Source organism: Poecile atricapillus, chromosome 16 (assembly GCF_030490865.1).
Source record: "Poecile atricapillus isolate bPoeAtr1 chromosome 16, bPoeAtr1.hap1, whole genome shotgun sequence".
Taxonomy (NCBI): Eukaryota; Metazoa; Chordata; class Aves; order Passeriformes; family Paridae; genus Poecile; species Poecile atricapillus.
In genome coordinates, this window is record NC_081264.1 from 114,080 (window position 1) to 235,000 (window position 120,921).

Consider the following 120,921-nt stretch of genomic DNA (forward strand, 5'->3'; position numbering starts at 1 on the left):
CGGAGGAGGCGGAGGAGGAAGGGATGCTAATGAGGGAGGCGGTGTCAGGGCTCCGCCGACGTCGGGGGGCTCGCAAGCGCGGTCTGCTCGCGGCGCAGCGCCGGTGGCAATCCCGGCCCGCTCCCCCTGCGCCGCGCGGGCAGGAGCGGGTTCAGTCCCCTCGCGTTTTGGTATCTGGCTGAAATCCCTCAGGGTTCCGACACGGCTTTTTTTTCTAAACATCAACATTTCTGTAAGTTTAATCATCTCCGAGTTTTTAAGGGGCTATGGAAAAGACCGCGTGGTTGTGGCATCCCCGACTGACATCCCGTCTCATCGAGACAAATGTCTGTCTTGTCCCCATAAACAGCATAATGGTATCCTATGGCCTCTACAGCGTGTCCTCCCTCGAGAGCTGTGAATCTGCCACAGGCTCCAACAGGCCAGATGGCAGGGGACACCCTGACAGCTCTGGCTCCTGCTAGTTCAGGATGAACATGTACTTCCTACTCAGCATCTGCCTTCCCCAGTTCCTAGTGGCATGTTAATACACTCAACAGCTTTGCAAATTATTTTTAAATTTGAGGTTTGTACAAATAAAATTGGAGTTTCTGTTTTAAGATAAATAATAAGTGGAGATAACGAAGAATGGACAGAGATGAAAAATTGCTTCTAGGTGCTGCTTTTTCCGAAAGAAACTGGTTGAAGAGAATCGGCAGGGAAACCTTGCTTCCTGTGGGTGAGCTGGACTGAAGTTACTGCTCCAGCACCAGAGAAATCAAAGGGGTGGGAAAACAACTGAATTACAGGATTCAGATCCTCACCAACAGCTGCCTGCTGCAGCTCAAGAGCTGTTAATCTCGAGAGCTTTGCCCCATACTAAAACAAAGTTCAGCTCCTTAAACAGACCAGCAAAGCCCACCTCTGGTTCCACATGCACAGAGAGATTTCCAAACGCCAGGGCTGACAGCTCCCACTCACCATGTCACCAAAACTGCGGGGAAATCAAAAACTCTCCAACAACATTTTGATGTTAGAGAATTAAGACATTACTTTAGTCTGGCTAGGATGTGCAACAGAAATAATTTCATCCATACATTGCCCATGTTGTGAAGAGAAAATCATTCCATCACACATGACCTTTACTAGATTTTTCACATATATAGTCAAAACCCAGAGAAATGAATTTGTTCAATGTTCATTGGTCCCAGCTTACACAGTTCTTAGTATTTTGTTTCCTACTGGTTATTGATCCCTTTGCCTTCGATGGTAATTAGGTTCTCCTTCTTAGTTCTCTTAACTCTCTTTTCCCGGAGCAGATGTCTCCGACCGTGCCAGGGGTGGTGTTTGGAGTTATTGCTCATTAATGGTCGTTATCTTTTGTGCATCTTCTGTGCTATTCCCAGTCCTGTTGAGATGTTAAGGTCATCAGGCCTCAGCAGTGAAACCGTCCTTTGAAAAGAAACTTCAATTCCTTTCCCCCAGGCAAAGGCAAACAAAACCCGGCTAAAGCTATATAAAAAAATTATAAACTTGTTATCATTTCCAACAACTATTTAAATTCACCGTGGAAGGATATTCGTGGCCACTTTGCCACAAAGCCCTGTCTCTAGGGAGTGGTTCTCCGTCTCTCTACACCCCCCTCCAGTCTGCAGGACTCGCTCCACCCTGTGCATCACCTGCTGCCTCCTCCGCTCCATCCCGCAGCTGCTGCTGCTCTCGAGGGAGAGCTCTTTCTCACTTCCAATAGCCGTCACACTAGCCTCGACAGGACGAGGACCTTTATTTGCCCTATTCCCGACTCCTCTGCTCTGAGCAGACAGCAGCAGCCACCGACCACCCCTCAACTTTTCCGGGGTTTTCCAACAGAGAAGCGTTTTTCCAGGCAGTCAAGCCAGTCTGAGATTGCTTAGCAACATCACACGTAGTAATTTCCTGCTAAGCAGCTCTGGAATCTCTTCTTATTAGGAATCATTTCTTTCGACAGTTGACAGGACTGTGGGCAGACCAGAGCCATCCTCGGGAGGAAGGCAGAGGGAGCATAGCTGGGCAGGGCTGGGAGGAGTGCACAGTATCAGTGTCAGAATCCCCGAGTTTCAGGCAAACCTGCAGCCCTCACCTCGGGATGAGCAGCTTCTGTGCTGGCAGTCTTGACAAGGTGCAAACTGACAGCACAAGTTCACTGACATGTCATGGGCTTGAGGTTATCACTGACAAAGGCTTCAGCAGCGCCTTAAAATGCTTTCCAGGGATTTTGGGTGCTCTGAGAGCTGCTCAGTACAAACTCAGCATGCTCTTCCCCTCTTCAGGACACAGTTTGTCTGGCAGACAGGCCCCTGTGCTGGGGCAGCCTGGAGCTCCAGGGCTTGTCTCTATCCCACATCCACAGTGCCCCCTCTCACATCAGGCTGTAGCAGCAAGGTTACCTCAGGTTACCCTTGTAGTTCTGAAAGATGCTGCACGATCCACACTGACCTTTTGTCCCATTTGTCAAAAGTGGGCAATGAAGAATAAGCATTCATCATAGGGAGCTGATGGACCAAAGATAAAGACTTGAGCCCACTTCAGCTGGAAGAGTTTTGCTCTTAACTTCAAGAGGTCAAGATTTTAGGGCACATGCTACCATTTTATATTCCCCTCTTAGGTCATACTCTCCCAGCAGCACATCAGGGACAAAAATTTTCACTGTTTCTATCAGAACAGGTGTTTTAAGTGGATTGACAGGAGGCCAAATAGAAGATGCTGGTTCATGTCAAATGTGCTTTAATCCTTTTAGATGATTTCTTCTTTATTTCTTCTTTTATTCTTTAGATTCATCTTTCTTTAATCTTCTTAGATTATTTCCTGTGGCATTAAATGCAAGAGCATACCCATTTTCACCAAACGTAGAATGTGCTAAACTTGCATATTGCAAGAGAATATTATTTCCACAGTTGTTTCTCACCTCACAAAAGCCTCAGAGTTTATAGGGGGCCATATATCACTGAATTTCCCAACCTCTAACCCCTGCAGATCTCAATGCCCCGTTTCCCTATCTGCTCAGGTGTTTGTTATTAGCACCTGTGCAGTGTCAGCACCTCAATCTGTCTTGCACCACGAGAACCTGCAATGTGAATGATTACTTACACTGGATGAGTAGCTGCTTTGTCCATACTCTGTTGAAAGTAATTCCCAACATATTTATAAACATTTGTAGCAAGCACTTACAAGAGACAAGATGGCAGAGTTCTGCCATCAATTACAAAACCAAAAGAGTCCACAGCCATGCCAGGTGCAAAGAGCTGGGAGAGAATCTTTAATAGTTGAATTTTATTGCATGAGTCCTCTCCTTTAATAAAATACTTGACCATCAAGGTCCAAAGAAATATCAGAGAGGCTCTAAACCCTGTATTTGAATATATATAGTATGTATACTCAAGAATATGGGTAATGACACTAACTTCACTTTACCATAATGAATGTAATAGAAGCTCTTCCTGGGAAAGTGGAAGCTGTGCCCAAAATAGTGAGGCAGATTGTGTGGATGCCATCAGCTCCTTAGAGCTACAGAGAGCAGAGCTGGGCAATAAAAAGGACGTGGTTATAACAAACTGAACTGTCAATATTTTTTCTGTCTTTCCTTTTCAGTAAACAAAAAAACCCCACTTCAATGGCACAGGTTTAACTTGTGTCATAAGAACTGTATGACAGTAGATGGAGTTTTCATGCCATTTATTACCCGGGTGAGTTGCTGAATAGAATTTATTTAAGGAAGGAACACCATGATGATTTTAATTCTGTTAAGCATAGTTTCCAAAATGCATTCTTTATACTTCATTTATTGCAAATAAATGATTCAGTTAAAACACTATTTCAACATGTCTTAGCCAAAATATTTAAATATTTGCTTCACATAACAACAACATAGAGAAAACTGCAAGCAGCTGTAAGTAAGAGTGTTGGATCTTTGTTTTATCAATAATGGGATGGGGCTGCAGTTAGGCACTCCTTGAGCTTTTTATTCAGCATCAGCCTCATCAGTACAAGGTAAGACACAGAAGATGCTGAAAGCTCGTGCCATTACATCAGCAGTCAAACTTTCTTGGTTACAATGTCTTTTTAAAAACTTTCTAGACAACAGCATAATGTTAAAAGCTTACAAGTGTTTGCTTAAGCCAATTATTAAAATTACATGTACATTTTGCCTCTAACAACGCCTGCTTGTCATAGCTTAACCACAATGGATAAAGCTTTATTATTAAACTTACATTTTTCTATTATCTTGCTTACCATATTTTCTAAGGCCTATCTCTACACAGCTCAAAAACACATTTAGCACCAAGAAATCAGCTCCTTTGTCCACCTGGCAATGAAATCCACCTCTTCCTTCCTTTGCTCAAACACCCATGCTCACATTCTTCCATGCTGCCTCTTCTGCATGGGAACGTTTCCTTCTAAGCAAGCCCGAGGCAGCCATGCTGCCCTCCCTTTGCCTCTTATAAAAACACTGTAACACCAGGACACCACCACCCAATCCCAGTACATTTTTTTTCCAGTACAAGCGTATTCCCAGAATTTAAACTATATTTTTCTGCATTTTCCTCTATCTCCCTTGCTTCAGACATGTCTCATTTTCCATCTTCTTCTCTTTATTCCAGGTTTGTGATGCACCCAATGTGAAGTCACCTCTGTCTGCTGCTGGAATCCCTTGGCACTACAGGAGCATCGGTGCCAACCCAACAGCACCTACAGACTCAAGGCCATGTTGCTACAGAGCAGGCATCAGCACAGACCATCTGGAACAACACTGCCCACTTCTGCCTCCCTGCTTGTATCATGTGCTTCTCACAGAACAGTGTTTTAGGCATTAACACCCATGAATTATAAAACTATACAGAAGAAGCTCATGTTCTGCAGGCTTAGCTTTGCTGCAGTGTACCCAGTACAGAAAAGCCTCCATCAAGATATTGTAATAATGATCCAGGCAGAAGGATGGGTCAGAACTGCCATGTTAATGCAAACCAAAGTGTAATTTTCTTTTCACTAGCAGCATGCCTATCTTTGTTCCCATTGCTTTTCAATAACAGTCCATGAAAGGATGTTGATGTCTTGTTTAAGCAATGATGAGAAGTTCAAAGGTTAATTAATGAGAAGTAGAACACAGTCACTTTACTGAGAAAAAGTCCAAGAAAAAAAACAAACAAAAATTTTTAAAGCTATAAGGTGTCATTAGATTGCCTTTTGCAGTGGAAAATAGTACTAATTTTAACACTACTTAGACACTACAGACTGTCCTTTGGCCAGGGAGAGCCAAAAGTCCTCTGACCTGTTTTTTACAGTGCTTTAATACGTTTGTGCTTTCTGTCAGTCAGGAAGACAGCAAATTATGTGGCCAGCAATCTGTTATATGCACACATACTCTGTACCCTACAGAGGCAAATACCCACGTCAGCAATGTCAGAACGGCTCATCAATTAAATCTGGCCATATATCTTCTTTTGGCTTGTGACATGTTGATTGACAACCTCTCTGGAGGCCTGGCTCAGACAGCTGGGGGATTTTGCTAGCAAGGTCACGAAAGCTTCTCCTGCAATGCAATTTGCACCATGGAGCCCTGGGGGACACGTGAATGAACCTCACCTGCATGCTGTGCTGTGGGACCCTCTGCAAACAGCACACCCCCAGCCTTGGCTCCTTGCTCTGCTGTTCCTGCTTTACCTCCAAAATCTTCCCCTGCCCAGCCCTTCTTATATATAAGAAGGGTTTATATGCCAGTTCTGTGAAGTCCCTCTTAAATGGTTTCTGACCATATCCTGCTTCCCACTGAGTTCAGTTTTTTTGGAGGGCAACAACACTTTAGGGTGCTGAGAGCCCCGGGTTTGAACTCTGGAGAAATTCTGGTGTCCTTCCCCTTCCAGTTCTTTGAATCTCTCTGAGGCAAGGATTACTTGATGTTAACAGAGAGCAACAAAAAGCATTCAGACATTTTATAGGAGAGAACTTCAAAATGACCATACCCAGCTTTCTTAGGGAAAACGTTACCAGAAAAGGGGCAGAAATCATTCTTGAAGATGGGATGCAGAAAGGAAATTAAAACAGAAGTTGTGAGATAAATGTCACAGAAAGATGTAAAAATAGTAAAGTATTTAACCAAATTGCCTGGAAGAGCTGTGGGATCCCCACCACCAGACCAAGAGTCTCTCAGGACCAGCTCAGGCAAATCTGGTGCAGGAGGATGGGGAACAGTCTCCTGATGGCCTTCCTAATCTTGTTTTACATTTAATTTCTTCTGTTCCTCATCTGACCTGAATCTTCTTGACTTTAAGATCTTCATGAAGAAGTTCAAAAGGTGAGGAAAATCAGCCATTAGCCTAAAGCCATTGCTGCACTCATACAGACACAGTTGAAGCTGCTTCCCCCATATAATGGGATTTTGGAGCCTGAGTTTACAAATTCAACTTTTTCTTCAGTAAGCACACAACCTCTAAGATATGTTTGAGTCACAGGTCTGGATTCAGAGCTAGATGCTTACCAAATATCATGTCCAAGTGTTTTTCCCAGACCAGATTCTTACAAAGCCCAGTTGGCAACCATGGAACCTATATTGAAATATCAGCAAAACCCAGAGATATTTTGAAGTCGTAGTGTTGCAAATTCAGAGCTTTTTCTTACTGTAAACAATTCATGTATTGGAAATACAGTGCCCACAAAGTTAATGTGGCCCTTAGCAGAGCTAAGCACAGCCTAAGGACAGCTGTCAGTGCTGCTCAGCTTCCCTGCTAATGCTCTAATAGGAAAACTCTGCATTTCTCAAGCAAAGATATTTCAATGCATCAAATCCAGACAAATCATTACCTGCAACGCTTCTTGCTCCACAACTTTTTCTAGAACTTCTTAGCAAAGCTACAATCAAAGGAAAGTTTCACACCCTGCTTGAAGCCTGAAGGAAGAACATCAGTTAAATAAGACAAATCCTTACTGTGATAACTGTTCTTGGTGGCAAAACTCATTTTTCCTTTGCAGCTGTTCTCACCCATGATAGTTTCCACTGAGCTTGAAAGTTAAGTGGATTCTCTTGGAAGAGGAAGGAATCACTACTGGAAATTTGAGACCAAGTTCCGGGAGGAACATTCTCTTACTTTGCTCTCCCCTGGACTAATGAATGTGAGGAATGAAAGCTCCATTTGGACTGGAAGGATTATGCTTCTGTAAGTCAAAGTCATGTGAAATAAACAGCATAATTTGTGGAGCAACCATGGGAACTTAATTATTTCTCAGGATACAACTTTAATGACTCCTTTCTACTCCATGGATCTTAAGCAGCTACTAGTATCATATTGCGTTAGAAGCTGAAGCTGCAGCAGGCAGAATGGCAGCAGGACAAAAGAAAAAAAATAAACCTCGGAATGGTTTTCCAAAGAGCAAACATGCAGTAGCACAGTCCTTTGGAAGTAAATTCCTCATGAACCTTCTGGCTTGAAGCTACCAGTAAATATCCCTGTTTGCAATGATGGCCAGTTATATACAGCACAAAATCTCACTGCTCTATTAAAGGTCTTATGAAAACTTTCCCTGTTTTACAGAAAAGCTCGTATTTTCCCCTTGTGACCTAAGAATAACATATTACCACAAGATCCTGTCACTCACAGCACAGCTCAGCTCTGTGTCTACACCACAGACTAAAGTGAATCATATACATTAAAAGCTGTTACATAAACCGAACTTTTATTATGGTGGTGGACACGACATGTCCAAAGGGATGGTTTATATACCGCCTCTCTCTTAATCAAAGCACAGTCAAATGCCTTTTCTAAAATTAAAGCTTCACCAGAGAAATGTTTTATTATTTTTAAGTAATCCAGTACTTTACCACTAATTCCCTGTGTTATTAAAGCTTGAACAAGGAGACTAGAGCCTAGCTCCTGAAAATCCTCAGTCAACTGAGTTTGGGGTTTCTAAAGCCTCAGTGCTGAGTGATCCAGACCTGAACTCATCACACCTGAACATCCAGAAGAGAGCTGCCAGTGGGCAGGAGGCTCCAAACTGCTCTGCTCATTACTGTCCCTATTTTGTCCTGGCAATGGGCAGCTACATGGTGTGGGAGCAGGGTGGAGAAGGTGGCTGAGCAGGTGGCACTTTGGCTCAGAGATGTCATGTGAGAGTGGGCACAACCAGCAGTGCCCAGTCACCTGAGTCTGACGGCAGCATCGTGTCTCCAAGTGGCTCCCTGAGGAAGATACAGGACAGAGCTCGAGATGTTTGGTTAACGTGGTCTATAGGGAGGAAGAAGGCTGCTACAGCAAAGGTCTGAGGGTCCCAGATCCACTGGCTTTCAGGAAACACCCTGGAACTCAACACCCCAGTGGATGATCGTGCTCTGCTCAGCTGGCCTGGGTGTGAGAGAAGCCAGAGTGTGCATGGACAGGGGTGTGGGGGCTCGGTGAGGGGTGTGCTGCTTCCCAGCACCTCAACACACACCTTCTGCCCCACAGCATGCACATTGTCCCCAATACCAACCCCTGCCATAGCCATCCCTCAGGGGCTCTCGGTGAACACAAGTCCTCACCCGGGGGACAGGAGCAACTTTCCCTGCCCAGGACAAGCGGAGTGTTTCCTGATAGTGAACCATACTATGCTGTCTGGTACAATTCGGCTTATTCTTATTTGTAATGCAATTTATGTGGGAATGCTGGCTCAGCACGGGAATTCACCTGCATTTGCGGCTCCTTCCACAAGTGGCACTTTGTGGTCACTCAGACAGTGGCAGTGACACGGCTCTGTCTCATCCCTCCTGGAACAATGCTCCAAGGGCACAAGGAACCGGGACATGCCCAGCCCTGCCCTGGTGGGGATCTGCTCACGGTATTTGGGCAAGGCAGGACATTTGGGATAAGCCAGCTCTGCTATGGCCCTGCATGGTGTCAGAGGTCACAACTAGGAGCCCTCTGGTTGCTCTTGCACCAAGGGCAGAGGTAAGGGCCAGGTAGAGATGGATTGCAAGACAGACTGGAGAAAAATCAAAGGAATTAAAAAAAAAAGCAGAACAGGAAAAGCTGCCAAAAGAAGTTTGACACGGACAACACCTGTGGCACCCAGCCCAGGGGCCCCTTCCTAGGAGGTTTGCTGGCCCATAAGACTCAGGTGAGTCTTTGTATGTCTTGTAGGATCAAGAACATCTTAGGTACCAGTTCTTGACTAAATAAGATCTCTTGACATCTATCTTTCACATCCTTTGCTCTGCACACAGATACTATTATATCCCTATCACAAGCTTTTTGTATGGAAAAAAAAATTACAGTACTTCCTTAGGCTTCCAAAAAATCCACCCCCAAACTATTCACAAAGTAGGAGACTTGTGGAGGGGTGATTTGCAATTCAACACACCTTGAAATTCATCACACCTCCTGATTCAGAGACATCCTTAAAGACAGCTACTATATAATATAAATACATATAATATTTATTATATATAATAAAAATATATAATATAAAAATATTCTCAAACTTAGTCATGTCCTGCCTGTTTTACTCTGATATTTTCTTCAAGAACCAAGGATCACAGGGGAATCTGCAGGAACTTTAGACGTAAAAAAGACCCCTTTGGTGCCTAGATGCAAGTGGTCCCCTGAAGGGAGAAAGGAACAGCATCTACAGAGAATACCAGTGTTTTATTTGTAGAAACTAACAAAAAATAACTCCAGACAACCCACCATCCACAATAATTAGAGAAATTAAAATAATAAATTATATTTCCCCTTCATTTAAATTATCTTACAAAACAAAACACTTTTCTTTCATTCTGATTCTTAAAGGACAGCCATGAAGATTTAACAGTTACAGTAGCTCCATTTATTTCAAAAGGTTGTAGTAACAACTTATATTGTTGTTATATTGTTATATCTGTAATTTCATCAGTAATTGCCAGTGGGCAGTAGGAAGGGCTGCTGAATGTGCCATCAGCTGAGACTGAGGAGAGGTTAAAGGGGAGAGCTAGAAGAAGGCATTTACCTTCCCAAATGGGCCATAAACTGAAGTGACTGACTGCAGCCAATCAAAAAGCAAGAATATTTCCCTTGTGCAGCAAAATAAGAAGCAGGAGATTCACTGGAGCCCTAAGATGCTTCAGAGGAGCAGGTAACTTGAAGTGCTGTTTCATAGAGAAGCAGCACAGTAACCACACACCACAGTCACACTGATTAGCCCCACACTGGAAACTGACACCAGCACAAGCTTTGGCCTCTTTAGGCAGTGCTGGGTGGGGAAGTTTAGATCTCCAGCACCAAAACCCACACAGTTTTCCAAATATTAGCCTTTGATGGTAATTTTCCCCTTATCCATCTTAAATCAAGCTCAAAGTGCCTGGCTGAAACAGCTGCTGGAGAAGCAGGAGGAGCAGCAGAGAGGTTGAGCACACAAAGGCTTTGGCTTCTGGCTGTGGCCATGCCAAAGGTGGGGGCTGTACTTGGTGGGGAGATGGAAGCAAAGGAAAACCAGAGCCTTTCCCCAGGCAGTGACCAGATGGGGAGGGAAATGCAGCTCCAACATTTGTGGAAGCCATAAAGAGGAGCGACTCTCTGAACTACCTCCTCACAGCACCTGTTGTGAACCTAGCTGTGATTAAACTGTACAAGTGGGGCCCCAAGGCAGCTGTGTCCAATTTATGAGGGTCAGGAGCCAAACAGCAGCTCCTTGCTTGCAGATTAACAACACCACAGATTTACAGCACCTTCCACGACTCACCCAGAAAGTCACTTCAGGATGTGTCAGGCCACCGTACGCCCCCAGCCGCCCCATCTCCATGGCCAGAGCCACCCAGCCAGGGGCACAGGAACATCTTTCATCCTAGGGCAGCTTGGCCCTGCCGAGATCCTGCTCTGCACCCATAACTGCAGTGCTGTTTCACTGCTGCTCCTGTTGGGTGTTTATCTTTTTTCTCTCCATCCCACCATAAGATTTTTCCTCACAACCTTCAAGACCTTTACAGTCACAATCAAGGGGACTGAAAAATTTTGTCATTGTACCATTCTTTCAATGGTAGCAGAGAGAACTCTCATTTTATTGGCACCAGTAACCAAAGGGAGGGAAACAGTCTCACTGCTTTATAGAACATTTGTGTATATAAATTGCACAGAAACACAGCAGAAGCCTCATTCAGTCCTTGTTCAGCTCCGCACAGGGAATAGCCTGGAGAGGCTTCCTGCTGCTCTGTAGCTCCTAGCAGGATTCTCCTGGAGCCCTCACCATGCAGCCAGCACCAGGCATTCCCTCTCAGCACCTCCCAGCTGCCTGCAAGGGATCTGACATCCTAAGGAAGCCAAAGAAATGGCAATTACCCAGACTGGTAATGGGACACAGCACTGGCTGCTCCAGAGTGGTGTCAGGGAGGCAGCATGTTACACACTCAGGGACACCCTGTGTCACATACCTAGGAACACCCCAGACCACCTGATGGCATGAAAAAAGCTGCCCTTGTAGGATTTTTCTAGCTTACCAGAACTGAATGAGGAGGTGGTGGTGAAATAATGAGGTTCCTGCAACTTCTCAGCACCCAGGTGTCCTTTTGCTTGGGCAGAGCTGTGGCCCTGTCACTCCAGTCCAGGCACAGTTCTGCCTGGTTCCCAAACAAGATACATCTTGCTTCAAGCACCACAAATCCCCGGAGAGGGAAGAGGCTCCACTGTTCTGGAGTGCTCCAGGAAAGGAGCTGTCAGGTGTGTCACCACTGTAACAGCCAGTGACCAGCCCCAGAAAGAACCAAATGACAAAACAACAGGAAACACAACAGTGAAACCATGTCCAGAGTTTACAGAAAAAAAGTACCTGACATGCTAAGAACCTAGTTTAAAGTTTTGGGTTTTTTTATCTGAGAGCGTTAGATGCTTGAGAAAAACCCCCTTTGGGAGAAAACAAACAAACAAACAAACAAAAAGCTTTTTAAAGCTTTAGTAATTTTCTTAAAAGTTTTCTTTAAAGGACAACCCCATACATCTAGAAAAAAAATAGTCCATCCTAAAAAACAGAGTTACTTAGAGCTCCTTCATTTTCTGGTCCCTTAATAACTGCACTTCCAGATCACTTTTCCCCTTTCCCATCTTGCTTTCACACTGACCCTCACACTTCACACACCTGTAAAAATTACACAACACACATATTCAGTTTTACCTCTACCATTTCCCTGAGACAAGTTCTCCCACATTTCCACACCTGCTTCATGCCTCTCCTCTCCTGGGTCTAACCAGTCAAGGTAGAGAATGAAGAGAGCACCAGGCACATAATGTGCTCTCAGCAGTTTACTGGGAATTCTCAGGGTGTTTTCCCTCTGCCCCAGAACAGCTGGGCTCCATCATGATCTCTCAACTTCCAGCTCTAGCTGTACAGGTAGGGCAAGAGCGTGCAAACTTTGAGATGCTGAGCACATTTATACTTCAATTATTTTTTTTTTTGCCCCAAAAGAAATGAACGAGTTGAATCAAGCTTTATCACTTTCTTTTTTAAGTTTGGCTTTCTAAATGATTTCATCTGGGAGAGGAAAGAAGTGCCTCCCAAGCAGGGGAATGCTGAAGAGGTCAGCATCTGGGGCATCAGCTGTGATGGGATCCCATCCATCAGGTGCAGAGCAGCCAGTGGCAGAGGCGACTGGGAAGAAAGTTGAATATCTCAAATGCCAAGACCAAGTCAAGAACCACATTGTGCCCAGCACTGCTGAAAGATAGGAAATGCCTCCAAGGACATCTCAGCCCTGGTGTTCCAGTTGGTGCGGAGCTGTGCCAGCTCTTTCCTGGGATAATGGCTCCCAGAGAGAGTCCCAAGCTGGGGTGAACCTGCTGGGTCTGATCCTGACACTGACAGGTTGAATTAAATCTTGTGTTTTGAGCTGTAATGCATAAAAGGAGCTGAAGAAATGGGAGTAAGTGATAAGGTGAGAAATCTGCTCAGCAAAACCAACTGCCTCAGGGCCTCCTGTACATGAAAGGATTTGAGATGGTGCCATAGAGATGGAGAAATTGTGGAGTTCCAGGAGAAATCCCAGAGAAACCTTGTTTAAACTTGGACCACTTAAAAAAGCAATAGGAATAGAGGTACAGAGAGCTTTGTGCCCTGGGCCTGCTGGCATTCTTGTATGTCCCTGTCCCCTCCCATAGTCCCACTGCTCCCGTGCAGGTTGTGTGTAAACATGTTCACAGCCTGGGCTGGGACTGGGCTGCTGTGATCTCTGAAAAAGCTCAGGAACTGCTTGAAAGCTCCTGGAAAACTCCTGCCTCTATTCTGACTGCAGGTGTGTGGTGGATGCCAGTCACTGCTGTGTTACAAAGGTTAAATGCAGCTGTGGAAACCCATGCTGGCTGTGTGCCAGTTTTGGTGCAGTTCTGTTAGAGGACACATCTATAGGCCTTTTCTTCCCACTGCTGTCTGCAGTATGCCCAGGCTGGTGGCAAGGCTGGGACCTGGGCTGTGTCTGGTGATTCTGGGAAGGGGCCACCCTGGCTAAGCTGTCCCAGTTCTCCTGCCTGCTGAGCGTGGGCTGTGCGTGTATTTCCCATGTGTGTAGTCAGTGATGCTAATGAATCCAGCTGCTCTTTGGGTTTCCCACAGGATGCACGCTGAGTGTGTGGCACGGTGTTCACAGCCAGGGATAACACAATAATCTGAGCAAGAGGTGTTCAGGGCTTTTGGAAATGTCAGCCTTGTACAGCTCAGGTATGCTGGGGCTACATTTTCCTGTCTAGAGAGCAGGCAGGGAGTTAAATGTCAGTGCTTGTAAGTCTCCCTTGGCAAGCTTCCAGACCTTTCAGTGCATGGATACTACCTGTTCAACCCCAAAGCTGGGCACTGCAGTCCCCAAGCTTAGGAAGAAGGAGGCAACCTGAAGGTTTCCAGGATGCTGGAGGTACCTGGACAGTCACTCTAGGCTTCTTGACTCTGTAAGCAGCTCAAACCTAGCTGGATGTGCCTGAGTGTTTACTAAAGCTTTATTAAATCCCTTGTCCTGCAAGGGATGTACCTTGGGCTTTGAGGAGCAAACCTCTGCTATGGGACAGGCAGTTCCAAGGAAGTGAGGGATGGCAGGCACATCATGCTGGTACTTGGCTCCTCACCTCCCACACAGCATCCCACTATGTCCCACTGAAACCAGTCCCCAGCTGCCCTGACCATTACTGTAAGTCTGGCCTCGCTGCCAGTTCATGAGGATGGGAACAACCCCTCATGGAGCATGGGATGCTAGCACAGCAAATGTCCCAACCCCCAGTTGGCAGCAGGACTGCCTCCCCAGGCAGGGGCTGTGCAGAGCTCAGCATGTTCTGAGAAGCCTCAAGTTTGTGTCAAATACAGGGCTAGAGGTCTGAGGATCACAACAGCTCGTCCTCCTGCAGGCTGGAGATCGGTGTGAACACAAGGAACAGCGCCTGATCCCCATTATAATGCTAATCTCCTCCAAGTCCCAGTAGGAGCTGAGTAGCATCCTGTTAATGAAATTATAACCATGGCTCACATGGTGCATTTCTGCTGAACACATCTGAAATCTCTTTCCCTCAGAGGCTACATAACCAATGCTTGGGAGTTATCTTGCTGCTGTTATAGAAGCAACATGATTATAGTGCTGAAGCTAATTTAAATCCTGTTGAATCCTATTGTAATGCAGTATGTGACATGTGGTTGAGATACCCTTAGAGGGAACATCAGGCTGATCCCCAAAAGTTTAAGGGCTACATTCAGAGACTTCAACATAAATTGCAAATCCTTCGTGAGCAGGTTCTGTTTGATGCGACTTTCAGGTGCTTAAGGTACAAGTCTCATTTAATTGTCTGATGACCCCCAGGACTCTTAGCTGGCCTTATACTGAAGTACCTTCTTCTATCTCGTTATCCTGGGCATCTTCCAGGTCCTGCAACATCTCTGCTCCCAATGTGAACGAGTGTGGAGCTGTAGGAAATGACTGTGCTGAACTTGAACACTGGCAGTGAGGCAGAAATGAAGCTTAACTGTATAGGTCAGTTGTGTTGGGGGTTCTTCTAGTCTTGCTTTATGGTCTTAGTAGGGATTTGGCATGACTGTGTGGGCTTTTAAGAACTGGGTTTTGTACCTCTGAAGAAAGGGTCTCAGCCTCTGCCCTGTCAAACAGCAGTGCAGCTCCCACGCACAGCCAGGACACCACCCTGGGAGTTACAGAGAGGCCCCCATGTTGCAGGGCAGCCCTGGCAGCCCAGGCAGTGATGAGCAAATGAAACGCAGGGCTGAGAGATTTCATCTTGACCTTTACAAGCCGCTGCAACATTGCAGAGCTCCGGCAATCGCCACCTTGCAGAGCCTGAGCAAACTACTCTCCAGTGCAACAGGGAGTGGAATCGGTCCCTATCCCAGCTTGACAGCAGAGTGCAGCATCCAGCAGCTCTCTTGCACCCGACACTGTTAAAGAAGTGTTCCTGACAGGCGTTTTATCATTGTTCCAGCTGTTTCCACAGTGTTCCAGTGATATGGAGCAGGGTTGAATTGTGCCTTTTCTCCTGTCTTCTCCAGTACACCTGAAGGCAGATCACAGTGGAGCAGAGGACTCCTGATTCTACTGCCCCCCAGGGTCACAGAGCATTTTGTCCCAGTTCAAGTCAGCCCCATATCTGGCTCTTGGCCATGCCTGACATGATTCACGCCTCGATTCTCTCCCCTCACCTGATGATGTCAGGATGTTCTCATAAGGCCAGCAAGGCAGAATTTCACTGGTTTCAGTCCTTTGTGTGAGATTTGTCCTGATGTTGCTGCCTCTGGTCCGGCCATGTCATGATTTTCTTTTCCATTAACATCCTACCCCACAAAAATGTAAGTGTTGGGAGGGGAAGAGAAAAGAAAAATGTCTGCAAGGAGCAGCAAGGAAGTGATCTCAAACTCTGTGAGGAGATCATCTGTCACCTGTCTTTATGGCAGTAGAAGAACAAGCTACATCTTTACCAGGGTAAAGCAGCTCAACTCTTTGCCCCACCACAGGTATCCAGTAGCCTTTGCAGCCCCAGTCTTGTCTTGGCTGCCCACACATCAGGGTCAGCTCTGGGAGTCTCTGTTCCCCAGAGCCAGATGTTCCCTGCCTGGGGCCATTGCCTGCAGAACACAAGACTCCTCCAAACTGAGGTATCAACACAGGGTTTTGTGGCAGAGCTGGAAAATGAGTTCTCCTGATCTTTAGAGACTCTCCATTGCTTTGTCTTGGGCATCAACATCACCCAGCTCTCTGAGGCTTGCTGGGGCCAAATGTACCTGCTGTGACTAGAAGCAGGTAGTGAAGTATTTTAGGAGGGAAGGTAACATTCCCAAAATGAACTCATCCTTTCAGTTCATGTGCTAGCAGCACTGGCTGTCACAGCTTTATTTTTAAACGGCCTTTCCCTTTGTCACCAGAAAAATTTCTTCCTATTGACCTGAACAGTACTAGCAAAGTCAAGTGGAATAGATGGGTTCTTTCCTACCCACTGAACATGGTCATTGTTAATCTGAGCATGTTAAAACCAAAAGGGACAAGACGTGGAAGGTGTTTAACACTAACTTGATGGGAGAAAAGGGGAAAGGGTGAAGACCAACCTTGCTGAAGGTAGAATTAGATGTTTAAAATGGAAGTGAAGTGAGTACCTGTTTTAGACATGTGGGCGTGGACGTCTTAGACATGTGCCTCCATCTCCCAGAACACAACTGCGGCACGAAGACTTGGCTGAGAACACACGGACAGCCACTGGTCTGGTGGAGTTAACAGCAGCATGAGAAACACACCAATATGTTCATGGGAGATTCAGAGTAAAAAACAGCAAAAGCAACTTGCACAGTATGGTCAGGTCACTGGGAAAACTCTCTGTAGCCACTTTGAAAACTATGAGCCAAGACAACAGTCACTCAGGGACTCTTACTATCTTTTTAAATTAGAAGTCAAGGATAAATTCAAGACCAGGGGAAGGCAATGCAGTTTTAATAAGCAATGACTTATTTTGGTCAGTTTAGCATCAATAAGCAGCCATTAGCTATGCAAAGGAGGATTTGCATAAGTAGCATTTGATGGTCAGATTATGGCAGGACTGTCTCAAGTGAAGATGAAGGGAGGACCAGCCCAGCACGCACAAGTTCTCAGCTTGGTGCTGATACCAAGGTGCTTGAGACAAAAAAATTCACCTGAAGCCCCTGTTCTGAAGTGTTCTGGAAATGATCCTACAATCTCCTACATCCTGGAAACCATTCTATAAATTTTAGTAGCTCTCCGTTTCCAAAGAGAGGGGGAAGAAAAGCCCAGAGGAAGAGTTGGAACATGCCACAAACAGAGGCAATAGTGTTTGAGTAGCTGGGAGAGGACAAGCACACTGTTCTTTCCATCCTGAGCATTTTATAGAGGTGAAATGTACAGCACTTACATCATTCTGTAGTAACTACTAGACACTTGAGATGAGCCTGCTTGCTAAGCCTGAGGAGGTGGGAAAGCAAAGAATAAAAATATCCATATGCTTCAGTTTGATTCCAATTTAGCCAAAGACCCAGCAAACACAGTTGCCTATTAGAGATAAGTCTTCATTTAAAAGTTAATTATAACACTACTGAAAAAAAGTAGGGGCTGAAGATGGTAAAGGTGAACTTCCATGAAGATTTAATCACTAGAATGACGGTGAAGTTCTTTGTCTGCATGGCCCCTGTGGCAGCAGGGACATCTCTGCATCTCTGGGTACCACAGCCAAGACATTGGGAAGAGAGTTAAACATGACAAGGAACATCCAAGTTTGGAAGTCCCCAGCAGACAGGTCTTTGTACAAAACCACCCACAATGCAGAATGGAACCAGCTGTGTTTCACACATGGGATGATCGTTGCTCTGTGTGTTTTTTTAACACAGAAAGCCAAAGCATCCCCATTTCTGACAGCCATGAGCCAACGTCCATTTGGCCTGTACTGGAAGTTGGGTGCATCAGTGCCTGCACCTCGTCTTTAAAAATGTAGGCCAATGCTATTGGTCTACAACAAATTTCCATAAAGGAAAAAAAAAAAAAGAAAATAAACATTCTAATGAAAATATTCTGTATTTCATTAGCAAGAAAAAAAGTTTTATCTTTCCTAGGCCCATCACTGGAGCAGTGGCTTTGTGATTCCTGCCCCATCAGCTCTGTTTTGCTAACAAGTCTCTCTGTCCCCAGTTCAGCTGGCTCAGCCTTATCCCCTGCCCATGAGCAGACATACTCAGGTCTGTGCAGAGCATGGGGGTCCTTATGGGATGAGCACAGAATGCCACAGGACTGCTGCCACTTCCCAGGCCCACAGCCAACTCCCTGTCTGACAGTAAATCTGACCCTGATACTGCCTTCTGCTCCCAGAATGGGTTCCTTTCCCTTTGGGCATAACTATTCCAAATGGAGACTGGGGGGTGTTTAGTGTTTTAGTGCATTTTCTATCTGCCACCCACAAACAGAGCACACTCGTGTTTCTTTCAGAGTCCATTTCTTCAATGATTTTAGCTTATCCATCACAGATTATGCAGAGAGCAGCAGCCAGCTGGGCCTCTGTGCCTCCAGTCCTCCACCTGTGGATGCTGCCCAGCCCCAGAGCTCCAGCCACCTCTCAGACACAGCTCCAGCACACAGCTAAGTCTGGAAGACACCTACTTACCTGCTCTGCCAGCTGAGCTGCCTTTGACAGTCACTACCCCTGATCAGGTATCCCTAATGATTTTAATAACATGATTATATGATGGCAAGAAAAATCAATAACCCAAACCCTGATGTAAGCTGTTTTTGTCACAATCTTGAGACTCCTGCTTGGAGCAGATGCCTTATTAGCCATTTAATTTTCAGCTTCATGGCAAGGCACTGAAATGAGAGGAAATACAAAATCAACAAGGCATCTGCAAACTAGCTTCATGTTCTCTCTCAAATTTAATAGACATTCATGAGGCTTTACACTAATGTGCTGAGAGAAAAGGATTACAGGCTTCTTGCAACTCGCTTGGGCCTAAGGAAGGTGAATATCGGCAATCAGCACACAGATGATAAATGTGTGGCAGAAGTTATTCCAAGACCAACTATGTTAATATCAAACAAGGCACTTCAGCTCATCTGGTGTGTCCAGTCCAGGCCAAGCTGTCTCAAAACCACGAGCCCAGAGGTAAAGGAGCAGATCCATAACAGAGGACAGTGGTATCTGCAGAATCCAGGTTGGATATTGTTCCACCATGAGGCTTTTAGTCCTTGGGCACTGGTGCCCCTCTGTTCTGAAGCCACTGTGCTGGCAGGCTGTGCCCGTCCGACTGCCTCCTGCACATCACAGCCTGTGCACATCAGCACAGAGCTCAGGGCAGTGGCCCCAGGGGAATGATCAGACCCATGTTTCTTCCCCTTCCCTTTCCCCAGCACCCAGCTGATGGCTCCAATCGTGCCCAAAAACCACTGACACAACTGATTTCACCGTGTCAGTACCACTCACTCACAGTCACCACTCGGTTCCCTTAAGTCCCCATCTGTTGGGTATTTCATGCAAGACAAAAAACAACTGAGCATTAATCCTGTGGCTACTGGACTGTGATTCTGAGTCCTCCACCTTTCATGTGTCCTCCTCTTTTTCTCCCCCTCCCTCCAAATGTGTTCTCCCATGGGGGTCCCAGGCTTCCATCCAGGCCCTGCCAGCAGCCTTGCTGCCTGGGGGAGCAGGAGCAGCTCGGGGTGTGCTGGGCACATTAACAGGGTCTGGCTGCTGAACTGCAGGTCTGAGTCAGTGAGCTGCTAGCCCTGGCAGTAACACTCACAGCAGCAGATGAGAGTCGCCTCACACTTCAAAATACACCCCTTTCTGGGAGGTGAAGCCTCTGGAACAGGGTCCCCATGTAAGTGGTCAGAGCAGGAGGCCTGAGTTCAAGAAGCATTTGGACAATACTCTCAGGCACATGGTGGTATTTTTGGGGTGTCCTGTGTAAGCCCAGGAGGAGGACTCAATGATTCTGATGGGTCCTTTCCAACTCAGATATTCTCTCATTCTCTGTGCTTTCCAGCACAGAAGGAAATTTGATGATCTTTTTACTTTAAAATGCAGTGCACCCTTATGAAAAACTTGCCACCTTGCATTCTATCTGTAGCCTCAGTACGTTATAAAACTTACTGCTATATATTTTCTTTACCAGGCAGGGAACCTCGTCTGCCATTCAGGAATGTGACTGGGATATAACAGTAACATCCAGTCCCAAACCAACCTGGATTGTACTCACTGGTACAGGAACAGCCTTGAAAGGGCTTAAGACCAGACTGTACTGTAGCAATTACAGGACAGCTACTAAGAGAGAATCCTGACCCTAAAAACGTTAATCAGGCAGCAGGAGACAGGAGCTATTTTTGCTGGTTTATTGGTGTGGAAGCTGTTTGACAAAGGATGACATCAATTGCACAGACCTTGGGATGAACCAAGAGAGGAGCCTGAGGAACGATGCTGATTTACTGCTGTACCTGTGATTCTCCAGCCACAGTGTGAGCAGCTCAGGGCCACTGGCCACACTGCAGGTGGGGACACTTGTTAAACGTGGGGACATCTGTAACATGAGCACACATCCAGAGCCGCTGTCAATAAAGCACGGCATTACACAGGAGTTAATCCAGCACTGTTTTGCTGATCATGTCAAAGATACTGACCTGTTTATGCTCTGCACATCTCTTATTGAAAATAATGGAGCAGATTTCGCCTCAGCGGTGTCCCTCCATGGAGCCAGCCTCTGAGCCCTCAGTGAATGATAATAGCTGCCGTGCCATTGACATTCTCATGCAGTAAAGCACATTGGAAGCTGTTCCCTCCTGTTTGTTCTCCACACGGATCACTGTTCCTTCCAGCACTGTGAGAGCCAGACCAAAAGAAAGGCCAGTGGTTTCCCAGCAGAGGTGCTCTATAAATTTGCCACTCTGCTGTGAGTAGATGCAGGCACAAACTGGCATGGAAGGTTCTCAAAGGCTCCAGGACTTCCTGCTGCTGGTGCGGAACAGATCCCCAGCGGGAAGAGGCCACCCCAATTAGCAATAGAGAAGCACAGAACATGGGCATCTTCAGTGCCAGCCAGGGCCAAAGGCATAACAAAAGCTTCTCTTCACTTACTTCTCCAATTTATCAGAGAAAGAAGGGCTGCATTGTTGGTTTTGCTCATCTGAGGTACTGTCAGCCTTAAGCCAACAAGATATAATGCAAAAATTATTTTGAGCAATTCAAGGTTACTTTTTGTTGCTTTTTTCTTTAACTTTTCAACAGCAATCCATTTTCATTTTGCACACGGACACATTCAATAGCGCAGGCACTGAGTGCTCTTAGGCAAAGCACAGGCAAGAATTCAGATTAAAAAAAAAAAATTAAAAAAAAATCTCGGTTTTTGTCTGGTCTTTCAATTAACTATGTTGGCAATCTGTAAAGAAGAATTTGTAAAAACCTTGAGGCACTTTTTACAAGCAGGATGGAAACTGGGTTTTTTTCCATCTTGCAGGAAATTTCGTTTTCTTTCTCTGAATCAAAAGAAAACACATCAATAAAGAATGAATTTCCAAAAACTTTCTTTGACTCACAGGCAACCTGAAATTATACAGCCTAATTCACTTGAAGTACTCCTGGCTCAGCCGTGCAATTGTCATTCCCAGAGGCAAATGCTGCATTTCTGAAGGACAATCCATTAGGCACCACCACAGTTCCCCTCCCTGCCTTCACACGCTGGGCTAGACTGCACATCCACTCAGTGTCCTTGTCCCCTCGGCACGCCAAGCCCCTTAGCTCAGTTCTGACCGCTGGCATGAGCAGCAGAGTCGCCCATGAGCATCACCATGCCTTGATGTCTCTCCTACACACCCAAAATCTCATCATACAAAAAGAAACCCAACTGTTGCTGCTGCAAAATACATGCAGAAAAAGATCTGGGAACTTTGCTCCCTCCCAGCCCTCCGTCAGTGGCTCACTCTGGGTCTCAATACAAATGTGATGGATGTTACTGGGGAGCCCAGCAAGGACTGCAGCCATACCACCACCAGCTTCCACTCCCCAAGAATTTCAGCCACATGAAAACCTGCCAGCAATTGCAGTGAATCCCTGGAGTTCTGGAGGGGATTTTGTTACTGAGAAAGAGTCAGATATCATCTATTTTACAAGAAAAGGAAGTGTCATAAAAAGGCACTTGAAACTGCTCAGGCTGCCTCCAGCGGCCAGGAATGTGCTAGGTGTTCCAGGTCTTGTCTTTGGCTTTGCTCAGACAGAAGCATTTGGAGAATGCTTAAACCACTGAATCAGGCTCCAGTCCTGGCACACTGCTCTCAGTTCATCAGCCTGTGTAAATTTACCAGCAGCTACAGAAGTATTTGTACAGAGGAGTGGGTGGACTTTTCCACTGAGTCGCTCATCTGTTATCTCTCCTGGAAAAATTGTGTATATTGCTTCAATTCTAGAGAGACACATTGAAAGAAGATGTGAGGGCCACCAGATCTGCTGTTAATATCACACACATGCGAAGATGAAGGTGGCAGCTGTTTGTCACTCACTGAAAGCTGTCAGGAATGTGACAGAACAACAGGGTCCTGAGAACATCAGATTCTGAACACTGGCACCTACTCATGGCTTTTAGTCAGGGAGGAGAGGAAAAAACAAAGCTTTCCTTTGGACCTGATAAATGGATGTCCCTGGAGTGTTCCAGTAAGATCTGCAAGAATAAAATAAGCACAGATTGCTGGACTTACATGAATGATGCATATAAAGAGCTTTGTCAGAAAACAATTAACTTTCAGAAGAGTAAGAACAAGCAAGCAGTAAGTTTTTGAAGGTTGTAACAATGGTATAAAGTGTTATGGGGATAGTCATAACTGCCTTTATTTTTCTGTTCTTACATAAGGAATCCACACTCTTGCATCCTCAATATCTGCTTCTATTTCTGTCTCTCTGTGAGATGTCACCACTTACCCATATCAAGACTAAACTGCTTCTTGCTTCAAACAGAGACACAGACAATTAAACCAACCCCCTGCCTACTAAATGGCATCCAAATTATTTGCCCTTGCCAAAAAAGAACCTACCTAACTCAGATGTTACAGAAAGCATATTCCTAGCTTTCCTAAATCAGAACCTCCGCCTTAGGCTGGAAGCATTGCTAGAAAGAAAAGTGCAATGATTCTGAATGCCAGTAGTTCCATCATTTCTGCAAAGAAAGTCTGATTGCATGTTATCCACAGCTCCACGTAAAGTAGTCATTATCCTGGGAAGAAAACACAGAATTGCTTCTGCCTCTGAAGATATAAGACTTCATTTGTTGGCAAAGTTGCACTGGCCTTAAAATCCAGTAAATTTTCACTGTCACAGTATGAGAACAACAGCTTTTCAGCACCCCTTATTGTGCCCAAGCTCAAAAAACTATCACAATGTCATCAAAACCATTTGGTTGTCAGACTTGAGTGAATGACTTTTTACCAGTGAAGAAACACTGGACAACCTCCATCAGATTTGCCAGCATAGTTCACTCATTTTTACTGAATTCTTGTAAGTTCAACACATAATATCACTCTTTGTCCACTCTGTCTCCTTATCTACACTGCCTTAAAACAGAAATAGCTTTAGGAAAGGATGAAAGATGTGTTTAATTTTTGCCAACTGTGATACCATTAAAGTCACTAGCCAGTATTGGTTCCAACAGGAGATTATGAACAGTGGGAATTTAACGTGCTCCTTCTGCAGAATTAAGAGATACACGTCTCAGTGTTTTTGTGTGCAGTGACAGCTTGAGGCTGTCAATTTATACCATTTCCTGATTAAAAAATGTCAGGCAAGCTTACACCAATTTCAGAAGTACAAATAGAAGATGCAACTGAAGACAAATTGTTATGTGATGTACAAAGGTTTAAAGCATAAGAAATTTTTGGCAATGGGATGTGTGGATTCAGGGGGTGTTTTAATTGGATCACAAAGCTGCCAGTGTTCAGCTAAGAGATTTCCCAGATTACACTGGATATTATTTCTAAATATAACTTTTATGAAGGGGAATGAGTTCAATAAAAGCTACATAAGTTTACTGGTTTTGTCTAGACAATTTCTATTGCCTGTTGTAGTAAGATACAGGGCATTCAGCTTGGGACTTAACATATCCCTGCTAAGCTTGTCCAAAGACAAGGTGACAGCTTCATTGAGGATATGCAAATGGGAGCAAAGAGACCCTCTGTGGACAATGACAGCAGCCAGTGAATTAGACTCGAGCAACAAGGGTCACAGAGCATGAGGTCCCTGGAGGAGGGAGCTGGGAGCTCAGCACAGCAATGCAGGTGGCAAGGCAGAGACCTCTCCAGCCTGAGCACAGCCCTGTGAACCCAGGAAGGGCACCTGGGATCAGTGGGGAAAGGTCTCACAGAGTCTGGTCAGGACTATTAAGGTCTATTCCCGCATCCAGAGCCCTGAGAGGGAACACAGATGAGCTGGAAATATCTCCCCACTGATAAACAGCAGCACAACTCTCAGAGCCAGTGTGAATCCAAACGAAGAAGGAAGCCACACAAGATCATCTATTGCTTGCAATGACAATTCCAAGAAAACTATTAACTTACAAATTCACAGGCTTTCACAACTCATGATTAAAATGAGTAAACTGCTGGCTTCTTATTATGCAAATACATTAAGTGTTTTGTTCTGGGAATATAAAACAATACACTGGGGCACCTAAAGAACCTTCATTCCTCTTTCTGTCATTATTACACCATTACACTTAATTCCCACACATTTTACCGTAAGAATCCAAGGGAGTAAGAGGTTTGCAGCTAGGACTGTATCTCTGGAGTAGATGTCTTTTCACTCTGTGTTGAGTATCCACTGGGAGAAGGTTTTCAGCTGAGGTTAAGGTAAAAAAGCTCTCTAATTTCTCTTGAAGCACAGATATCTTACCAAAAAAGAACTGCAATGATAACATTATAATGCAGGCTTCACCCAGCCCACCATTTTTTTAAAGCAACACCTTATGATTCTGAAAAACTTTTAATCGCTGCACTTGGTGGTGTGTAATCTTCACTGTGCATAAGCTAAAAAACTCAAAGACCTGCAGACAGTGTACTTTTGAGTGCCTCAACAGCTTAAGGCTGAAATATCACCTCTCACTTATTTGGCTAAAGGTAGAAAAATGCTCATCTTTTCATCAGTCCTTACAATATGAAGTTCGACTTTTCATTTTATCTTAGAAAATGAATTCGTTTCAGAAAGGAGGAGCTAAAGTTACAGATTTTGCTCCCTTTCTTGTTATAGCAAACCCTCTATTTCTTGATCAGTTATGGGTAGGTTTTTTTCAAGCTTTAGCCTTTTTGGAGGAGTAAAGCTGTTATAACAAGCCAAAGCAGTAATTTAACTTAGAGTGTCACAATCACCCCAGTTGACATACCCTAATAAATGATGTTGCAGATACACATCTTTGGATTGCATTTTAAAGAGAAACCCCAAATCGTCGTACGTTTTAATAGAGGAAATATAAGCATATATGGAACTTCTCCCTGGAAAAATACATCCTTAGAATTTATTTTACAGGAAACAGGAAAAGAAAAATCTTGAGATTCCCAGATAACAGCAGTGAGGCATCATATCTACCACTCTGTGCTGTCTGGGAAGATCAGCACTTGCCCTCCTCCAGCCTTGCATACCAGGATTGCTTCTACCCAAGCAGGCAGCTGTATCTGTAACACTGTCAAGTATCAGCAAGAACTCATCTTACTTCCTATGCAGAGATCATCAGTTTAACACTCGGCGTAAAGAGAAAAATGAGTTTGTCAGCAGGCAACCATTGCATGCAGAGCCATTTTGTCCTTATCAGAGAAAAGTCCTAGCAAGTCTCCCAAGGAAAGCGTGGCAGCGAGCCAGAGACAGCAGATTATCACCATCACTTTTAAAATGGTCTGGCAGAGCTTTTAATGTTTGTCATGCTGCATGTTCATCTTAATTGCTGCCAAGAGATTATAATCTTCATCCAAATTAAAGATATTAAATTACTACCAGGGAAGTTTCAAGTACCCTGAAAGGTAAAAGGGTGATTTGTTATAAATGCTCACAACTTGCTTTAAGATTTCACAAAATGAAGTAGGGTGAATATACCTCCTGTGTAATCCAAAGCAGGGAAAATTAAGGCAAAAAGCAAATACATGCTTTGCATCACGATTTATCAGGAATCCTCCAATGGTTCTAATAGAGTAAGAACAGCAGTAACACTCCAGCTGCTACCAGAAAGACCAAAGCTCATCTGTGCAGTCAGATTTTAGTTTTCAATAAAGCCTTTCCTTTTACATGTAATACTTCACTGAACTACACTTCCGTGCTGAAAGGATCTGTCTAAAAGCAAAACAAGATATTCAGAATATATTTGTATTTAAATCACAAATGGAAAAATAAAGAAATGCTGAACTTTTAAGATCTGCATTTATCAGAATTTCAAACAAATTTTCATGTTATAGCCAAGTTATTTTCATCTTGTAAATTAACAATATTAAATTAGTGCAACACTGTATTTCATACTTTTAGATCGTCATGGCAAAAGGAAAATGAGCAAAGAAAATGCCTTAGCAGTTTACCTCAATCCACAGGTCTTTTATTTCTTTGCTTAATATAATTAGTTGCTGGCTAGGGGTGGGAGAAGAAAAATAGATAATAAATGCAATTTAATTGAGTAGAAATTTAATTAAACAGGATTTCCTAATAAAATGTCTTCACAAAAGATAATAGTCATTGCCTTAAATCCAAGAAAACATTAATTCTAAATGTCATCAATTGTTGCCCCACTGAAAAAAGAATATAATTTTGATGTTGCTAATGCATGAAGTTTACAAGTGAGAATGTGTATGTTCCAAAATAATTGGTGTCAAACAAAATGATGTGATACAAAGAATGAAAAGTGAAATAGATATGAAATCATGAATAATACCAAGAGACCATAGATACATCTCAATGGCTGTCAGCTGCTTGACAGAGCCAAACTACTGAAAGCCAAACCCTTAACAAGTAGAAGCCAGGTCTCCTCACCTATGGAAAAACAAAAAGTATATCCTGAGATGGCCAAATGATGTTAACTCTTTTACTACTAACAGGTTACCCACCAGACTGCAGAGCCAGGTAGGAGGCTGTTGAACACATCTGATTAATTCAAATCAGAGCAACTTTAATAAAAATCCTTCTGAATTCAGCTCTTGAGTTATCAAGATTGGACCAGGGTGGGCAGATTAAGCAAAGCTGTGGAAGTGGACGCCTGTACTGAGAAATCTGTTCTGTAGGAAACTGGTAACAGGGGTTGGTGGACAGATGCACACAAGCACCTAACCCTCACCTATTTCACTGCCATTTTACAAAGAAAGGTGAAGAACCTAAGGCAACGCACAACTTTTGCTGCAGCAAAGCCTTTGTACCATTAGCTTTGCGACATAAAGCTTTAATCCATCCCTGAGAATCTGTCTGTAACATCTACAAATACATCTGCAAATAACTTCAGTGATTCAAATAAATTTCAAGTACTTTTTGATATCTTAGTTGAATGTGAATCTCAGGAGAAAAAAACCCTGATATCTCTTGGGCAGCTCCTACTGTCTGTCAGTGCCATTTCTTTGTTTTAAGAGGCTACTCTGCATCAATACAGAGAATAAAGCTCTGTTACATAACCTGACAATTTTTATTTCTTTTTAATTTTTTTTTAATCTTCAAAACTAAGATCTTTCTAAGAGAAAGAGAAAAGACAGGTTAGCACATTACAGTCATAAAAGCCCTTCCAAAGTTCTTTGGAAATCCAGTATTAACATCCCAAGTCCTAGTTTGTTACACTCATGCAGAGGAAATAACTCAAAGTACCTACAGCTCAAAAGTTGTCTCAATTACTGTATTTCACTCAATTTAAAGCAAAGCAATCTCACAATAAGTCATTTTCACACAACTGAAAAATTTGGAAAATCAAAACTAAATGCTGACAGCTCAAGAGCTGCCACAGTGCTTTCCTCATGGCTACTCAGAGCCTGCTTTCCTTTAAGCAAAGTGCTCCTGATTTTTTAACTCTCAGTTTCAGCAATCATGTGTATTTCTCACCAGAAAAAAGATTCTGGCCATACAGACAGGTGATTTTTAGGCCCATTGGTGCATGGAAACATGGCAAGCAATTGAGTACATACGTTTTTGTGGATGGGAGGTGGGCTGTGAGGTGTCATCTGATCCAGAACCAAACCCATGGCCCCAGATGCTCAGGGATTGTGCTGCAAATTCATACCTGGAAAACAGATATATGGAATTTTCCCCATTAGAAGTTTTTAAGACACTTTCCTGATACCGGTTACACCTTCTCCTGATACACCTGACACCTGAAATTGCCTTGACTGTATCACAAGCTCTGTGCTGTATTTACAAGTAGTTACAACACTGCCAGTGCCTGGGAAGAGACCAAAAAAAGAAGCATTGATTTCCAAATGTGAAATTATTCTGGTAAAGCAGTTCAAGCCCTTTTAATATGCAAAAATGCCCATTCCGGCTGAAAAGAGGGAAAAAAACCAGAATGAAAATACTACAACTTTTTAGAGACTACAACTCCCAATGAGAGAGTGCCAAATGCAAACAAACCTTCATAAAAAATAAAGACTGTATAAAAATGCAGTTTAATCTAAATTTTTCTGGAGCTAAAAACTTCATCTCCCTACATATCACAAAAGGGAGTAAGGAAAAGAAAAAAGAGAAGACTGCAAGACTTGCTCATAGGAAGAGAAAATATTTTAAGTCATTAAACAACAACCTTCCCAAAGAAAATAAATCTGCAAAGCACCAAACAAGCTGCCCAGTCTACTTTATCAGAGCTGGGTTTTTTTCCTATTACTTGACAAACAACTGGCATCCAAGCTGCCAATTATTTAACCATGGTGGGACTTTTAACTCCATTTAGGGAGAAAAATCTAGCTGCTGTAAATTCTGACGCTGCACAACAATCTACAACAGCTGTTTTGAAATCTATTTTATGTGCTTTTTTATCTGTCTCTACTAGTACTATTTCACCAGCTGGTGCAGGGGAAATGGTGCCTCTCTGGTTGAAAGTATTTTTGTCCTAGTCAAAACACTGTAAATAACTTTCAAAGTGGCGGTGGATAACATCATTCTACATGACCATTTAGATGGTTCTGTTTCACCACAGGTTATGTGCATAATGCAATTTCTTCTCATCAGACCCAGCATTTTATACCATTTGTATGAATGTTAATTCTCCTAATTATTAACCAAAAATTGAAAAGAAATCTGATCAATTACCATTTCCAATGGCTTAAATATCGTGTTTGCATTCCAAGGGAGCAAGTAGCATGACACGGACCATTTCGACCATCACGTTACTTAAAGTTTAAATTGTATCAATACTGTTTCTCCTCCCCTTACTTTGAACAAGAAGATCAGGACCCTGAGTCACTAAACCCACAACCTCAGACTTTTTCAGGGATCAGTAAAGGCCACGATCCCATTTTTTATGGAATCAGATGACTGCCAATAGGAGCACTTTTGAATATAACCAACCATTACAAAATGCTCTTATTGTTAAAGCAGGCTTTGGTAAAAATCCACACATTTTTTGTACTAATTTTGAAAGCATTTAAATTAAAACATTACAATAGTCTCAAAGAGACTACTTTGAGTTTGTGGAACAAAGAATGCATAACAAACAAATGTGCAGTATTACTGAGGCCACAAACTTTCTGGAAAAAAGTCAATAGGACTATGTCAGTAAAATACAAGTTTGCAAAGACTTTTTTCAACTGTGTGAAAGATGTTAAATCAGAAAAAGGCTGGATTTCTATACAGGATGCCTGAAAAAAAGTCCAAAAATATCCTCTTTTCTGTACCTAAGCTGAGAGAACAAGGTACAGTAAGACAGTAAGGCTACTGACCATTAGTTATTGACTTCAAAGGGTCAACTCCTCACATGGAGGCTCCGGGATCTTTCTAACTCATGGAGAGAAAATCACATCCCTTGATCAAAAACCATCTACTACTGACATTTAAGTAAACAAGCATTCTCCTGAGATCATCCTGTGCATGAAGGAAGATAAACAGAATTCCTCAGCCTAAGGTGGTCAGCAGGCAAGACAGCTGTCAAACTAAAAAGCAGAAAATAATAAACTAAAAAAATATTAATTTGTAACAAAACCCAGCTGCAAACAATTAAAGACTCCACAAAAACTCTAGCTAATGAAAGATGTTTCCTTCTTTATTATTGTGTAATACTTTTCACAGAAACATAATATTTACAAATATACACATATAGACTGCTGATCATAAAATGTTATTGAAGAATTAGTCAAAAAATCAATTTACAAAACTCAAAAACTTTTCAAAGATATTCTGGCTGAAAAAATTTAATGAAATATCAAGGAGATGCTTCTGTACAGAAAGATAGGTTTTAGCTTCTTGAGTTCTGGTAAATTAGGCGAGTTGTGAGCCAGGCTCAGCTGTACATTTGAGATGAGGCAGTTCTTTTCCAATTGTTCTTTTCACACAATTTCTTAATGGTCAGTTCCAACAGGTCTCAGGAGGCACTGGTTTGGATGTTTTTGGAAGCTGCAAGCATTGCTCTCACTTTGGCCATAAGATCCTGTAGAAAATAAAAGGAAAATGATCAGACATGTCTGAGCTTTGAATAGAACTAAAACACGTGACTGAAAAAACCCACATGAAAGGATTTGTGTATACGCCAGTCACATGGGATACTTGCAGTCACCACCATCAAATGTTTAGTTCTTAGGCTAAATGAATCAAATCATTTGGAGAAAGTTCCAATGACAGCAACTGAAAGCTGGTTTTACCAAAATGCAACAAAGTACTCTGCATAAATATTTCAAGCAGTTTCTATACAACAAAGCACAGAAATCACACCAATTGAAATGGAAAAACTATGACCATATCTTCAAAGAAACCATGTAATGAACATGCAATTACTAACCACTAGAGGTTCAAAATAGGAAAGAGAGAAAAAGAGAAAAAGAGAAAAAGAGAAAAAGAGAAAAAGAGAAAAAGAGAAAAAGAGAAAAAGAGAAAAAGAGAAAAAGAGAAAAAGAGAAAAAGAGAAAAAGAGAAAAAGAGAAAAAGAGAAAAAGAGAAAAAGAGAAAAAGAGAAAAAGAGAAAAAGAGAAAAAGAGAAAAAGAGAAAAAGAGAAAAAGAGAAAAAGAGAAAAAGAGAAAAAAGAGAAAAAAGAGAAAAAAGAGAAAAAAGAGAAAAAAGAGAAAAAAGAGAAAAAAGAAAAACAAAGAAAAACAGAGAAGATGGTGAGAATGTAACAATTACTCTAAAACACAAAGGTAATGTTTTGTAAATCTGAACCAAAAATTTATACAGCAGAAGCGTTTTCTCATATGACAGTGACACCAAACAGACTCTCAGTCTTGTCCGAGCAGCCAGTTGGAAGAGCATTACAAAAAGAAATGAAATTTCATGTAAACAGCATTGATTAACTGGGTTGCAAAGAATGATGACAAAATAAAAAGTGTGTTATCTATAATGAATCAGAGTTGATTAAACATTTGTTCACAAATGCAATAAAAATAAATTCCTTAGTGCTTTTAAAGCATTTTGCATCTGAAGTTCTCAAACCACCCCAGAGGGGAATATGGCATCATTATTTCCTTCTGCTTTAGAGATGGAAGGATCTGAATGAGAAAAAATGCTGACTTGGTTAGGGTCAGCCAGCACAATGGCAACACAACAATCTAATAATGAGTTGAATTCCATTTTTTGGGGGCCCTTAATGATAAGATAATGTAATTCCATTTTTTGGGAGCTCTTAATGATAAGAGATGTTACACTCATCTGTGTTGGGAAATATCTTGCAGATTCACTTAAGTTTCATTCCTGTTTTCCACTTTTTGCAAATAGCAACCAAGAACTGTATTTTGATACAGTAATCATTCCTTCTCTTACAGCTGCACTTCAAACAAGCAGTCTACTATTAAACTAGGAAATGCTATGCCATTAGCAACATTTAACTCAAAAATGCATAAACCTTTGAAGGGTATGTGTGTTTAAAGGGTGGGATGTTTACTCTCCTTTGAAGACCATGCTGCAGTTTGTATCTCATTTCTCATACCAGGAATTCCCACATGTTTGTTTGTCAGTGTAAGAAGTGCTGTGACATTAACACTCCTTTTTCTTTCTATTCTGTCCATACATGCTATTTTTCCTGAATAATGTTTTTTAGGGTTTCTCATAAGAAACGGATCAAATTTTGTATGTAAGGTACTAGACCACTAGTATGAATTCCCAACTACCACTATTTCCATAGCAGAACTACATTGTTTAACAATATTTATTTCTTGAAAGAATATCTTATCCACTGAAAAACATCAGAATATAAAAAGCAGCTCTGATTTTCTACTGTAAATTTTTCAAAGCATAATTAAGACAATTTTTCCTTTAAAGTTGGCATATCCAATTGAAAAAAGTTAAATATTTCTTTCTTCCACAAAACTTGTTAAGAGCTCTGCATGGTAAGATGGGCTGTTGATAAAGGGAGTATTGCAGCATAATGCAGACTTCAACATCTTTACAGTGGATACAACTGCAGCCTAATGAATTTAGCTTGGTCTTTAGAGGCTTGATTAAAATTGGAAGGACAGCACCTAGAGAAGCAACAAAACTGTTGTTCATCAGCAAACAGATTAAGAAAGTCAGTAAACGTGTCTCTACATCATATGCGAAGTTCAAAATTGCTCAAGGTGGTAAGAGAAGAAAACAGTATGCTGGACATAACTTAATTAGGCAACATACTCTGAATTTGCCTATTTGTACCTGAGTGATTTTGCTTTGCACTGACGACACAATTGCTGAAGAGATTTGGCCATCTTTTTCCTGAGAAACTCCCCTGAAAAATAAAATTAGAAATTTATAGTAAAAGTTTTGAAATGCATTTCACTCACCATCTTGGTTTGGGTTTCATTGTACATGTCTCTCACATGTTAGTCAACAGTTCTCTCAATCAACTAGAGGATGTAAGTCAGGGTCAGAAAAATCACCTATACAACTGCTCAGACAAATCTGAACAGCAGCTTGAAAATTTTTAACAGGACTGTTCTATATTATAGAAATAATTTAATCATGAATCTTGACACACGTCACAATTCAAACCACTCTATTAAAATTCTGCCTCAAAGAGTTATCCCATTTCATGAAAGCTTCCAATTTCCAACTTAGAAACAGGTTGCAGAATTTTCTGCACGAGTTTTCCTGTAAGAGTAGGTCGAGATGTTTACTCCAGAAGGCAACAGAGATCCAACACCTTCATCAGACTGATGCAGATAGTGCTGTGCACCCAGTGACTTTTACTTTTGATAAGCACTCACTGTGCACACACAGAGCTCCTCACCCCAAGACTCTGGTCACAGACACCCTGACAGTCAAGAGACAGCAGCACTGCAGTATGACAGTAACAGAGCACAGTACCTGGAGCGTTCCTGGCTGGATTCCCTGCTCTCCACAGGAGAGACACTAGTTGAATGTACAGAATTTTTGTGTGTGGATGGTTTGCCTGGTGACATGGATGGTGAGGGAGACCTAGCTCTGGATTTAGTACGTGATCTAGACCGTCTCTTCTTCTTCTTTTCATGGGGACTTCTGTGAGAAGAAAATATCTTATTGAAGAATATTTAAAGCAATATTACACTAGCTAACCTGAAGCTACTTTTTACACTTCTGAAAGTTTATGTACCCTCTCCCATAGGATGTTCCTCTTGCATTCAGCAAGCATTAGTCTTACCCAATACAGGACGCTCATGGTTGTACAAAATATTTTCTCAGAAGTTCTTTTTAATATAGTGCATTAGGTAACTACTGGCTCCTGAGGTTCTCACTTGCAATGCTGCTTCATGCATGCACAGCAATTACTGGCCACTGTTTGACTGTTTGCAGGACAACAACAAAAAGCCTTTCATTGGAGATTTGCAGAATAACTTTGCTAGAGGGAAGTTCCTTCCCAAACAACATCAGACGCTTAGAATGCAATACGAAATGTAAGACTGTATATCCCTTACAATTTTCCCAGCTCATAAAATATACGAAACATGGAATTGTGGTATGTAAAGTATCTACAAGGCAAATCCGCAGTTTGTTTCATTTTTAAAAGACAAAACCCCTTTCCTTGTGATCCAGCCTGCAGTGCAACAAACCACAGGATGAAAATTTTAAATGAGCTGTTGTATTTCACTCATACTAATCTGGATGTAGCAGTGTGCCTAAGTGCAAACTGTTTGCGACCTGGAAATTAGATCCACAAATGTTTGTCGGTATGAAAGCTGAAACAAAGGACCTATGGGTACCTGATGTGCTCATTACTGACAGAAGGGAACAGAGATGGTCACTTCTTAGGCAATATTAAGCTCAAAGAGAATTCAATTAGTAATATATTAAAGATGAAACTATCAAATTTTTTTACCCGGTTATAAATTTATGTCTGCATGATTTACATACTAGTATTGATTTTACTATAATTAGAATAACTAGAGTGATGCCTTAATTAGAGGTAGGCAATACCTCACTGTAGGCATCTCTCTCTAGTATGCACTCCTAGACATCTCTTCAGAAAATTGTTGTTGATGCATCTAAAACTTTTAGCCACCTTTTAAATATCATATTATTCATTCCTTTACTTCGATTTTTTGGTGGGAATTTTCTACTTTAAAAGGTGCTATGCTGTAGCACATTGAATTTCCATATAAACAGAGTACAACTCTGATGCTTAGAATTTACCCCACATTTTTTATATAGAATATAACATTCAAGACTTAAAACTGCAAAACCTCCTTACACTTTTCTTGTATAAATGATGATTAAGTGGCAGACAAAAAACGCCACAGCCTCTAACATTTTCATGACTTCATGAAACCATCAGCTCCAAAGTCAGTCATTCCTTGACTAGCTATGTAATTTAATTGCTTAGTTTCTTAGAACGTCATCATGTAACCAAGCTGTGAACAGATTTCATATTTAAATCTTGAAAATCTTGGCAAAAGTTTGTCATGCAAGTGAAGTATTTTACTGTAAGCTTTTTCAGCGCTTTTCATCTCACATTATGATGAACAAACAAAACAGCTGAATGAGGCAGAAACTGTTCCATAACTGAACATGGAAACTTGTCCATCACATTTTTACTTGAAAATTTAACATGTCAGGGCTGAAACAGTTTTTGATTTAATTTCTGCAATCAGAGCTGCAAAATATCCTTATCTATGTTTAACTACGATACTCCTTCAGTCTACATCTTCTGTGCTCACTGCTATATTTTATTGTACCACTTTCTGGTTTCCTGTTTAAGGCCTACCAGAAGTTTAAAATTTTGACCTATATAAGCAATATTATTCACAGAGGATTGTAGTTTTTTTCACAATTGCCACTATAATTTACAACTGTGTGTGGTACAATTCTAAAAGTACTTTAAAATGCTGAATGGTCTAGCAGCAGACACATCAGCACAGCATTAGAAACAGCACAGGCATGCGAAAAACTATTCTTTTGTGCGTTTATAGGAAAACAAACACACTAAGCCTCCATATCTTTTCTGCTTAACCAAATTTGCAAGAATTCCACAGGAATCTCTATTACCTTTATCTGATGAATGTTCAAAACTGAATCAGTTGAAGTATACTGAAGAAGTTCTCAGTTACATCTACCACATATCTATTAATTACAGGTTATCAAGAGAAGTTGTCATAAGAAACAATAGATTTTTTTAATGAGGCTGAAAGTGATCTCTTTCTTTCTTATTCTACAAGACATACAGAGAAAAGTTGAAGACTAAATGCCGTTTTGATTCTAATAGTTTATGAGAGACTATATGCAGGGTGCTCTCAAAATGACACCTTGATTCATACCAGTCTGCCAGTAAAATAACTGCAAAATAACTGCTCGCTAAATCAGAGTTGCCCTTATTTATGCAGCTATGATGTGATGCCAAGAAAGTTGACATCGTAGCTGTGCTATGACCGGTGCAGAGCTCATACAGATCGCACAAGCACAGCATGAGAAAATGACCCAACAAGAGGGAAATATGAAACTCCCAGTGAAATCTGAACTCTCATGGCCAGCAGACAGCAGTGCATTAACATCCACCAATTTGACTGAATTGCTGTTCAAACTTACGGAAGACCAGGGAAGAACAACAGGTGTGTCCGTTACTATTTTTTTTTCTCCGAAAAAGTATTTTTCTATCAAAATAAATCTCCAGAACATACAAAAGTTAAGTAGTTCTAGCTAAGGATCCTACATCAGGCATTAAGCCTGCTAGGATGCCAGGGCCCCGTTGTCCAGGACCAGGAGCCCTTACTTGGAGTGAGGCCGTTTTCTGCTGTTCCCAGGACTATTGCTGATGCGATACGCTGTGGGAACGCTTCTCTCCTCTCTCCGCCGTTCTGGTGTGTGAGCCCTTCTCCGGGGCGACCTTGATCGTGACCTGAGCACAGAAAAAACATTCAAGTTTGCTTCGTGTTACTTACTTCAAAACTTCTACTTCAGTGAAACTGTGCTTCACACCAAATACAAATACACCATCTTTCAAACACCTATTTTATACCAGCGTGGTGCATTTAGGCTCCAAGACTTGTCAAGTATGTAAAAATTTCTTGCCTATCCAAGACATTTCAAATTAAGTTATTCATTGCTTTTCAGTCCCAATAGTGGCTAAAAAAAGGGAATAATTTTTTGGTCTTGTCTGCTATGACAACTTCTCTATTATTTGATGGAAAATTTTTCTTTTAGTCCGGCCGCCTTTTGTGGCAACATATTTTACTAAAACTGGTAAGCAGAAATCCAATTTGCGCAAAGCCTGGGATTGGCAGGCCTGACCTTGTCTCCCCAAATTAGTGGTGTTTTCAGAACTGCTGCCTCACAGAGATTAATACAAATTCTTGATACAGTGCCTATCTAGTACGGACAAGTCCAGGAAATGTCCTGGATGCTACAAAATAATCTTAGCATAGCTGATATTTTCACCAGTGTAAGTGACCAACAACCCATTTATCAGTGTCTTTTGGCATTAGCACTTTGACTTGAAACATTTTTCCTAGAAAAGTGAGAAGGAGATCAATAAGGGAAAATAGAAAGCATGCCCAGTTAAGATCAGAGATCTTCAGGTTCACACAATATAAGTAACATATACACACCTACAAAGTCCTGAGCCATTTCTGTTACACCTACAAAAAAAAAGCCCAACTGAAAAGAAATTACCACAATGGCAGATAACTGCTGCAAATTAACTGCTTTGACACTTAAAAATCTGATCTTTACCAAGCCATTCAGAAGGATTAAAATAAGGAAAAAACCAACAGATTATGAAACTTGGGTTCAGTCAGACACCTTGACATTTTACCAGGATTTCCCTCACAAGAGCTCCAGCAGTCAAATCTTTTCATTGCCCAAGTTGCCTGATAATTTTTCCACTCTGTTGCGGCTGCCACTGATGAGCTGCTCAGACTCGACTCCATACTCTGTGTCGCTGTGGATGCTGTGAGTCTGTGATATGGAGGCACACATTTCACATTCAGACTAAAATGTCCTAGTTTTGGTATTTAACTAGAATCCTGAAAAGGCTTAGTCCCTTAACCAAAAGCTGAACCTTAGTGAAACACACCTGTATGGAACAGCCTAAAAAAAGTCCAAACAATCAGAAAGAAAAAGACATTAGCTTCATTTTTATGAACTGACATTTGTGGTTTTACAGCATTCTTCCAATCACCAAAAATTAAGAACTTCGGCCATTTGCTTCAAACAATTAAAAAACAGCTAATCAGTTTTAATGCAATACATAAATTATAACTTTCATTAGACTGTAATTCCAGAAGGCACTTTACTCCTTTATGATTTATGCTTAGAAGGGTCAGAAGTTCAAAGGGTTATGAAGCTTGGCATGTCTCATTACAAAATTTGAATTAAAATTACGTGACTAGACACTGCCTCAGCAGCAAGAAAATCACTTCTGGAGGAGAAAATACCCCATCCCCAAACAATCTTTTTTAACAAAGAAAAGCTACTTCCAAGCCTACTAAATTCCTAATACTGAGGCAAAAAGTTTCACACAAACTCCCACACAGGTGCACCCTATCCAAACTTACTGCAAAGCAACCTGTTAATAAAATATACCACTAACTGCTGCTAATAATTCATTAATATGGCTATATTATGTGCCTCAGTACTACTCTATTACTAAACAGTATGAAGTAAAGCAGCAATACTGAAAAGAAGCTTAGACTTTCCATCTCTAGTTCAAAGTGAACATCCAAATTTCACCCAATCAAATCACTAAATAATCTGGGATATAACAAGTGCTTCTACTTCCCTTTGTCTCCTCTCACATTCACAAACCAGTAGATTTATCTGTGGGTAGGAAATAGAGATTGAGGTGAACATCACTGTTCTTTACAGTTCCACACATGAGCTGGAAGACCCCACTGCCCACCCCAGCTCTGACACCTGGCACCACTGCCAGAAACAGCTCAGACCCAATTCTTTAACGGTGCTTTGAAGTCCATGAGAAACAAAAGCAGTGACTCAGCATTTACACATTTACTAAGATACCAAAAACTTTGTTTTCCAAGAGGGATTTAATAAATGTGCCCCATCTTTGATATCAAGTACTTACTTGTAATAACTAATCATCCCTCTGGGACTGACAAGTCTCTTCTGCAGTACCTTAAAGAACTTTGGGACACTGTTTACTGTGTACATGGCTTGTTGAATCTGCCATGTAGGTCTAGAATTAAAACTGTATGATACCAGCAGCTTTATAGGACTAATTTTGTTCCAGAAAATAACATGCATTTATACAGAGAATTGCTGTTAGCACACCACATGCCGCAATTAAGCCAATATTATCTTCATATAGGTTCTTCATATAGCTATGATTTTTTAAACTTGTTTCTGTAAAATAAGTTTGCTTATTAACCAGAGAAATGAATATGCAAAACATGCTCTGAATCAACTTCATGTTATTGGAATAGAATTTTTCAACTTTATTACTGCTGGAGATGCATAAGAAAATTTAAAAAATATGCATTTTGGAAAAATGCACAATATGCATTTTGGGAAAAAAGACTAAGACTGCAAATGCTTCATTTATGGTTTGTCAAGTATCCTGAACATTCCTTGAATAAAGAGCAAAGAATGTTAGTGCAAATTTCAATGTTTACCTACACTTCCTATATTTTATTCCCCATTAACTTGTCACAGTAAGTTATATGGTAAAGTGATTCTTAATCTACATTTTGAATGGATTAAAATAAGGCAACAATACACCATGAGACTGAGGCACTGAAACAGTGCACAGATACTCAAATCACGGCTTTTCCAAAGTCATTTAGCATCGCTGTCCACCCAGTAACGACTGTCTCTAAGTGCCAGCCACTTAATACAAGATGAACACATTAATATCCAGAAACAGCTTACACTTTATTCCAGGAGGGTATGGCTCTTTACATAACTATTGGTTCAGCTGGAAGATATAATATCCACTGCTTTGGGAAGCTAGGGAAAAAAACTATTCTAGGTGAAGCTGATGAATACTCTTCTAGGGAAAACTGATGAGCAAAGAGATGTGAAACATGCCAAGCTTTGACTGAAGCAACACAGTGCACTGAAATGATTTTATCTGAAACAACACTAAAATAAAAATAAATAATAATAAAAAAAAGACAAAACCCAGTAATATCTTCTAGCTAGGCAACAACGTTTGCCTTTTTTTGGCAATTACTAAGACAAAGTACTGTTTCTCCCTAAACATTTGAGACTCGAAACACATCAGTATCTGACAGGATTATCAATCAGCCTCTTGCTCTTGATTATTCTACAATTTTTGTGTTCCAGGAGCAAGAGCTCTAACTTTGCAAAGACAGTATGTTAAGGCATAGCAAACAACTTCAATAAAACATACCTTCAATCATCACCATTTCTTGTACAAGGCCTTTCCTCTTCAGCTCTAACTTTTGTGAAGTTAAAACATGCAAAATGTTTTCAATGCAAAATCTGGTGCTGTTTTGCTGCATAATTTTAAAATTCAGCCAGCTAGCATCAAGTTTATTGGACTTCTGAGGTTTTAGAATTCAACAGCTCATCAAGGAAATATCTAACCAGATTTAATCAAGTGTTGTGGTGATTCATGATTTTCATACTGTTAGGTGCTTGTCATTTGATTTGTGCCAGGAGGCAAACTCAAGAGAGCAAACACAGATTAGCTCCTGTAGACTACCTATTCTTGATGACTTTTGGTCATGACACAGCATGTCACGACAACTTATTGTAAAAGGTCATCAAATAAGCAGCATGTCAGACTGATTGTTTCAGTCCAAGTTGTGCTCATTTAATTCCTAGCATCTCTGAATATCAGATATTTCTGCAGCCAAGTATTGTTCTTAAACTCAAAAATCAAGTATAAACCTGTAAGTTGTAATATGTTAACCCTCCTGTTAGTATAGTTAAGATACTTCATTAAACAAAAAAGCACAAGAAAACTAAGAGAAGTTTTGGCACACTGTCATCAGGGGCTAGAAGCTTTTTTCAGGCACGAGCCATAGGCAGAGACACAAAAAGGAAGCAGTGTATGGTTTCACATGCATCACGTACAGCTGTGGCAGTATTTATATGCACAATTTACTTGAACTACAAGCTATTTAAGCAGCTACACTGTTCTGTAGCCTGATCCATAGAATGTACCCTCAAAGCCCTTCCTACTGACCACGTTAACTCCACTGGGGTAGAGCGTTCAGCTATGACAAATTCTACAGACAGTAAACTTTGAAGGCACCTAGACCCAAATATCTTCGACAGAATTAACAGTATCAGTAAAACATGATATACATAATCTTACAGATGGATAATTAGCATACTGTGTTTAATCTCATTAACGATTAACTAGAGTTAACAGTACTGTGGTCTCTCTCTCTCTTTCAACTCTGTTTTCACTCTCCTTGGATTCCTGTCACATCTCTCCTGCAATTCATCCATCCATCATACTTTTTCACTTGTCACTCAAGTGCTTTTTTTCTTCTGAGCTTTGCCACTTAACCACCTAGTCCTCTATTTCTTATCTGAATATTGTTTAATTTGCTTCAGTAACAGCCACAGATTTATTAGCAAGTTCTCCTTCTGCTATCATCACATTTCTACATAGTATCACCGGGTATTTCAAAGAACATCAGGAAAAAGCATTTACTGGTAAAAGTTTTGTACTGTGTAATTAGAAATTAATGACTCATTCTTTCACTAAAATGATTTTCAAAAGACCTGCCACATTTGATCTGTACGTGCCACATACTGCCTTCAAGGTGACTGTAACCTTTGCAATCGGTATAAAAACACCTATGTAACAGAAGAAGTGCAAAGATGTTTTACATGTTAATCCACACAGAATACTAAAGCATATGTTTGGTTTCCAAACCCACCTTGAATGCCTGACAGTCCTATAGGCAGTAGGAAGTGAGTGTTTTGCTTTTGAATGTGATCTAGACCTAGACTTAGATGATGAATGATATTTGAATGGTGATCGAGATCTTGACCGAGATCTTTTCTTGTGTTTTTTCCTTTTCTTTTCCTTTTCTTCATCCCTAGGAGGGTCTCTGCTTCTGCTTGAAGGCCTTTCTGCTTGTTTAACTTCTAAGGTGGGTAAAGTTCTGACTGCAGTCACAGGACATGGAATACTACTGACACTCTGAAATCAAAGATAAACAAAGAACAGTTTTCAGTTTCCAAAATTAGTCAGTTAGTCAGTGCTGCATTGGGATTATGTAAAGTGTGCAGAAGTAAGGCTGACATCTTCAAACACACACATCCAGCAAAATTTAATGGAGACCTGTGCAGTTCCCAAAAGATACACATGCAATGTTGGTATATGCATGCTAAGACTGTCAGCTTAACCAGGACATAGTTCTGAAGTTTTCATCTCTAGTTTTTAGAAGAAATGTGTTCTAAAAAAATGAGTACTATCAGGTATCTTTTAGTCTATTTACACGTCTTACTTAAAATGGGATAAACCTGGAAATACAATCAGGAACTACTGACATTCAAAGCTAAGTTTTGGTGTCACTTTCCTCCATGAACTCTGCTGTCTGGATGACAAATTCAAGAAAAACAGCAAAATGAACCAGTGCTGATAGAAATTATGAACTTGGCAAAGTACATGTTTTAAATGTAAAGGATAGGGATGATTACAAAATTTATTAATCTCAAAGACAGAACAGGTCCATGCACAGTTATTGTTCAGTGAGTAATTCCAGCTGAAGAAGATTAAGCAAAATCATACAACATTTTCAAATTATCAGCTTGAACCCCAGAGAATTCTGCTCAATGTCTTGTTTAGAACAATTCAAGTCAGGCATTATAGATATGCTCCTCAGTTCAAAGCCTGTCATTCCCCCAGCTGCCACTTCAAGGCAACTGGAGAAATCAGTTTCCCTGTCATAATTTCTGCTCCACCTCATCTGACACTTTCACTGTTCGATACCAGGATACTTACCATGACTGGAATAAAAATTAATACATTAAACCTGAAATAACCAAATTAGGAACAGGTAGTGTTTTCCTTTTTTTTCACCCTTCTCCTACCATGAATACATAAAGACAGTAACTCATCATGTTTGAATAATCAAAAAGGCAGCTCTGCTTCAATTTAGAGACACGACACCTTTTCATGCTTTAACTGATAAATGCTATCACCACATTTATAATATCAGCTACAAAGCAGTACTGAAGTACCTTGCTTCAAAGATTATAAACATTTTACAGCATGATCATTTGAGTGACTGATTTACCATAGGCCAATCTATGATTTCACAAACTCCATGTGTAGCTGCAGACACCTCAGACACCTGATCTCCAGTTTCCTAAGAGGCCACCAGAGTTGACTTTAGTTCCTTTGACAACATTATTCATCTCCTTCTACCTGAGCTTTTGCTTTGAACACTACTGAATATGGAGTAGTCCAGTCTGCCTTGAAGTAGACACCTCTAATAGCTTGAAACAAAAAAGCTGTAGGCAAAGTAGTGTTAAGAGGAAAACGAGAGAGGAGAAAAATCCAATGGTTTTCACTGCTCAGATTCATTTGGCCACATAGAACACAAGCTCTCCTATCACTGCCAAGGAGGAAGTTCATAAATGAATGACATTTACTTTTAGCTCACATGTAGAGATTCTCTCAGCCACCTGAACAAAGAACCACACAATGCTAAGCCCGACTATGTTTCTACCAAAAGCATGCACTGCTGCCACTGGGCTCTCCTTGACTTTCAGGAAGCTGACACTGAGGAGTGACAGCGCTGTCCAGTTCTCTGGGAAGCACAGATGCAGACTGGCTGCCTGGTGGATTGGAACACCACTGCTTCAGGCTAGTGATGAATCATATCTAGAAAGCCACACAGAAGTTACTTTAGCTACCCCTGGATGAAATAAGCAGTAAAATACAACAGGAAACACACAGGGAGAACCCGTCCACCACTGTGCTCAGATGCTTGGGTGTCCTTATGACAATCACCTGAAACAAATGGGCCACTTCCCTCACGGGCAACTCCAGTTGCCTTTAAAAAAACAGCACTAGCAAAATTACTTGATTCACCACCAGAGCAGAACACAGAGCTCAGTGAAAGCATTCAACAAATTGCTAGGCCACAAATAAAATTTCTAGGGGTATAAATATTTGGAAAAAAATTAACTGTCTTGGAAAATAAGGTAACGGACGCTGAAATTGGAGGCACGAATGTGGAAAATAATAATTAAAAACAATTAAAAAATAAAAATAGATCACAGTAAGCACAGAACTGGGAGATTACAAACCACTCTGCTTCAACTAATCAGGCTCTGCCAATAGGCAGGCCAGCAGAACAATTTCAGAAAGCATGGAAACAAACTTGTTACGTGATGAATTTTATCATGCATCTCAACGGATGAGAGATTTACATTGTCTGAGAACTCTTCTAAGAAGTTAAACCACAAACACTCAGACAGGATTCACTGAATCTCACTTCTCTGTCTGTTTTGGGTAACAGCACATTTTTTTTGGCCTTTACTAAATGCTACACTCTTAGACAAATTCTCTGGCACAGTTGTTCCTCAGCATTTTATTTGCATGACTTGCAAATCTGATGAAAGTAATGCCAAAACATGATTCAACAACTCTTGTTTAGCAGGAATGGATTAAGAAAAAGCTCTGTAAATAGGGAGAATTTATAGCCATATGAGAATAGAAATGAGTACTTCGGTTCATTTGCATATTTGCAGTACTCATAAGCCCAGAATACACATTAGTTATTCTGGGGTTACACTACTTAATCAATACACAAAGTCAAAACTAGAAATGAACCAGAATGTGCTTATTGCAACATAAGAAAACACTAGCACTGTGTCTGGCTCAAACAAAATTAACTGGCAAAGGGACATTATCCATAATATTACAAACAGCTTATCTTTCTTTTACAGCAATTGGAATCCTATGTTAGATTAAAACTGCAGAGTGAAGAACATCAGAACTGTAAAGAGTTAATCAACAATTCTTTTACTTCACTAAAATCCAAAAATACTCCAGATTCTTTTCTACCACTGTATCTTTTTTATTCCAGGTTCCCCGAAGCTTATGATGAAGTATTCCCTTACTGAGAATTAACAAACTATCAGCAATGGATGTGTATTATTTGTGTATTCATCGCTCTCTGTAACAAAGCAAGCAGTTACTTCTGTTTAGAAGTTTGTCAGTCCTAACATTCATAAACTGTCCAAAAATATTAATTTGAAGAGATAAAAGGATCTCCTACAGAATTTGTTCTATAAGAACTCAAAGACTCAACAGTTTCATCAGGGTTATTCTGCTGCACTAAAAAATAGCTATCAACAGTACAATGACCATGGTAAGGTCTTCAAAAACATAGAAAATTTTGACAGGGCCAACTGCCAAGAAATTAGTGGCTGTGAATCTGTTTGCTGCGTGGATCAATATGCTTTTTTATTTTGAGCACTGTGAAGACTAAAAATCAACACATAAACATTCTTATCTCCTCACCTATCTTAATTAAAATGGCAGTTCCTGATATTTACCTTTTTCCCCCCTGTTAAATAATGACTAAAATATTTATGCTATAAGGAATTACATCTGTCATGTAGTTTTTGATAATAGAGTTATTGCAATAAATAAAAAAGTTCCAAATGCTAGCAAATTATCCACCCCCTAAATGCCACATTAGTATGCAACACTTATGTTTTTACTTTATCTTGTTTTTTCCAAAAGGACAGATAAATTTACAAGCAAACCCAACCCGCCTCCCATGCTAACCAGGAGATGTAGATACCTGAAAAAAAGTAAAGAAAGAAGTGAATAGCTCTGAAATATTCTAAAGATTTTTTTTTTCTTTTAGCACTTATTGGATGATTTTTATTAGACAATTCCATTTTGCTCAAAAATTAACAAAGAAAATACATAAACATAAAATGATGTTATACATTATTATTATTATTCCAAAGAGGCATGCAGGAATATCCACAGTCTATTGCTAAAAAAGTAGGTTAAACTACAGCAGTGTAAAAGACATACATTATCTACAGGTGTTGATAACCCTGTCAGGCTTGACAAAACCAGAAGAGCATCTCACTTTTAAAGCATGGCACACTTCTATTTCACTCATAAATAAGACTACTTTCCACAAGAAAAAGAAATTATTGTTACATACAGGACAAAAGTAAGGACAAGCCATCTAAAGAAACAAATGATAAAACGGCTTCAAAACCTGGGAAGACAGAACCAAAAAGAAGGAAAGTTTTGCTTTGTGCCACAGAATCTTTATATTCAGAGGCATAACAGAAGATTACATTTGGGACAAGCCATTGAAACAGCATCACTTTCAAATCATGTGCTTGTCTGGTTTTGCAACATAACGACTGGATCTCTCCTCTGTTTAAATCACATACTAAGGTTTATAAAGGTAACAGTTTGGGTATAACCAACTGGCTTTTATATGTCTATCAAAGCACTATCACCATTTAAACATTTCTGACAGAATAAAACATGACATTTGCAGAATAACCCACGCTAAGTCCCACTATCAAGGATCTACAATCTTATTTCTTAAAATTTGAAATAATTTAAATAATTTTGGAATGAGACTTGTATTTCTGATCATGAAACACCTTACTTTATTTGTTCTAAGGTAAAAAAAAGGCAGCTCAGTGAAGCACTCCATATAACCTGGCATATTCCAGCTCAGCATGGAAGAACTGCAGTTGTTAAAACTACATGCTGTTTGCTGTTCCAGGACAAGCAACTTACGTTCATTGCAGAATTAGGCAACTTGTCAGTGACACTGACAGACATGCCAAAGTCTATACAAAGTCTATGTGTACCAAGAGTCTATACGAATTATACATGTAAATACAAGAAGGGAAACATCATCCAATTACTGTTTGTCCATGCCCTGAACAAGGGCACAGACTTCACTGGCCACAGCATCACTGGAAGCTCATTGTTTTGGAAGTTTTGGAAACTGAGACGAGACCCAGGCTTTCAAAGTACCGGTTTGAGGAAATCCTATGCGTAACTGCACTGTTCTAATGCATGCAAGAATGCCACGGAGCCATTTGTGAAACACTGTGCTGCTCCACCGCTCAAGCTTTTTCTGCTTTTTGTTTCTCTTGCTTGATTGCACTTTAAAGAAAAACAGGAAGCCATAAATTCAACTATGGAATTATAGCTATGGAAAACACAAATATGACTATTTTTAAGATTCAGCTGTAGCCAAAACAGCATATAAGTGCTCTGCTCTGTAGTATTGACTGTCCTTTACCTGCAGTTAGCAGAATCGATTTCATTCAAAGATGCAATGTACACTCAGTACCAGTGATCCTTTCAAGAAATACAAGGTATCAGGAAAATCTGACAGAGGTCACAAAAGCTTTGTGCATTTCATGTATTTCTGCACACTGTGATAAACAGGTATCCATCACACAAACGTACGCTGTATGTGCACATAAATAGCATTACTGTTTTTTATACACTTATTAGGCTGGGGCAATGTAATGGAGATTATGCATCTCCCATAGGTATTCTCAACTGCTCTTCATGCTTTATTATACAACTCAGTCATTACTCCATTTTTGAGACAAATTTTAACCTACAAATATCATGCCACTACATTAACTCTGACCACTGTATACCATGCCTTTGTTTCCTGGAACCCTCATTGGATGCTCCTACCTCCAAAACATGAAATACATAGTGACATTTCTGGTGGACACAAAAATTTAATTTTTTTCTTTGTTTTCCGATTAATTAGTTTTCTGATTTAATTACCCCAATTAGTACCATTGACCAAACTACAAAACTGATTTTACATATCCTTTCTCTCTCAACTTTTTAACATACTTTTTTTATTAAAGCCACTGGTTATCTCCTGTTATGCTTGCAATCAGTGTTTTTAAATGCATCTTTAGTCTGAAATATGACTGAAAGTGTGAAACATGACTAAAAAAGCTTTAAAAACCAAACCAGTGCTACATATTTATTTACAAGCTGATTTAAACATCATAATGCAGCATACTGGGTTCTCAGGGTATGTAGAACAGAGGTTAACAGATCTGCAGTATAATTTCACTCATCTTTCTCCAATACAATTTCTTGACTCAAATGGGCTGTTACAAATAGGCAAAGTAGGCAAGAGGAGTAAAAGGCAGATTATTTGGAATGAATGGAAATGGTTGCTTTTTCAAATATGGCAAATGGAGCAATAGCTTGAAAAATATTCATGTTTCAAAATAAGCTTTTATCAGCAAAAGTCTATATGCACATATCTATATAAGTGTGTCACTAAGCAAACCACCCTTAGCAGGAATATTACTTCCAAAGACATTATGGCATTTTTGATTGTTCATTAAAACAGTGCAAGCACTCCCAATGCAATAACCAATTTTATTTTTAAAAAGCAAGATCACATCAGAAAACATTTAAATATATATTTGAAATTCTAAATAAACCCTTTAACAATGAAAGCACCTCCAAACCATTTCTATTGGTAAGAAACAGTGAAACCGGTTACTTTAAAATTCTCAAATACACTGGAATTCTTTGTGTAAGAAAAAATAGATGCCTTCTCTGAAACTGTACTTTTGTGGAAGAAAAAAAAAAGTTTCTAGAAAATCAGTTTACTGAGAAGTGGGATAGGGTGTGGTTTTTTTGTTGAGAAGTTCACTAGCAAGTTTGGCTTAGAACTTTAGTAAGTTCAGATGCGAGCAACAACATTCATCTGCTCTTCTGAAAAAGAGTCAGCTGTCACTGGTAATTTCAGGCATTCTCTTAAAGAAAATTATCAAAGGAACTTTAGCTTAGAAATATCTGTGTCCTTGACAAATTCCCTTGAGAAAACGAGCAAAACTCCAAATGTGGGGAGTTTTGCAGTTTTATTGTCTCTTTGCAGTCACTCTTCAAATTACAGCTGAAAAGAGAAGTACTTAACATTTGGGTCAGGGAAAATTTATTAGCAGTAGCAACAAAAAACCTAAACAGGATCTCTTTTGGGATTTAATCACACTTAATTCACATATCTGCTACTCTCTGCTGATATGGATCACCTAAACTGCAGGTATGTCTCTTTCAACTGTTCTCTTGGAAGTGTTTTGAGGGGTAATCCATGATTTGGAAAAAAATCAGAGCTGGGCAATGTACTTGCTAGGTACTGGAATTCTCTGTGAGGGAAACGAAACAATTGAAAGCCATGTAGTTCTTTCTTGCAGCCAGTCTGTCACAATCAATATCTTAAAATTTTCCATCAGTATTTAGAGATTACACTTCGCTTGACTAGTGCAACCAAAAGTTATTTTACTGGCTTTTCTGAAAGCCATGTAATTCCAAACCCAGGAAACCAAGATTCTACATTCCAACAATATTTATATTTGTAATGTACTGCAAAGCCATCAATGTACACATCAAATAAGAAAGTATCACAACTTAAGAAAGCCGTCCCAATATTCTTGCACGGTGAGCATTCCAACACTTGGATCGCTGGAACAGAGTTAAAACACGGAAGCTCCTTTTCCTTTCTCTACCTGTCTAACTGACCTAGGAATTGTGCAGCCTACTTCTCTACCAGTTCTTTAATGACAGATGATAGACATATGTAACATAATGAAAACTATTAACAGTGTTTAAAATTCAATTTTCTCCCCGTTTAGAGAAGCTTCTATCTCTTTGGTCAAGTTTATCACTTGACAGTTTCAGTTTCACAGTTTGGTCACTGACAGATTCACATTCTAGAGGTAAGTTTTCTGCCAGCTTTATGGGAAAGAGAAATTTATTTCTTGCTTACCTCACTACTGAAGGAATTCTCTTCAATTTTCTCAGTTTCTGCCTCTGCCAGAGGGTTTTTCAGGGTCTGCAAGAACAAGGCAGCTTTCCTTTTGCGTTCTGCTTGTAGCTGCTTCTCCTTTGATTCTTTGGAGGCCTGTGCAAGCTTCTCCCTTGCTGCAGCTGCTAATCTATCCTCTAGTTTCTGCTTTGCTAAGAAAGACAATTAAGCATTAGGTTTAGGGTTAGCCATGCTTGGGAACTCAGGCTTCCTTAAAACAAACACCCCTCCCCATCACAAAGAAGCAAACAGCCCCTCCAGTCATTCTCAAGCCTTTCCAATATAGCCATTCAATGAAATGGTAAGGACATCTACTTGAAATTAAGGAATTCCAAGCATCATAATTCAGAGATACATCATTTGCTTAATGTAAAGCAAATGTAAAGCAGTACAGGTAAAGTAAAAACTTCTAAATTAAAATTATAACAAAGTCCAATCCTGATTATACATGATACTTGTCCTTTTCTATTTATAAAAGCTACCTAAAGAAAGCAGCTCTGTAAATTCAAAAGCTTTTTCTTTTAAGTCTGCAGACTCTCCAGTTTGCTCTTTCCACTGATCTGATCTTCATAGTTTCCAGCCCTATTTAAATATATGTTTATAGAAAGAGCAGCTCCAACAATTTTCAGAAACTTTCATCATCACAACCAGCAGAATTTTGCTGTGTGAGATTATGCATGTGATTACATGAAGAGAATAGGCCTATTGATTTAACTATGCACCTAACAGCTACTTTGTGTAATGTTTTTCATCTCGCACTTTCATTTTTGCGTTCTGTATATGTACAAAACAACTGGATTTTTTGGTTCAATTCCACAGGTTTTTCAACACACAACTTTTTCTAAGTATTTTTTACACTTCATTTTTATTATCAAACAAAAGACTTCATATTTGCTTTAGATACGTAACACCATAGCATACTTTGTGCTACTGCAATTTACAAAGCAACTGCTACTTAGAAGCAAAAAACCACCATTTTGAAAATGAAAAACTAAATTCCTGTGGCATACTCATAGTTGTGAGAAATACTGAGTTTTTAAGCTGGTAAATACTGACAGAACATCCACTTTAACAGGCACACTCTGCTGTGAAACAGCCTTGGGGAGGAATGGGTGAAAACGGATTCTTTTAAAACATCATTTCTTTCAAATTCACAAAGCATGCCCTTCTGCCCTTCTGCACATTTAACACAGGAACAGGAAAAACCCATACAAAGATGTAATAGCATTGCATTTTAAGAGCAACAAAACATCAACAAGGCGATATGAGTCTTTATGTGAGTCCTATGTAATGAAAAATAGCTTGAAGCAATTCACTGTTCGCTGAAGAAAATTACAAACAGGTATGTATTTGCTGGGCTTTGTTAATGCCATCTGGAAACTACAAATTCAGTGTTTTACTAGAAGGTTGTAACGGAAAACCAAAATAAAATTCTGGAAGATCAGGCATTAGAACAAATAGATTAGAACTCAACTGCCTGACTGTGTAGTAAGTTTGAGTTTGTCTGAGCAACCAATGAAGATTTCAGTCTTAAAAATAAAGAGGAAACCGTGGGAAAAGAATTCTGATTCTTGTTAACAATACACAGAAATTTTCAGCACATACACAGAATATTCAGCACCCCTAAAATGTCACACGTGGTAGTTCCGTGGTTTGCATGAAGGACTCAATCCTTCATTTTGTTTTTACCTTGTTTAGCTTCCAACTCCTCCTGTGTAAGCTGAGGCTTTTTCTCTTCAGGAGCAGAACAAGGAGTGGTAATTGCTGGAGTATGGTTTGACGAACTGTTAGCACTCTCTTGGCCTTCCCTTCCCTCCTCTTCCTCCTCATCACTGTCATCATCTAATTTAACACGGTTTTTCTCCAAAGGAAGAAGGTCATTTTCTTTTGCCTTGATTGCAAAGCTTATTGGAGCAAAGGATGCTGTGAATGAATGGGTAAGATTTCACACATCATTAGACTACAGTAGAAGGCAGGTTCAATTTCCTGACTACCCATTACACCTGCAGACTACACCACAAAAAAAAGGAACTTGCACCCTCCTATTATGCTATTTATTTTGCTGAAAAGGACAACATAATCCTTTTTTTTCTTCTTCTGTGTTTTTAAACAAACATTGGAAACTTCATTTGCTGTGTAAAGATCTCAAAAAAAATACAGCATTAATCTCCAACCCATTTATCCAAAATGATACTTCTAAGAAAAAAGAATGGAAGAATGGAATTTCCCACTACCTAGTACCATATGGTCTGCTGCAATACTTACCTTCCTCAGGAAGCCTTTCACAATCTCATACATCCTATGAGATTGCAATTAGGGAAATTTAAATACAGTAATTAAATTACATACCAGCTTTATAAAGATAAGCTTTGATTCTGGTAATCCTGGGGTAAGGAAATATGCTCAGAAACAAAGAACTCCATAATTCCAAGGGAAGAGGTAAGAGTGATTTTCCCACTTTTTCATGGGATAGAACAAATCCTAAAATAGGATTTTATTTCCTCAGAGGCAGAAGGAAAATCTAGTATGGATGTTATGTCTGTCCTGGAGGCAAGTACTGTATTTAGGTTATAATAAAGTGGGATTTGTATCCTATTAAAGGAAATGAAAATAAGTTTATAGGAATCAGATTGCCATGAAATGACTCATTGGTTATATTCCATTATGTAAATTTGAGCAGATTACTACTATTAAAGTACAGGCTCCAGTCTGCCACTTACTAATAGCAAAACAACAGAAACAATATATATTTCTTATATATTATAATTATATAATAATATATATTGCATCTCTTAATGGGGCATCTTTGAAGGCAGGGAAGATTTTTCCTTCCCCAGGGAAGCTACTCAGGCTGCACAGAGAAGAAACTGCAGAGTCTCGACAGACAGTCACAGCAAAGAGCCCGGTGTTTGCTGGTTGTGGAAGAAATGGGATCGCAGTGGGAAGCAGGAAGAGAAAATTCAAAGGAACCACAGGACGTAGATAAACTTATCAGTAATTAAGTAAGCCACTAAATTGGCAGGAAGGAAGTTTCCATCCATGGAATCCCAATTAAAGAGTGTTTTTTTCTGTTTGGTTTGTTTTTTTCAGTGGCTTTCAGTTCTAGTTAAAAGATGCACAATTTTAGTTTTTAACATATCTTACAATTTTTAAAGTATCTTTTCCTGGGAGGCCAATAAATCAGCTCCCAAATACAAACAATCATTTCTCCAACTCAGAACACTTAATTGTGTTAACTGTTTTGAGTGGCTTCCAGAGATATCTTCCCATTCTGTCCCTCTACTGCTATGACTGCAAGAGGAAAAACATTTCATTTAGACGTGAGAAGGGTCTCCTCCAGCATGACTAACGTCCAACACGGCCAGAATGAGCAACAAGCCTAGAGTGTTTCCTCCACATGTATCCTTTCAAATAAGGCCACTGCTCTCCTTCAAAACAAATGATTTCTCTCTTGCACAAAGCCTGTAACTGTCAAGTTGAAAATGACAAAAATAAGATTTTACTGGTATCACTGAAGAAAGCCTTCAACTTTGCACAAAACTGAAGGAAAAAAATTTACTGTGTCAGACCATAAATACCTGAGTCTGTTAAGAAAGAGAGCAATCAAATTACTTACTGCAGACATTTTTTGATGCCTTGAGTGAAAATATATTTTTCCCATGATGAAATTCTTCTCCCTACTTTCCCCTGCCTTCTTTTTTTCTTTATGTATATGATATCAAATATTTTTATGCCAAATAAATCATGTTACCATACCTTTCACCAGTTTACCATCACTGACAGCTTTAGCAGGAGGAACATCCTTTTTAGTCCCTGGAACTCCCTTAGTGCTCGGCTCAGATGCATCTTCAGGTGAATGTTCATCTGCAAATTGAGTCTCACTCGGTGCATCACTGGCAGTGTCTGCTGGAACATCTTCAGAGGAAGATACTCCCTTTTCAAAAGAAATGAGCAGAATTACTAACAGGACACTTATTAAATCATTCATACAATGTCTGTGGAGCTGCAATTTTGTCAGCCATTTGAAAAATTGTATTATCAGCTAATCACACAACAGCCAATTTTATATTGCTCAGCACTCGTAACCATAATTCTACCTCATATAAACCTATAGCCTGTAAAACCTACAGATCTACAGTAAGAATATGTTGTTATTTTACAGCAAAGAAAATGTTCTTCAGCTGATGCACTTTTGCCAAGAACTGCTTTAAAATTATACTTTTAAAATTAGACCCTAAAAGCAAGTAATTCTTTTGTATATTGGTTTAGGTCTTGATTTCCAGGGTCCCAAAGCAAATCCATAAAGTCAATTCCCAGAGAGGGTAAAAGCTTATGACACTTTTTCCTCATGTACAACTGCATGTAAATTCTTTGCAGAATCAGATTTCACAGGAATCAACACATGTTAATGTTTGACTTTTTCCAGCATTCTGCTGAAGAACACTGGGCCTAGCAATGTTTTTTGATACAACAGATGTGCTGAGATTTTCAAGGCAGTAAAGAATTACTGATTCAGCCATTACATGACTGAATCACTCAGCATGATCTCTGAACTGGCAACAAAAAAAAAATTCAAGAAGGATATTACAGAACATATTTACACGGTGAGTTGTGTGATAACATGAAGTAATTTAACACAGTCAACTAAAAGTTTGGTTGTGCTGGCAGTTGTTAAGCATACATGATGTTGAAATTGAGGCATTGAGCAGATCTTCCCTGCAGCCATTCCCTGACCAACAGAACTGATTTCTGAAAGTCCTCCAAGGGGAAAAGCACAATGAAATCAAGCACTTCATCCCATATTTACTGAAGTCAGTAGTACAGTTTCTTATTAATTTTAATGGCCAAGAGGAAAAGCATCAGTTGAATTAGTTGCCTATACTTACATTACTAGAGCATAAAGATAATATCAAAGTCATTATTTTAAAAAAATGAAGATAATGGCACTATCTACAAAGCCATGCAGTACAAAAATATGCATTGCTATGCTTGACCTCAAGGGACTTAAACCGGTTTCGGTTCCTTTTTGGCTGTACTCATCTGAACACTTAAAATGAATCCTTTATTATTATGCTTCAGTTAGTGTACAATTTCCCCCCAACTACATGTTAACAAGTCCTTATTAATTATGTAAGTATTATGAATTCAATCCACTGGTTTGCAAATGAGACATTCTAGAACAACAGTCAGCATTGTGGCAAAGGACAATTTTGGTTGTAATTTATCAGCTGAGTAAGATCATATTTACCACAGCTTATCTTTAAAAATAGTGTCTTCAGAACATTTTTTCACTATTAAAACAAAAGATCAGACACAATTGTTCCAAACAGCAACCATTATTGAATTTCTTCATTTTCCACAAAGCAATTCCGAGGAGTTTACCCACAGGCCTACCTTCTTCAGTTTAAGGCTCCCCAATCTAAGCCTTGAGATGACAAATGACATAGGGCCTAAAAAAAAAATAGCTCTTTCCCATGAAAAGTTAACATCAGATAATGTAGTTCTGATATTATTTGCAATTTTCTTTTCAGTAAGAGAACAATCTAATTAGCTAACACGAGAATAGTTAAAAACATGAATGCCAAGTCTGGCTACCACCTTCTAATAACACGGACTAGGAGAAGCAAAGCAAGTAGGAAACTGCTGTGAGATTCTGAAGCTCCAGTATTGTTGCAGTCACGGCTGGACTCTAAACCTCCCTCAAAAAAAGCATGTCAGAAAGCTCCTCCAGCCTCTGTGCTACTGTTGTACGAAGAATGATGAGGCATATGGGAAGGTATGGGTATTAAAAGCCATGGCTAACCTTTCTGACAGCAGAACACTCATCACAGTCCTACAAAGCTCTAAACCTACACAAAGCATATATTCCCTTGTATAGAAGGTCAGAAGATTTTCAGGTAGTCATTTTACGTTACAGCTACAGTGGAGTGGCTTATAGTAAAAAGCGAGAATTAAATACCACACCATCTCACAGATCCTTACTTTAATGCTGTACAGAACTAAAACACAACAAAAAAAGCATTCACATCCATTGCTGATCAATTTCTCCCTAATTCAGTGTTCCGCTTTTAAAATGTCTCACAGTAACACAACTGGTAAGTCCTTTTCTCACATTTACTTCATTTTTAATAGAAGCGTACAAGAACATACACGTACCTGGCAGTTGTCACCGCTCTCTTTTTGAAGGAAGAACTGTTTTTTAAATTCATAATAAGCATTATACTGGTGCCATGGTTGCAGGAATTCAAACCTGTTAAAAGAAAACAGGATATGTGAAGATGAACATAGCTAACACTAACAATCCCTTATCATCTAGTCTTCTCTAGAAAATGAAATGTTATTTGATGTTTGGAAGCACTCTTACTTAAGCCTAAACTTAAGAGGATACACATTCAGAGCATGCTCACTAGAGACAGTTTTGACAGATTGGTTGTTTTGACAATTGGAGCCATAATGCTTTCACATTGCTGTTAAGTAGGTCCCTAAATTTCAATCAAAAAAAAATGAACAGTACTTCTCTTGTCAAAACCTACATGTCATGTAATTTCATATCTTAAAAAATTAGAACCTTAACTTTTGAAATAACAGTTTAAATAACATTTTCTCTTACCTGAGATCATTCTTGGCACGAACACTAGTTTCAAATTTTACCCCATTCCTAGCAACATACTCAGCTAGCTTGTCAATGACAGGTTGGATATCTGGAGGTGGAGGTATAATGGCAACCACTGGAGCAATTGTGCTGAAAACATCAAGAGTAAATGGTTTTTAAAAACAGAACATAAAGATCTTTCAGATTCTTGTTTTAACAAAAAAAAACCAAAAAACCAAACAACTAAAAACAAGCACCAAAACCAACCAAAAAAAATCCCAACAAAACAAAAACCACCGCCAAAACCAACCAACCAAATACAGAGAGGTTTGTTCTCTGTGTTCACCATGCAGTTAAAATAGCTTGATTCAATAACAGAACCCTTACTAAACTCTCGCTATTGAAGTGCAGGAACAAGACTCCCTCAAAAAACAAGCAAATCTGTCTGAGGTACCTTGTAGATGTTGTGGTAGGAGTCAACCCACTGGTGCTGTCGCTTGAGTCTGGAGGAGGCGGGGGTGTTGTACCAGGAGGGGGAGGAACTGTTGCTGTTACACCTGTAGTGCTGGAGACAGTCACCCCTGCGGGCAGGGCGTTGTAGTAGGCAGCAACATCGATTCCCGGAGGTGGAGGAGCCAGGCAATAGGTTCCATCAGGGAGCATGTAGTAGCTGTAATACATGGCTGCCACGGTTGCTACAAAAAGACACATTTAAAAATAAATATCTAATTAGAAGAAAACCACCCAATGAAATACATTATTATACCAATACAAACACATCAAGAATCCAGATTCGCACAACACACCAGGAAAGGGCATCTCATTTCTCGTGTAAGAAAAAAACAAATAAAAAAACCCCAAAGCATAAAAAGGAAAGGCTCATATGAACAGATTTAGAAAGAGTAAGAAATATGTAGATAAAGGAATAGAATGCGAATGTACTGAAGGTCATAGATGTGAATACAGAAGTGAATAGAGCAGGCATATTTAAAAAGGAGATAGTATGAAATCACACTTCCTGATCTAATTCACCTCTGGCAATTTAACTCCATTAAAACTATGTTTTCATTAAGAAAGAAATGTGCATATATTCAAAATCAGCATTAACAGATTAAACCACTAGAAGAATCACTATATACATATTTAACCCCTATATTACTATATATAGACACACATCTACTTACTCAAACCTCAAAAAGTAGACAGGTTTTGCAAATCAACAGCAACATAATAAACCATGCATTTGAACACGTTTTCCACACTAAAGGCTTCTCTGTCTCTAAATATTTCTTGAGACTGCAAAGGCTTTTTATGTATTTCTCTCTTTCTTTAAGGACAGTATTTTATAATGTTCTAATTAGCTTAATAAATTTACAAGAAGAATCCACCTTATAAATATGTTTTCTGCAGGAAGACTACATATGAACAGAAAATATTAATGTAAAATATTTCAAATTAATTACAGTAAGAGTCCCATTTCTGGAAGCAAGATTTGATCAATACATTAAATTACAATGAATTATCCTCTTAAAAGTTTCATAAACTTTCCCATGTGGCAGTGTTTACTTTCTTCAAAGAATAAGCTGTCTGTAACAAGAACAGAATAAAGTCCTGTTAAGTTTTAAAAGTGGGGACATGAGTTGCAAACTGACCCTGTTGTGGTACTAAATTATAATCTCCCAGTTTCTATCTATTCCGGTTCAAGCCTGACATGAAAGTAATCAAAAAACTGACTAGCTCTATTCAATGGAGATACTTATTTTGATTTTAGTCTTTCTTGAAATAACCAGTAATTTTCAATTTCTTCACAGAAATATTATTTTGATTTTATTAAGATTCCCTTATGGTACAGTTTTAAATACAAATTATTTCCATGCATATTTCTCCCCACATATTACAGTGACAACACCTGTAATCCTTTGGGGGTTCTGATCCTGTAATGCATAAAAATCGACTCAGATTATTACAGTTATAACTGATTTGCAGCAACATTACTGAAAAGTCAAGAACTCACTCAGCACCACCTTGAAGTAACACTACTCCTTACTTACAAATGTATAATAGACCGAAACCCTATGGCAGCAAAGGCTTCAGCACAAACTTTTTTGTATCTCAGTAGTGTTACATGGTCAGTCCCATAAATGAAAGGGCAGGTTGCATTTCTATATTTAAGGATTCGAGGACTTTCAGAATTCTGAAAGCTGAAAAGACTTAAGAAGCACATAAACTCATTTAAGCTTGACTTTAACTTTTTGAGTATCAGAATTTACAAAACCTGCAAAAACAAAATATAATAATAAGGGCATTGTGCCTCTGGCCTGCCCACCCCCTCCACAGCATTCCTGGTTTTCTTAAGCAACAATTCAACAGATACTCAGAAAGGACCTTCAAAGACTCATGAGATCGCAAAAGAATAAATACACGGGATGAAGCATGAAGCCAACATATTCTCTTCCCACCAGCATCCACACACAATTCATCAAAACACACCACCAGCTGCCTCCTCACAAAGCACTTACAGTCAGAGGAATATTCTGCCTGTGATGTCTGCACAGCTGCCCCGTCTGTTGACTGTGGCGTAGACGAATTATTATCTGATTGTGCTTTGCGCACCAGCGCTGCAAGGGGGTGATCAGGGTCTACTACCTTCAAAGGCTGAAAATATTTTGAAAATAGAAAAAAAGATTAAACTTGGAAGTACATATTTAAAGAACAGTAGCATCAACGTATCTGGGAAAGCAAATTTCTCTATCTTGATAGACACCAATAATTCTGTGCAAACACTGAAGTTACTGTTTTTGTAGCTCTCACATCATAACCAATGTATTTGAAAATTAGTGAAGAACTAGACACTTCATGTAAACAAAAATGAATGACATCAAAAAAAAGTGGTTATTACTGTTAGCCAATGACTGCCATGGCTGGGATAAGGCACAGAACCTGACTTGTCCAAACATCAGACAGCACCACTCTAAAAGCCTGAAATACAAACAACTGTCTGTCACTCCCATTATTCCATCACTGTCCAGTCTCAGAAAATAAAAACAGCTAACACATCCAGCAAAATTCACATTTAATGAGTAATATATTCTGGTGAAATATTATTTGCTGGAACTGTTATTTCATGTTAACATTTCATCTACTAAAATCTAAGAAGAAAAAAAATTCTCTCTCAGCTTGTTTTATATTATTTTTAATAACCATGTTATTCCATTAAATACCTTAATCTCTTTGCTTGAACACAGGTTCCGTAGGATAAATTCTTGAGTGGTGCCCTTAATACCAGAGGGCATCACAAACAGAAATTTAATTCCTTGGAAATGGAAAAATAGCAATTTGTGTACTAGAGAAAAGGTAAAACAAATGTTTACCAAAACAGACTTAAATTACAGTCTGAAAAGAACCCCACACCTGAGCACCTGCAATTTTTGTGTCCACGAATCAGATGTTTTACATGATAAAAAGGTAATTTTAATAGTGTCAAGTACCTTCATGAGCTCTTCAAGCCTACTGCATTTTTTAGATGCAAAAAGACTCGGATGAAGATAATTTCCGTCATCGTCATCATCATCATCATCATCTTCCTCAGATTTGACTCTTGAGTCTAAATAAAAGCAATGTCTGAATTTCACACAGGTTTGCTATGAATTTGCTTTAGGAAAGAATGGTGATACAGGACAAGCACGAATTCTTAGGAAAGCATCATTCATATAAATCAGCTTGGTCACAAAACCACAGATCCAAGATAATGCCCAGCATCAATAAAACTAAACCCTAAATGGACAGGCCAACCTTCTGTTGGACTTGAGGTATATAACTGCTTTTAAAACTTCCACATCATAGCAGCTCCTGAAGCTGAAAGTTTCCACAAAGAATTTTTTTTTTAAAAAAATCTCCAATTTAAGCAAAATTTTGAATCAGCACATCAATCTCAGCTGCAGTGGAATCCAAGAAAAATGTGGCTATTTTAATAAAAAGACCAGCATCTGTTCCACTGATTCCCATCCCGAAGCCACCATTTGCCAAGCAACAACTCACGTTTTTTCTCGTCAGCTTTACTTTCTGAAGGAGCTGCATAGCGTCCTTCTTTCATGGCCTTCTGGATGAACTTGTAGTAGGGATTGAGGTAGTGATCAAACCGCAGAAAGTCAAACTGGGAGTTGCGTGCTTGCTTGGCTTTCAGCATGATCTCAAACTGGGCTCCCTGCTTGCACACAAAGTTTGCAGTTCGCTCAATGATTGCATGCATTTTTGCCGTTGGTGGCTGTGGGAGTAAAATAACACATATTTGTATTTTCATAAGCAGCTTGTACAGTATGTTAGAACTCCAAAGGGAATCAGAAAGAACAGTAGTAGTAGTAGTAGTAGTAGTAGTAGCCTAGTAGGACAGGACTTCTAGGCTTTCTTCAGCAACTTAAGTTTCATAATCACTTAAAACTAATGAAAACACATTAGACCTAAAAAATAAAAAAATACCCAAAACAGTTACTTCCTCAGCTACTCATTCAGTTCCTTTGGCTAGACCCTCTTCTACCAGCACAGCTGTTTCTGCATTGAACACAAAACTGAAGAGGGCAACAGATCCTGGATGACCTTGGTGTTACAATATCTCAAGATGCTCTGAAGACTCAACATGCATGGTTTCCTTCCCAAAAACTGTCTTTAATTCTGTTATCTCTGAATGTGCAAATATTATTCCCTAACTATAAATTTCTTACATTTTATTTGCTCGGGAAGAACATGTTGCCTCTCAAGACCAACATACAAACTACAGTTCCCATGTCCATTCCCTTGAAGAGTCATCAAACACTTCAGCAATAAAGCAAAAAATAAAGTTCAGCAGCATTCATGAATTTTCACACCAGAAATTCCTAGCCAGAAATCCCTATGGAACAGTACGATCTCAAACCCAAGATGTGAAGAGAACAAGAGTACAGTTAAAGAATGAAAGAACTTCATTACTTTTAATTTAATACTCAGCTACTTTGTCTTGTGCTCAGTACACTGTAAAAACACAATCTGTGTGCCTGTAAAGACTCAAGTGTCCCATTAATGATTTGGTTTAGCTCTGCAGTTTTACTTCATAGATACACAGCTATGTTGCAAACCTCAAAAAATGTTTCTCAGAAGATTGGAAGCACTTGAGACAGTGGTGTTCCACACAGGGAAAAAATAGTCTGACTATTATCAAACAGCCCAATAAAAGCTGTTTTGCTTTAAAAGCTGTTTTCTGCTGACTGGATCCTTTACCAGGACATGTTCAATATGGAAAATAACTAGTTGTTTCAAGTTTTATTTGTCCTTCTAAAACCCCAGCAAAGATTATTTTGATGGGAGGCAATGAGGTTCTTAAACTAGTAACATTTTGTGCATTATCAGTTTCATATCACATATCAAGTTTTTCTATCTCTCCTCCTAAGTTATTAAGCAAAAATTTCTTCTAACAGCTCACTTCAAGAGCACCCACAGTCTTCTTAAAGTGCCCTGCTGAAAAACAATCATTTTTGCCCATAATCAGTTTTAAGCAGTGGAAGACCTTTGGCCTGTCTGCCAAAGTCCTTCTGTTCTAAGTTCCAGAGTAACATTACTGCTGCAACTGGAGCCATCATACACTGAACATTCCATATTTCTGGACGAGTTTTTTTTGCTGTCTGACTTGTCTTCACTGAATATTTCCACTTTGCATTGATCTCTACAATAGGAAGTATTTTATATCCATCTTTATTGAACTGCAGCTTGCAGACTGAGAGCAAAGTCTCCATGTTAGCATGCTGATTCTCAAATTTCTTAAATAGAAATAAATAAAGAATAAATATCTGCCATGGAAAAGCTGAATGACTTAAATAGAACAGCAACAACAAATCAAGGCTTACAAAAAAAAAATTTCTCAAATCCCAATCCAAGGTTAAGAATACATTGCTTTCAGAGCTGTTGTCTAGGCATTTTGATGTTTGTTGAGTTTATGGGTTTTTAATCAAAACCAAAGACACGTACATTTGCATTCTGTTCGTGTGAATATACTGCAGTTCAACAGCTGACTGAGAAATTACTTCAGTAAGCCCCACACTGCACTATACAATGTACATAGCAAATACATCCTAAATTTCAGAACAAAAGCCAAGCAGCTATCACAACCAACACTCTTTCACCAGCAGTTACACTTTGGAAACAGTATCAAAATGCAAAATAAGAAGCTTTTCTCAGAAAACTCAACGTTCTTTAAATAAAAGCTAATGAAGTTAAAACACTTACACAAATACTCTGTGCTTGCTATTACTTATCCTAACAGAGTGTTCTGAATCTTCACTGCTAAGGTTATCAAGTTGAGAATACCAAGTTGAGCCCACATATAAATTAACACTTTTGTGACCACAGTTATAGAGAAAAGATATTATCAGATTTTCCTGCATCTTTTATGAAACTTGAAATACACTGAAAACCCTTATAGTTAGACCTGTACTCAAGCAGGTGTCTGTTCAGCTCCCTTAAAGAAAAATACACAAGTCCAATTAAGTCTACAGAACACTCAGCAAATTCTAGCAACATCCCATGAAGAAAGGAGCTTCTATGTACTAATACTTTCCAGGTATTTCAGACTTAGCTAGAAAGAAATTACTGTTTTTCTCCTTGAATATGCTAGTTTTATATACAGCATTAACACTTGATCAGTTCCTCTCCCCTTCAGATTTGTGACTCAGAAAGATTCTAGAAAAGAATTCTTGAACAGAAGCAAATTTCTGGTTTAATGGTCCTTTCTGTTTGGAACATTGAACCTTACATCTCAGCAAGTATCCATTCCAAAAACAACTGCCTTTTCTTCGGATTAGCTAAAATAATATCATAAGTGATACCAAATGCACTTAGCATAAGCACAGCAATCCTTCCAGTGTGAAAAAGAAGATTCAAGGGTGTTCATAGAACTCAAGAGCTCAAGGCAGAACATTTGAAATTAAGTTACTATTTCTGAATAATTTGTACCACATTAGAATTTAGATATATAAAAATATATTTAGAATAAAATGTACCACACTAAAGTTAACGAAAAAAACCCAAGCCCAACCACCAAACAGAGCACCATCAACTGCTCAAAAGCTGGCAGAAGTGTAGGCTGCATTACATGCACACATACCAGTTCCACATCAGAAGGTACATTCAGACCCGGAGGGGCAACAAAAGGTTCTTCATTTTCTTCTGTATTTTCTGTCTGAGCTGTTTCTACAAGAAATGACAGAATAGAATATTTAGGAAAAAAAAAAAAACAAAGCACACAAATGCTAAAAAACAAAAATGAAATAAAGTATTTCTAAAAGGATGTGTGCAATCAAGGAATTTATCAAATGCAGCTATATAAACAGCATTTATACTGAAGACATTTACATATGGTTTAAAAGAATAATTTGTATTACATTCCATACATTCTGCTTGCTATCGCAGAAATCTTCCTCTGAATATACTTTGCTTTACAGATTTTTCTAATAATTGAAATAAAAAGTTTACTTTTTTAAAGGAACTCATAGTATTATCTATTCTACTAGCCTTAAGAGAAATTGTATTCCCCTTTTCCCCTGACAGACTAGACGGCAGCAAGTGCAGGAACACCTGACCACGGGAGCTGTGGAAACAGCAGAACAACCTCATCACAAATGAGATGTTGCAGTGATTACTGAGGACAAACCACACAACAAAGGGAATTCACTTGTTTGGTTATATTCTGGTGGGTGTTTTTTTTTTTTAATGAACTCAAATAGTTTAACTCCACAAAGGTACAGAGAAATTTTAGCAGCAAAGAAAGAAGGAAAGAGCAGCAGACGAAGAACAGACTGTTTGTTTTGGCAGCAGCTCCAACTAACAATATTTGGTTATAGAGTATTAAACAAATTAATTAAACCCCTGAAGAGGCAGTCAATGCTGCTTCAGTACAAAAGAGAAGAGGCAAAACCCTTTGTACAGTGCAAGTAGCACAGACACTGACTGCCCTTACACAATCTCTCAAAAGAACACTAAATGAGCTTTAGGACCTAAAATGGTCTTGCAATGCAACATGACTTGGTGGAAAAAAATCACATTTCATACCACAGTAACCCACCAAGTGTAGTTAGGCAACCCAATTGTTAATTAAACGATCCTCACTTTACTAAAACATAGTTCAACAACATTTGAAACCTTCCTCAAGAATATATGACAAAAAAATGAAGTTATTGGAATTATAGATGAGAATGTGACAACTGAATTCTGTATTTTTTAGGTCATGGAGCAGGGTACACTATGTTGAAAACAGACTCGTAATAATTAAGATGACAAAATTTAAACTTAAAAATAGATATTATTATTATTTTATGCTTACAATGGTATTTTCTGTCTTGACTGAGAAACACAGTGTTAGCATACAGCCAATGTAAGGAATTACTAATTTTTTCTGAATAAGAATCTGCATGACAGCAGAATTAAATTCCCTGACTACTGCAGTATTGACTGTGCCACAGCAGAAAAATATTTTTAAGCTCATCAAGAACAAAGTCTGAAAAAACTCAGTAACAGAGTTCCATAAAGACTTTGATGAAATGCTTTCAGAATTTCTAACTGCATTTTAATAACACATATATTTTAAACCCTCAACTGCAAGACAGAGAAATGGTATGTCCTCCCTCTCAATTAACCCTTGTTATTTTTACGCCTTACCTTTTTGTTTTGCAGGCTGATGCTCCTCCTCTTCAGTGGGTTCTGAAGGGTCATAATAATCACTGCCATAACGGAATCCCACTGCATTATAGGTACCATCCTCTGCCAAAGCTTCACTGAGTCTTTTATATTCCTCCTCTTGAACAAAAATGCAATTAACAACATTAGAACATATTCAGAAGCTAATTTATTAAAAAAGAAGAAGTAATATTTCTTACTTTAGTTTTTAAATAAGAAGCTTTCTCCTGATCATTTTAGCTTTCATTAAAAACTGAACAGAAAAACACAGCATGTACACATGCTGACCATTTATTTCTTCTTGAAGAGAGACAGGCTGTGGATTAAGACATTCTAATGCAATTATGCGTATAAAAGCACAGAATTTCCTTTAAACAACACTAAAAATGAAGCAGAATGTGTTTATTTTGGGGGGTCTGAAATCCCAGTCTGCCCTCAGAATCTGGGCAATTTCTGTGTGGATCTACAGTTAAACTATCCTGAGGTCCTCTCATACGCAAAGACTCCCGCTTTTCGAATCCACTGGGTACTGTCAAGATAACATCAGAAAAAGAGAGTATAAAATTAGGAGTACATTTAGTTTCATAATAATTTATTTAAACATGCTTTTTTAATAACCATGTTATTCCTTGAGCAATACCTTGCCTTGCCTCCTCCTCAAGCAAGTCCGTATGCAAGGCTAAATACCTCTCTTCATCACAGAGGGCTTCTATTCTAGCCTCCTCTTCAGACAATTGATAATCTCTGTTCCAGGTGGAATATTCAGCATCATATTCAGAAAGGTCATGCAGGTGACCACGCCCATCATACCTGCAGGATGAAACAGCTGGTCAATGCAAAGAACTTAGGGCTTGGGTTTATGCGACTACTTAAATACTTACCCAATAAAAATGAAAAACAAAAAAACAAAAAAACTTTTACGTTAATGCATACTCCCTTTTAGAAGTTACAATTAATTTTGCTAATCATTTGTCACCAACTATCGAAAATTTGTTTAATAGTCTAAATTCCTCTCAAAGAAACTAAGAAATTATTACAATTAAAGGCAAAGGTATCCTTTAATAGTTTAAGTGGGATCCATTTCCTTAACAGCTCTTACCGTACGTGCTTCAACCAACCAATCAATGTCACTTGCAAAATACGTTTTTCTGGAAAGTCAAATAGCTTACATTCACACAAACCCGAGTACATAAATACCTATCCGTAAGAACCAAACGGTCGAAATTTCCTCGCTTCTTTCTGCTAGTCTCGAACTCTCAGGAGAAATCTTCACCATAGAAACTTGCGTCCATTGGAGGTAAAATCATGGCTAGGCTCGGCCCCTAGCCATTTGGCTGAGGAAATAAGTTCTGGGTTATGTGATAGAGAGACACACATACATAGGAACAGTAACATAAACATGCAATTTAAGGAGGTTCACCGCAAAATCGGCAAAGATCAATGATGTACAGTTCCTTTCTACTAAGAAATCACTTTATTTGCAGAAAAAGCACTGCATTGGGATAATGTTTATGCATCAGTAAGAGAAACCAATTGGAAAGTAAAGCAACAGTAAATTCGACTCCGCTGAGGTGTCTTCCCACACACAACTCTTGACTTGTGCCAACTTGCTAGACCAAAAACAAAGTAAATATTCTTATAGCAAAAAGCAAATGAAACATAGGTCTGGTTAATCAAGCTCTGTCCACAGGGAAACTTGAACCCAAGTCTTCTCATAGCAATGTGCTTTTCTCAAAATGGTGAAAATGAAGACTTCCTGCTGCTGGAGATAAAAGGAATCTAAGCTTCCAAAGGAGTTTATAAGATTAGCAATTGCAAGCTGCCTTAACTCACAAATGTATGTTATTTGGTATTTCAGTATGTGGGTACAGACATGCACATACTTAGTGTTTGCTCCCTACAATTTCTGTAACGTCTGTGAACGGGGCTCTGCTGCACAGCACCCCAAAAACAGCCTCTACCAACAAATGAGATCAGTCACAGAAATTATGTAGATTAGAAGTGTGCAACACAACACTTCCATTGTTCCACGAGAAATGAAACATAGCTACAAATACTTATGGGTGTTTTGCCCTGCCTCCATGTCTACTCCAATTTAACAAATTTATTTCAATGATAACCATCATTAATGGCGTAAGCACCAAAATAGTGCAAGGGCATTTCTTTTTTCTTCAGTCCTATGGAAGGAAATCAAAAGACCTTCCCTTACTGATATTTTTCCAAGACAAATACAGCTTTTAAGTCAAAATAAGAAATCCTGTCCAGCACCAAAGCAGCGATGAAACTGAGGGAACAAATATCTATAGTATGTTATATAACCCTTTCCAAACCAAAATTCTTCCATCTTTCCCACTGAGGTTTTCAGGGTCAGCCATAACTCTTAAATTATTCTTTCAGTGCTCCACTCAAACATAACCAACCTGATCTCTCATCTTCCCTCTGTCCAACAAAATATTCAGGTAACCCTTTCTGAATAAATTTATTTCCAAATCCCACCTTGCAGCGCTGAAACAACTCAAGAAACCAGAAGGAACATCAAAGCAGATTCTATTAAGTCTCTCTGGCCATGAACCTGGACCTATGGTACAACAACCAAAAGAAGCCAGCCCTGACATAAAATTTCAAGAGTGAGCACTCAAAATCAAATCCCTTCTGTCCAATACAATAAATCATGGCACCAGGAAAAGTGAAGAGGCCAAGAACTGCTTTTGGGGTGTCCCATCAGCAGCCTGCAGCCAGATTATGTAGGAGAAACAGGAAATCCCCATTTTCTTTATGGTGGATAAACGCCTTTGCACTCCCCACACCGCCACGTTCTCACCTACAGAACACACAATGTGCCTAATAAGTATTCCCAGCAATCAGGCTCCCTTAGATTCCAAGTGAAAAAAAAAAGAGGACGTTTGTGGTTTGCACTGAAAAGGAACAGATCATTCCCACTCTCCACCCTGCCTTCACAAGTGGAGCAGAAAGAGCCATCACACGCTGCCTGCCAGGAGGAGAGGAACCTCCCAGCGCTGCCGGAGCGGGAAGCGCCGAGCTGCGCAGAATGAAGCGCTCGGAGCTGTGCCGGGACGAGCTGCTCCAGCCCACAGAGGGGCCCGACACGCCTGCCAGAGCGAGCCCTCTGCTCAACCCCCGCCCTCACTGCCCACAGCACAAGGGGGAAACAGAAAGAGGCTATCACAGGAGAGAGATCTCGCAGCACAGTCTGGGGGTTGTGTTACACCGACCTATCGATCATGATCTTGGGGTCTCCCATCCAAGGAATAAGGTGTCGCCCCTGCTCCTGGTACTGAGCCTTCTCATCATCCCGAAACAGCTTGCAGGCATAGCCGAACACCAGCAGCTCCACACGGCTACTCCCGCCTCCACCTCCACCTCCTCCGGGGGGCCCGGGCACCGTTCCCCCGCCTGACAACAACATTAGGGGCGGCGGGCCTGCTTCTTCTGCAGTCCGTCGAGACCCTCCGAGCCCTCCGTACATCACCGGGGGGCGCAGCGAGGCGGAGGCAGCTCGCAGGAGCACCGACTGTCCGAGCAGCGAGTCCCCGCACGGCCAGGCCCGCGCTAAAGCCCCCGGTCCCAGAGCACCACAGCCGCCATCACCCGAAACAAAATGGCGACACTTCCGCTTCCGCCGGCGGCGTAGGGACAGGGGCGGGCTGGCTTTTAGCGACAGCAGATTCGAGTCAAATTCCAGCAGCTCGAGCCTTAAACCCAAGGATAACGTGATTCCGCGGTACCGGCGAGGACACTACGCGTCTGATGACAACAGAGGAGTACTGGCGAGGCGGTGGAAGCACGGGCGCGGCCGTGCCGAAAGTGCGGCCCGGCGGAGGGTGGGGCGGTGGCTCAGGGCGCTGTGAGGGAGCGTCCGAAAGCGGCGCCAGGAGCTTCAAAACAGAACCGAAACGTGGAGCCGCGTGTGCTGGTGCCCTCCACGCTGCCTTGGAGCCCCCAGGGGACGCTGAGGGGCTCAAGGCGGTGCAGGGAGGCGCGGCACAAAGCGGGGATCAACCTCAGGCTGTACCCGTGAAGTTGGAGGGGAAGGCCCGGGAGCCAGGGTGGGAATCACAGAATCGGCTCGGTTGGGAAAAGACCTCTGAGACCTTCGAGTCCAATCTATGGGCGAACACCACCTTGTCAACCAGACCAGGGCAGCGAGTGCCACGTCCAGTATTTCCTTGAAAGGGGGAAGGGAGGACTTGGGGCGCTGAATAAAAAGTTTTGAAGAAGGTTTAAAAACCAGAGAAAGTTTTGCTAAAATTGTCTGATCTGGGCTGACATTTTCAATGTTGTGTACTTCAGGGTTATTACTTTCATTATTCTATAAGAAGTATGAAGAAACGTGTTGTTTTGCATATTTTATAATAAAATTCTGTAAGGAAGCACATGATACTTTGTGATATTGTGGAATTATTCCATATCCTTAGATTCTGAGTGCCCATAAATGCTGGCAGAGCTGCTGGAATGTGTGAAAAACTCTAGGCATCATTATACAGAAAGGGCTAAAATATGTAAAATAGTGAGGGAAGAAATGGAGGGGTGCTGGAAGAGAATAGTTTGTACCAGCATTTATAAATACATCCTACCACATGAACTTATTGGAGGACACCAAGTGTACAGGTGGGAACATACTTAATCACTGTGGAACAATTTCATACCAGTTGGAAAACACATGGAGTAAAAAAAAAAGAGTAAAAGAAAAGCAGAAGATGAGCAAAACAAACAAAAAAATTTAGATGGGGAGTATAAGAAAGCAAGATGTGGTGATGATTTCATGACTTCTCTAAGTCCTCTGGTAATGCAAATGATTGAACAGGAAGGTAGTACAGCACAAAAAAGGGCTCTGTGCAGTAGAACTGAAAGCATTATAAGGTAACTTCAGACCATTTTCCTGGTATATCAGCGTTAGAGACAAGGACATAAACAGTGCATAAGTCAGATAAAGGACAAAGGTAGAAGACTTAGTTAAAATAATGTAATTACAAAAAGATGAGGGAGTATTTTATCTGGTAAGGCATTTTCCAGACAACTGAGCCATTTCTAGAAGAACTAAGAGGTGACCAAACATCCAGGAGCAATAAAGCACCAGGTGTCTCATGGAATTATTAAGAACAGAGGGGATAATGCCTTTAAAATTAATCTGTGTTAATTTGGTAGCTTGAAAACAACATAAAGAAATGGAAAATGGGAATCATCTGTTTGTTTTTAAGAAATGGGGCAAAATGAAACTTGAGGGCTGGGGCAGTATCTTTCTGCTTATTGCAGCATATGATGTTCTGGGCTGTTTGTTCACGTGTCATTAGCCTGTCATCAAAAGAGGGGTTCAGAGAGGATTCTGAAATAACAGGACAACTGCACTACAGTTCTTTTCAGATTATTGTGTACCTGAGGGAAAGAAGAGAAACATAAGCAGGCTGCATACAGATCTTCAATATATTTAAGAAATTTCATTGTAGTGAATTTCCACTGGATTAAAAAAACACCCATCCCTTCCTTTTTTCCCCGGCATGAGTAAAAAATGAAACTTTTTTCCTTTGTTTTTACTCTACACCAACACTGGAAAGGAAACACAGTGCTGATCATAGCATATGGTATGCTTTTTCACCACATTTAACAAAACATCCAGTTTTAATATCTAGGAGTATGAAAAAATACACTGTTCTTACTATAGACTTTTAAAGCCTTTACATGATAGGATGACTTCATTATTTCATTCAGACCCTTGGTTAGTCCCAGCTGTTCTGACTGTGTTGAAGAGAGGGGAGGTGTAATGAGGAAAATTTACAAAATTAATCTCTATCCCACTCACTGTATCTCTTTTCATTTTGCTATTGGTAGGAAAACATGGACAACGCAAGTAAAAAGAAGCTGTTCTTTCCTAGGCTGGTAACAGTCCATTTTCCTCTATCTTAATGGAAGTGTTGTCATTTAGTATCATTTTGCAGTTTAGATAAAAGTGGATAATAACATTTATTCTCTAGTTTTGAAGTTTGAAAGAAAAGTATGTTGTGCTGATTCTGAATAAAAGTCCCATTTTGATCATGTTTAATCAATATAAAGGAATTTTCAGCACACCAAAAGAGTGTATCAAATGTTATGCCAAGCACAGGGGAGATATGTTCTGCTGATCTGGGCAGCAAGCTGAGATTTTTATTTATATCATTTTGGCAAATGGCTTGTCAGCACTCAAGCTGAACTAATATATCCTTTTCACTCCTCTTTTCAGAGTAAAGAAAGGCAGAAATCAGGTATTTGGGAAGAGGAAAAAGCATATGGAATTGAAAACTAAACTTTAAGCTTGAATCTCAAAGGTGCCTCCCAAAATTTCCCTGTATTTAGCACCGGACAATACCTCATCCTTTTTAAAATTCACTGTGGATCTTCTCAGTAATTAGGAAAAAAAAAAAAAAAAAAGTTTTAACTTCCATATTTCACATTTCCCATCAGAAACAAATATTTAGTTTTGCTTCTGCTTAGCATAGACGTCCTAAGATTATTTCTATTCGTATTCTAGCACGATCACTTTAAATCCCCTGCATTGGGGGGAGGAAAACTTGCCTGTTTTTCTTGAAAAATGGGAAACTGTGGACAGTAGCTGCCAACTGTTACAGATTTTTTTACCCCCTTAAACCATTCTGTTACAGAAACTGCTGTAATCTAGTACTACTTTATGTGGGACTGTTAACAGAAGAAGTCAGTATTTCTTCATTTTGGCCCTGGTCAAAGAGGCTAAAATTGTTTACTAAACACCATTGAAGAAGAATATTTAACCTATTGTCATTTTTTGATAACATTCCATGCTACATCTAAATTGTTCCCCTCAATTTTGCCTTTGCCAAAAGCCAAGGTCTGAAAAGTGTTTTGTCAGCTTCAATAGAAGAAGACTCCAGATATATCTTGTTTTTCCATCTCAGAAGAAAGGCGGAAAGCAATAGCCAAAATTAAACATTTGTGTTCCTCCCCCAGCCTTTCTTTGTTTCCTACATGAAATGTTATTCAGCCACATTATAACAGCCACAGTTTCTGTGCAATGAAGGGTAACATTGTAGTCTTGAGTACCAAGAAATTACTGCTAGCAGCGGTTTTTGTCTGTACCAAGCAGTCGGTTACTGCTTAGATTTCTTTTTAGTTGTTAAAAAGTTAAAGCCTTTAAGCAGAATCCATTCACCTTTCTAAAATTTGTTGGTAACTTGCACCAGGAGGAGGAAAGCCATTAAAGAAGCACTTTTTCTGTGTCACAGTTAAGTATTCTTTCCAGGTTAATATTTAAGAGCTTGCCATTGTTTTTCTGCTGTGGTGGAGTTTTGAGCAGCCTGCTTGGTTTCTGGGCTGGGTAGGCTTTTTAGGCCCTCTTCACCTTAGCCACCTAGAAATGTCCAAAACCTTTTCCAGAGGTGCAGGAAACTGCTGACTTAGAGGGTTAATTTAGCTTGCCTTGACTGCTGGCTGATCACTGATGCTTAAGGGGTCAAAAAAAGCACTGGTTTGATTCAAGATCTGCATGCCTGGAGCATGCAGCTGTTGGGATTGTATCAAAAGTTAGATAAAACAGCCAACCAAGCAAAAACCTCCTGGAACAGACACCTCCTCCCCCAAACAAACAAACAAACAAACAAACACCCAAGAAATGCACAGAAAAGACTGGGAAATTAACTCAATTTACATAATTTTATTGTTTATTTAAAGGATCTTGCGTCTCTCTGTAGAGCTCTGTTAGCTATTTGGGTAGATCCCATACAAACCTATATGCATATATATAATTTTCCCTAGTCACACAGAAATAGGCAACATTATTAGCAATGAAAAAGACGGCTCAGAATCAAAAGATGATTAAAAAACGTTTCTTTTCTTGTGAGTGCCATTGTGTCAGGGTAGTGATTGAAGAGATAGAGAGCCTTTAGAGACTGCATCATCATGACACTGCAGCAGCCAGGCAGGAACAAGTCCAAAAATAACAATGCAGAGTCAAAGGACTCAAAGCTGTGTCTCTGCAAGACACAGAGCAACTCCTGAGTGTTTGGTACCTGGCAGGGCTCAACTCCTGAAAATTGACACCAAGGCTCTGGTCCTCCACCTCACAGTGATTTCTATCTTCATCTTTCTCTGGTGGTGAAGATGAAACAGAAACAAGCTGAGCTGAACAAGAAAGTTAGGAATGTGAAATGAAATTGAATGTGTAGGAAATTGAAACTGGGGGGGTCATTGTGACCTTGCATTGATGAAAGGATTTACCTGCAAACATTGGGCAGAGAGAAAATGGCTCAAAACTTAGAGCACAAGAACACAGTTCAGGAGAAAAAGTCTCAAGTCACCAATAGGTTTCTTATAACTTTGGAATAGCAACTGGGTTCCATGAGGATCAGTCCCATATTTCTAACACTGATATGGGAAACCTCTTATTTGACATTCTTCTCTGGAAGAATAAACACTTTCAGTCCTGAGATGTGCAGAGACTATGCTGTCCCCTGCTGCGTGGGGACAATTCTGTCTAACCATTTTGGAAGTTTGTCAGGTTTGGTGTCTAAACCACAGCTTTGATGATTTCAGATTCTGTAGTGGGTGACTGTGCAGGATAATTTTTTGACTTACAATTTACAAGTAGCAGGACACTGAATGGGAGGATACAGCTCACACCAGTTGTTAAGTGGTTTGTCTTAAAGGGGAGCCTTGTAACACTTTCTCTGCTCAGAACACTTGTGGCATAGGAAGGAAAAAATGGAGGGTTACCCAAAAATGTTTCTTGGACCCCACTTGGGAGAAGAAACAGATCTTGTGTGGCAGGACCAATACCTTCTCCTGTCCTCCAAACTGTTCTGCAAATATTTCCCACTTGGGTGTATATCAGTGTAGAAAAATAGCTATCCCTTTTCCTGTACAGTACTTACATTTTTCACCTTTAGAAAGGTATAAACACCTTTACAGTAACTTAGCATAAATGTGTCCACAACACATAAAAAGGATTGCTGAGGAGGAATATGTGATCCTTTTCCCTTTTTCTTATGCCAGTCATTAGAAAATCACTCACATGTTGCAGCACAATGGATCAATTTCATTGTGTACCAGTGATAAATTTAGTATCTGTACATCAAAATCCCATTATTGTGATTTTATATGTAATATATAAATATATGGATTCTAGTAAAACCAGAAGAAACAGTAGCAGTGGTTGTACTCCTTTTAAAAGTACTTACTTTAAAAAGTAACATGATCCTTAGTAAATTCTTTCAACTTAATCTTCCTCTGCAGTGTTCATTTTTATAATGCAAGCTTTACTGCATTAAGCCATCAGATAAAAGAGTGCTAACAGCCTGGCCACATTTTTGTCTAACAAAGGCTACATTTAGAGGACTCAGTTACAAGTGGAAGCTTTATATAGAAATAGAAAAAGCACGACAGAGCAATTTTTTACAATAAAACTATTAATTCTTGCACCCGCCCCTCCTTATAATATTCTGATGCTTAACACTACATTAATGAGGCACTTTTAATATAATTATGATTGCTTTTATTCCAGCTCTTCCTGATTTTCTGATGTGGCCTTGGAATTAATTGTCCTTGGCCAGAGCAAGATGTTCCCTTTAGCAGAGCTGCAATTGTCATCTTTAAAAAATTTCCTGAAATATCTTTTGCTGTTTTTAGGATTCCATTCAGATTTAGGGAGAAGAAAGAGAAAATACACTTCAGGATGCTCCTCTCTTTGGGTAATTTAACCAACATAAAATTTGTAGCATCATTGCTGGGGTTTTCATAGTCTGAAGCTCAACATATGGCCAGCAAACTGTTTTTCCTCATAATCTTTAGATGCATTATAACTTATTTTCTTTTGCAGCAGTCTGAAGTATACAGGATCTAACTCCTAATACAAGTAATTCCTTAGCAACAGGCGGTGTTGATTCTGGAACCAAATATAATAATTATCCTAAAGGTCTTTAAAATGCCTCTTAAATGGTGATTTGAAGTACTGGGTTATTTACAAAGCCAGTAACAAACTGTGGAGCATTTAATCTTCCAGTTGCTGGTCTGCTCCTCAGTTAGGGCTGTGCTGGCTCTTGTTTGTTTGTGGTCTATGACTAAGTGGGTGGATGCTGCACACAGCCAGCTAGTTTGCAGTCTCAGAAACACGGAGGAATAAATGGACCATAGCAGCTGAATTCCTTTTTAATTTTTAGCATGTCACCTTCCATTCAGTGCTGGAATACAGTGCTTTGTAATTCAGCTCACCATCTTTACTGGGCTGTTTTCTCCATGGCTATGCGTGTGGCTGGCTCCAGTGGGCTTTGAAATGGTTATGAAATGGCAGTGTGAATTACATCTCTCTCTGCGTCTAGGAAATTTATACCATTATGTCCTTATGCACACTAAGAGAAAACCACTCTGTTGTTTTGGACATAAGGTGATCTTTCAGTCATTAATGAGGAAATTCCTGTTCATGGTCCAGTCCATCTGTGAGCTTTATGAACTGGGCATCACCCACAGTCTTACAGCTCCAGCAGTTTCAGAAACTTTGTACACGTGGTTGATGTTTCCCCTAAAGAAGCAAGAGCAGTTCTGCTGTGTTTGTTTTATACTACAAGCACAAACCCCCAAACTGGCTCTGGTCTCTGTTTACCTTAAGGTATTCATGAAGGAACAAAGGGAATGTACTGCAGTAGAGGACATTTGTTCTCCACTGCCTTTCCCCTAATGAGTAGTTTGGGTTTTACACCCCTGAACATGGCTTTTCCAGAAACAGGCATTAATTTTTCATCTTCTGAGTTTGGCTCAAGGAATAGGACCAGTCAGAGACACAGACATCTGGCTGGAAATGAGGCCTACTACTCTTTTTCATAAAGGTGTGAGAACAATTCTTTTAACCCTTCTGGAAAACAATCAGGGTATTTGCTTCCTTGAGAGAAATTTTTTTTTCAGTTGTTTCTGTTCTAGTAAAATTCCTTGCAGTGACAGTTAAAAGCAAGTTGTGCAGCCCAGGGATGGGATGGAGATAATTTGCTACAATATGAAAAAGTGCATGGTGGGAAAGCCCTGCTAGGAAACTAGAGACTGTGCCCTGGGAAAAAATTAAATATTAAATATTAATAATAAAAAATAAATATTTGGCTTGTCTTGGAGGGAAAAATGGCATGTCCAAATAATCCATTTGGGATCTGTGGGGATTCCTTTAGGTGAAGAGACTTATACAAAAGTTGTCAAAATTCCCTAGGTAGAAGTAAATGAGATGGATTGAAGCTGTGTGGAGAGCAAGATGAAGGCTGGAAGTGGTCTGCCCAGGCAGAACACAAAAGCAGAGATTTAAAATTTGACTGGGCAGCAGGAAGGAAGAAGGTCTTGTGGAAGTATGGAAGGAACAAAGAGTTTCCCTGGAAAAGATTTCTTCTGGGTTTGCAGGGTTGCAAAACTTTGATGTGCTGCCCTTGCACAAGGCATCAGCATCACTCCTCTGAAAACTCCACAGCCATGATCAGCGGCAAAGCCACGACTGCGCTGGACACAGAGGGGTTTCCACTGCCACGGCTGGCAGGAGAGGATAACAGAGACTTTCTTTACTGCCCTACCTACCTCTGGAGACAGCTCAGGCCTTGAAAAAAATCACAAGAAACTCTTCTTCTGCTTCAAAGCCTAAGGCCGTGCCCTCTGGTTCCTCTGAGCTGCAGATTGATGTTTAATGACCAATGACTTTGAAACTGAAGCAAAAAATTAATGGTCAACTTTGGCCTACTCTGTTCAGGGTTTAGGAGTGTGTAGCTCTTTACACGAAGAAATCTTTGCCAGAAAGTTAAATCTGGCATTGTCCAATGAATCACTCACTAATGAAAAATTCTGGAACCATTATAATTTTAAAAAAACAAATCATACATTAGACTTCTACATCACTTAATGTAGCAAAGAAGGTACCATTTAAATATTACTGGCTTCATTAACTGAAACTAAATTACTTTTGAAAAGCAAATGTATCAACCTCGTCATGACAGAAATCTGACCTGTATTTATTTCTTCTACTGGAATAATTATTAAGTGTACTGTCAGTGTTAATTTCGGTTTTGCTGTCAGGAAAACTTATGCTGTCTGTCCATTGTCCGCAGGGACAGGAGAGGTGTGGAGCTGGGTTAGCAATGAGGGAAAGATTTGCTGAGTATTCCCATTTAATGGGCATTTTCCTGGACCATTTTTATAAATATACAGCCACCAGGAAACTCAATCCTGCACAGTACTAAGATAGTTTAGATTCATAAAAAAAAGTAAGCACCCATACTCACTCGACTTAATCCTGCATATTATGTAATCACTTTTTTTGATAAGGTGAGAACCTGGCTAATGTAATAGGCATTTTAAATCTATGTACACTTTGAAAGTAAGGATTGAAACAAGAATCATTTTATTATTCTTTCTTTTTGCTTTTGCAGGTTGTGTTTTTATGCCACTTTTGAGTAACTTATCTGTAATGTGACAGAATTATACACTGCTCTACATAGTTGAAAATGCCATACATAAAAACTTGCTTTCTCTTGCAGAAAAACAATTTGATTCTATTTTAAATGAGGTTCTGTGGATGCAGTTGGTGGCAGTTACTTCTTCAGATATGTCCATATTGTTGTAAGACCAATACTTCATTGATTCAAATGATAAGAGAGTTACTATTAGATTTCATGAAGTTGTTAATTAGCAAAATACCAGCAGTGCTTACTGAATCACTAGGGTTTTATTGCGTAATTATATGCCTAACTAAGCGTACCCTCTGCTCTAATTAGTGGAAAATGAGTCAAAAATATACAGGATATGGCCTACTTCTGTACACAGTCAAAGTTTAACTAATTTTCTTTAATTTCCAGGTATTATATCAACATTATAAAATATTCAACACATGTATTTTACAGATCTACTACCATTAGTGTCAAATTTGTTGATGTAGCTTAACTAATCTAGAAGTAGGTTTAGAAATTAATGTTAATACCCTGTTTATGAAGGGTGTCAGCACTTTAATTGTAAATAAGGCATATTAATTTCAAGTGCTCAAATACAATTAAATGCCAATGTGAGACATGTTCAACTTCATTTATTGACCTGCTAAATCAGAGTATCCATCCCAGAGGACACCCAGGTAGTTCATGCAATAGTCTGGGTGCCTTTGGCAGCTGTCTAGAAGTTATATAGGAATTGTGAAGTGTAATCAATGAAAGAGGAAAAATTATGGGGGAAAAAAGGGTTAATCTGTGGCTGCTCAAACCAAAGATACCACCTCTGGCCTGGAAGCTGCCTGAGCTGCAGATCACTGAGGGCTGAGATAAGCATCCCAAGATACTTTTTTGCCTTGTTCTCATGGAATTCCTCAGGCATTTGCTGCTGGGGACAAAATCCCAGGCTAAGGTGGCCTCTTATCTGACCTGGTCCAGGCATCACAGTGTAATTAATGCCTGCACCACAGTCTAGTCTTCTCCCTTCTCGTTTTTGTGCAGCCAAGTAATCAGCCAGTTCAGGAAATGGCTCTGGCCATCAGTAAAAAAAGCAAAGGATTATTAATATTCAGCTTAATCAACTTCCTGTTTAAGACAGCTGCAGAGCCCAGCAAGCTGAGCTGGTGCCAGCACAAGAGGGAGAGAATGCAAGCTTGTAGGTTGGGAAGGAAAAGGAAAGATAAACATTAAATCAATTTGAACTCATGGAACTGCACTTCAGGTCTAACAAACCACCTAATGCATTGCTATTCAAAGCAGTGGTATAAATATCTTTAATGTGTGTCTAAAGTAGAGGTGTGTTCAAAAATAAGAGACAGAGAATGTCTAGCAGGGGGATGGAGTCCCTGGTGTTTTTTACCAGTCAGACTCCTGGAGACACGGCCATGCTGTGCCCACATTTCTCTGTCAGCACCAGGGAAGGATGTCTGTCGGTCCAGGTGAGGGATGGGCTCCACGGTAGGGAAGCCCCTTGCTCTGGTGAGTGCATCTGCAGGTTATTTTCCATTCTCTACCTCCTGAGCATTCTCTGGGGACCCTTCTACACTTCCAATATTTTCCCAGATGGCTGCTCTGCAACCCAGATGTTGCTTATTTATTCATTTGTCACTTTAAAAGCAACAATACTGAAAAAGGAACAGAATGAGACAGGTGTCTTCTCCACCCAAGGAAAACGAAAGGGACCTGTCAGATTCCAGCATGTGCTTTTATATGGTTGAGAAGGTTGTCACAAAGTGTTGCTCCTCTCCTGAAAGTATCTTCCAATTCTTTTACAAGTGGAAGGCTTCTGTGTAGTAGGAAGCTGAACTTTAGAAATGTCATTTCTGAGGAGATGTCAGCACTGTGTGGTTCAGAAGGAGCTATTTACCTGTTGCATCTGGGAAACTTCCCTTTGCTAATGGTTAGGTTAACAACAGCTCTGTGGCAGCCTGTGGTAGAAATCCATGAAGGTCTCTGGATGAAACAGAAGAGCGTTGTCATTTCATTTTTGGGGACCTCTTTCAAAGGCATGCTTATCAATTCCATACTGACAACCCTGTCAGAACACAGAACCTCTTATTAGTATTGCACAGAAACCAGCATTTATGAGATCAGCATTTTGCAAGGGTTCAAATAATAGTGAGTGAAAAAAACTTGGGTGCAAAAGTCCAAGCATCAACAGCCTTCCCACGGGGGCATCCCAGGCCACTCAGTTCTGCAGGGCATTAAAGACCTTTTCCACCACACTGCTATGCTGAATAATGAGACTTTCAGGATTGCACTGTTCTTTCAAAGTGTTGCTAAAGAGATGGAGGACGACTCAGGCTGCAATCATTCTCTTTAATGATCTTACTATAAAGATTGTATCTCTTGTCAATTCATTTGTCAGAAAGCATTTTTACAGCAGATGCATTTGTCACCCAAAATCAAATATAATAGAAAAGCTGGTACTTCACATGTAACACACAGTTCTCTCTGAACTGGACAGAGGTGTTCAAACAGAGACTGTGGTCTGTGACATTTGTGTCTCCATGCTGTGGCTCGTTTCCTAGCCTGGAAATAGGTGTGTTGCTACCTGAATAAACTCATGTCAGAGATGGTTCAGTCTTCCACTTCACTGGCTCCTGTGGTATCTGTAACAGCCACAGCTCTTGCTTTGCTTCCATGTGCCAGGCCTGATGTATTCATATCCTCCCTACTGCCCATCTCAGAAGGAGTTGGAGTAAATTTCTATTCATGTTTTATTTTGCTGCAAAATAATTCATATTCATTTGTTGAAGCATCTTCTAGGAAAGCTCACAGGCAATTTCAGGCTTTGACAGGATGGAGCTCATTAACTTCCAGCCAAGCTAAATGTCAGTTTACATAATAATGTCAGTTTTCTTTTACTTCTCTGTGCCCAGTCCCATCTTTTAGAAAACTGAATGCTCAGAGTAATTTTTAATCCATGGAATATAACAGCTAAGAATTTGGCCCCAGATGTATTTCTCCAGGAGGAGCTATTATATCAGGCACTGCAAACTGTGGGCTTGTTCTCTCACCTCCTCAGAGGAAAAATGGGCTCTTTAAGAAATTACAATAGAAGTAAAAAATTTAAATGTAGTAAAAAAAACAATTAAATGTGAGAAAATTCTGGAGCACATTGAATTTTTTTGACTTTAGATTATCAGAATAAATCCATCTAATTGGTAATTAAAAAGAGTAATAGCAATGGTGAAGGAAGCAATGAATAACAGTAAAAAACCTCTACATTTCTTTTTTGCATGCACATAGTAAATCAGTAAGATGAAAAATTGGAAATTTTTGCATCCATATAACAAATATGCTCAACCTTCTCCCAAGTGACATATTTAACAGAAGTTGGTTCACATTAATTTAAATGTCCCACTTCTTTGGGCAGAGATTTTTTGGTTTTGCAAAGACTCATGTAATGAGCTAAGCTACAACTGAAAGGAGAAAATAAGAAAGGATTTAAAAAATATTTTCATTACTCTGTTCTTTTGTATTTCTTGCATCTTTCTTTATGATTTTTATTATATTTGTTCTTAAAGTGGGATTTTTTTTCTAGGAAGACTTTGTTACTTTTATGTGAACTTTAGAAATAAATCTTCTCAAGTCTGTGGTTTCTGTTCCTTTTGAAAAAAATATTTTTTCTGCATTATTCTGGTACTTTTCTAAGAACCAGAATTGTTGCCAGGATTAGGAATAATATGTATGTAAAGCATCTGAACCAGAGGAGATTTAGCACTCATATGAACAGGAAACAAGAAATGTACCAATTCTTTGGCCTCCAACAGAAACCAAATAAGGTTTGGAAAATGATTGTTTTTATAAAATAACCAATAGATTTTTGGTTTATACAGTGCAGCAAGGAGCACTGTTTAGACCAAGCCTGCACTAGGAGGTGTCAATTTTTTCTTTTAATGAAAATTTCTAAAATGGAAAATGTTTGTGTAAGTATAACACTAGAATCACTTTGCATGGATATATTTCTACTCCCATGTCAATAACTAGGGATTACCATGACTATGAAATTGTTGGTCTTTAAAACCTTCCTCTCAAATATGGAAGGTGGGATTTGTTGCCTTTTATCAGTGCTCTCCTTCAAGAGGACGCAGGAGTTTCTGTTTGCAGATTAGTGGGTGCTCCTGAGGAGGGAAATTCATGAGCTCAGCCAAGCAATATTTGCAAGGCTGCGGTTCTGAGCACTGCTTCAGATATTCTCTGTACACATGCCAAGAGCTAAGAGGAACTTTTCCTGACCATGGAGCAGATTCTTAAAGGTAAGGTGAGAGGGGAGGTAAAGCAGCATGACTAAACTTTTCCATTGCAGCTGTTAATAGCTTCTAGTCTTGGTCCAGTACCCTGTGATCCAATTTCTAGGTTATGGTGTGTGTATGATATATATTTTTGTCACCTCAGAAGCGTGAAAATACTTACAAAGGGGCTGAAGAACTTCATGGTGACTAGAAAGTAATTTTTTGTAGTGATGAGCACCCTGAGGTTTATAGACCTAAGCATGGTAGAAGCTACAGGTGAAATAGCTGCATATGCAGATTAGGACATTTATGGAAGTTGCTGATAGCCCCAGCAGGAAATAACCTTCTGTTCCGGTCAGTGTAGTGACATGACAAGGCTCTCAGCATAATTCAAGATTTCCAAACTTGTAAAACTTGTGCAGGCTGACTTTCTGAATAGCCAATCTGGAAGCATTTGGCAAACTCTTCATTTTGGGGTTGCTGTAGGTTCGTTTAAAAATCTTTGTTGTACTCTGTGTCTGCGTGCGTGTTGCAATGTTAACATATGAATATATTGTGCTGACAATGTTCTGCAAATAAAAATCATGGATAGGAGAGGCACAAAATGAGCATTGGGTAAAATGTGTTCAGAAAAATGAACACCACAAAAGTAAGAAGGCAGTGGAGAAATATTAAAACACGTTTATTTTTCAGAAATACCTGCAAAACGGGTGCTAATGCCATCAAGTGATGGCAGGTGATATGCTGAGATGCTTTATGTCAGCAATGAGGGCAATCATATTCCCAGAAAACAATTCCAAGCTGATCTCCAGAACAGATAGGGTTTGGCCAGCCTCCAAATCAATCTTTTTTATAAAATGCTTATTGCATACAATGTCAGAAAAAGTTTAGCAAATCTTATTTTCCCTTTTAATTAGCTCCACAAAGGATATGGTAATTGAGGGAACAGGGGAGAAGTCCACAGCCCTGTACAAATCTGAGTGCTTTATACATACATTATTTATATTGCAGGCTGAGGTGGAATTTTGGTCTGTTGGGCACTGAATTTCTACAGCAGAATGTAGAGAAGTTATTCAAACCAGGTGTTTCTGTAATTGCAGTGCACTGGGGACAACACTGAGAGCAGAACAGATCCCAGATTCACTCTTTCAGCTGAATGATGCTGCAGTTTACTGTTAGTACACAAGGCAATAAAATAAATTGCAATGGAAAACAAGGCAGGCTGGCTGCTTCAAACTGCTGAGTTTTGATTGCACTTTGTGTCTTTATCTTTTGTTTGCTTATGTTCAGGCCTTTACACCAGGATAATGGTATGAGAACATGAATCTGCTCATTAAAACTGAGAGAAAACTGCTTGTAATGGCTAAAATTCAGCACAGCTAGGATGTGCCCTCTGCTCTGATCGCTGTCCTAATGTGTGGGAATCCATCAACACCCCAGAGCAGGGTTATTCACCTCCCTGCTCTGCACAGGGAGAAAGGATGGGAAGAAGAAATTGAAAGAGAGAAGTGTTCCGTCATAAATTTGGAAACATCAAGCAACACTCCCATTCAGATAGATTTCAATGCTTTGCCACAGAGTACTTGAGCATAGGCAGGGCTGCTTAATTCACGTCTGATTTCCCCTAGAAAGATAAAGCAGGTATTTTCTATGATACCAATGTGAAAGTGAGTGTGGGTGTACTATTTCTTTTAAAGAAAAGATCTGTGTATGACCTCCAGTATTGCTATGCCAATGATGCCTTCATCTTTTTAATAACGTATTTATGAATCCTTTTAGCGACAATATTATCTCTTGCTGGAGTTTTTCATTTGATGCCACACCTGTGTCTTCCTGAGAGAATAGAAAATCTCTGACTTTTGCCATCTGTGTATCCTGTGTTTATAATTTCTAAGTAATATTTGAAAGGGCAGAAAAACAGAAAACAAGAAATCCATGCAAATAACTCTCTGGAATACAAGAAAAGAGCATTAACCCTTCCTAAGTTTGTCTGATCGAATTTCAGATCTTACAAGTCAGCTGCCCAGATGGGTCACCAAGCTTAAAATGAAGCAAAAATGAAGTCAAGTCTAATTTAGCTGCTGCTGTTAATATGGTTTTGGCTTATTTGAGAGATCCTTCTTGAAAATAATTTAATTACATAAATGCTCTAATTTATTTTGAAATTAAATTATCATATTTTTTCTATTTCAGAAAGAGTTAATAAAGTTGCTGTGGCACAATTTATGGGACTAAAACAAACTAAGTCACTGATGAAGAAAGGAGGAAGAGTGCATTTGCTTCTGAGATCCAGCTCTACTGAGGATTTTATCTGTTTTTTCAGATCCAAGAGAGGAGATCACATTATGACTGACATGCTGACGTATTTTTTTACTCCTTGTAAGAACCTGAGCAGTGCAGGAGTCTTGGTACAGGCTGCATTTCAGCGTGTTGAAAGATTCTGTGCTTGTTCCAAGAGGCTCCCAATGAAATTTCCTTGCACTGAATGTCCATGGCATCTCAATTCTGCACTTGCTACAAAGGCACAGGACATGACCAGTTCCTTGGTTTCCATCCCTCTCACTCCATTCCCAACAAATAGCTCAGGAGCTGCCAGGTACAGTCCCTTTCTCATGCAGCTTTCCTTCTTCCACCTGGGATTTAACTGAGATTTGGGGCACCAAGGGGTGCAGGAAATTCAACACTGTGTTTGAAGGCCACTGCAAATGCAAGAGCCACAACTTCTGCCTCGGGAATATATTGTACTGTGAGGTACCTGCAGGTGGCTGGAATGAACACTCCCCTCTTTTCCAGTGAGAGTTTTCAACCTGTACACATCACATTTTGCCATCCCTGTGTAGGACATTGCTTCAGGGTACTTGCTTTGTCTCAGTTCCTGCTGGTGACTGATGCCCATCCTCAGCTCCCCAAACACAGGAAGCAGTTGATGCTGTCTCAGTGAAGGTTATCGTTTAGATCCTAGAAGAAAGGTTCAGATTCCAGGGAAATGGGACCTACAGAAAAGAATATTAGTCTTTAATACTAGGGTGAAACCTGTGTTTAGGGAACATCCACAGAACATGCAGAAAGTGCAAATGAGAAAACTCTTACAGCAGCCACAACATTCCAAATATAGGGGTGCTACTTCTTGGGCCATCTTCTATCATCTGTACCTGTCAGGAATACAGAATCAATGAAGAGAGGCAAATATAATGAGCCTGAGACATTTAAGAAACAAAACTCATATTCCAAAGCTTAGGAGCTGAGGGCCTGGAACGGTGCAAATTTTTACACTGTCTTTTTTTCATCTTGCTCTCTGGAAGAACAGGGTGGAAGAGTAAGTGAAGGATATGTGAGGAATATATGAAGAAGACCAGATAAGTAACGAGAGGATGTGAATATTAAAAAAAAAAAACAAAAAAAACCAAACCAAACAACAACAACAAACCCCTAAAGAGAATGAAATAAAAGCAGGAATAAAAGCTGCAAGATATAAAAATACTTGGAGTGACAACTGTATCTCACAAACAGTGTAACAGTGAAAGCAAATAATGCTTTGTACCATAAAAGTTTACCTCTTTTCTACTCTAATTCCAATTACATACTTTTCCCTTTGTCTCACTGACCCTTTCATGAAGAAGGAATAGTTCATTTGTCTCAGCCAGTTCTAGGACACTGATTGGAGAATTGCTTCCAGCAAAATACTTTAAAATGCACTTAATTTGAAATCCAGCTGTAATGGGGTTACTCATATGCTTACTGAAGTGCTTTGCCAAATTAGTCCCAATATTTGCACCTTGCATGTTTCCATATGCTAATAAGAATTAAATCTTCTAACACATAACACATGGTGTTTATAAATTGTGTAAAATACAACTGCAGGGATTTGACAAGTTAAATTTTATTGTAAATAATGAGGAATAAATCAAACCCCATTGGTGTAATTGATTCCTGCTGGTGAAAGATTCCTGCTGATTCCCCTAGTTCATGCATACTGAGGAGAAGAATTAGGTAAATGTTCCCTAGGAGAAGTGGGAGGATCTTATGAGCTACAAAACAACAGATGTCTTTGTCCTATATCAATCATTTAATTTGTGATTATTCTGCAGTAGGACTCTGCCCATGAAGATGTAAATGGGAGAATCTGTGGAAACCTTAAAAAGATTCCTCCCTGCATTAACTTTACGTGGCAAAGTTATACCTGAGCTGAGCCTGTCTTCTGGGAAGTTTTGGGTAAGGTGTGAGCATAGTACAAAGCACAAGAAGAACATCAGTTGTAAACTCCAGTTGTAAAATGCAAAAACTATCCTGAGATTTTTATAGTTATTTCTTGCTGGTTTTGGCTGTTAAAAAGACAAATTTTTATGCTTGGTTTTTCTGTACACTAGAGTTTTGCACTGACTGGTAGTTACTTTATTTCTGTATTAACTTTTCAATAAGGTCCTGTAAAGGAATTCTGTTGGGTTTTTTGATAGAATTGTAATGAGGAGGTAGACAACTGGAAGCTAAAATTAGCAGTCCATCTTTATTGTCATTTCAGCATCTAACATTACTATGAGGATACCCTTACTCAAGTAATGCAATGCAAGAGCCTCTTTATTTTGCTCCTGTCTTTATTCTTCTCTGTATTCCTCTCTTGAATTCTGTTTTCACATGCACGTGGCTCATTTGCTCAGGATCTGAGCTCATGTTATACTATCAAAAGCAGATCACAATTTGTGAATGAAAATCAATTCCCTCCACATAACAGTTAAGATGGCATTGAGCACAACATGAAATGGGAGAGCCATGGGAAAGAAAAATTCTTTTTTGTCTGTGGAAAAATCCTAACCAACACAAAAAGCTGTTGCAATTGAGCTGAGAATGTGTTTCCTGAATGGGGCTACCTTATCTCTAGAGAAGGGCTCTCCATGTTACTGTGTTCTCTGACTCACTCTTTCTTCCTTTCTTGCTTTCCTTTTATTAAGACTTTTGTAATATCTTGTTAATTCATTTCTAGTTTGTGAGATCTGAATTTGCATTTTTGTCTGTACAATATCCAGAGTCCGATTAATTCACAAAACCAGCCCCACGGAAATTCAGCTGGCAATGCTGTAAAAACTGCAGCAAGATGATGAGGACTTTGACAATCACTTACTTATTTCAAGCATTTGGAATCCCTAATGGGCCCATTAAAAATATGAATACCATGGGTCTGTTTGCTGCACAGTATCACAGGAAAGTGCCTTTGCAAGGAATTTCAGTGAAGAGCAGGGTAGGAACTGTGTCCTACGGACTTGACTTTCCAATGCCTCAGTGAAGTTTATCAGGGAGGCTGATGGTGCAGCAGTGGCAGATCAATTCCAGCCAGGAGTGGATCTCTGGGTTCTGTGATGCCCTTGCTGCACAGGACAGCTCTGGAGGGTGTGCATTCACACACACACGCTCTGCTGCAGCTCTTGCTGCACAGGACAGCTGTGGAGGGTGTGCATTCACACACACAGACTCTGCTGCAGCTCTTCCTGCACAGGACAGCTCTGGAGGGTGTGCATTCACACACACACGCTCTGCTGCAGCTCTTCCTGCACAGGACAGCTCTGGAGGGTGTGCATTCACACACACACGCTCTGCTGCAGCTCTTGCTGCACAGGACAGCTGTGGAGGGTGTGCATTCACACACACAGGCTCTGCTGCAGCTCTTCCTGCACAGGACAGCTCTGGAGGGTGTGCATTCACACACACACGCTCTGCTGCAGCTCTTGCTGCACAGGACAGCTGTGGAGGGTGTGCATTCACACACACAGACTCTGCTGCAGCTCTTCCTGCACAGGACAGCTCTGGAGGGTGTGCATTCACACACACACGCTCTGCTGCAGCTCTTCCTGCACAGGACAGCTCTGGAGGGTGTGCATTCACACACACACGCTCTGCTGCAGCTCTTGCTGCACAGGACAGCTGTGGAGGGTGTGCATTCACACACACAGGCTCTGCTGCAGCTCTTCCTGCACAGGACAGCTCTGGAGGGTGTGCATTCACACACACACGCTCTGCTGCAGCTCTTGCTGCACAGGACAGCTCTGGAGGGTGTGCATTCACACACACGCTCTGCTGCAGCTCTTCCTGCACAGGACAGCTCTGGAGGGTGTGCATTCACACACACACGCTCTGCTGCAGCTCTTGCTGCACAGGACAGCTGTGGAGGGTGTGCATTCACACACACACGCTCTGCTGCAGCTCTTCCTGCACAGGACAGCTCTGGAGGGTGTGCATTCACACACACAGGCTCTGCTGCAGCTCTTGCTGCACAGGACAGCTCTGGAGGGTGTGCATTCACACACACAGACTCTGCTGCAGCTCTTGCTGCACAGGACAGCTCTGGAGGGTGTGCATTCACACACACAGGCTCTGCTGCAGCTCTTCCTGCACAGGACAGCTCTGGAGGGTGTGCATTCACACACACACGCTCTGCTGCAGCTCTTGCTGCACAGGACAGCTCTGGAGGGTGTGCATTCACACACACAGGCTCTGCTGCAGCTCTTGCTGCACAGGACAGCTCTGGAGGGTGTGCATTCACACACACAGGCTCTGCTGCAGCTCTTCCTGCACAGGACAGCTCTGGAGGGTGTGCATTCACACACACACACTCTGCTGCAGCTCTTCCTGCACAGAACAGTTCTCTGAGCTGCCGGCTGCTGTGCTGATCACTCCCGTTCTCAGCAGGAGCAGCTCCTCCTCTGCAGGTCAGCCAGGCTGCTGCTGTCCTCCCCTGTGGAGGCAATGGCAGCTGCTGCCCTGGTGCCCTTGATGGGAGCCAGCACAATTCCCCGTGGAAAAAGTGCTTTTCTCTGGCATTAAAGTTCTGTTCCTGAGCCCCAAATTCCCTCCTTGCTGAGACATAGCTTGCATTTCTGGTGATTGCAACATTAATATGCGAACCATGCATGTTGTGATAAATTGTTCCCACAGCTCTTTACTAGGAGAAATATTTAATGTCAGAGGAAGGTTCTAACTATGAGCATTCTTTTAAAAATACTGCCCATAATTCTGCTGCAACCTTCTCAGTTTGTGTATGTAAAACAGAGAGTCCTATTGTTTGTTAGCTACAAATACCATGTTATGTACATTCTCCTTACTCCCCTGAAATATCCCAACTGCTATATATTCCAGAGAGACCCATTTTGGAAGAAACAATAACATTTAAATTGTACATTCACTTAAAGAGTGTTACACTGTGAGTGAACTGTATTTTTTTCTGTTTTAATTGGGAAACTTTTGTAACAGAAAGTTGTAAAATACCAGGATTCTAGAGTAACCATAAAACGTATAAAAATATCTGGAAGCACGTTGTCAATTAATCAAATGCTGTAATCAAACCTTTTTAGACCCTTGTGCAGTGTCTAATTTTAAATTAGAAATAGTCAACAAGCTAATTTTCCTCCTTCCTCATTTTTTATGCTCATCAAAACTCAACAGTGAGGAATAAACTCGTGTTTGGATGCCTTTGGTCACAGGCTGGATGTTCACACATGGGCTATTGTGTGGGACACAAGGAGATGAAGACGAAATACAGAGCTGTGTGTGATGCAGATCCACCTGCTGCTTCTACCTCTGTGTTTGTGTCTCCACAGTTGCCTTCATCAGCCAACCAAAACATTTTTAGGGTTCAGTGATGTCTGTAAGATGCTGCAGAATTTACTCTCTCAGTGCCCTGCTGAAGTGCATCTTGGAGTGGTTTAAAAGGTTATTTGCAGCTGTCAGTTTTTGCTGCACTTCAGAAAATACAGCTGTGGTTTAAAGATCTTTGTACAGGTATTGATGCCTTGTTTCAGATACCCATTTAAAACATTCTTGATATTCCAACTTTTATTTGTTTGCGGCTTTTTTCCCCAGAAAGTGATGTCTTACAGATTTGGAGTAAGAAGCCAGGAAGAACATTTACAGCTCTCTAGTGTGATGTATTGAGATTTATTTAACTCTTAACTCATTGATTCATGGACATCTACAGAAAAAGTGACCTGACATTGCTCAAATTCAGCATAAGGTGACCTCAGTGCATCTGAGGTTAGAAATGACAGATTTGTTTGTGAAGATTAATTTATCATTTTCAAAGGGAAGAAGAGAAGCAGTTGAAGAGGAGGAAGAAAAGCTGCTGTCATGTATTTATTTACCATGTCAGTATTCCAAAGCAGTTGTGTGCATCCAGTAGCTCAAGAAGTTCTGAGATCCAGCTGTTCTGAATGGAACACTTTTAACAGAATGGAACAAGAGGAAATTAATTTCAGGAATTTCAGGAAATTAATTTTTCTTTCACTTCAAGTTTTGAAGATCCAAGACAGGAATGGATCGAAAGGAATTGTTTTCCTGCAACAACCATTTGATCTTGACATTTAACTTACATTTCATCCAGAGCTAACTAAGGTTAACTCCAGTGGTAAACACTAGTTTCTGCATTAACAAGCAGAGAAAAAGCAATAGGAATAAAATTATGTGGATCTACTGGCATTTGTAGGCCTAGCACCTTTCCAGTTGATTTGATAAAGAATATGTAACCAGTGCTATACAATTTATCTAATCCAATTAGATTCCTTTGCTCTTTCTTTCCACTTAATTGATGCATGAAAACACCTTCACTTACAAACAGCAGAAGGCATTGTGGTGACCCAACACCATCAGGAGCCCACATGGTGCTGGTTTAAAAGGTGGGCTCTGAGGCTGCTTCCAGGAGCCCCTTGTTCCTGGGCATTTTTGCTTTGTCGTTTGTGTGGTTTTTAGTAACAGAAGGAAAAAAAAAAAAAAGAAAAAAAATTGAGATCAGAAACTAGAGTATTTTATGTTTTTGGAAAGAAAAATAAGACTCCAAACCCTAAACAAAACTTAACAGGTGTAGACAAGAGTAAGAAAGATAATTTGTGCTGAGTGGAATTGAAGACATTCTGATTTTTATTGCTGTTGGAACTTGGTTTTCATTATGGTAAATATGATCTTTTTCCTTTATTTGATTTGAATTAGAGAATTTTGGAAAAGCTTGTGTACTTCCACTATAATTAGTTATGTCCAAGGCAAAAGTGTGTATTCTGCTCATGTAAAGACTTGAATTTTTTTAAAGCATACATTTATTTTAGAAGCATAGAATCATGGCAAAGAAATGCACTGGTACCATATAGGTGGCCTTCCAATTTTTAAATGAACTTCTAATTAATAGAGAAACTTCTCTTCAGACTTTGGGTTCTCCCACCTGCACTCTTACCCAGATGTCCATATAGCTTTTTCTTACTGTTTACTGAAAGCTTGGCTTGCCAACAGCTGACACGATATATCCACTGTATACCCCTGAATGGAGATAATAATTAGAAAAACATTTAAAATGGAATAGCAGAAATAAGAAAGAAACGCACAAGAACTTGGGGGGAAGAACATAGAAAGATCCTTTCATAATGTAGCAAAAAACTTTTTAAAAACCAGCTTCTCTATTATAAGAAATACAATCTAAGATTAATTCTCACCAAAGATTTATTAAGCACTTGGCAAGGAAATATGGATTTTTTCAGGCATTCTCTTTCAATTTTATTTGCAAATGGAATCTGGCAGGAGTAACTGAAATAAAAGCTTTCTCACTTACTTCTGTTCCTTGTCAACAGCTTTGGTTCTGTCTTTTGGCTTTGCTTGAGAACTATTTTTGTAGCATGTTAACTCTTCAGTTGTCTCCAATAGCTTCCCTGACTTATGGGAATGTCAATATCATTGCATATGTATTAATTAATAAAATGTGAAACCTTAAGAAAAAAAAAAATTGGTTTTGATCAGATTCCTATTTGATGTCAATGAAAAAGTTCATAAAAATGCAGTTTTTAATGTGTATAACACTATTCTTTTAAAAACTTGTACTTTTGCTTCCATGGCCTAATTCGAGTAAGATTAATATTTACCTTTTCCTTTAATCCAAGCCAATTAAGAACTATGACTGAATATCATGAACCTATAAAGGCTTCCTGGATGAGGATTAGCAAGAGTAGCCCAGCCTGTCTCCACCCCAGGGAGTGTGAAAATCCAGGGTTTTCCTGTAATCAGTGACTTAAGGAATCAAGAGGAAATTGAAGCCAGAATTTTGGCAGACAGAGTCTAGACAGGTCTCGTGTATCAATAGAAAGATGAGATAAATATTGGAGAAATATTATTTGTCCTAAAACAAGGTGCAGTTGCAGCTGTGGGAAGAAGTGATTTTATTCAGACGCTTGTGGAAGAGTTGTGCAGTGAGGAGATGATTCATTTCTCTAGGAGCCCCAAGTGCCAGCTACTTTATTACCTTCCACAGGGAGTTACTTCCAGAGGTATTAAATTTTTCATTTAAGCTTCCTTTGTTGGCTATCATCCCTTTGATTTCTTTCTTTAATTAAATCATACAAACTTTCTGGCTGTTTTTCCTTTGTTTTATTTAACCACTCTCAATCTTTTAATATTGATGAGCAGAGAACAAATAAATGTCTGAAAAATATACCTTGGCTGCAAAGCCAGCTGCAGTAAATCCTGTGACAGAAATACCAAGTTGTACTCTGAAGGATATTTATTGCGTTTAGCCACCCCAGAAGACAGCTCTAAAAACTCTAATCTCCTAAGAATCCTAGATTAGATACAGTATTATGGTAGGAGAGGGAGAAAAAGCACCCAGGAATGGATTTTCTTCTGTATTTTGGATTTTTGGTAAGCAATCTCTCTGGCAGCTACTATGCTTTAACTGTGCCAGCAGTATTTCTGTAATTACAGGCTCTGGCTGTAAGTTCTATCTCATGTTTTATCTGGTGTAGTTTTCTACTCATAAGAGAGCCTGTGTCCATTATTCTGATTGCTTCTCTTTCAGCAATGCAATGTTTCTTTGATGCTGCTTCTCTTCTTACACCAAATTTCTGTTCATTTTAGCAGGAACAAGGCAAAAGATAGTTAATCTCACAGAATTTAAGAGCCTGCTAATTATTCAACTATAATAAAAAAAAAAAAAAATCTATATTTGGTATTGAATGTAGGACATAAATAACAAGGGCTTCCCCTGGTTAACCATCACCAGTCACTGGTGCATGCTCTCTGTGAATAAAGTGTCTATCAAGACACAGATGGTAAAATTCTGAATTTTACATTTTGAATGAATTTGTAGAAGCTTTGACATTTATTTTGGCAGAAAGTAGTTAGTCAAGTTTTAAATCAATAGATGTTCTCATGAAATGTTTTCAAGCAATTAAAGGCATTTTGAATGAATTGTTTACAATTCATTTCAGTTATGTTCCAGAATAAATGGTTTTTGAATGATTCATTTACTAGATAGAGTATTTTTAAGATTTGTATTTGTAGAAATTTTTGATGCACATTGCAGCAAGGTAGGGAATGGGAATCTTCAATGAAACCTCTGTATGCTTTTCATATCTGGCTCCAAAAAAATTGATTTTATATTCCCAAATTACATTTTCTCTAATAATCTGGGTTCCTAGAATCTGGTTGAAGAGCTGCACATTGAGCTAAGCAAAAAGTTGTGCTATAGCTGTAGCTATGTCTGTTCTCTGGATTGTATTTTCTGTCCCCTGTGACTTCACCTGTCACAGGAATGTGCTTTGGAATGGAGTTTGCTCTTTAGAAGCCATAAGTAACCCAATGATGTGTAAGAACAATGTGACAGTTTTGATACAGTGCTTTGTAATTAGATGTTGGTTCAATTTTCAGTTCAATTCAAGCAACATTGAACAAATCTCCACAAATCTTGTAGAAATGCGTGAGCTAAAGACTCTGTAAAATGAGAGCTCACTTTCCTGACAGTCAGATGAAGTTCAGGAGTTCAAGCTGGATCTGTATCGGTGTAATTGATAACTCCAGAGGATTTGACATCTTGTTATAGTTGACCTACCCTGTGAAAAATTATGGTGGTGGGAAGGGGACTTATTGATTTCCTCTTGTGAACTACTTATTTTCTTACAGATGGCAGAATCAGGGTGAGAATGAGGGTTAAATAAATGAAATCTGTATTTAGGCTGTCTTTAACCCTTTCTACAACGGGATACATGATTTTGTTTTGCTCCAGGTGTACCTGTTGGGGTGTGTGCAATGCTCAGGTGCAATGATAATGATTACCTGAGCACATTTAAATATGATAAAATGAGTTTCTGCTTTAGCTCTACATTTAAATAGAGGCAACTTCATATTGTCCAAATCACTTTGAGTTAGAGTTGTGGTGAGATGCTGTTGCTCATCTGCTTTGCTCCCAGGAGAAATGGACCCATCACATATTTACAGGTAAAGTCACTGCCTATGAAATATCACTGGTCACATAACTACAGCTCTGTGGTAATTCCTGTCTTTCTGTTTAGTGGTCCTTGATATCCCAAGACACCTGGATATTGCCAGGGGAGAGGAGCAGAACTTGCCTGTTGTTATTACTTTAAAATTCAGGAGTTATTCTCTGACAGACTCAGATTCTGACACATCATTATTAAATTTGCTGAGTATCTAAGCCATCATCTCTGGCATCTCATAATGGAGCTGAATTTATTCACCTCACATACGTTATTCCTCTACTTCACATGTGCCAAGTCAAATGCACATTAGGAATAATTCTGAAAAATAGTGAAAGAATGGCTTTGCAGGGTGCTTAATGGCTAGCCTAGAAACACAAATAGTGTTTTTCAGTTTAGCAGTCTCAAGTACTGACCTTGGACAAGTGATTTATTCTTGCAGGGACAGTTTTCCAGCTTTAAAATGAGTATCTGTTTTCCATCCCCTTCCTTTTATCTGGTCTAAGTTTTATTTTTTATATATACAGCATCACTTTTACAGTCTTTGATGCCTGAGGAGGTCTCCAAGCACCATTTCTATGCAGATGATGTCCCCTGCTTTCTAAAACCTGTTTTCTTTAGGTTGAAGGGCTGGCAGACAGCACTTGGTGCAAGTCAGAAAGGACCAGAGAGGAAGGCAATGGTGGATTTAAGTCAGAAGTTTGTAGCAGGTGTCACTGGCTTGACAACCCTTCTCCCCTTTTCCTTCCCTTTCCCAGGACTTGTAACAGTAATAATTACAGTTAATTAACAGCTATGACCAGGCCATGACCTTCACCAAGGCTGCTCACCAGTGTGAGCATGAAGTCAGGAGAGTGAATTGAAAGAGTGAATTCTCACAGCTGAGACAGATGAGCTATCATAGGAGACAGAAAAATGTCCAGGTGAAATATAAAGCTCTTAGTTTTTTCTCCTGGAAAACCAGCTTTGTTATCAATTCTGTTTGAGAGAGTAAGTGAATTGAAATAAAGTTGATGTCCTGGACCTGTACTAAATTAATAAATGAAGAGGAAAAAAGCCATTCTGTGTTATGTAAAACATACATGACATCTTTGCTGTTACTGCTGGTTGTGAAGTTGTTCAGGAAATGCAATGTTCCTTGACAACACTGTGTTGTAGATTTAAAGGATTATGGGAGCTCAGTTAAGTTTACCTTAAGAATTCTACAAAGGAATCTATTGAGGCAAACAAAACCTGAAAATATTACAGTCTAAACTCCAGAAAATTCCTTAAATGCAAGGAAACCTCAGTGTTCCCTGGCTCTGCTCTCTACTGCATGAGTAGTGTTGAATTAGTTTTATAGACACTGCACCCATCATGTCTGTGACTGTAGGTTTGAATAAAGGTGCAGAAATAGCTTCAGAATTGTTATCAGTCATCTCTAGAATGCTCTGGAAGCTGTATACACAGAAGTCTAAATGCATCTATAAGTAATGAGAGTCAATCTAGGTCTATGCCTTTACCAAAGTTTCTAGTCAGAGGCTGATCTGGAGGTAGTTTAAGTCCTAAGATATCTGTAGTAATTTCCATTTTCATTCTGTTGCATTCTGCTTGTTGGGCCATTTTGTCTGCTCCTCTATAATGCAAAGGGTTTTGATTTCAGCTTTTCACTGGAAAAAAATGCCATTTTTTTTCCTGATAAAAATTTTCAAAGCAGAACTTTCAAGAAGCATCTGAGGTTTTTACTCTCTGCCTTAATTGCCTCATCAGTAACACAAAGGTCAAAATAATACTTTGTGAACTGCTTTGAATACTGTGGGTGAAAAGATATTTATATTCTGATTGCTACTAGTGTTTGGGAAATTATGCTCTCATTCAACACTTTCACAATGCATTTCCATTCATTGTTGGTTTAAATCTTATTGACAACAATCTTAATTGGTCTTAAATTAATTCTCTCCCCTGGTTATGAGATGGAAGAAAAGCCTAAGGATTATAAATTTTAGATTTCTATCTTTATTTGTATCTGAAATTGTAATGAAGTAAAGGATTCAGAGATGCTTATTTGTCATGTTTGATAAAACTACATGAGAATTTGTTTCTCCTTTCAAGACAGTCTACTTCTTTTGTTATGTATATTAAACCAAATGCCCTCAAAACAAACAGTTTTGAAGACTAATGTCTGAGATTAAATAATTCCCAATGGCATCCCTTCACTAATGAGAATAAAAGGTGGTGCCCCAGAGCCAGCCCAGTGGAGAGCAGGCAGCCTCCACAATGGATGTATTCAAAGGAATTTGCTTTGTAGTGCAGTGAGGGAGAAGCCACCCACCCAGCTCCTCAGATAAGAGCAGGGTTCAGAAGTGCTTTTACTGGAAGTGCAGACCCTTGGGTATTTGTGCCCTTGTTTTGCTCTGCACCAGTCGAAAAAATTTCAAGAAAGGATAAAATGGATGGTGATTTCCATACATTTGATTGCGTGAAGTCCTTCGGGTCACCCCGAGGGATAAAGAGGCAGAATACACACAAAATAAAAGCAAGTAATGTAAAGGGCACTCTGGCCTGAAGCAGGATGAAATCATCCTTGGTGGGGAGAACTCCCTGCAGAGGGATTCTCATCCTTGGTGGGTCCTCCCTGCAGAGGGATTCTCATCCTTGGTGGGTCCTCCCTGCAGAGGGATTCTCATCCTTGGTGGATTCTCCCTGCAGAGGGATTCTCATCCTTGGTGGGGAGAACTCCCTGCAGAGGGATTCTCATCCTTGGTGGGGAAAACTCCCTGCAGAGGGATTCTCATCCTTGGTGGGGAGAACTCCCTGCAGAGGGATTCTCATCCTTGGTGGGGAAAACTCCCTGCAGAGGGATTCTCATCCTTGGTGGATTCTCCCTGCAGAGGGATTCTCACCCTTGGTGGATTCTCCCTGCAGAGGGATTCTCATCCTTGGTGGGGAGAACTCCCTGCAGAGGGATTCTCATCCTTGGTGGATTCTCCCTGCAGAGGGATTCTCATCCTTGGTGGATTCTCCCTGCAGAGGGATTCTCATCCTTGGTGGATTCTCCCTGCAGAGGGATTCTCTGCTCAGCAAATGCACGCAGCTTCTTCAGGCTGGCTTTAAAAACTTGAAAGAGCAAGGGATTAACAGAACACAAGAAAACTTATTTGTTAAAGCTGCATATTTAAATGATGATAGAACCTTTACAATAACAATCAAAGCAAAGTTGTGCAGGAAAAAAATTGAGGTAATTCATTTATGATTCAGTTTAATGGTAGAATTGCTGCTCGGTGCAGTTTCTAAAAGGAGAACATCATTACTGCTGAATAAGCACTGGCTGATTTTAAGGCAAGTTGCTGGAAACAAAATTTGTTTTAAATTAGTGAGTAGTTTGCAATATCTTTAAATAGTGTTTAAGGTAAAGAATATGTATTCAGCCTGTTTATCACTGTGACACTGTGGTTGGTACTTCAGGTGCAGACCTGTGAAATTCACACCAGTAATCCCAAATTTACCTTTTATATATGGATTTTCTGTTCCTCATCCAAACTGTGCTAGTCTACTTCCCACTATACTCTGTTTTCATAATGAGTCTGAAAGGAATTTAGAAAAATTCTGATTTGAAATATGTGTGTTCAGAAAATACAGCAAGGATGTTCTTGCATCTCCAGTGTTTCGGTTATTTTTCAGTGAATATTTTTGCAAACTGTAAAGGTTTTCTCCAAATTAAGGAGTAGAAGTAGTGAGTGAGATTTTGCGTCTCTTGTCATGATTAGAAAATATAATTAAGCAATGTGCTGTAAAAGCAGTGAAAGGTGGGAATGCAAATGAAGTTCTTTAATTAAACAGTGTGCTATTTGATTCAAAATTTGATTTAGGAAAGCACTTCAACGTAGGCTTTGGTCCTGCTGATTTTGAATGTTGTCTTCTGTACTTTTAAGATCTTCGTGTTCACATGCACTTTACTATGCCGAGGGCAAGAGGATTGAGACCATGATCAGGTTGCATTTTGGACAGTATTGGCTGTTTCTACAGTTAATTAAAAGTCTAATTTGGATTTTCAGTTAGAAGAATTTTTAAAAGCACTTATTTCTCTAGGCTGAGGCAGACTCTGCCGCCAGAGGGAAGCGTTTCAGGCTAATTATCAATTCCGGGCAGTTTGTGCTGATGCTCCGCGGGGCTTTGCCCGCTCCGGGATTCCCGAGGCGCCCAGGCCCGGCCGTGGAGGAAGGAGAAGACGGAGCATTCGCAATCACAGAAAGATGCCACTGTGGAAACCTTTGAGGCAGGGACATTGTGGGAGGGCTGTGAGGATGGCGGTGTCTCGGGATCAGAGGGGAGCGGTGAATCCCGGCCCTGCCGCACAGGGATGCTCCCAGCCCGAGCCCTTCCCTGCCAGGGTCTGCTTGGCCATTCCAGCATTGGTAACATGAATATATCCTCGGATCCCACATCATATCTGCGGCTATAAAGGTAAAATACTGCTTCTGTGTGGCTTTGGGAGAAAGGTCTTCCAGAAAACAAAGCCTGGAAAAGGATTAATTAAGATAATAAGCTGTGTTTACACCAAAGAAAGCCAAAAATCAATTCTGTTTGCATTCAGTTTTGTTAATGGAAATATACATTATTTTATCAGTCAAATGGCACAATTAATTACAGAGATGATTTTCTCTCTGGGGATGCTTTATGACTATTACACTGCTTACAATTAATCCTAATGGAAAGATCTGCCCGAAAATTCATGGTCACTTGTAAATTTTTATAACCCAATTATTGCTTCCAAGTGCCCAATGCAGTGGCGCTTGCTTCAGAAAACAAACTTTGTGAATATTGGAAGAACACAGTCCAAAGTCATTGTTTTCCTGTGGCTTTGACCAGGGCAGGCTCTGCCAAGGTGCTCCAGCCGTGCTGGTGCCTGGTGCTGGTTTCTGGTGCCTGGTGCTGGTTTCTGGTGCCTGGTGCTGGTTGTTTCTGGTGCCTGGTGCTGGTTTCTGGTGCCTGGTGCTGGTTGTTTCTGGTGCCTGGTGCTGGTTTCTGGTGACTGGTGCTGTTTCTGCACGGTGTTTGCTGCTGGTTTCTGGTGTCTGGTGCTGGTTTCTGGTGTTTGCTGCTGGTTTCTGGTGACTGGTGCTGTTTCTGCACGGTGTTTGCTGCTGGTTTCTGGTGTCTGGTGCTGGTTTCTGGTGTTTGCTGCTGGTTTCTGGTGCCTGGTGCTGTTTCTGCACGGTGTTTGCTGGTGTTTGGTGCTGGTTTCTGCACGGTGTTTGGTGCTGGTTTCTGGTGCCTGGTGCTGGTTTCTGGTGTTTGGTGCTGGTTTCTGGTGCCTGGTGCTGGTTTCTGGTGTTTGCTGCTGGTTTCTGGTGCCTGGTGCTGGTTTCTGGTGTTTGCTGCTGGTTTCTGCTGACTGGTGCTGGTTTCTGCACGGTGTTTGGTGCTGTTTCTGCACGGTGTTTGGTGCTGGTTTCTGTACGGTGTTTGCTGGTGTTTGCTGCTGGTTTCTGGTGCCTGGTGCTGGTTTCTGGTGTTTGGTGCTGTTTCTGCACGGTGTTTGGTGCTGATTTCTGATGACTGGTGCTGGTTTCTGGTGCCTGGTGCTGTTTCTGCACGGTGTTTGGTGTTGACTGGTGCTGTTTCTGCACGGTGTTTGGTGCTGGTTTCTGCACGGTGTTTGCTGGTGTTTGCTGCTGGTTTCTGGTGCCTGGTGCTGGTTTCTGGTGTTTGGTGCTGGTTTCTGGTGTTTGGTGCTGGTTTCTGCACGGTGTTTGCTGCTGAGGGAGCAGGGAGCTCTGCACGGGTGAGATTCCACCAAGGATAGTTCAGGGCTGTGTCTGATCAGCCTGGGCCAGCTGCCTGCTCCTGTCCCAGAAACTCTGTGTCCCTGCTGCCTGAGCCATGGCTACTGCCAGCCAAAGAACTGATTCATCTAGATCTCATCTATTAAAGATCTGACTGGAAAATGGAATTGAAGACCACTAAAATACTGATAAAGACAAGCTGCTAACCTCACTTTAAGTGATCTTGAAATGCGAATAGGCAGCTGCTGGCAGAGAAGAAATGGAAGGCTAATGCCATACTCCTTTCACACTGGTGTTAAATCGTGTGTCCTTCCAGTTTATTGAAATTGTGGTCACTTTTGTACTTAGAAAGGCTGGCACCTCTGGAATATCATAACTCAGCTGTGACACTGATGTGCTGCTAGCAAGTCTTGCAATAAGTGAAGTGCTTATGATACTGTCTATTTCTTCTTCCTCAAATGAAGTGGGAGGATTTTTATGAATCTTTCAATATTTTGATCCAATTTCAATAGTGAATATATTATTTATTCTTTTAATATGTAATGAGTTGGGTTGGCTGTTTTACTGGGCCATCTGCCAGGGAATGGCTGTAGCTCAATGTGAGTGAGCAGCAATGGCTGCAGCCGATTGGGGACAGCGTTAACAAATGTTCTACTGAGCAGAGATTTCCTTAAGCAGTACCAAGAGATTTGGTTGTGATTAGTCAGACCTCAGAAGCTAAATGAGCCAGCCAGAGAAGTCAGATTGTAAACTCACATGTGCTATCACATTAAATAAACATTGAATGCAGCAAACCTTTCCATGCATTATTCACTATGGTATTTTAGTTTCTGAAATCTTGTCTAGGTTTTCTGAAATCTCTTACCAATTTTTTAATATAATTTTAAATTCCTAGGTCCCAAAAGCTTCAATCAAGTGAGTATTTAAATGGCTGAAGTGATTAGGCCCAGAAAATACTATCTATTGCCATTATTTTAACCATTTTAATAATGTTTTCAAGTACTTCCTATGTGAATATTTCAAATTTGGTGTAGTGCATGGGGAGATTCACCTCAAAAAATAAAATGGATTGTCACTAGCAAATCAGACAACATGACTTTGACTTTTCTTTATGTTTATGCTGAGCTCATAATTGTATTTTATGAAATATTTTCAGTCAGTGCAGTTGTCATGCAAATTGAAGCTGTCTAGTGGAGTCTACCCTGAGCTTGTCTTGGTCTGTGTCGCCACATTTCCCTGTTTGAGAAATGAGGGGATGAATCTGTGTCTGGGCAGTGAGAAGAAGGACTTGTGGTTTTAGGAGGAAAATGTCTGCCAGTCCTACTTTACAGCTAAATCATGAGAGGTTTTGGTTGTCTCATTTGCTACACAGATTGAATAAAGAATTCTTAATTAATAGAGTTTCAGCTTGTGAGCATAAAGATACATGGAGAAAAGCTGAAGTCTTTTAAGATACATCACATTGTCTGCAGAACTGTGGTGGTCTCTTTTGAATGTGAAAGTAATAGGAAACTTGAAAATCATGAATCAAAAAGGTATTGAAATATCCTGCTGGATGTATCTAATCTTGATTGATCTTGAAACTGTAACTCTTACAAAGGACATAAAAGTTGATCAAATGAAATTACCATTTCTTTTATCCCTAGTGGGGCTATTTTACATGACTGAGTAACTTGCTGCATTGTGACAGTCTATGATTATGGCATGAGTAAAGGTGTGATGTCTGTCAGACTTTCTTTGCACAATGCTGTGCTTCACAATAATTCCAATATGTCTAAAAAGATGTGAGGGGTGGATATCTGCTACAGCCGGCAGGGCTGCGTGCCTGGCACCTCTCACCCCTAGAGCCACACACACCTAAGGATGAAGAGCTGGAGGTTTTCAGTTCTTGTTTTGGCTCAGCCTTTAGGAATGTGGGTAGAATTGGCCTGCCATGACCCCTGAGTCAGAGGATCTCGAGTGCAAGATCTTCTATTTGTGGACATTGAAATTGTAAGGGACCAGCTCAATATTCACAAGTCCATGGAGCAAGATGGAGCTCATCCCAGAGCACTGCAGGACCCAGTGGATGTCACGGCACGGCCCCTCTTCACCATCTACCAAAGACCTGGGGAGTTTATGGAGGTTCCAGCTGGCTGGAAGGTGGTCAGTGGTATTATAATTTACAAGAAGAGTGTGAGGAAAGACCTAGGAAATCACAGACCTCTTCCTCTAACCCAGTGCCTGGAAAAATTGCAGAGGAGATTGTACTGGGTGCTGTCAAGAGGCATTTAAAGAACAATGAAATCATCAGGCACTGGCATTTGTTCCTCTTAAGGTGTCAATGCTGGGCCTGAATGTGAGATTCATCTCATCCTGGGATAGACAGAGGAGATGATGTGGGGCAGGAGTTGAAGGAAAGGGATATTTAAAAGGATCCTTCTATAGTATTTTAGATTAGCTAATTTAGTTTCCCCACCTCCTTATTTCTCTCCCCATTTGAAGCTTAATTCCTTTTGTCACTGCCTTTGATAGTTGATGCTGTCTCTTTACATGTCGATCACTCTCTCTTCCCCTCTCTCTGGACAAAGGATTCATCTGGCCAGTGAAAGGGTTAAACTCTTGCCTTCAGTAAGACAGAAGAGGAAAAGAGGCCTCTCCTAAAATGATGGATGTAGCTGTGCCTCTTATTCATGATGTTATTACTTTTCTTATGATCTTAAATAGGATGATACCATACAAAAAAGCCAAAGATTAGAAGAATCGTTGCCTTTCATTTGTAATTATGGTGCACTAGCTGGGTCTCACGCATTGTGAGAGCTGTAATTTGTAATAATGGTGTCCCTATTAAGGAAGGAATGAGTCATAACTGAGGATATCTTTTCTAAGAATTACTTGTCCACAAATACATGATAGAATAGTATTCCTCCAGTGGCTTCCCAGCAGCTTGGCAGCGGGTTTGTGCAAATCCTCTGTGCAGCCTGAAGCAGCAGCAGCTGGCAGTGCAATCCATAGAAATATCACCAAAAAACCCCCAGAAAAATAATGAGAAACCTTTTGGAAAAAGGATAATGGAGTTCCAGTAGTACCAATCTTCAGGATAATATAAAAACGTGTGTAGTACTTTTCTAGAAACTCTGCAGCTAAGACAAAATCTGAGGCTGAATCCCGAGCACATCAGTGTGTGAATTCAAGGGCCTAGATAACTTTCCTTGTTCTAAATATCACTTCCTCCCTGACATTCTGCCTTCAGCAAATTCTTCAAAATCTTAAGATCCACTCTTAATTCAGGAAATGATCAGAAGCTGAATCTGTCCCGCTTGTGCTTGATGGGATTTAATTAATACTGAGTAATTAATATTGAGGCATGACTCTGTCTTTGGGATGTGAAACAGATGTTTCCCTCAAAGAACCTGGGGGCAGCCAGCCTGGGGATGAGCTGGTTGGAACTGTGGACTGTGTTTAATAGAACAAATTCCATGGATAATGAGGTGACACAAAGAGGTTACAAAGTCATTGCACAACACCATGGGGTGATGCAGGAGGTTTGAGGAGCTCAGGTGGAAGCAACGGCAACTCTTGTGTTAAACTGTGTTCCTCATTTAACTGAAGATAATTATGCAAATTACTTGTATCACTGTTCCTTGGTGCTTAGGAAGAACTGCAATGCATTAGAAGAGATTCTGATCATTACATCTAATTACACTGGAATGAGAATTACTGCAAATCTTCAAGTGGTAATTTTTCTTTTTATTATATTTAAGGGAATCAAAGCAAGAAATGCTGGGTTCATAGTTTAATACAAAAAGTCTGATGTAAGGAATATCTAAGAACTTTTAACCTACTGAAGCCCTAGTGCTCTTTTAACTTTATCTTCTTCCCTCTTCCCAAAACCATGTAGGACAAGCTACAAGATAATTTCCAATTAATCACTGGTTGTCTAAAAACACACACCTCCACACAAGGTTTTCTTGCTAAAATTGGGTCTGTATTTTCTCAGCTTGGCTTTACATGACTTTATGCTGGTTGTTTTTTTGCTATACATGGCCCAGGTAATTGCTTGCTCTGTGTTGCTGTAGTTGTAGCCCAGAGAACGTGGATGTGGCCCTGTCTGAAATGAGGATTCTGTTGGGCTGAACATTCTCTGCACACAGCTATGTGCAATAACTGCCTGAAAAAAAATCTAATTATAATTAATGCCTTTGCCAAGCATTGCTCTAAACTGTTCAAATTACTATAAAATCACACTATAACCCGTGTTAAGCGCCTCAGACAGTGATGAAAAGCTGTTGTGTTGGATTCTAAAGTAAAGCTCTGAAGAGATTCATCTGAGCAGCTGACACAGGTAAATGCTGAAGCTGAGGCCCTGCATGGAGCCACCCTTCCTGTGCTATCAAACCTCTCAGAAGAGCTCTTATATGAAAGATTTTCCCTGCCATTTGATTTTAGAGGAAGAGAAATGCTTGAAGAGGTAACTGGGAGCCTCATCTCCCAGAAGAGACTGAGTCAGATGAATTCCAACTTGATGTTTTCCAGGATCCTGATGTGTTCCAAGCCAAAGGAATAGTATGGAAGCTTTAAGAAGGCATCAAATATAGTTCTGTTGGAAACAGAACTGCTCTCTACAGAGGTTTTCAGCAGCCTGTTACTGAGTGAGGGGTGGCTGAAGGACCATAGTCCAGCACTCTCACAGGGAAATGGAACCTGCAAGCTGCAGTTCCTCCCGTGGGCCATTACTGATGTCACCAACATCCCTGAATACTTGGCAGACTATAGGTTTTTGTTTTGATTTTGGTTATCCTGAAAGTTCAGGGATTTGGTTTTTTTTTTTAACTTGTTCTTCTTCCCACTCTACCTGAGACCCTAAGAAGGAAAACTTCCTGAAGAAATTGCCCAATCTTACCTATTTGTTCCTCTCATGGTAACCCTGACCTCACCAAATGATATACATTATCTCTTTTGTTCTTTCATTCTTCCTTTTGTTCTTTTTTCTATCTATCTATCTATCTATCTATCTATCTATCTATCTATCTATCTATCTATCTATCATCTATCTATCTATCTATCTATCTATCTATCTATCTATCTATCTATCTATCTATCTATCTCTATTATTTGTTCCTGAAATTGAAGCTGGATTTCCATACCTTGGAACAGTCATATCTCTAATAGAAACATGTTTCTCATGCTACTGAATTATCTTTTTTACTTTGTGTCCCGTATCTTTAAAGCACAGCTGTCAGAGAAAAGTTTCTTAATGAAGCAGCATGTGCTATTCCCTCTTTTCTTCATCTTGTATTGGGAGATCAGTACATTTATATTGATGCTTTCCTTGGTTTTTTTGGCATCTACTCTCCAAGATCCATTGTCACGTGCAAGACAGGTTTTGGTTTCTTGGTAGTATTATTATAAATATAATTATCCATTCTCTGCCTAGACTTTTAAAGAGCCAGGCATTTAGGTGCTTTTGGTTTGTACTGATTCAAATCTGGAAACACTACTGCACCTCATTTGTGTCCTCTCTTTCCCATGATTTGCCTGTTGCAGTTTGAGTTCTCTGTTCTCTGGTTTGACACTGCTTCCTTTAGTCATTGTATCAGATCAGAAAAGGGAATTAGAGCATTCAGTTTCACACTGGCATCTGTCATTAAATTCTGTTCCCCATGTACCTCTCATTAATTCCCCCAGGGACAGACTGAGCCTAAGGCTGTTCTGGGACCTTTGAATTCAGGGGAATGGAAGTATGGCAGAGGCCTTACTCTGAGAACCACTGAGAAAATTAAGGGATAATAAAGGTTGCCTTATCTGTGGTTGTGAGATGGCAATTTGCTCCAGGAAGGGAGACTAGCCCTATAAATCTGACTTTCTCTGGCTCAGCCAGTGAGTGAGCACCGCTGTGTGTTGCTGAGACCTTGCTCTCTTTTCTCTCCTCCAGGGAGAGAACTTCTGTCCTTTCCTGCCCTTTGGACCCCTCTCTCACTTGGCTGTTTCAGCCCCCTGTGCCAGGAGAAACTTCACTGCATTCATTTGTCAGATTGCCGAGCCCTTCATTTAGTGCTAATTGCTATGCTCTGCAGTGCTTTGTTTTTGAGATTTAGAATTCTCTGTACTTTTCTGTTAATTTCCTATGTAATAAGATTTTAATACATAGAAAGCAAATGATCTCTTTGGAATGTTTAAAGTCCTAATCTAGCTGTGTAAATCTCCCTTATTATCTAAGTATTTCCTACTGTTGGTAGCTACTTTTAAAGCATTAACTTTTTTTGTGGCTTTGACGGGAGTCTTTAATTGCATTTGGTATCTGCATTAGACATTTAGGTGTTTGGATCTGTTGCAATACACTGTGTCATGCTTATCAGCATGAATCTTTTTAGTCTGGAAGGTAAGACTGTTGCTGTTTGTAAAATATGGAAGTATGGAGCTGATTAGAGGTTTTACCAGCTGAGATATTTAGTCTAGTGAGTTTATGTTAGCATGGCCACCTCTCCTGAAGCTGTGACAAGCATTGGTTGGGAGGATTTCTTTAAATATCAGTGGAAGGAAGGTGACCAAATAAAAAAACCAAATCAATTTCAGTGAGAGTCTTGCTGTTACCAATATAATTCCATCTTCATCAGAGTTCACTGCATCAGAACAAATTAATGTTTAAAGTCACTAAAAAACTTTCTGCCATCCTTTCAGTTGAGTTTCTTTTCTCTCAGTCACAATCTCTCTTTGGACTCTGTATGTAATAAGGATGATGTATCATTATAATAATTGCTACTGCTGCCAGAGCAGATACAAAACTGTGAAAACAGCAAGGCATGGTAGAACAGGACTGTGCCTGTATCTGAGCAGAGTGCTAATTTCTCTAGCCCAAGATTTTTCCACATTGCTGGACTGATTGAGTCTCACCATGCAGTGCTACTGAACCCTGGTGCAGCACTGGGCAAAGAAAAGATGCCAACAAGGTAAAATATGGAGGTAAAATATTAAAAGTGGAGATAAGAATGTTAATGCATAGTACAAATATGGTGACCATTAAAGCACTGTTTCTTCGTATTTAATAGCCCATGAAACAGCTCAAATGTTTTTTTAATTGCCCTTTGTATACTGAATAATAATCAAAGAAATTTAAAGAAAGCTGCAAACAAATGACAGACATTTTTAGGCAAAACTTGATGTCAAGGATCCGCTGATGGAGATTTTGGCTGAAACTCTTTACTTAAAAACTGAAACCACTTTTGCCCAATCTAACATTCTCATGATATGTAACCATTGTGCCTTTGGTGCACAGCCATGGTGACAATGATCCTGCTGAAGGATTATGGCAGAGCATTAAGCAGAGGAAAAAGCTGCTTTAAGACCTCAGTGTTAACCCACCACAGTGATCTCTGGAGCAGCACGACTCATCTAACACATTAAGGACAAATTCAGGTTATTAAGTCTAATTAAATTATTTTAACAGGATTTAGCAGCATCTATCTAGAGGTTACCAGTCTTGATTTAAATTTGTCTAGAACCTGTGCCAGTGCCACATAAGTCACTGGGAAGATTATTGTGCTCCTTGGTGGCCTTTGGATCAGACTGATCTGCAGACAGACACTCACAGAGATATCAATGTTATGAATGGCAGAATCCATATTTCTGCAGCCACCCTTTTATCTGACAGCTGTTCCATTAACACATTTCTGAACCTGCAAGTCTGCTCCCCAGTTAATGGCTCATAATGCAAATAGAAAATTGTTGACTATTTCCAGCTAAGCAAAGCAATCCCTATGCTTTTAAAAAGAGTTATTTAACTCTATATTTTACACTTCTGGAATATTCTTCAGAGCCCAAAAAGGAGGGTTCAGCATCTTCCCTTTATTCATTGTTGGATCTCCTGCCTGCATCCCTCTAAGCTGTTTTAACAATAATTGTTTTTGAGCTGTCTGAAATGTTAGGGATGCTTTTTACTGTGTCTTAATTTGTGCTGATGTTCAGTTGGTCAAATTTTCCTTCTGTTTTAAATCAGTGTATAAATTAGGATATACTATTTTTTTCCTATATTGATAACTGATACTTGAGGAAAGTGGCAAAAGTCTAGACAGCAAAATCCTCAAGAGTTCTTGGATCAAATGTTTTCACAGGACAAAGAAGCACAAAGCATACGGTCCCTGAAGTTTTTATTATCTGTGAAATTTCCATTGCAAGTTCCTGTTAGAATGCAGGCCATAGACATAATTTTTGCCTAGAAAATTGTGTTTAAAAAACATTGTAGATATTCTTTAGAAACTGAATCATCTCAATCACTTTGGAGGAGGAAATACAGCAGTCCTCAAAGAAGCTGGAGTCCAGTGCAGACACAGTTCAGTTCAGTCCTGCCTGCCTTTGCACCTCTCTGCAAGCTGTAACTCTGTCCCTTGAACTTCCTGGAGCTTCTCTGTCAGGAAGAACTTCAGAAATTAAAATCAGATCCCTGCAGAGATAACTCCACACAAAGCAGTTTAGCCCCTGGATTTGCTAGTACAGCACATCATGAGTAAAAATACAGAAGACCCCTGGTGGTCTTTGTAATTTGCTGTTTATATAAACTGGAATTTAATCACTAGTGAATGGAAGTGTGGGGTTCAAAGGTAAAAGATCCCTGGTTTCACTCAGTGAGAGCTTTTCCTTTTGTGTCTTGGGTTTGGATGCAACTGGGCGTGAACTATCCTTCAGAACCTGGAGAGGAGGTGCAGGCATGGATATTCCCCTCTCAGGAAAGGACTGTGGAGTTTTTGACAGGTTTGAAAACAAATATCAACACCTAAAACCTCAAAATGAAGTGCTTTCACATTTTCATGTTACCACTCCCTTTTTTCTAGCACAATATATAGAATTTAGCCCAAATTCTCTGTTACTTTTTAGTTTGCCATTATATGGAATATTTCTAATATGAAAAGCTGCCTTTTAGAAATAAAATTTCTGGAGATATCTTGTGTTTTCAAAGGTAGCCACAGTCACTATTTTTTGAAGTAACTCTCTGGTGCTTTAAAAGCTCTGGCAAAACTTTAGATAATTCTCACCTGCTGAAGAGGAATGAGAGCATCAAGTTGGGATGCAGGCATGAAACTCAGTAACCAGCCCTGTGCAAGGCCTGTTAGAACTGTAAAATGAAAGCAGCTGATGTGCAGACAAGATGTGAACCTGTAGTATATCACGCCTTTAACAAGAAATAGCATTTTAAATTGAAGAACTGCAGTTATTTTAAGCCATATATTAAACATTCCTATTAAAAGCCTTGTGAAATATAATGTCGCTTTAAATCAGAACAGGTTTCTTATGCCATAATTTTAGTTAGGTTGGAGAATCTCAGCCTATCCTTAATATTCCTCATTGAGTTATTAAAGATGGATATATCATTAGAGTTAACAGCTTTTCAATAAAAATGTAGTTAATTCAGTGTACAGAGTCTGAATGACTTCACTTTGAATTACAGTCATTGATAAAACCCTGCTTTAATATTAAATGCAAATACAGTTCCTACTTCAACAAAGCTGTTCTGGAAGATATCAGCTCTCTGTCCAGAAATATCTGCTACACTTCTATGGAAAAAAGAACTGTTTCAATTAGTTATATCAGTCACAATATTATATTTGTGTTTGGAAATTTGAGTCTCTGTGCTATTGGTGTTTTTCCCACAGAAAACCAAAGATGTAATGCTGTACACAAGATTTTGTGTTAGTTCTGATTACTGTGTGTAATTGGATGAATGATTTAAATAGCATCTCCTGGTGAGAGGAAAAATAAATAGACCAACACACACATTCCTTTCCTTTTTTATTGTGTTTAAGTGGCTCAGTCACTGATGAGATTTGCTTTAGTGAATAGAGAAGAATGGGTTGTGTCTTCGAGCAGAGACTGCATGGATTGCTGGAATTTTGAATTGATATTTGAATTTTGAAATAGATATTTGAATTGGATTATTGGTTAGCTGTGTGACTGTTCTGTGAGGAGCCAGATAATGTGCAAAGTGCACTTGTCTTGTGGCTAATGTTATGGTAGAGTATTCCAGAATGGCAAATTGCAATGTTTTACTCTAGAATGTCCTTGCCTGCCTGTGGGGTTTGATTCCCAGCTCTGCACTGGTGCCACATTTGGAATCCCTGAGGAGCTGCTCTTTAGTTTGGACTTTTACCTGCCATCAAGCTGGATTCAAAGTTGTTTTGAGGAGTGTTTGCTGCAGGGATGCCCACTGGATTTTTTGGATTTATAACACTGTCCCTCCTCTCTCAGCTCCATCTCCAAAAGTAAAAGGCTTTTTGGGCTGTGAGCTTGCCACATGCATCAGCTGTAGTTTTATTTTGGTGATTAAATGAAGAGTGGAATAGGAAGTAGGATGGATATTCACAGGATAGGATGGATATTCACAGGATAGGATGGATATTCAGAGGATAGGATGGATATTCCCAGGATAGGATGGATATTCACGGGATAGGATGGATATTCACAGGATAGGATGGATATTCAGAGGATAGGATGGATATTCAGAGGATAGGATGGATATTCAGAGGATAGGATGGATATTCACGGGATAGGATGGATATTCACGGGATAGGATGGATATTCAGAGGATAGGATGGATATTCAGAGGATAGGATGGATATTCCCAGGATAGGATGGATATTCACAGGATAGGATGGATATTCACGGGATAGGATGGATATTCACGGGATAGGATGGATATTCACAGGATAGGATGGATATTCACAGGATAGGATGGATATTCACAGGATAGGATGGATATTCACGGGATAGGATGGATATTCAGAGGATAGGATGGATATTCACAGGATAGGATGGATATTCCCAGGATAAGATGGATATTCAGAGGATAGGATGGATATTCAGAGGATAGGATGGATATTCACGGGATAGGATGGATATTCACAGGATAGGATGGATATTCACAGGATAGGATGGATATTCAGAGGATAGGATGGATATTCACAGGATAGGATGGATATTCAGAGGATAGGATGGATATTCAGAGGATAGGATGGATATTCAGAGGATAGGATGGATATTCATGGGATAGGATGGATATTCCCAGGATAGGATGGATATTCAGAGGATAGGATGGATATTCAGAGGATAGGATGGATATTCAGAGGATAGGATGGATATTCACAGGATAGGATGGATATTCAGAGGATAGGATGGATATTCACGGGATAGGATGGATATTCACAGGATAGGATGGATATTCAGAGGATAGGATGGATATTCAGAGGATAGGATGGATATTCACAGGATAGGATGGATATTCAGAGGATAGGATGGATATTCCCAGGATAGGATGGATATTCAGAGGATAGGATGGATATTCAGAGGATAGGATGGATATTCACAGGATAGGATGGATATTCACGGGATAGGATGGATATTCACAGGATAGGATGGATATTCAGAGGATAGGATGGATATTCACGGGATAGGATGGATATTCACAGGATAGGATGGATATTCAGAGGATAGGATGGATATTCAGAGGATAGGATGGATATTCAGAGGATAGGATGGATATTCAGAGGATAGGATGGATATTCCCAGGATAGGATGGATATTCTCATGAGAGATCTTGGCAGGGGAAGCCCTGGGCTCCCCTGTGGGAGCTCCTCCCCCAAGAAGGAGCTCCTGTGGAGCCTCTGCATCCTCGCAGAGATGGACAGCATCGTTCAAGCCAAAGCATCCAACACTGCTTCCAAATGACAGCTCTGAATAAATACATCACTCAGCTCCCCTCATTATCTCTGGATGAATCTGAATGTAACTGCTGCACTGTTCAATCGTGCAGTAAGTGCAGCCCCGAAGAAAGAAATGAGCTGTGGCATAAATATTTAAGCAGTTGTACAGATGCTAGGCTATTTTTTTCAGTTAAATTTCTCTTTGTAAATATCTGAGTTCTGTAACTGGAGCAGGCTCAGTAGAAGAAGCAGTGCTTTAAATTCTTCATCAGTTGCACTTGTCTACAAGGCACCATGGAGCCAGAATTCTGAGACAGAACCATGTCTTAATTGAGTTGAAAAAATCCTCCACTTTCCTCCTATCTAGTTCTCTGTTGAGAAACTGATCTCACTCAAGTAGTTTCTTTCCACGTGGCTTTGGTAAATCTAAAAAAGCAGCAGTTTATCTTGTTTGGCTTTAAAGATTACAAAATTTAAAATCTATTTTGGTTCATTCAGGAAGCACACTGCATATGTCTGTTTTATTTTTTCATTATTATTTGCTGTTGTGAAGCTTGTGACTTGTGCAACATGAGAAAGGGAAGAAAAGTCATCGTTTTTTTTCTTTAGTACTGAGGAGGTGGAGGTAAAAAAGTTGCTTGTATTGTCTTGAATAACATTTGGGAGCAAAAAATTCAGTTCTGAAGTTTCAGCTTGAGGGATACGTATAAAGCAGACACATGTTATGAACAATCAGATGTAGATTTTATGAGTTAATATGATCGAGGCATTTGTGTCTTAACTGGTACCATTTTTCCCCATCTGGCATATGATTTTCAGAGCAGTAACATTTCTCTTTGAGCTGAGGCTGTGACTGCAGTGTCCCAGGAAAGCACAGAAGGGCCCCTGCATAGCTGGAGCATCTCTCAGAGAGAGAAGCAGGATGAGCTGGTTATAAAATACCCACGGCTTTTCACAAGATGGGAGGCATCTGGAGCTCTGGTTCCACTCTGTGCATTGCTCTTAGCCAGTGGATATTTTTCACAGAATGTTGGCAGTGTTCCAAAGGTGCAGCGCAGGAGAGAATTATTGCTGTGTCTTGCTTTATCTTGATGCTTTCAAGGATAAAAAATGTCTCTTCTCTACCCTTTTCTTTCAGGTTTTTTGCTTTCTAGCATTTAAGGGACCACAATATCTTTATTTTCAAGGGATGTCTATAGTACTTGCTTTCCTGAATCATGCCTTGAGGCTCCAGTAGCCCTTGCCTAGACCTCAGCTCTTTCAGCCCCTGAGAACTTCTGAGGTCCAGGCACTGAGACCCACCCAGGCTGTGCTTCTGCATGGCCAGAAACTTCCCCCAGTCTCAGGGCAAGCTAGAGAGACATGGAACGTTAAAAATAAAATGCAAATGCCTGATTTATTTGAATATAATCACTTTATTAATTTAGCTGTCTAACAGATACTGATGACAGTCTAATAATAAGGTCCAAAATGTTCCTTCTCATTAACGGAGTTAATGAACTCACACATCTTGAGAATTTCATTTTAATTATTAGCAATAATTTATATGAGAGAGAGAAGTGCCAAAAAAATATTCCTGTTGAGGAGTGGAAAATTGGTAAATCTGTTGATGAGAGGTGCTCAGTGCCACAACTGAAAATTGTAAAAAGTTTCCTACAGTTCTGGTTCTTGTCTATAAAGTTGCTGTGTCGCTGGGTATTTTCCAAACCTCAGCACCCTTAATGTTCCCACTCCAATGCCACTGTCGATGTCTTTGGCAGGCACAAGAAATATTTGTTTCAAGACAAAAAAATCTGTGCCAACGTATGGGTTGAGTATTACAAAATGGATTTATTTAGTAATAATCTATATTTTTAATTTCTTTTTAATTAAAAAAAAAAAATTGAATGCAAATATTCACCTTGAATTGAAAAGTGTGATTCCTCTTTTAAACTCCAGCTGCTTCAAAAATTGAATTTCAAAAGTTGCAGTTCAGAGGAAGAACTCATTTTCTATCTAGTCATAATCTTCATTTCTGTAAAACAAAGATGCTTTTTGCTATTTTGTTATGCTGGGTTTTTTATATCTCAGGAAAAAGGAAGTACTAAACCTGTGGCTCTAAGGAAGTAATTTTGGTTCTGGAAGTTTTCTGATATTTTACACCTGTAATAGACATTCATGACTGACTTAAAATGAATAAATGATATCATTTTGTCCTATGCTTCACTGGCTTAATTTCCTTTGGCTTTCATGTTGAGATCTGAGTGTGTTTTGATTTCAGAACCTTGTTGATGTCAAAAATAACTAACTTGAAATTGCTGAAACCATGATCAATATGCGTAAAAGATAAGCCATAAACCTGCAGGATATGCTGAAAGAGGCAAGCTAGGAGTGAGTGGAGGCAGCAGATATTTTCCAGAATTAGAATCAGTATCCAAAGTTGATTTAGGCACATTACCATGGTTAGGCAGGTACCTAAGGAGTCTTTACTGTTATTACAATGTTTTTCACGTTGCATCCTGTAGGTACACTTCAGAAAAAGGAAATTTGGATGGCTGGGAGAGAGAGAAAGGACCAGTGGCTTTCCTAGGATGAACCAGTGGCTTGACAAGGCAGGGGAGCAGCTTTTATTCCTTTGCTTTGCACTCCTGCACTCTGGTGGATGCACCACGCAGCTTTCAGACCTGCTTCATTTTGAGCAATAGTTATGCTCAAAACCATCAGGTATGCAAATTTCCCTGAAATTCAGACTGCAATCTTCAGATTTTATCAATGTTTTATCAAACTTCTTTCATTAACTCAATGGAGCATATGGGTTTTTTTCCAATGAGTATTTGATCTGAAGAGTATAACTGTGCTATAAAATGACATTGTAGTATTGTTTGTAGTGTGACATTTGCACTTGGGAACACAGATCAAATCTTGTCTCTGGTGCACTGAGTTGCCCTCTGGACTTTGATGCAGAGGAAGACCCAAATGACTGCTTTAATTTCTCACAGGGGTGGAAGGGATCCAGCCAGAATGTGGGATATTTGAATTTGTGTACTCACACTACTAATACATTAGGCTGCTTTGAATTTTCAAACTTTCCATGTCAAATAGTGGAAGAAGTACCTCACATACCAAATACAGAGGAAAGAGTTGCTCAGCGCTGTGTGTAATTGTTGGGTGATAACATTCATGTGATAATGTAATAGGACTGGCAAAATGACAAATTTTCAAATGCAAAGGAAGCAAGACAAACCTGAAGTGCTGATAAAAGTTTGTCAATGTGTTTGTTTCTCCAGCAGCAGAGGAGTATCTCCCTCATCTCAGCAGTGGTTAAGGATTAGCAGCCCCTCTTATATCAATGGGTGTCAGCTCTCCAGCAGTGCAGCTGTAATTCTCTGGGTATTAATTTTTCCCCTTTTTACATTTCCCCTTTTCCAATTAGTGGGAACTTTACTGGACTGCTATGACTTCTCACATGGCTTGATTTACTGAAATTAATTTTTTGTTCTTGTGACTTTTATAATTCACTTTTCACCCCATTTGCATTCATCAGAGTTCTCTAGCCAAAGTACAAAGTGAAAGCTGCAGCGCTAATCAAAAGTGATCAGATAAAATAGATGAGTATTAGATGAGTGAAAAGCCCAAGTGAAAGACTCCTTCATCCTGCCTTGAGTGCCAGAGCCCTGCACACTCTGAGAGTCACCCTCCTTCCTTCTGCAGCCAGCCCACCATGTGCTCACAGCACACAGCTCCAGGTCTTCAATAAATGACAAATTACAGACCATCATCCCTTCAAAAATCAACTTGACTTCTTTCATCTTGCAGCTGGTTTATATTTCTGAGGATTCTGATGTTACCTGAAGAGTTGTATCCACTTTATATTACAAAATTCTACTGGAATAGCTGTATTAATACATGGGCTGAATTGATGAAATCATTGCATGTCTGAGAGCTGAACAAGTGTAATGTGTGTCATTGGAAGTAGTTTGGTAAATTCAGGGCTTTGTTTATATCATTTGTGCCTCCAGGCTTTGCTGACAAATAGTTACAAGTACAGTCCTTAAGTGAATATACAGGATACAATATATAATAAGAATAATACAATTTTTTTCCAGTGGAATCAAGAATTCCAGAGTCTAAAATCATGGACAGCATCAGTAAACCACTTGAGCTGATCATGAACTCTGAACCCCAACTTCAGGGCACATTTTGTGACAGTTAAATGCTAATGTGAGTGGACACGTTATGTTTTATGGTTCCAACATCTTTTTTACTCTGCTACACTAGTGCCTGACTCCGAGCCCTTGTGTTTGTATTTAATATGGATTAAATCTGTTCCTTAGGAAATACTTGGAGCATGAAAGCTGCTGTATTAAATTAGTTCATTACAGCTTTACATGCATAACTGCATAAACATTCATTTGCTTCCTACTTTGATCACCTCTGATCCTGGCTGTTAATGCTACTGACTTCTACAAGCCTTTTTTCCCCTTGACTGTTTTTTAATTCTAACTTGAAATTGTCAAGAGCAGATTCTGTTTATTTCCCATGGTAATGGCTTGCCTTTATTTCAAATGGTTTTCACTTAGGTCAGTTCTATTGGGGCATTTTTGCATCTGTGTTGAAAAAGCCTTGATGTACCAGCAGTGTTTTGCTTCTGCTGTTTCACCTGAGCAAGCACCTTGGTCTGTCACTGAAGGGCACTGCATAAATGGAGCGTGGTATTATTTATTTATTGTCACAACACCACCCTGACAAGCTGCCTCCCAAATGCATCAGAGAGCACATTTGTCATTCCAATTTTCCTTGTACTCCTGCTGTGTATTTTCTTCACTTATGGCTTCTTGGAACATTTCTGTGGTCTTTTTCTGTGATTAGACACTAGGAGTTTATATCAAATTTACATGTTTCAGCCCCCTGCACCACTCATCTGTTAATTATTTCTTTTCAGTGCTCAGTGTACTGGGCTACCCACGGTGGGCACTCAAGCACCACAGAGCTGCTCCCTCACTTCCACCCCTACCCTGCCTGTGGTTCAGGAGAGGTGGAAAGGAAAAGTAGAAGTAAGGAATGTTGGAGGTGAAAAAACCACCAAAAAACTGTTTAATAAGTGACTGGAAAGTGGAAAAAGAGGTAAGAAGGCAACAAAAAAAGATGAAAAGGCAATAATTCCCCCCTCCCACGGGTAACCCAGCCACTTCCTGAGGAAAAGACAGGCCAAGCCCTCTAAAATTCCTTGTTTTCCATTCTGTTGCTGAACACCAGTGATGTTCCATGCTATGGAATATTTTTTTGGTTAATTTGGGTTATCTGTCTGGTTGTGTCCCTCCCAGGTTATTCTGCCTCTCAGCCTGTTTGCTGGGGGCAGAATGAGAAGCAGAGGAGCTCTTCTTGCTGAGCAAGCACTTCTCAGCCAAAGCTGAGCATGAGGGTGTTACCAGCACTGCTTTGCTGTTGCAATAAGTTCAAACTTTCCAAAATGGCACAGATTTTAAAAGAGGTATCTTGTTTTATGTTGTGTTTTCCTGTTAAGTGATAGAGGATGTTGCCATTGCAATGCATGGCTGAGTTAATGCACTGTGCTACTGCTTTACAAAACATCTCATGCAGGATAATGTGATGTGCAGTTTTAGAGAGTTTACATCAGGCTTTTGCAGCTGCTGTGCCATGGTGCCCAAAGTTTGGGTACAAATTCCCATTCGATGTCATTTGGCAAAGCTGAGACTACTGAGTGGGAAAGGAAACCTTGAATAGTCAGGAAACAATCGAATGAGATTAATGGCTTTAATACTTCTGTGAACCACTCTAAATCTACTCATTCTGGAAATGCATGCAGTTATCCTTAAAATAAATTGCCTTTATCTCATAATTGTCTTTGCTAATTACCTTTTTAACAAATTAAAAGGTGAGAGGGCTGAATGCTTACATCTATGATTTTCACTAGTGCATGCTTATACTGTGCCTTTGTTTACATTGATACACATCCCTGGTGTAAAAATGTTACATTTCCACTTTGCCCTAGGCCCCCTGGAGCAAAGCCTGCCTGTGCAATCAGTGCTGCCTGGGAACAGGAATCCTCTATAATTGATGAGATCCACGGCTCTGCTCCTTACTGCAGCCCTTTTTCCAAATGGGAGAAAATGTTCCAAGTAAGAACTGCCTGCAATTAAAATTGTAGCACGCCATCACGGTGGTGGAATGTGTCCTTGTGGTGTCCTGGGGCTAGTTTTCTTGTTTTCTACCACAGCTGAAGACTGAAAGGATCAAAAAGCAAATGCATATTCTAGAACCAGAAAGAAACAGAGAGAAAGCTGGTTTTATCACTGAACGAAGGATATGAAAATGGCTGGAGAATTACCTTGGTCCTCCTGGCTTGATTGTTAAATCTTTCATGGTACAGAATTTTCCCAAGTTCTGATCTATGAAGAGGGAGAAATTTAACAGCATGAGATCTGATCTGCTGAGAGTAATTTCATCTTGTTTGTTTAAGAGTTATCATAATGGCATCCCAGCTGTAAGGCAGGACCATTACAGTGCTTCCACTATTCTTCTTCTTTTCTGCTTCTCCCCTACACAGGTGAAAAAAGGAGCTAGGAAATAACATGAACTTAGAAATCTGGTTCTGCTTTCTGCCTATGACATGATACAATATGCAAGTGATATTCTAAAACATATAAAATATAGTTTGATATGTCTATATTTTAACAATTCAATTGAGCTACACCCGGGAATTTGAGTGTCATCAACTGTTCTGCCATTATCTTGGAAGCAAAAAATGTATATTGGCAGAGCTTACACAAGTCTTGCTCCACCTCATTTGAGGTAGCAATACCTCAAAACTTAATTTTATCAAAATCCCCCAAATTTTCACCACGCAAAGTTGAATTAGGGAACTTTTCTTACACAGCCTGCACAGTTTAAAACTTGACCAGCAGAACTATGAATGTAGAAGAGTTTTCAGCACTGCCCCAGAGCATTGTCCTGCTGCTCTGATGGTCCATATAGGAAACAGAGCTTCCTACTCCTCAATGTTCAAAAAAATCTTCCTTGGAAAAGAAATCAGCATCCAGGGTAACTGAGCTCTGCTGTGATTATCCCCGCTCAAAGCTGCGTGGAATCGCTGCGTGATCATTTGCTCTGAACTCTTATCACAGAAATATCCTCCCTGACTTCTGCAAGCAAGTGCAGTAAGGCAGAAAGTATCAGCTTTGATCCTTTCCCATTGGATTACAGGATAATTTGTTTGGCCTCTGAACATGTGGCGAATTATAGGGAAGGCACATGATAAGGACTTGCACTGAGAAAACCTCTCTAAACTATGCCCTGGAATGAAAGCAGCACTCAGATTTTCATTTCTATCCCCAGATTATAGCCCTTGTGCTCAGCTCAGAGGGGCAGAGGAGTCAGAGGTCACCTGAGAGAGAGCCTAGGTCAGAGCTGAAATGAGGACTATTGAGGGAGAATGGATGGTGTAAGATGCCATAAAGAATGAGCACCCTCTTCTGCAGAGGATAGTTATACAGTCCTTTCTTTTTTATGGGATTTCAGACAGATTTCTGCACAGTTTCTATCAGAGTAGCACTTATGCTTTGAGGTTTTTTTCCCCCTATCATGTTTGCTGAGAAAAAACAAAATTTGGTTAATTCAAAGCTTGAGATAAGGCATCAGGGTACCCATATAAAACCTAATCCACTATAGAATCCAGATAATAAACCCAAACACATAACAATATTGAGAATACCCAGTGCCATGAAAGACTCCTTTAGCTAAAATTGTTAAAGCTGGCTGAGCTTGGAGAAGAAAGTCTGCTTCCTCTTTGTTTTCCTATTCCCATTCTTTAGTCACAGAACTTTGAGCCAGCAAGCCTAGAGGAGACAAATTAATTAAAATTGCTAGAGGATTGAAAACATAAAGGTGATGGAAACAATAAAATTAGAGACATTCTCAGATGGTCTGAATTGATGTGTGTCAGTGACTTCCATTAAGCAATGCTAGTTTCCTTAACAGCAAAGTGTTTTGCTCTCGATTTTTAAATTTTTTTCCAGCAGATGTTGTATCCAGGGTTGTGATAGGCCAGATATAGACTGTTCAGTGCCTTTGTTTTGTCATTAGGGCATTTAGCTTACCTTGAAACCATTTCTATAAAGCTAACTAAAACAAAACTTGGAAATCCTAACTGTGTGTGTTTATGTATATGTGAGGGGTTTTAATCCAGGCTTGGAATGATTTACTAGCCATATCTGGATTTTGAGTTCTCTTTCCAGCTATTCTATCTTGCTAATTGTTGTCTGGCAGGGGCTGTGGAAAGGCTGCTTTGGGGATGTCTCTCCTGTGCTGCAGTTCCCTGCTCTGACCCAGCTTTGGCTGCTGTTTATCCCTCCTGTCACAGCCCATCAGCAGCTGCTGGCTGAGGAAATGTCCTTTTCCACCTCGGAATGTTCATCCTAATGGTGCTTGAGAGGTTCCAGCTGCACCTCTGTGGGGAGGGCAGAGCTGCGATGTTTGGGCAGCAGCTGTGGCACGAGTGCTCTGTTAGAGATTGGTACTTGCAAGACTGGAATATACAGTATTTTCTTTTGAGGCTTCAGGTGTGTGATTCTGTTTCTGATGAATTCATTTCTTTGTTTCTTTTTCTCTACAGTACATGTCAAAAGACAGAGGAACTGCCAGGTGTAGGGGACAACCAAGGAAACTTTTATTGGTCTGTTAGACTTCTACTTTTCTTTCATTTGTTGTCATTCTTCTTACCACAGTGCTGTGAGAAAGCAATGATAAATTATAATTGTGGAAGAAAGTGGTCTAGGTAACAATTTTAGCCTGTAAAAACATGTACTTGTCCCATCCCAGTGTCATTTTTGTGAGAATATCTACAGTCAGGAAATAGCACATCTCTACTGTCAGTTAGCTGTCTGCTGCAAGATGCAATTCCAGATGTGTATCAGAAAACAGATGTACAAGCCACATAAAGCCAGATAAGACAGCAACAATATTCAATGTATAAAGAAATCCTACTGCATACCATCCTCTCCATGCATAAAGAAATCGCTGCTTCTTTTCACTCCAGGAAACTCTTCAGAACAATGACCTGCCATTTTCTGTTGTTTTATGAAATCTCCTTAATTTATTTGCCTAATAAATTCCCAGTACTTGTTTGAGGACCATCAAGATATACTCCTCTACAGAAGCCATCTGTTTGTTTAGACACAGAAATATCCTACATTGTCTGTTCTTGTTAGCTTTATTTACTATTTCAGTTTCTTCTATTTATAGCAGTGAGATGCATATCACTCTTAACATGCAATTCCTCATTTCTTGCTGATCTAAGATTAGGTCAATCTAAGATTTTCAGCCTTTAAGCATGACAAACAGGAGGTACCATGTATTTTAAATGTCCAAAGAAAGAAATCATTCCAGGAGGTGACATAAAGGGAGTGACAAACACTGCCTGACCCAAACGCCAACAATAAGGAATAGTCTTGTCAAGGCTAATGAAAATTCAATCAGAACATCAAATTAATTTACAGGGTAGAGATGAGGAGAAGAGCCAGCAGGAGAAATCTCAAACAGCAAAGGGTCAAGTGAAACAGAACCAGGTGGTCTGGTCCTCAGCTTCATTTTAGTGATCCTTGGATGTCCAAAAGATCTTGGTATTAAAAAGGGTTGATCTCAAGTGGATTTTTTATTTGCTTGTTTTGTTTGGGTTTTTGATTGGTTTTTTGTTTTGTTTGGCTTTTTTGTTGTTTTGTGGGGGTTTGTGTTTGTTTGGGTTTCTTTGGGTTTGGTATTTTTGGAGTTGGTTTTTGTTGGTTGGTTTGTTCTATTGCTAGTTTGGGTCTGATTGTGGGTTATTTGGGGCTTTGGGTTGTTTGGGGGGTTTTTGAGAATAACTCTTTATAAAAAGGTTGTAACTGAGGCTAGTGATCAAGTTTGGGATAGGCAGTGCTGGAAAAGTCAAATTATGGTAAGGTGATATTAGTGTATCTGCCCCTGTCACACCTGCAAATATGAGTTACATGTGTTTTATTGAG

At 40.0% G+C, this 120,921-nt stretch overlaps 1 protein-coding gene across 4 annotated transcripts; it reads right to left on the reverse strand.

Moving 5' to 3' along the window:
• Positions 1-30,118: 30,118 nt before the first annotated feature.
• On the reverse strand, positions 30,119-68,203 carry SFSWAP (splicing factor SWAP). Of its 4 annotated transcripts, none has more exons than XM_058851286.1 (19): positions 67,797-68,203; positions 65,204-65,373; positions 64,546-64,683; positions 62,996-63,081; positions 59,905-60,130; positions 59,355-59,470; positions 58,386-58,521; positions 56,321-56,561; positions 55,885-56,016; positions 55,431-55,524; positions 53,031-53,208; positions 50,964-51,197; positions 49,236-49,426; positions 41,346-41,611; positions 37,270-37,425; positions 36,242-36,367; positions 33,367-33,537; positions 32,716-32,788; positions 30,119-30,525 (listed from the first exon to the last, which is right to left on the reverse strand). In XM_058851286.1, the coding sequence occupies exons 1-19, from the start codon at positions 68,048-68,050 to the stop codon at positions 30,460-30,462; spliced, it is 3,054 nt and encodes a 1,017-aa protein (XP_058707269.1). In that variant the 5' UTR covers positions 68,051-68,203; the 3' UTR covers positions 30,119-30,459. The 4 variants fall into 4 exon arrangements, with proteins under 4 accessions (XP_058707269.1, XP_058707271.1, XP_058707272.1 ...); XM_058851288.1 differs by having other exon boundaries at positions 65,251-65,373; positions 65,761-67,939; XM_058851289.1 differs by having other exon boundaries at positions 65,251-65,897; positions 67,797-67,932.
• Positions 68,204-120,921: the final 52,718 nt, after the last annotated feature.

Coding starts and splice junctions, on each gene's coding strand:
- SFSWAP (XM_058851286.1), bottom strand. CDS start 68,050: ATGTACGGAGGGCTCGGAGGGTCTCGACGGACTGCAGAAGAAGCAGGC. Junction 49,427..50,963: donor GGAGTTGGAAGCTAAACAAG/GTAAAAACAAAA, acceptor TGTCTTTCTTAG/CAAAGCAGAAACTAGAGGAT. Junction 32,789..33,366: donor TCCAGCCAGGAACGCTCCAG/GTACTGTGCTCT, acceptor TTTATTTTTCAG/GGGAGTTTCTCAGGAAAAAG.